The following is a 144,179-nucleotide window of genomic DNA, read 5'->3' on the forward strand; positions in this document are numbered from 1 at the left end:
TTCGCACAACCCAGTCTAGACATAAGAGTTACGCGGACTGAAAGGTTTGCGATGTTGCATTCATGGTTGGAGAGCGAGTCTTGCTTCGGGTTTCTCCTATGAAGGGCATTATGAGATTCGGAAAGAAGGGCAAGCTGATCCCAAGGTTCATTAGTCCTTTTGAGGTGTTGCGGCGTGTTGGGGAGGTTGCTTATGAGCTTGCCTTACTTCCCAACCTAGCAGTAGTTCATCCGGTATTCCACGTTTCTATGCTCCGGAAGTATCACGGTGATCCTGCTCATGTATTGGATATCAGCTCAGTCCAATTGGACAAGGATCAATCTTATGTTGAGGAGCCAGTGGCTATTTTAGACAAGCAGGTCAAAAAGCTAAGGTCAAAGAATATTTCTTCTGTGAAGGTTCAGTGGAGGGGTCAACCGGTCGAGGAGGCGACTTGGGAGACCGAGCAGGATATATGCAGCCGTTATCCTCATCTTTTCCCCACTTCAGGTATGTCTCTATGCTCGTTCGAGGATGAACGATTATTTTAAGAGAGGGAGGATGTAACGACCCGACCGGTCATTTTGAGAGTAATATCCTCGATTCCCTATTTACTGTTTCCCCCGTATCTTTTTCTGCTTATGTGACTTGTTGGGAGGTCTTGTTTTTGGTTTCGGAGTGTTTTGGGACACTTAGTCCCTAAAACGGAAGCTTAAGTCTTAGGATTTTGACCATAGTTGAAACTATGTGAAGACGACTCTGGAATGGAGTTTCGTCGGTTCTGTTAGCTCCGTTGATGATTTTGGACTTAGGGGCGTGACTGGATTATGTTTTGGAGGTCTATAGCTCATTTAGGCTTGAAATGGCGAAAGTTAAATTTTTGGAGATTTTGACCGGTAGTGGACTTTTTGATACCGGGGTTGGATTCCAATTACGGAAGTTGGAGTAGGTTCATAATATCGAATATGACTTTTGTGCAAAATTTTAGGTCAATCGGACGTGATTTGATAGATTTCGGCATCGGTTGTAGAAGTTTAAAGTTTCAAGTTCATTAAGTTTGAATCAGAGGGTGATTCGTATTTTTAGCATTGTTTGATGTCATTTGAGGGCTCGACTAAGTTTGTATGGTGTTTTAGGACTTGTCGGTATGTTTGGTTGAGGTCCTGGGGACCTCAGGTGTGTTTCGGATGCTTAACGGATTGAATTTGGACTTAGGCTAGTTGCTGAAGATTTTCTGGTTTTTGGTGTTTTCGCATCTGCGGAGGGGAGACCACAGGTGCGGGATCGCACGTGCGAAGGAGGAGCCGCATATGCAGCCAAGAAGGATCTGGGGAGGAACCGCAGGTGAGAAGATTTTCCCGCAACTACGAGAGTCGCAGATGAGGGCAGCTGGGCGCAGGTGCGAGGGGAAGCCGCAGGTGCGATGCATTTCCGCACCTGCGATAGTCGCAGATGCGGTCGCATAGCCGCAAGAGTGGAACCTGGGATTCTAAGTGGAATCCGCACCTGCAGTGGCATTTTCGCAGGTGCGGCATCGCAGATGCAACAGAGAGTCCGCAGGTGCAAGATTTCTGGACATAACACTAAAATGCAAAGGTTCACGATTTTTGCTCATTCTCAACATTTTGAGCTCGGGTTTGGCGATTTCTTGAGAGCATTTTTGAGGGATTTCTTGTGGTAAATCCCTTGTGCTTAGTTTTGATCAATAATCTTGCTTCCCCATTTATTTTCCCACCTAGTTAGTGTGTATTTAAGATGCAAATTGGGAGTTAGAAGCTAGGGATTTGAAGAGTTTGATTTGGGGGTTTGAGTGGTCATTTGAGGTCGGATTTTGATAAATTTGGTATGGTTGGACTCGTGAGTGAATGGGATTTCGATTTTGTAATTTTTGCCCAATTCCGAGACGTGGGCCCGGATCGACTTTATAGGGCGAATTTCGGAATATTTGTTAAAGTATTGATTTCATTAATTATATGAGCCTATTATAGTTGTATTTACGATATGTAATTACTTTTGGCTAGATTTGGGACATTCAGAGCCGGATATTTGCGGGAAAGGCATTGTGACCGATTGATTGAGCTTGGCTCGAGGTAAGTGGCTTGCCTAACTTTATGTGGGTGAAATTCCCTTAGGATTTGGTGCTGTTTTGATATGTGAATGTCGTCTACGTGAGGTGACGAGTACGTAAACGGGCTAATTGTTGTAAAAAACCTGATTTCTGCTAAGTAATAACTTGTTTCCTTCTTATTTGAGTTGCATAAGCATGTGTAGTATTCTGTTAGCTTAGAATAGCATGTCTACTTGCCTTAATTGCTTATCTGAACTCTGTGCAGCATGTTTAGTGAAATTCCTGATTTTCATTGACTTGTACTTTGTCTAAATTGTAGGATTTCGTGTTGTAGCTGTTAATTCTATTGTTTGAGCTGCATATTTACTTTTGGGACTACGGAACGGTATTTCGGGAGATCCCCATGTACTGCATATTTACATTGGGACTACGGAACGGTATTCCGGGAGATCCCATGTACTGCATATTTACTTTGGGACTACGGAACGGTATTCCAGGAGATCCTCTTATACTGCATATTTACTTTAAGACTACGGAACAGTATTTCGGGAGATCCCCACATACTCCATATTTACGTTTGAGACTACGAGACTGTATCTCGGGAGATCCCCTGTTGTTATCTCTGTGTACTGAGTTGTTGTCTTCTATGATTTCATTCCTGTTAAATTTCAATCTTTATTTTACTGCGGTATTTCATTCTACTATCCGACCTGACCTGACCTCGTCATTATCCGACCAAGTTAGGCTTGGAACTTACTGGGTACCGATTGTGGTGTATTCATGCTACTCTCTGCACATGAATTTTGTGTGCAGATCCAGGTGCTCCTTATCAGCCGCAATATCAGTGAGCCGGGACAACTTTGGAGACTTCAAGGTATATATTTGCCGCGTCCGCAGACTTCGGAGTCCCCTTCTACTCTTTTCCATGTCCATTATATTATGTATTTTTCTTTTGATAGACTCTGATGTATAGAGACACTAGATTTTCCTTCTGTAGTTTGTGATTCACGATGTTCCGGGTTTTGGAATTTCTGTGTATTTTTGAATTAGTTGGTTATTATACACGTCAGGCGGCATGGTACCCAGTTATGTTGTTACTGCTACAGTTAGTTGTTAAATTTATGTTTTCATTTTAATATTCTGCAAATGTTAGGCTTACCTAGTCGTAGAGACTAGGTGTCGTCACGACGTCGTGTGGTGGGAAAATTGGGTCGTGAAAATATGCCAACCAATTGTGCAAAGATCTGACATTTAAGATGGGTGTCAAACAACATGAAGTTTACTGTCCAATTTTATATCTTATTTTAGCTTCATTAGACTATATTTTGTACTATCACTGTTGGATATTAATCTCAACTGTGATAACATGGATTATGTGTTTTTGAAAATTTTATTTCATACACATTGTAGGACTTCTTGACTTTGTGTCTTTTATTTTAATTATATATAAAAACTAGCCCTAGGCTCTTTGCCTAGTGGATTTGCAAAAAAAAAAAAAATAACACTTGTCTACTGATAAAGAAAAGTGTTACTGGAGCAATTAAAAAGATCTTGAAAATTACTTAGCAGTAATCTCTAAAACTCTCATTTTCATTCAATAACATAAAAACAGCTTTGAAAATAGAATCTTAAACTGGTAAACTTGAATCCTTCAAGAAAAATATTCATATACAACAAAAACTCAAATGCAAAGCTACAAACATTTGAAACTGAAACTCAAATAACACTCTTTCTTATCAAATTAACATTGTTTACTGCTAAAAAAGAGTGTTATTTGAGTCATTAAGAAGACTCTTTTGTGAGATTAATCTCACACTCTCATTTTCATTCAATAACTGAAAGTGAATAGTTTTATAAATTTATATCCTTCAAAGGAAAAAAAAATTAAAATCCTAAAAGAAATTTGAATAAAACTCGGATGATCCAAAACGAACATTGAAGGGCCAATCAGGAACAAAATAAACAAGTAATTATGTAAAAAAATAAATAAATAAATTCCGAAAAAATGAATAAAATAGAGGGAAAACTCACCGGAAGGCCAGATATGAAAATTGCACCTCTGTGTCACCCTTTTTCCGGCAACTAGAACAAAAACAAAACACACCTCGCCGGCATCTGAAAGATTCAAATTACTTTTTAACTGTCTGATTCAGACACAACAGAAGATTCAACAGCTAGGATTTGATTCACTTCACTCCAAAGCCACCAAAACCCTCTGCATAAACACCTAAAAATTTTACAAACCCAAACTGGGAACTTAAAGTCTCACCAAATAAAAAATCAAAACGTGAAAATGAAATCAGTTGAAGCTTACCTATTTACCAGTTCCGATTTATAAAACTGGATGAATACTAAAAGTAGGGGGAGGGGACTAGTAGAAGGGTGTTAAAGGCGGAAGTTTCTAAAGAAAAGGGGTTAAAGGCGTGAAGGGTTGAGGAAAAGGAGGGAAAGGGGAAAATGTGGGGGGAAATATAGGCGCTTTTTATTTTTATTTTTAGGGTAGCCGGGGTTTATTTGCGTCACTTAATGACCCCCCCCCCCCCAAATTGATACAATTTGTGGAGATAGTAAGAACTTCCTCAATAAAACCTCTGCAAGTGGTCCATTTTCTTGTAGTGTTCATCCATTTGCCGATTCTTGAAACTCATATGCATGGATCAGTAATGAGTTAATTTAGTTTAGTTTGTGGTCGGTCTTCTTAGCTCAACTTTCTTACACAATTTGTTATCATCCATGATCTAATCTTTCTTTATGTTATTTAATTTCATATCAACAATATGGTTAATCTGGACGTAATATTCAACTATGGTGGGGAATGGAAAAGAGAGCCACAAGTGAAGTATGATAAGAACATGTTGCACACTTGGACATGTTATGACTCTGAAAATCTTTCCTATAAAGACATTGTAGATGAGTTTTGCAATGAATTAGGGTTTATTGGTGTTCAACAACTTATAGTTTTTGCCCCTTCTGGTAGCTACTATGAAGTTGAAGGGGATAGTGGTATTAGGTGCCTGTTAGAAATGGTTGGTACTCATTATAATGTTATTAATTGGTTTTGAGGAATGTGAGATATCGGTCCAAGTACCTAATTGTCACGACCAAAATCCATTAAATGTTATGATGGCGCTGGACACCGCCGTTAGGCAAGCTAAAAATAAATACTTGATTTGGTTCTCATTTTAATATTTTTGAAATTATATTTCCTTCGATTAAATAGTAAAAGATGGAATTCATAGTGTAAATAATAATATTCTTAACAATTTCAATACAGAACAACCCATAATCACCCCAAAACCCGGTGTCACAAGTGCATGAGCATCAACTAGGAATGTAAAATAAAATATAGCATCTGTCCGAAATACAAATTTGGACAAGAGAAATATAAATACACTGAAGGAGACTCTGCCGGCTGCGGGTCGTAATATAGAATGCATCTCACGTAAATTCCCGCATGCATACACGTCTCTGCTCTCACAAGGCCACTAGTCACATATGTACCTGCAAACAAATGTGCAGCAAGTGTAGTATGAGTATGTAATCAACGTGTACCCAGTAAGTATCTAGCCTAATCCCAGAGGAGTAGTGATGAGAGGTTGACATCGACACTCACTAGTGGTCCAATAACATCAGGTACAGTAAAGAGGTAAGTAAATATGAGGCAGAGTAATAAATGAGATAAACAAGTATAAATCATGTGGTACAAATCCCCCTCTTTACGAGGAACTCAAGCTCTCCATTAGAAATTCCCTCCTTAACCGGAGCATATATATAGATATAGTGGATCTCATCAGATAGATTTTCATAACTCAAATCGGGAAAACTCACAGATACACTGGCTTCTTTCCAAATATTACACACGATTCCATGAGGATATGATATATGAAATGCCGAGGCGTATGGCCCGATCCAACATAAATATTTAAACTGTGCACTGCCAAGGGTTGAACGGCACGAACCATAGATGCAACTATCAAACTACCGAGGCGAACGGCCCACTCCCATGAGAGTGTGGTATATAAATCCTGCCGAGATGAACGGCACGATCCCATTAGAATAAGAAGTACATAATCCTACCGAGGCGAACGGCCCGATCCTATTAGAATAAGGAGCTTTGATGGGTCCTTGACCTCACTCATGAATAAAAGTGTGAGTTGTAATTTCTTTAACAAAAATATTTCAATGAAACATATATATCACGGAAACATATCGTAAGAGGAGTAAAATTATTCGGAGACTAATCATGAACTCGTGGAGTCTCTACAATAGCAAGTCTAGTCTCAAGTAGTAATGTAAAACAAAGGAATTTAATAGGCGAGAGACTGCTCAACTAGTACAGCTATAGCATGATATGAACCTAAGCCTACCCAGACAATAACATGAATATAGCTACGTACGGGCTCTGATCACCTCGCGCGTATGTAGCCCCCACAAAAAGTAGCCCACATCAATATACAACACCTATGGGTAATTTTCCCCTCACATAGTTAGATAGGAGACTTACCTCGACGTTCCAAAACCGGCTCCAACATCGCCCTAACACCTCAAACCGGTGACCGCTGATCCAAAACTAGTAAAATAAGATGCAACCCAATCAAAATATACACTAATACTCATAATTAATCAATTTATAACAATTTCCAACTCCACTAAAATATCGACAAAGCAAACCCTCGGGCCCACATGCCCGGATTCTGATACTTTTCGAAGACAAACACCACCCATAGCACTACGAACTCAAATATATAATTTATTCTCAATTTCATGTCCAAATTCGTGATCAAAATCCAAGATTACCAATTTTTAGGTTTTTCTTCAAAATCCCAAATTTCTACAAATTTTCATGCTTGAATCCATGTATAAATCTTGTATTTAACTCACAATACGCGGGAATCACTTACCTTGACATAAATAATGAAAATCCTTCCTTGAAGCTCTGTAAAATCGCCCCAACCAAGTAAAACATGAGAGAAGAAGAGCCAAATCCCGCTTTTAAAACGATTATGTCCAGCGATTTTTCGCACCTGCGGTGCCTTGGCCGTGTCTGCGGTCCCGCACCTGCGACAAAATCCTCGCAGGTGCGCATTTCCCTTACTTGTCCAAGCTCCGCATCTGCGGACAAAAGGTACCGCTTCTGCGAGCCCATCCGCTCCTGCGACTACTGCTCTCGCACCTGCGGTCACGGAGGTGCGCCAAAACTTCCACACTTGTGGTGGCTGGGCTGCCCTCACTCTTTCACTTATGCGGTTGTCCAAGCGCAGGTGCGATTATGACAGCAATTGGGAGTTTCAGTTGTTGCTCCCAATTTCCAACTTTGTCTGAGCCTCGTCCGATTGCCACTCGGGGATCCGCCCGAATATACCAACAAGTTTGAAATCATATAACGGACTCGCTCGAACCTTCAAATCTGGCCAAACAACATTGAAATCATGAATCGCACCCCAATTCAAGCTTAATGAATTTTAGAACTTCAAACTTCTACATTCGGTGCCAAAACCTTTCAAATCATGTCCAATTGACGTCAAATTTTGCACACAAGTCACATTCGATATTACGGACCTACTCCAACTTCCGGAATCGGAATCTGACCCCGATATCACAAATTTCACTCCCGGTCAAACTTTCCAAAAACCTTCAAATTTCTAACTTTAACCAAATGACCTACGAACCTCCAAATCCACTTCCGGATGCGCTCCCAATACCAGAATCACCATACAGAGCTATTCCCAGACTCGGAATCCCAAACGGACATCGATAACATTGAAATACGCCTCAACCCAATTTTTATGAAATTCTTCCAAAATGCCAACTTCTACAATAGGTGCCGAAACGCTCCCGGGTCATCCAAAACCTGATCCGGACATACGCCCAAGTCCAAAATCATCATACGAACATGTTGGAACGTTCAAAGCCCGATTCCGAGGTCGTTTACTCAAAAATCATACTTTAGTCAATTCCTCCAACTTAAGGCTTCCGAAATTAGAATTTTCTTTCCAAATCAACTTCGAACTTTTCGAAATTAAATTTCGACCACGCGTACAAGTCATAATACCTGAAGTGAAGCTGCTCAGGGTCTCAAACCATTGAATGACGCGCTAGAGCTCAAAACGACCGGTCAGGTCGTTACATTCGCTCCCACTTAAACATACGTTCGTCCTCGAACGTGCTAAAAACTGCTCTGGAGTTGTCCGAAATCACTGTTCAACAAGTCGTGCACCTATCCGTGCCACCACAACTCAGTTGGGCACATTAGCTCGAGTCAATCTGAAGATTCTCCCTTTTATTTAGTCAAATAAGCCTTAGTGCCGAATTTCAACATTCGGAATTCTCCACCAAGCATATTTCCAAGTTACGAACACTGCATCAATCACTACACACTGCACCAAACACGATTATATACCCTTACTGAATTCTTACCATGCACCGTGTAACTCATTTGCCTAAGGCAATCTTTGCAAGGCACAACAGCTAAAATTTCCACTAACCCGAAGCCCGTAGTGTACCTCACGACCAATTAAGCCTTCCTTTAAATCCCGCAATACTGCCACGATAGAGAAGATGTGTAGAACTCATAACTACCTGCCGAATCACAATTTGTGGAGTCTCTCCTCCCGACAAGAACCATTACCTCATTCTGGACTGAATAACAATATTTACTCTTTAATATGCTTCATATAAATCTAATCGCACTGATCCCAGGTCCAATAATCTTGTCTCACCCAGTACAAGCTGCTCAGGCAATAAGCCACCTCACACACTGCCAAAAGTCTCATATGATGCCACAATGTGCCAACAAGCTACAAACTCGAATGTGATACATAAGGAAACGAACTCTGGAAAGATCTACTCAACCCATGTAACTAATTTAAACAACCGAAAAGATGTTATGAACCTTCCTCATCCTGCGTTGCCCAATTATTGCCTCAAATCCGAATCCATCTCTGTAACACTTGAGCTAACAAATTGCCACCAACTCCAAGCCTCCTAGAAGAACATCTATCCCGAGCCATCAGTATTAGAAATGCCGATTTGATTCTGAACCACTGCACACTGTGATTTTTAACACCCGCTTCCCCGACACCATTTCACAATACCCAACTTGAAACCATAATGCAGGCAAACTTAGCACATTCAACAAGGACAACGCACCACATAACAGATGAAAATTCCACCATGATTGAAAATACCAAGTCCCGTTACTCCATCAACCCAAATTTGAACATTGTTAATCCGATTGTCTTTCCTCCACCAGAAATAGAATGTTGATTCTTTGAATCATGCATTGAGAAAAAAAAACTCCTTTTAAGTCGTTCACTACCTCGACACATAAACAAGCACCCTACCATTACATCACCACGGTGCGATAATAACGTATGAACATCACAGCAATCGGTGCGCAACCTTGAAATCACAGCTACTGAGCCGAAATGATAGACCATTCTTCCGCAAAGAGACGATAATAACTTGCTTGAATGCGCACGGAGAAACATCTTGCCCACGTCTATAGTACCACTACAACTCTTCGATGTCCAATTGACACAAGCATTGAATATTGCATAAGCCTCAAAGGAATCAAATCGCACGATGAGGAATCAAGAAAGGGAAGTGCTCCTAACAGTCCTGTAGCCTCTCGAAGATAAGTACAGACGTCTCTGTACCAATCCGCAACACTCTACTAGACTCACCCATGACTCGCGAGACCTAAGTGAACCTGGTGCTCTGATACCATGTTGTCACGATTCAAAATCCATTAAAGGTCGTGATGGTGCCGGACACCGTCGTCAGGCAAGCCAAAAATAAATACTTGATTTGGTTCTCATTTTAATATTTTTGAAATCATATTTCCTTCGATTAAATAGTAAAAGATGGAATTCACAGTGTAAATAATAATATTCTTAACAATTTCAATACAGAACAACCCATAATCACCCCAAAACCCAGTGTCACAAGTGCATGAGCATCAACTAGGAATGTAAAATAAAATACAGCATATGTCCGAAATACAAATTTGGACAGGAGAAATATAAATACACTGAAGTAGACTTTGCCGACTGCGGGTCATAATATGGAATGCAGCTCACGTAAGTCCCCGCATGCATACACGCCTTTGCTCTCACAAGGCCACTAGTCACATATGTACCTGCAAAAAAATGTGCATCAAGTGTAGTATGAGTATGTAATCAATGTGTACCCAGTAAGTATCTAGCCTAACCCCGGAGGAATAGTGACGAGGGGTCGACATCGACACTCACTAGTGGTCCAATAACATCATGTACAATAAAGAGGTAAGTAAATATAAGGCAGAGTAATAAATGAGATAAACAAGAATAAATCATGTGGCACAAATCCCCCTCTTTACGAGGAACTCAAGCTCTCCATTATAAATTCCCTCCTTAACCGGAGCATATATATATAGATATAGTGGATCTCATCAGATAGATTTTCATAACTTAAATTGGGAAAACTCACAGATACACTGGCTTCTTGCCAAATATTACACACGATTCCATGAGGATATGATATAGGAAATGCCGAGGCGTACGGCCCAATCCAACATAAATATTGAAACTGTGCACTGCCAAGGGTTGAACGGCACGAACCATAGATGCAACTATCAATCTGCTGAGGCGAACGGCCCGCTCCCATGAGAGTGTGGTACATAAATCCTACCGAGGCGAACGACCCGATCCCATTAGAATAAGAAGTACATAATCCTGCCGAGGCGAACGGCCCGATCCCATTAGAATAAAGAGCTTTGACGGGTCCTTGACCTCACTCATGAATAAACATGTGAGTTGTAATTTCTTTAACAAAAACATTTCAATGAAACATATATATCACGGAAACATGTCGTAAGAGGAGTAAAATTATTCGGAGACTAATCATGAACTCGTGGAGTCTCTACAATAGAAAGTCTAGTCTCAAGTAGTAATGTAAAACAAAGAAATTTAATAGGCGAGAGACTGCTCAACTAGTACAGCTATATCATGATATGAACCTAAGCCTACCCAGACAATAACATGAATGTAGCTACGTATGGACTCTCACCACCTCACGCATACGTAGCCCCCACAACAAGTAGCACACATCAATATACAACACCTAGGGAAAAGTTTCCCCTCACAGAGTTATATATATCGATAACATTGAAATACGCCTCAACCCAATTTTTATGAAATTCTTCCAAAATGCCAACTTCCACAATAGGCGCTGAAACGCTCCCGTGTTATCCAAAATCCGATCCGGACATATGCTCAAGTCCAAAATCATCAAACGAACCTGTTGGAACCTTCAAATCCTGATTCTGAGGTCGTTTACTCAAAAATCACACTTTAGTCAATTCCTCCAACTTAAGGCTTCCGAAATTAGAATTTTCTTTCCAAATCAACTCCGAACTTTTCGAAATTAAATTCCGACCATGCGTACAAGTCATAATACCTGAAGTGAAGCTGTTCAAGGTCTCAAACCACTGAATGACATGCTAGAGCTCAAAACGACCGATCGGATCGTTACACTAATATTACTCAATATGATGATGTTGTAGTACCTAATTATGAGGCTGCTACTGAGTGTAGCTCAATTGATAGTGAGGATAGTGATGAGTATGATTCTAAATCTTCAGAATATGATTCTGAAAAAATAGATACTATTGCAACTCAAAGAAATATGAGCATTATTGATCAGCTCCTTGATTATAAGGAACTAGACAAGGGTATGACCTTCAAGGACATCTCTGAAGCTAGGAAGTGTTTGAAACTCTATGCTATGGCAAATAAGAAAGAGATAGTTCTTAAAAAAGTGATACAACAATCCTTAGGTATGAGTGTCAAACTGGCTGCCTATTTGTTTGTTTAATCTCTAAAGATGGGAACTGTCCAGGGGTAAAAATCAAGTCCTTAAACCCACATCATGACTGCTATATTGTTTATAATAATAGTATTATTGACTATTATACTATTACATATTATTTTAAGAAGAAGTTACAAAATAATCCAAAATATAATATGAAAGAGATGAGGGTTAACCTGAAAGATGCATTTGGGTTGAATGTTATTCATGGAAAATGCAAGAGAGCAAAAGCATCGATTCTTAATAAGCTGCAAGGAAGATTTAAAGATGAGTATAATAAGATAAAGGCATATGACAATGAGTTGAAGATCAGTAATTCTGGAAGTGATATTAACTTGTCAAAAGATACACTAGCTGAAGGTAAGAGGAGATTTTTAAGAATGTATATATGTTTCAATGCACTGAAGATGGGTTTTAAGGCTGGTTTGAGGCCTTTCATTGGATTGGATAGGATATTTCTTAAGGAAAAAGCTAAAGGACAACTTCTAGTTGATGTTGGTCAAGACTCAATGAACCATTTTTATCCTATAACATGGGCTATAGTGGACAAAGAAACAAAGAGGATTTGGGACTGGTTTTTGGGATTGCTAAAAGGGTCTTTGGACCTACAGAATAGAGAAGGATACACTTTCATCTCAGACATGCAAAAGGTACTTTTCAGTTATTTTCTGTTTTTTTAGTTTATTTCAGTAAACTTTCTATTTTTTTATAGTTTAGTAGTTTAGTTCATTTCAGTTGTTTTCTATTTTTTTATAGCAAGTAAACTTTCTGTTTTTTATAGTTTAGTAGGTTAGTTCATTTCAATTTTTTTCTGTTTTTTTATAGCAAGTAAACTTTCTTTTTTTATAGTTTAAACTTTTTTCTTTTCTGTTTGCTCATGGCTTGAAGGGTCTGATTGAGGCTATGAGAACAACACTTTCTGAAGCTAACTATAGATATTGTATTAGACGCATTGAGGATAACTGGTGTAAGAGATGGAGATCTGGAAAGTTGAAGAAGCTTCTATGATGGTGGGCATGGAGCACTTGTACGTAGGGCTGTGCATAATTTGGTAAATACCGAATTACCATACCGAAACCGAAATTTTTGGTATCTGGTATGGTATTTAATTTATATTTTAAAAAAATTTGGTATTAGGTATGGTATTTGGTATTTTTTTTAAAAATACTGAAATACCAATACCGTACCGAAATATATATTGGATTAATTTTAAATATCCTGTCATCCTTGCAGCCCGCAGTTACCAAAGAGCTTAAGGAGAATGTTTCTAGTTTCATGTTCTTTAGTTAAAGCATGTGCACCACCTATTTTTATCTATGTGGTTAATGGATGTTACCCGGATGATTTCTGTAAACAACACTTGTGAAAAACTTATTTTGGCCACATTTGAGAAGCTTACTAGTGTCTGGCATATTATGGAGATGTAAGTTAGAGCTTTAGACCAGACATACTTACATGTTGATGAAGTTTGTAAACATTATTCTAATCTTGTGCTCTTGTTTATAGAAGTCTCATATATGATGTGTAGTGTTGTTGCATTCATAAGATTGATTTTGCTGGCTAATTATAATCTTAATGGCTAGTTAAGGTGTTATTCTCCCCTAAATATAACGTTCAGAAGCTGCTTTAGAACCAAATAAACCGAAGTTACCGTACCGAATAAACCGAAATCGAACGGCAAAAAACCAAACCATACCAAATTTAATTAGGTACGGTATTGGTATAGTATTTTATGATACCGAATACCGAAAATACCGAACCGAAATATCTAAATACCGTACCGTACCGACCGACGAACACCCCTACTTGTGAGGAGGATTTTCAAGACCAATTAAAGAATATGGGGGATATGGATGAAGATGTTGTGAGAGATTTGCTACATTATACTGCCCAGTCATGGTTTAGAGCTTATTTTGATACTATGTGCAAGAACATGGCAGTGGACAATAACTTCACAGAGTCATTCAATGCATGGATCTTGGATGCAATGTATAAACCAATAATCAAGATGCTGGAAGACATTATAGTTAAGGTTATGACCTTGTTGAGAGTACATGAAGATCAAGTGAAGTCATGGACTCATGACTTCAGTCCACAAAGCATGAAATTGTATGATGATTATTTGAAGATTGCTCACACATATCTGGTTCACTTTAATGGAGATGCTGGTTATAAGATTAGAGAAAGAGTATATAAACATACTGTCAAAATGAAAGTGAAGCAATGCAGTTACAGGCAATGGCAACTCTCAGGAATACCATGTCCTCACAGAATTAGAGTAGTGATATACAAGAGGAATGACCCTCTGGAGCAAATGCATTAGTGGTATAGCAAAGAGGTTGCTCTAAAGACTTATTCACATAAGTTGCAGCATGTTAGGGGTGAGCAATTCTAGAAAATAGACCCATCACAGGCCATGATGAATGGTCTGCTTCAAGGAAAGGGAGAACTATGAACTGCAACAACTGTGGAGAACCAAATCATAATGCAAAAGGATTTACAAAGGTGATTGTTACTCTTATTAGTCTTTAACAGTAGACTTTCTATTATCTAACAATTTATTATTTATTTATGGCAGTCATCTAATATTCAATCTAAAGGAAAGCAGAAAATGAAAAGGAAAAGTACTATAGATTATGAAGACATTGATGAAGAAATACCATTATCAAGTCCCCAACAATCTCAAAATAGTCAAGCCTCCAGCAGTCCTCTTGTGTTCATTCCTACCCCGACTATTTTTTTATAGCATTTCAAATCTCCGAGATGTTACTAGTAGGAGACCTTGACCTCCAGAATTTACAGATGAAGAAGATCATGATATAAGGCCAAAAGTTATTTCAAAGACAAGGACAAGGCTTCATGTGACACAAGAATCAAGTCTTCCATTTGTGACAAAGAGTTATCACCTTAAGAGGTGGTTCAACTGGTATGAGTGAGCCTTCAAATCTTCCCTACTCACCAAGAGGACTCACGTGGAAGGGAAAATAGGTTGTAACTAGCAACCAACTAGAGATTCAAGCTCAAAACAAAATTGAAAAACTACAGGCAAGAAAGGGAAAGAAGAGTATTATGTTGGAGTAATGGTTTGGGACTTAGTTTTTTGTCAAAATAATTTGGTTGGTGATGTAATTTATGGCTTATGCCAATACATTTACTACTAATCTTTTATTGTTAGGTTGGTGATGACAGTTGGATGCCATAGTATGACTTAGGTGGTAACTTCTTTTGGGGTTATAATATGGCATTCATATGTCAATTTAATTGTACCTTAACAGTTAATATTTTAAATTAATAGTAATAGTTATTTAATCCGTTTATTATGTCGTTTTAATATCATGTTATATGTATCAACCAGTTTATGTGAATCTTAGCTATTGTTGAACAAACCCAGATTTGGATGGTTTTGATCTAGTTGGATACTCAAATTTGAATGTTTTAATAGATGAGAATCTTCAAACAAATGTAATAGCAATACATGATTTAGCTACTGTAATAGGTTCACCAGAAAATCGTTTGATTTGTTCTCAAATTTCTGGTTCAAAACAGAAAATTTCCTATTCAAAACAGACTATTTTAACAGTGAAGATAGGTGGTGCAAGGAGATTTAACTTCACCTTTCACCCAACAAAATTACATACAATACATTGCTCTAAAAGTCATGTTCATTATACAACCTAACTTAACTTCATAATACAAAATAGCCCAACACTAGATATCATTTAACTTATCAAACAAGCTGCAATTAAGGTAGCAAATAGGACTCATGATTTCAAAATAACTAAATTTATTTTATTGGAATTGGTCCTTTCCAGTTGATTTGTAGCCTCCATTTCTTCAACTTTATTTTTCAATAAGTCCCTTTCGAGATAAGTTGCATCCAACATTGGCTTCAACATGCTTGTTTTGGTCTCTCCAACTTCAATTATGGCCTTCATTGCTTCTACTTTTTCTTTTAATTTTAGACTTTCAAGCTTAACTGCATCCAATTGCGACTTCAACTTGCAAATAACAGTCACAGCTCTGTCAGATAATACTCCATCAACCCATTCGAAATAACCATATGAAGTTTTCTAGAAAAATAACTCAAATGATTTCAAGCTAGAAAAGAATCGAACAATCACAACACGATAATTATATAAATTAACTCACATCAGATTTAGGACATTTATAGAATCTCCGACCAGTGTTGCAAGGAGTGTAAGCCGTAAAGTAGTGGGCAGTCATACCGCATAAACACCTCCTCCTCGAACTAACTTCTTGAGACGAACAACTATCTTGTGACATTATTGAAATTAAATGACAGATTTAGGGAACAAATGTGAGAAAATTAAAGGATCTTGCAATAAGAGATGGAGCAAAACAAGAAGCAACCAACTAGAAATTTATTGTACGCTAGTTTTTGCATAATAGGAAAGTATGGCCTACTCACTTAGCTGGCTTTTATTTATCATGTCCTCGTCTTCTATCAGATATATTTAATTCAATGGAACGATAAATGGATTTGATGGAAAAATTCAGGATACCGATATACTGCTCTATACGTATATATACAATTATAAAGAGATAACAACATGCATCTGATAGCACTAAAGATAAAGAAACGAGTCTCTTTGATTTGGGTGTAATATTTAAATGAACCAATTAAAGGGTTATGGATCGGGTCGCGCTTGGGTTCAAATCGGGTGCAAAGATAGGTAACCAAACGATAATTTAAAAAAAGAAGAAGAAAAATGGTCGGGTGTCTTAAGATTATGCCACATGTCCATTTCGACTGGGTCCGTTAATAAGAGGGTAGATTTATCAATAACCCTGACGGAAGGGACACAAAAGGTTGAATAGTATAACTGGGGTATAAATAACTAATACACAATAGATAGGGACAAGAATAGCCCTTTTTCATTATGAAAATTAAACTGGCCATGTCCACGCATCAGCACAGGGTAAGCACATCAAATCATGTCGGACTAGCACGTGTACCAAACAGGAAGGAGTTTATCCGAAACTCCTTACCTTAAAAATTACATAAATATTAATCCCTTAACGTGATATAACATAAATAAATTTTTTATGTATATTAAATTGCATCTGCTTAGTTTTTTATATTTTTTTATTTTTTTAATTCACTTGATAAAAATCATGTTTGCTATTGTCCCGTAATGCCAGATTTCTTATGTCTTCCTCTTTCCCGTAGGTGTAATTCACTATTATGCATACTAAGGTTGACTAAACTGTATAGGCCAAAATCTGTCTTCAGAATATTTAGTGTGATATGGCATTAAAGAAAGTTATCGGTCGAGCTTGCCCAAGATATAACGAGGTCAATGGCCGAGGTGCCGACATAAGCCCTGGTCAAGATATCGACGGAAATTGCAGTCAAGATATTAACAAGGGTTGAGGGCGAGATCGACTATTGATAAAGAGACTTGCAACGGCAAGATAGGGTACTACAAGGAAATATTCTGGTGGATATTCCTTGCATTTGTACTACTAGAGTTTCCTATGAAAAATGCCCCATAAATATAGAAAGAAGAGACAATGATTGGGGCAAGTAATATTCATTCTAATAAGAACACTTTTGAGAAGAAGACTTTCTCTCTGAAAAAGACACCAAGATTACCTTTTCACCAATATTCTTGTTCATATTATTCCCGACCTTTCCATCATATCCGAGGATTATTTACACTTATTGTTAGTTATATCCCTTAATGTTCTTGCTTTAAGAGTATTTTTACATTTATCATCACCAACCATACACAGAATCTGTCCCATCTGCTATACACTTTTGTGCTAATATCTAGAGTTATTATTCTTAGTTAGATTTAGCCTTGTACCAAGTAAATTTAATAGTTTAATTGGAGATTATATTTTTTGGTCAAACAATTTGGTGCCGTCTGTGGGAATTTTCTAACTAAATCACTTAGTTTCTTCTAGATCTACTACCGGCACTGGTTGTTGACGTAAAAAAAAAAGAAGAGAAAACGAAAAGAAGAACCTTCTTTCTCTCTGCATGCACAGATCTAACATGGAAGGTAACAAAGAATAAAGAATGAGAATAATGAGTGACCTCCCAACCAACCTCATGGACATTATCCACGAAAGCTCTGAAGTAGTGGACGAGGACACAACGCCCAATGCCTCCCCTAGGTGAGGTGGATCACCCCCTCCCCACTGCAGCATCACAAATTCCCTTAGATAGCCTCCACATCTGTGGGAGGGGAGATGCCGCCAACGATAAGGAAACTCCTTGAGGCCTGGCTGACTGATACACTGACCAGCGCCCTCCATAAACTCGTTCAGGATGCGGCCGCAGCAAATGCGAGAACATGTGCTGCACCACCAATAAACAAGCAACATGATCATCCTCCCCCCCACCCGCGATGGCAGGTATCACTCACAATATTGTTAACAATGCAGGCGATGACGCTCTCACAACCATTTTTAAAAGGATAGAGGAAATGAAAAATGAGAACAAGGCACTTCGGGATCAAATGATAGAGCACCAAGAAAGGGTCGATAAAATACCGGGCGCTCCAAAGTTATTGCCGAAGAGAGATGTCAGTCGGTTCATCGAAAAGCTGTACAATGGTAGTGCTGCCCCACATGTCATACCATAGACTTTCAAAATGCCGCCTTACCTGAAGATATACGATGGCACGACCGACCCCAAGGATTATGTGACCCACTACGTCACCGCTGTGAAAGGCAATGACCTCGCCAAAGAACAAGTATCCTCCATTATGCTGAAAAAATTTGGGGAAACCCTCACGGAGGGGAATTACCCTAGTACTCACAACTGCCAGCTCATTCTATCGAAACCTTCGAGAAAATGGCCGATAAGTTCGTGATGGTCCATCCCGGGGCCAAGAAAGCCGAGGCAAAAGTGAATGATATTTTTGCTATCAAACAGTCCCCGAGATAAGGACTGAGGGACTTCCTCGCCCGTTTCAACCGAGTGAGAATGACTTTGCCCAATGTGTCAGAAGAAATGGCGGTGGCCGCTTTTCAAAACGGGCTGAACAGAAATGGTTCAAGAGTGACAAGAAAATTATTAAGTTGGCTTATAAAGTACCCCCCAACAACTTGGGATGAAATACATAATACATAATGTGCTGAAGTTCGAGCAAACGAAGACGACCTCAATGGACCAACTCATCGACTGACCTCAGCACAAGAAAAATCCAGAAAAGATTGGAGAAATGATATCAAAAGAGATCCAGTGGCCTCACGGCCAAACCGGGAACAACATCTCCCATATATCAGAATTGTCGTTGTATCCTCACCTCCCCATGAAGAAGGCCTACCCCAATCAAGAACAGTGGCTCACCGGAATGAAAGAGATATGCCCTATTTACTATCCGCTCACAACTTTTGCATGTCACCTACAGAGATCGTCTATGCCTTGGAGAAGGTCGGACCAAAGGTTAAGTGGCCACAAAAGATGAGGTTGGATTCGAATACTAGAAAATCAGATGCCCTCTACGAGTTCCATCAAGAGCGAGGACACAAAACCAAAGATTGCATCGCCCTAAGATAGGAGGTCATAAACATATTGCGACAGGGACACCTCAAAGAATTGCTAAGCGATCGGGGAAAGACCAACTTTTCCAGGGGACACAAACATCAACGGCCGCCGAAGCTGCCCTCGCCAGCCCGTACCATCCACATGATCATCGGCGGTGGATACGACTCTTCCATCAACAGTGTGAAGTTCACCGCAACCCACAAGTTCAAACGGTCATTCACCCACGAACGGTATAATAAACTCGAAGAAAGTATCATCTTTGATAAGTCAGATACCAACGGTTTGGCATTCCCTCACCATAACGTTCTTGTTATTACTTTAAAAAATTTAGATACCGACGCGAGACGAATTATGGAAGATGATGGGAGCGGTGCATGTATTACCCATCCTCGAGTACTCACACAAATGAAACTCGAGGACAAGATAGTACCATGATATATCACACTAACAAGCTTTAACAATGCAGTTCAACGAATATCTATCGAGATCACACTCCCCGTCCTGGCGGGTGGATTCACTCTGGAGACCTCATTCCACATCATGGACTAGGACATGACATACAACGCCATAATAGGGCGATCGTGGATACACACCATGAAAGCCATACCCTCCAGCTTGTACCAGGTAATCAAATTCCCAACTCCATGGGGCATATTCAGCATATGCGAGAAACAATGCACATCCCAAGTGTGCTACTGCATCGCCCTGGACTGCAGGGCCGCCCAACAAATGAGAGAGAAAGAGAAAGAGGCATAACAATCAACAGGGTCAAGGTCGATACGTGATGACAGCAGAGACGTCATCAAAGACCTCGACCTGGTCAAGGCCACAGGATCGACCATAGAGGACCTCGACCCCATCCAATTAAACGGGAACGACCACATCAAGAAAGCTTACATTGACTGTAAACTTCAAAAATCGGGTAAGTTTCGTGAATTTTTAATCGCTAACTCGGACTTGTTTGATTTTAGCCATGCAGATATGCTAGGTATCCCAAAGGAGATCGCCACACATAAATTAAACGTCGATCCACTCTACCATGGTGAGGCAGGTTTGACGTAAGTTCAACTCCGCCATCAATGACGCAGTGCACGAAGAAGTGGAAAAATTATTGGAAAATGGTTCCATCAGGGAGTCGAAGTACCCCCCAATTGATCGCCAGCGTGGTCATGGTGAAAATGAAGAACGATATGTGGTGGATGTGTGTAGACTTTACTGACCTGAACAAAGCTTTCCCTAAGGATTCGTTCCCATTAACCCACATCAACCAGATCATCGACGCGACAGCCGGGCATGAGTTGCTAAGTTTCTAGGACGCCTACTCGGGTGCAACCAGATACTTATGGCAGAAGAGGATCGGGAAAAGACCACCTTCATAACCCACTAGGGGACGTACTCCTACAGGGTCATGCCTTTCGGACTGAAAAATGCGGGGGCAAGTTACCAAAGGTTGGTAATGAAGATATTCAAAGAACAACTCGGAACAACGATAGAGGTATGTATCGACGACATGTTGGTCAAGTCCAAAAGGAAAGAAAATCACATCGACCACTTAAGAGAAGCATTCGGCATACTTAGGCAAAACAGCATGAAACTATACCCCCGAGAAATGTGCATTCGGCGTGGCCTCAGGGAAATTCTTGGGTTTTCCAGTGTCACAACGGGGTATCGAGGTCAATCCCGACCAAATCAAGGCCATCGAGGGTATACCAGAGCACTTGACCACTAAAAAGCAAGTCCAGAAGCTAACCGGTCGTATCGTTGCTCTGTCAAGGTTCATCTCGCGATCCTCCGATAGGTGCCACAAGTTCTTCGGCGTACTCAAAAAAGAGAATGGCCTCCAATGGACCCCTGAGTGTGTCCAAGCACTGAAGGAGTTAAAGGTGTACCTATCCTCGCCATTGTTGCTCTCAAAACTGATACCAGGACATCCTCTCCTCGTCTATCTTGTCGTGTCCGAAGTAGCTGTGAGCGCAGTCTTAGTCCAAGAAAATAAAGGTACGCAATCTCCCATCTATTACATTAGTAGGACACCAGTCGACACCGAGACAAGGTACCCCCATCTTGAAAAGTTGGCTCTGGCCTTAGTCGTAGCTTCACGGAAGCTTAAACCGTATTTCTAATGCCACCCCATATCGGTCGTCAAGACTTTCCCCTTAAGAAGCATTTTACACAAACCCGAACTTTCAGGAAGATTGGCCAAATGTGCCATCGAACTAAGCAAGCACGATATTATATATCGACCGCAAATGGCGATAAAGTCTCAGGTCCTCGCCGACTTCAGTGCGCACATACTTCCCGAAGTCAAAAATAAAGTCGTCCACACTTATTCCCAAATACACGACATCTGGGTCTTATACACCGATGATGCATCTAATGCGTCGGGGTCCGGGCTGGGACTCATACTCGAAGTCCCAATAGGCAAAGTGATTCTCCAGTCCATAAGGTGCCCGGACATGACTAAAACGAGGCCGAGTATGAGGCCGCAATTGCAGGACTAAGACTAGCACTCAAATACGGGGCGAAGCGGCTAAAGTTGCATTGCGATTCTCAGCTTATGGTCAACCAAGTCACATGGACTTTCCAAATCAAAGAGGAAAGGTTACAAAAATACCGGACCAAAATCTACAAACTACTACCCGAGTTCGATGAATGTCAGCTCGACCAGATTCTCCGAGCACGGAATATCGAGGCTGATGGCCTCGCCAAATTAGCAGCAACCACCAAAAACATCACAACCAGAGACCAAAATGTGGTCCACCTCCTCAACTCTTCGATAGACCAAATCGAGGTAAGAACAATAAACCTAAATTTGGACTGGCGCAACCATATTTTTACATATTTGCAGGACGGCATACTCACCAATGATAAAAAAAAAAGAGGCCAAGAAGCTGCGAATGCAAGCGGCCAGGTACAACATCGTTCATAACGATCTGTACAAAAGGACATATGAGGCCCCCTGGCAAAATGCTTGGGCCCAAATCAGATGTGGCGCGTCCTTGAAGAAGTGTACGAAGTCCACTGTGAATCTCACTCCAGCACTCGAGCTTTGGTCAGGTGCCTCATACGAGAAGGATACTATTGGCTCACTATGAAAAAAGAGGCTTCAAATTTCGTGAAACAATGTGAGCAATGCCAGAAGTACGCCCCAATGATTCACTAAGCAGGCGAACACCTACACTCAGTAACTTCTCCTTGGCCATTTATCAAATAGGAAATGGATATTGTGGGCCCCCTCCCAGCTAGACGAGGTAACGTATGATTTCTCTTGGTTTTAACTGATTATTTCTCTAAATGGGTGGAAGCAGGAGAATTAGCCCAAATACGCGAACATGAAATAATCGCCTTCATATGTAAGAACATCATATGCCGTTTCGTTCTCCCCAAAGAAATCAGCTGCGACAACGGACCTAAATTTGCAGGAAAGAAGGTCGCCGACTTTTTTGAAAAATGGCACATCTAAAGAATACTATCAACGCCTTACCACCCCACTGGTAACGGGCAAGCGGAGGCCTCGAACAAGTCAATACTGAACATCATGAAGAAGAAGCTCGAAGACGCCAAGGGACTGTGGTCAGAGATATTACCAGAAGTACTCTAAGCCTAGCGAACAACGCCAAAAATGAGCACAGGTGAAACGCCATACTCGTTAGTCTATGAGATTGATGCAGTAATACCAGTAGAGGTCGAGGAGCCTAGTCTAAGATACTTCCGCGAAAGCGGACCCCAGAACGATAACAATAGAAGGTAGAAACTCGACGAAGTTGGGGAACGAAGAGATATGGCCTACATAAGAATGGTCGCCCAAAAGAAACAAGCAGAACGCTACTATAACAAGAGGGCAAAGATCATGCCACTTAAAGTCGGGGACTACGTGCTTAAAGCTAAAACACCAGCAAGCAAAGACTCACAGGAAGGCAAACTAGGAACAAACTGGGACGGCCCCTACAAAAGCACAGCAACAGCATGCAAAGGGTCATTCACACTAGATACAATGGAAGGAAAGCGACTACCAAACAACTGGAACATTACACACCTCAAGTACTTTAACTTTTTTAAGAATGAGGTCCCTAGAGCTGCACTCTTTTTCCCTCACTCGAGTTTTGTCCCAATTGGGTTTCCTTTATGAGGTTTTTAATGAGGCGATGACAAGGATACTTCAGGATTGAAGTGCGCACTAACTAAGACACTAGATGACCAGTTCATTGCTCGACCCCTCACTCTTTTCCAGCTCGACCAATGAAGGGACTAGATAGACTGGGACTGGGACTAAACTACCAGACAGCGCTAGGAAAATATGTAAGTCTCTCCAAGAATATGAATAAAGTACAAGTACATGAAGTTTATTTATGCTCTCCCCAAGTAAAATTTACATTCGACCTCGTTTGAATTAGTACCTACTAGGCCCATGGCCTCAATTAATTAAAGGTTAAATTCGACCTCGTTCGAATTAGCTCCTACTCGGCCCATGGCCTCAATTAATTAAAGGTTACATTCGACCTCGTTCGAATTAACACCTATTCGGCCCACGGCCTTCGACCTCGTTCGAATTAACACCTACTCAGCCCACGACCTCAATTAATTAAAGATTATATTCGACCTCGTTTGAATTAACACCTATTCGGCCCATGGCCTCAATTAATTAAAGGTCACATTTTGACCTTATTCGAATTAACACCTACTCGGCCCACGACCTTAATTAATTAATGTTACATTCGATCTCGTTTGAATTAACACCTATTCGGCCCACAGTCTCAATTAATTAAGGGTTACATTTGACCTCATTCAAATTAACACATATTCGGCCCACAGTCTCAATTAATTAAAGGTTAGAGTCGACCTCATTTAAATTAACACCTATTTGGCCCACGGCCTTAACTAAATAGAGGCCACTTTCAACGTCGTTCGGCCCACTCAAACAAATTTGTTACGACAAAGGTAATCAGGCAACAAAATCAAAAAAGCACACAAATCCGAACAAAGAATAGGAATCAGGTACGAATAACAAAACTAACACTTCATACTTGGAATATATTTTTTTACAAAGGTTGCACACCTACAAAAAGTACACACGTCTGCGGCTAAAACAAAAAAGAACAACTAATCACCGTCTTGCCCAGCAGCGCCACCCGCTTGATTACCCAGACCGTCTCCACCCATCTCCTCGCCATCGCTAGCGGGATATTCATCCTCATACCAGGCATCTTATTTGATCCGATCCACGATCGTACCCTCCTCGTTGTTGTCAGCTTCCAGTGTAGCGGGGTCATAGCCACAAGCAAACCGAGCTTTACGTGCCTTAGCACGTGCATCTTCGAAGTTGTCTTTTAAAACAGCTCCTGCCCCCATCAGATTCGTGAATATATCCAGCTGAGACTCTTCGTGAATCCATTCCTCGTACAAATCCCGCAAAACATCAGGAAAGGCAGAAATGCGAGACGAGACCAGCTGAGCCAACAACTGTGCCTTCTCGGCCTCGAGAGATGCAAATCGATCACCGAGGCTCGAGGCCTCTTTCTTCAGCTCCCCTATCCGCTCATCAAGCTGCTCATCCCTGATCCTAGCCGTCTCTAAAGCAATCTCCCGCTCAAAACGAAGAATGCGGATCGTGATTGTGAAAGCCTTCGCCTTTCTCAAAGCCGACAACTGAGCTAACTTCGCCTTCTCTAAGCCTGCCGCCTTATCAGCAACCTTGCTACTCAGAGTGTCCACTTTGAGTTGACACTCCTCGAGCTTGACACGCAACGAAATCACTTGGGCTTGAAGATCGGCGCATTGAGCCTCAACCCCTTACTCACCTCGAGTTCTTCTTCTCTGTCCCTTAACGCCCCCTCGAGTTCACTGCATTTTCTGATGACCCTCACCAACTCGTCATCCTTCTCCTTCAGTTCATATCGGAGAGCCCGGAAATTATTGCTCCCACCAAACCGCCTGCAAAGCTCGCGGTTTTATCACGGTATTCGCGATACTTCCGCCCCATCTTCTAAAAAATGGCCTTATGCCTCTTCTCCCGTCGGGCGCTCTCGATCTCCAAAATCACGGTCTGAAAGAAAGATAGAAAATAAGGAATAAGAATGAAACTGAGTTCAACAAGAAAAAAGAATGAAGAAAATATCAAAAGGGCTTACACTAAGAGCGAGGCCGATCATACTTCTTGACAAGGTAGCATCCTTTAGCTTCTTAAGGGTTTTACCCTCCACATCGGAACAAAGGGGACCAAGAGAAGTAACTACATCCTCGGTATCCACCAGCAAATACCGATCCAAGGGGATCGCAATGGTCCGTGTGGTCCCCTCCAATCTCACCTCAAGTCGGGTGAGCCCTTCCCTCATCGTTCTCACCTCCTCAGCATCCATATCGGAGCCCGTCTCGTAACCTTCTTCGGCCACGCTTTTCCCCTTTGTGTAAACATGGGAAGAAGGATCCTCGGCTGGTAGCGAGGCCTATGGCTCATTGATCTCGCCCAAATCACACCTCAATTTGGGGTTATAAAGCGGTCGATTGCAATAATAATACCCCAAGTAGGAGTCGGGATCGAATCCACAGGGAGCGTAGATGGAATTAGGTATATATTTGGACTAAACACGTAAATTATCTAAGATGCTCTTCCACAAACTGTGTTTTGATTCTACTTCTAAGTTATGCTACAGATTGCAAATGTAAAGCTAAAGAATAATATTTTTGGTGTTGTCTTTTTTCAAGTATGTAAAAGATCTAAGGCTGTGACTTCCACCTAGGTTCTTGCCTAATGGGGTGTGGGATTTAGAGCAGGTTTTGTTGGTCGGGATGTATTATAGAAATCAACACACAATTACCCACTCAATACCTCTCGATAATAGAGTGATTTTGCCCGATTTGGCTTTTTCAAGTCCAAATGGGTAATGCACAAAACAGTTGATAGATGCTCAAGTCAGGTTTTACTATTTCTAGATTCAACCCTTTAATTGGGTCTATCAATTTCTTGAGTTCATCCCAATTTCTTGTTGGCCAAGTTTTTCTAGACTAAGTCTCTCTTTCTCAAGTAGAGACTAAGTCAAATAGGCTTAAATCAATGTTTGCAACCATTAATTCTACAATTATAATAAGAACTAGGCTAAATATTACACACCCAACCATAAACAAGCCCTAAATCAAACACCCATTAGGTACCCACACTAGGGTTGGATCAAAACCCTATCTAGAAATTTAGCTACTTATAGTGGGTGATGAAGAAAATAAAGAAGAAAAGATAATTAAACTCATAAATAAATGAAATTCCAATGTAAAATTGACAAGCTATGATAAAGTTTGCTAAAACAGTAAAGAAAAACGGCTACCAACTTTCACATATTCCCAACTTAACCTAATTTCGTGAAAGTAGTCTATTTATACAAAGCTGAAATTTTCGGACAAAATTGCCCTTTAGGAGGTTCTGCGGCCGTACAATTCTGTGTGCAGTTCGTACTTTGCTGCAGCTCTTGACAGGAGTGGTTTTTGCGGCCGCACAATTCTGAACTGGGCCGCACTTCTTGAGTTCTACAATTCTGGGTGCGGCCGCGCATCTTGAGTTCTGCGGACCGCACAATTCTGGGTGTGGCCACACATTTGATTTCTGCGGCCGCACAATTATAATGCGGTCCGCAGATCTTGATTGTCTTGAATTCCCAACTCTCTGAACCTTGGCTTCTGCGGCCGCACAATTATTGTGCGGTCCGCACTTTGCATTACAGCACCATCAAATTTTCTTCTTGTTATGCGGCCGCAGACAAAATTCTGCGGTCCGCACTTTAGCCTTTTGCTTGATTTTTGTCCTTGTTCCAAACCACTCCTTCTTGAGTTGAATTTCATCACTTTGGCTCATTTTCCAATACTCCTACAAGTAAGTATATTTCATTAGTTTTCGGGAATACCTTTAAGTATTTTTGAACTAAAACGAAAGTCAAAAGGCGTAAATAAGTAGTCAAAATCCCCACTTATCACTCATCCTGTCGTAAGGCGTCAGGGACTCTCACCGACGGCCCCTCAAAATCCACCACGGCCTCAGGGAGAGACGTACCCTTATCGGTCCCCGATGACGGCAGAATCATGGGAGGTAACTCGGCTCATTTCCAAGATCTATGGTCATCATTTCTCAGATGACGAAATCCTCCATCACTGAGCTCCCCGCATTGACAGCTCCTTCTCCGACATCTACAGATCGCCTCTTACGAGGGAGCAAATTATCACCATTTGTTAATGACTCATCTTCATCGTCCTCATCTATTAGATGATGCAGAGGAGAAGTTGAGAGTCTCGTGGCAGGCTCAGTCGATGACCGAGTAGACCTCACAATGGCAAAAGGAGTAGAAGTTGCCTTCCTTTTGCGGAACGCTAGAGCAGGAGCCTTCCGCTTTCTCGAAGGTCCTCGGGCTGCAATAGAAAAGTTTGAAAAATGTCACTTCCTGCACAAAATCATAACGAGCAGGCAACCATGAGGTCAAAACGGTATGGACAAAAGATAAACTACGTATGGATGAATACAGATAGACGAGCTCACATGTTATTGAAGACACGGGCCCGAATTTCTTAATAAAAGCCGGCCATTCATCCCTACTGTGAGAGGTAAGACCTAGCTGACCCAGTCATGAAAGTCCGCAACCAAAGGAGGGGCAAAGTCTCGGTTGCGCGAGGAAAAGACGTAACGTTAGACTACAACTAAAAATGGGTAAAACAAACGCTTGGCAAGAGTTACTTACGAGCACGTTGGCCACCACGTCCTCGGTTTTGACGAAGAAGTAGCTGAGCCAGAATTGACGATTTGCTTTGTCATCCATCTTCACTACAAAACTTTTGCTTCCTCGGTGACGAAGACGCATCATTATCACTCTATAGAAACTAGGGACGAAGAGGTGCATCAGGTGACATGGCCAGCCAATTCTGCATATTTCGTCAACATGCGGATAAGTTTGTAGATATAAGGGGAGAGTTGGGTCGGGCATACGCCGTAGTAGCGGCAAAATTCCTCCGACAATGGAAGAAGAGGAAAGGAATAGCATACATAGAATGGATACGCGTAGAACGTGCAGTATTCTGGGCGGTGTATTTGTACCACGTCGCGTCCCGCCGGAACCAAATCTATGTGAGTCGAAATTTCAAACTTTGCCTTAAATTCAGCGAGATCGACCTCGTTCATCATCGATGCCGAGGCCTCAGGGTCATCTTCACGTAACTTTGAAAAGTCAGATGTAGTATTTTCGCTATGAGGAATTATTTACTCCACCGTAGAAAATCTATCATCCTCAAGGGCAACAGAAACATCGTCGCCGTGAGGAGGCATACGTACCGCCAAGGGAGTAGGGTTAGCCGTCGTACCAGAGCTAGAGGGTGCGTTAACCATATTCTTGAAAGAGGATGTTTTAAGCACAGGAGTTGGAAGCAACGAAGATCGCTGGAATCAGGAGATTGGACACACAACGACGAAGCAAAAAGGAGACTAGGGTTCAGTATGGAGTATGAAGGAAAGAAATACAGAGGATTCGATATTAGGGGGATGCAAAACAAGCACGAATGGCCTCAGATCCCTATTTATAAGTGTTCAAGCACCGAGACCGATAAATCAGGCCATCATTACCCAGCGCATGTATCAAAACATCAGTGGCGCAAGAAACAACGCAAGGCGTCGGGAAAACGCGTCATATTGACGCATGATGTCGTGACGTCATTCTAAAACAATGCATCCCCAAAGTTTACATCCCACGAAAAGTCATGTTACCACCCCGCCTAAAGCGCCGCTACCCAACTTGCTCACCCCATTTTGTCAACTATGACGTACAGAGTCCGCTCATCAAGGTCGTCCCGGCTCGACCTTAATAAGCGGAGGGACTAACTGTATAGGCCAAAATCCGTCTTCAGAATATTTAGTGTGATATGGCATTAAAGAAAGTTATCGATCGAGCTCGCCCAAGATGCAGCGAGGTCAATGGTCGAGGTGCCGACATGAGCCGTGGTCAAGATATCGACGGAAATTGCAGTCAAGATGTCAACAAGGGTCGAAGTCGAGATCGACTATTGATGAAGAGACTTGCAACGGCTAATTAGTCAAGATATGGTACTACAAGGGAATATTCTAGTGGATATTCCCTGCATTTGTACCACTAGAGTTTCCTAGGAAAAATGCCCCATATATATAAAAAGAATAGACAATGATAGGGGCAGGTAATATTCATTCTGATAAGAACACTTTTGAGTTGAAGACTTTCTCTCTAAAAAAGACACCAAGATTACCTTTTCACAAATATTCTTGTTCATATTATTCCCGACCTTTCCGTCAGATTCGAGGATTGTTCATGGGAATCTTGGATCTATCTGTCATTCATCATTGTCATGCAAAATATTCGCCCCACCCATCCATTATTTGGTGAATCATTCTCTTTATTTACTTAAATGTCATTTATTGACACTTATTGTTAGTTATATCACCTTAATGTTCTTGCTTTAAGAGTATTTTTACATTTATTGTCACCAACCATACACAAAATCTGTCTCATCTGCTATACGCTTTTGTGTTAATATCTAGAGTTATTATCCTTAGTTAGATTTAGCCCTGTACCAAGTAAATTTAATAGTTTAACCGAAAGTTATATTTTTTGGTCAAACATAAACATTTGCGGGTTGTGATTAAAAAGCCTATGATTTAGCCTTACAAAATGAGTTAATTGCACATTAGTGAGGACGTTTAGTGGATCTACACCATTCGATCAATTGGTTAGAGCAATTTCTATCAGAAACTTCTAGAGACGAGTAGACAACTAGCATGATATGCCATCCTCTCTACCTATCGAAGTGGACCACTCAACATGGGCGGAGGGAGGGGGGTTCGAAAATTCAAACACTCTTCCCCGAAAAATATATTATTTTTATAAAGTTAAATTTTAATTCTTTATATATACATTAGATGATAAATTTTATTGACTTTTCTACATGTTTATTTTATTTTTATTTTTTATTCTCTTTGGTAACAATTTTGCCTCCGCTAGTTTTACTTTTTATTCTCTTTGGTAAAAAATTTGCCTCCAGTACTGCCTTCAATGGTATGATAGATGGACGAAAAAACTTAGTCGAACAATAGTTCTAAAATTTATATAACGTTTTGTAATATATAATGGACCGTACGTGATTTATAAAAAGAGTGCAACACATTTAAAATGTATTTTGGGCTGGAAGAACATTATTTCGCTATTCAACAATATCACCAACCTCATAGTTTAATCCTAACATATAATCTACTCGTCCATTGAAAAAGATTATAAAAAAAGACAAGGCCACGCACGAAGCATCCTTAGCACCTAAAAGGGAAAGTAATGTAGTTTTAGAATTGATTTCACGTTGCTCCAACGCTCTCATTCATTTTAAAGATTATACCAAAAAAAAGGGCAAAGATTATACGTCAATATAAGACAAAAAACGACTAGTTAAGTGACCACTCTTGCAGCAGTCCGACTCGCAACTTGAAGCTGTAAATTTACATTGTCAGCCTCTATATTTTATTTCTTCAATTGTCTTAGTACAACTATACATAATATAAGAAATGACGGTCAAACTACATATCTGATACACCTCTGGTTATGTAGTTGCTGCCATTAGCCGCATTCTCCACAGACTTCACAACAAAAACTAAAACACTCAAAACAAGCAAGTGCTGTACAAAGCTGTGCTAAAGTAACAGCACATCGATCATTAACCCGAGAACAGAACTGTATGAAACACATGCAACAGCAACAGTCACATAGTTTGCCGCAAAAGTTTGAAGCAGCTGCAAATACCATTTCTGAAGTTTCATGCAACTTGGGTTCTGCTGCTTCCACAGGAAGATTGTCTACTGTGGCCTTCAAGTTGCCGAAACCAAAACCTAGTGCTCGAAGGTATATGACTTTCTTGACATTCAAGTCGGAGGTCTTCTGCATATCATGAAAAGTTCAGGAACAAATCAGCATTTGAAGGCTAAAGAATTGGGGGAAGAGGGGTCGGATGTGTGTATTCTCCTCGAGCAAACTAGGAGTATTATATTATAGATGTTTACTTAAATCTAATTACTCTCACAAAATTCTGGTCTCGTCAATTAAAGCCAGAGGCTTAATTTTCATTAACAGATTCCTTACGTAAGCTTAATGCATTATTGCAGTTTACAAGATTTTGATAATCATGGACATACAGAAAACACAAGAAAGCTAGTTTACATGTACAGAATTATACGTCCAGTTATAATTACCTCATACTGATCAAAATGATAGACTAATCAGATCATTTTTAAATCATAAAGAGCTTTTGGTCAAACTAGACACTGACAAACCAATCAAACCAAAGCATACCTCATCTGTTACCTCTAATTTAGAGGTCTGCCTCTCCTTTTTATTTTCAACCAAAATCAAGTTGGAATATTCTGAAGGCACCCCTGTTTGCAAGCTCAATTTCACAACCTAGGAGCAGAAATATATATAGTTTAAGTGAGCATAATACTATCAAGAAAAAGTAATAATGATTTTCACGCAAAGATGTTGAAGCATTAGGATCAAAAGCACCATAAAATAATACACAGGAGCTGTTAAGGATTGGGCTATATGTCCAAAGCACGATTATTAAATTCTTAAATGTTGCAAGGACTTGCAATGAACATGTCATCATTTATCGGAACTTATTTATGCAGCACTATAAGAACTCAAGATTCATTAGACAGACCTTCTCCTCCAGTTGCTTGCTTCCGGAAAACCAGGCATTGGCAGTTAGCATTTCAATTTGTCTCCTTGCGAAAACCTTTGTAAGGAAACAAGCATAAGTTTAAATGGTGGAAGATTGCATCTTTCTACACTTCCAGCCAGGTTCATGTAAGCATGCAGACACAAGAAAAAGTACAAATGTGATATCTGTTCGATTAAATACAGGGAATAAGAAAGGTAGATGGTTTATAGAATGAACCTGTTGACATAGGGAAAAGTCATGCAAAAACGAAATCCAGGAAAAGCTAGACTACTACATACACAAAGTACTTTTTCTTATGACTTCCTCCTCTTCAAAGGTAAATCAAATTAGCATTTCAGTAAGGAATTCAAGATGGAAGACCTTACTCTTTCCAAAGGAAAATCCTTAGCTTTTTGCACTTTGACATCCACCACGAAATTGCTCGAATCTGCTAAAGTACCGCTAACTTTAATAGAGTCAGGACAGTTCCCAAATAATCTGCCAGATACAATCAGTGATCTTGAAGACAACAGGTCTGGCAGATAACATGGATATAGCTGCAGCAAGAACAGTGGCTAGAACTGTCAGATAGACGGCAGAGATTAATAAAAATAAGGGCATGTATGATGCTGCTGATTAAGTACATTTGACCACTGTAGAGTTCAATTTCAAACAAGCACATTAATCGATCCTGACTCACTTCTACAGAAGTACCAGCCTATATCACCTGAACTAAGTTCGGGTTATACTGAAATCACATTTTTTTAAAGTAGTACACGTAGTATAGCAGAAAAGTTGTGCTTCTTATTGATTTCTACATCTTTATATCATAAGGACCATAATATGGCAAAAGAAAAATAAACTAACTAAGCAGTGTACTCTATAGTGGAAATTTTATGAGAGTGATACTTTGAAAGCAGCGATGGGGCAAAATTATCTATTTACACTTGGGATATTCTTCTCTCCCCTCAGGTTATAAAGAAAATGTAGTTGTTTATATACCTCAAATGAATCAAGATTTTCCAAAGCATCGATTCTCAGGTCCGCAAGAATGACTGATGATGTGCTGTTAAGTAGTCTTTCTAGCCGAGAACTGATTGAATCTGATCAGGGAAATTAATGTGAAGAATTAAAATCATTAGTCAAAATTCAAGTACTTTTGAATCATGTTGTGTTAAATAAAAGTTAATTGTAAGAACTTTTGGGCTGAGGGTGATAACAAGTACTAGTAACTATTCAGAACATCTTTCTAAGATCGGAATGCGAGGAGGCTACGGACTCCATCGACATGTTGAGACACCTAAAGATGGGATTAGTGAAGACAGAAGCTATAGATTTTATCTTCTATTTTTTCATTATAATTAAAGTAGATCTTCATGCCATGTTGAGACACCTAGTGATATTTCAACATTTTGGCTAGGTTATTTATCGACAATAGTAGTCTTGGCATATTTTTCGCCAAAATGTGTATTTAAACAGATGATAGAAAACCAATATGCAGTAGCTTCTGTTTTTAAGTTTATCCTAAAAAGAAGGAAACTTCAAATGTAATTAGAGTCCAGGACTGGCTTTTCTGCAATTACTTAGTAAGCATTGAAGAGGCTCAACAAGTAAGTCGTTGAAACTCTAGCATAAAAATAAAATCTTTTAGTTAAATGCACAAATTATTGCCCTGAGAAAAGTAAACAGAATTACTAAAGATGCGACATTGTAGAATTAAACGCACCTACATCGTATGCAGCATCATAGTAACCTCTCCCCATCTGAGCAAGCATTTGCAAGAAGTAGTGATTACAGTATAAACCTGAGAGTGCATCGAGGAAAAGCTTGAGAAACAGAACTACTTAAGCTCACTTATCCAGAAAAATAAGCTAGCTGCTGCAGATGACAGGATGAGAACGAGAAAGGGACATAAATAAGCACAAATACAAAATTAGTTATCTATGATGGAACAATCAAGTAAAGCAACACTAATTCTTGTATGACAATAAAAAGACATAAGATAAGGCAATAAGAAAATTTAACACGATCGACGGTGCTGACAACGGACACAGCATGCCGTGAAACTATATGATCTTAGACATGGATTACATGCAATATTCTTGAAGACATGGATAGTTAACATACACTTTAAAACTTGTCTAGAGGCACTATGTGTACTAGTTTCCCTCGTTAGGGTACTTTTCTTAAAAGAAAAAGTTCCCATATTGATATGACTTGAAGGGAAATCCCTCTTAAGCTTTTATATATGCTTCTCTTATTTAAAATTCAGTGTGATTTCAATTTAGATTCTGTCACAATTGCTCCTGACTCAGCTACGTGGTTATTCATATACAAAATGATGAACTAGTCTAGACATAAGTGATGAATAATTAAGCACTCGAGAATCGCTATTGAAGCAGGGGTAGAAAGTAATTTAGAGATGTGAAAGAAAAACAAACCCACCAATGCCAAAAGTCGAAATTCGCGGAGCTTTCAAGCCTCTCTTCATCAACTGTCCCCTCAAGGCTTCACAAATTTCTCTTTCATCTCCAACAGATCCATCAGTGATTAGAAAAACAAGAGGAATTGAATCACCATTTTTTGATAGCATCTCTATTGCCTGACTTGAACGAGTTTACAAGGGCAGATTACGAGACTAAAATGTGCCAAAAAAATGTGAAATCAACATAATGCCACATCTTTTGATAAAGTAAATCACCATCATAATATTAAATGTGTGGTGCGATAAAATTTGGGCTAATTAACTTGGTAAATAAAAGGGATACAAGGATCAAACAGTTAGAGCTAGTAGCAACCGCCCTATTCTAAGACTCTGCATCAATTGAGTATTAACAAATGACCTAAAAATCCTCTCTATCAAATTGAACACATCATGAGTCAATTTAGGATGCATCATCCACATGATCTTTTTGTTCAATTATTCCGTCCTCCCAGTACATGTATATCCTCTACACATAGTCAGAAGTCAAACTAACCAAAAAAAAGCTACAAGATCTGCAACTGAGCCAACTAGGACGCAAATAGAAGTTCTACTTAATTGCGCTTTCCGTGCAGTACTCTTCTCTGGAAATAATAGGCATTATCATGCCAGTTCATAGTAAAGGAAAGTCACACTACTAAGCCGGAATATATAATATCTTAAGGAAAGAGCCAAGTAGATTTGCCATCTTGAGCTGAATGTCAGTCACCTGGTTTAGAGGCAGGGAAATGTCAGTACTTCCCTCAGCTACAATATTCTGATCAATCCACTGAATTGCTTGTCCGATTGACTCCTTGCTTGATGTCACCATGGATGATGAAAACAATAAGCTATTCTCATTGAAAGCGATGATGTTAAAAGTATCCGCTGGATTGAGCTTAGAGAGGGCAGCCAGTAGTGCGGCTTTGACATTCTCAAGAGGCTTTCCTTGCATGCTTGCACTTATATCAACAATATATACCACTTCTTTCCTGAAAACCTAAAAATCAACAATATATGCATTTAAGTAACCCAAGAACAGATAACAAATTCGTAAAAAGAAAAATTCTTTTCTAAATAAAAAGAAGAGATGCCTACTCAAATTGTGCAGGAATCATACTCTAAAACTCCAATAGGGGTTTGCAAAGAGGGATTATAGAGACAGATTCAAGATGACAATAGAAACAAATAATACTATGTAGAGCAAGAGGAGAGGCTGAGTTGAGCTTGAGCTATAAGTTCAAGCTGCAAACTTGAAGGCAAAGCTACATCAGTATTATGCCGGATGCCAAAGGAGACAAGGTGTATAAGGTAGTTTGGATGTCTTATGAACTGTAGTTTCCAATGATAAAGTCCATGGCAACAAAGGGTTAACACAATCCTTTCCTTTTTTACCTATTTTTCTGATTTGGCAGGCTTGACCTGGTTTGGCTGGACTTAGCTTTAATATGTACAGCAGAATGAAGAATAACATTTAGTTGAACATGTAGTGTGACGAAATATAACATTTTTAGGATTCAGGGATCACAGGTTAAAATTACATTTTGATCAAAAATTAATTCACGTTCAAAACATTAAGTTATAACAAGGTTAACTAACCTTCTTCCTATTGACAGTTGGTGGGTTAAGATAGAAGCAAAACATTTCTCTCTGATCAATATCAAGCATAGACGGAGAGTTCAGGAGCACACTCCCACGGATCTCGCTTGAAGGGACCTGAAGGTAATATGCATGTATTAGTGAGGATTCATGAAGCTCTTCAAAATAAAGAAGGAAAGAAAAGAAATGACTAATGAAAAACTAAGAGTAGTTCACAAAGAAGCTCCAAGTACCCCTTGTCATTCAAACTGAGGGAAAGGAAAGAAGTAAAAGGAAGCAAAAAAGATAACCAAGGAGGTGCTCTTACTTTGTACGAGAAATTGAAGTCATTCATCGACCATGCCCGAACTTCCCTCTCGTATAAAAATCCTAAATTACTGGCCAGACGTCTTGTTTCCTAGAGAGAAAACGTAAAAGGGGTTAGAAAAAAAATTATCACTTGTTATATTCATGACTAGATAGGTTGAAAAAGGTTCACCTTTAAAGGATGACTAGAGCTTTCGCATAAAATCTCTGTCCCCATACCAGAGTTCACGTTCAACTGAATCCTTTCTTTCTTACACAATAGATTTGCAACTGGATTGACATACCATGGGAAACTGAAAGGTATATTTAAGGAAAATTGACCATCTTGATACAGTAATTTCTGTGACCAACTGACTTTAATGGAGAGAATAGAACCTCCGGCAACCTTGAAAGATCCAAAAGTAGACAAATATAGCCCCTTTCTTGAAACACAACAGGAATGAAAAAGAAAGCCAAAGCAAGAGAGAGATAATCAAGTTGGTAGTTTGAGATGGTAATCACCTGAGGGACCTTTAACGTGTATATCTGGCGTTTCAGTAAGAACCCATCTTTAGCATTGGCTACTAAACTGGCATCTTTGGTATCATTTGATGCAATCAATTGGGTAGAATATGATCTTGATGGTGTTTCAACTTCCACACCTAGAACTGAACCCTGTTAGAGAAATGATATCTATTTTGAGAACGAGAGAATGACAAATATCGCAGTCAAGAAGTAGTTCCTATGAAACAGCAGTGTTTAATAGGATAAAATCACAATGAAACTCAAGAATCCCTAAAATGACTTGCGCCACCCACCAATTATTCATGATAGTCTCATTCATCAGTAATGAGGTTATACAACTTGCGCCTCTCTCCAGCACACTTAAGACATATATTAGCCTCAGCCCCCAGTAATTCATCTGTCAAACTAGGGGGCATATGCAACAGTTTTATTTTTCTGTGACTCTTTCTTTCTATGCAATGCCTAGACTTGATTCTGATCAAATGAGGAATTTACAAATGTTCCCCACATTTAGCTAACCAAATAGTTTAATGTACTTCAGAATACATTGTCACTCTCCATCGAGAAAAATCTCAAGTAACTACAGACATTAAAAACCTTTTAAATGATGTATACATACATACTAAAGAGAAAATGTTGGGCAAAAATTGCTGTCAGTATGCTTCGTTTTCCTTGAGTATGAGTTAATGACCAAAAAAAATGCAATTTTAGAACGAATGGCAACATAGAATGTCCGACCAATTTAGTAAGTCATTCGAAAGCATAAGATGTAAGAATATTGAAAAGAAGACAATGATGGAAAAAGTTTCTTGTGTTTCATTCCCTTCCTATTTACACAGCATAAAAGAATAAAAATCTGTTACTTTATTCTATAGGTGTTCGATTCTTATTTGTGGACTTGCAAATATATACACTGTCACGTGCTCACATGCACTAAAGTGAAACAGTATCCAAAGTGGACAAAGTGGACACCTCAATATCCAAAGTGCTTTGTATCAAAAGGAGATAAAGAGCTTTGGTCAATACGACCAAGCTTTATTTCGTGCAGACCAAAGCCCCAATTTCTCTTTCCTTGTCTCTTCTTCTTCATCTCCAACTTTCTTGGTCATGGTGTCTTGTATCAAACAACCAGCTCCAACACCCCTCCTCAAGTTAGAGGGGGGTGTAACCACACCCAACTTGCCAATAATGGAGTTGTGTGCCGGTCCTGCTAATGGGAATAGTAAAAATGTCAGCCACCTGAGAACGTGAAGGAATGTAAGAAAGAGAGATGATTCCGGCCAAAAATTGCTGCCGGACAAAGTGACAATCTAACTCCACATGCTTGGTACGCTCGTGAAAAATCGGGTTTTTCGCGATGTGAATGGCAGCCTGACTGTCGGAGAAGAGATCTATTGGCAATGGAAGGGAAATAGAAAGATCGGTCAATAGACGCACTAACCAGGTAACCTTTGTTGTGACTCTCCGTATAGATCTATACTCTGCTTCAGCAGAGGATAATGACACTGAGGTTTGTTTATTTGATTTCCAGGAGACGGGAGAACCCCCAAAGCTGATGAAGAACCCGCTAATGGACTTGCGAGATTGAGGACAAGATCCCCAATCGGAATCACAGAAAGCAAGGAGCTGATAATTAGGCTTTGAATTCAGAAAAAGCCCTAATCCTAAGTCCTTGAGGAGATACCTGAGGCAATGGAATGCGGCATCTAAATGGGGTTGACGACGTGTTTGCATGAATTGGCTAAGATGTTGCACCGCAAAGGACAAGTCCGGCCCGGTGTGTGTTAGAAAATTCAACTTTCCTAACAACCGACGATAATAAGTGGGATCTTGGAGCAAAGTCCCTGCCTCTGCTCGCAATTTCTGAGTAGGATCCAAGGGAGAAGAAACCGGGTGCATGCTCATGTAATCAAATTCAGACAAGAGATCTAAGGTAAAGCGCCTTTGAGTCAAAATTATTCCATGTGCTTCCCTTATAATCTCAAATCCCAAAAAATAATATGCATCCCCTAGGTCCTTTATTTTAAATTCAGAGTGAAGGAAAGATTTGAGGTCTGCCTGCTCAATAGAGTCATCCCCTGTGATTAGAATATCATCAACGTAAATTGCAACTATGATAATCCTTCCTGCTGATTGTTTAAAAAATAAAGAATAATCATTTAAGAATGTGAATATCCTTTAAAATTTAGGGTTGCAGTGAGCCTTACATACCACTGCCTTGAGGCTTGCCGCAGTCCATATAGTGATTTTTTTCAAAAGACAGACATGATTGGGTAAAGGTGGTGTTGTCCCTGCTGGAAATTTCATAAACACTTCTTCCTGCAAATCCTCATGCAAGAAGGCATTATTCACATCTAGTTGTGACACCTTCCATCCCTTTTTCACTGCAATAACAAGTAAGCACCTAATTGTTGTCATTTTTACAACTGGGAAAAAAGTCTCAGTAAAGTCTATCCCTTCTCTTTGAGTGTCTTCCCTAATAACCAAACGAGCTTTGAATCTTTCCAAATATCCATCAGACTTGTATTTCACTTTGTAGACCCATTTGCAAGGAAGTGTTTTCTTTCCACAAGGTAAAGGCACAACCTCCGAGGTTTTGTTCAGTTCTAGAGCTTCCAATTCTTTTTCCATTGCTTCCTGCCACCCTGGGTGTAAAGCTGCCTGTGAGTAAGAAGTAGGTTCAACAAAGTAGGAGGTGGAATTAAGTATAGACTAATTGGTAGGAGAAAGAACTGTGAAGGGTAGAACAATGGGCTGGATTGGTGCAGTGAAGCAAGAGTTTGTGAGGTCTGTGAGAAAGACTGAGTTGCACATATATTCCTGGAGATATGAGGGTGGATTATGTGTTCTAGTGGATTTCCTGATTTCAGGAAGGGATATAGGTAAGGGTGAATGAGGAAATCATCTAGGTTGGGAAATAGAACTTGTACCTGAAGTTGAAGGAAGGGTGCTGAGTTGCTTGGATTTGAAAAAGCAGGCAGTGAAGGTAAGGGTGAGCTGGGAATAGCGGGCTCATCCTTTATGTGTTCTGATGATAAGTCTACAGTATGTTCTAGGGGTGATGTAACAGGAAAAAAGGAATTTGTAGATGTAGTAGTAGAGGCAAAAGGGTACTGATTTTCATAGAAAGTACACATCTCTAGATACACTCACTCTTCTTGTATCCAACTCTAGAACTTTATAACCTTTCTATCCCAAGGGATAACCTAAGAACACACAGGGCTTTGCCCTTGGGTCAAACTTACCTCTTCCACTAGTCAAAGTAGATACATAACAAAGATAACCAAAACACTTCAATTGTTTATAAGAGGTTTTTTGTTTGAGTAGAACAAATAAGGTGTCCTTCCTTTAAGCACTCTAGAAGGTAACCTATTGATCAAATAGGTTGCAGTTAGTACACATTCTCCCCAATAAAGAAGAGGAAGCTTAGACTGAAACAACAAAGCCCTTGCAATTTCCAGAAGATGTTTGTGCTTCCTCTCAATCACTCCATTTTGTTGAGGGGTTGCCATACATGATGTTTGATATAGCATTCCTTGAGAGGCTAAAAATATTGCCTCCTAAGAACCTTTCCCAAGTTCAAAAGCATTATATGTTCTTATCTTTTGTACCCTTACACCAAACTATTTTTCCACCTTTGTGAGAAAATTTTTAAGGAGTCCAAAAGCATTGCTTTAGGTGCTCATAAGGAAAGTACAAACTTGCCTTCTATAATCATCTACAACTGTCAAGAAATACTTAAAACCATTGTAAGTTGACTCATTGTAGGGCTCCCAAACATCTACATGGATTAACTCAAATGTCCTTGTTGATTTAATTTGACTTAAAGGAAAACAAAATTCTGGTTTGCCTAGCTTTAGGACAAATTTGACAGAAACAATCAGAGTTAGAAGGTAAAGAAATAAAACCGAGATGTTTCATTAATGAAAAGGGCAAATGCCCTAACCTAATATGCCAAAGGCTTACATCTGAAACTGAGTTTGCAGAAAAAGGAAATGAAACTGATAATTGACTAAAGACATTTTGATTTAAAACTGAAAGTGGTACCACTTGTGCTATTTCTAACTCCACTTGGTTCCAAAAGGTATAGTTCATCCATTGCCTTACCAAAAACTTGTGCCCTCTTCACTAAAAGCCCCTGCAACATACAGTTACCAGAGGTAAAAAAGAGAATAGAATGAAATTGTAAACAAAACCTGTTAACAGATAATAGATTGTATCTGAAACTAGGTACATGTAATACATTTTCTAAAATGAAATCAGGAAGAATTAGGCAGATTTATGTTTAATGGGACTCGGAGGGGTGTCAAGGAAATAAAGGCATTTGAGTCAAAACACATGTGTTTAGATGCTCCAAAATCAATAATCCATGAACTAGAATTAAAAACTGAAAGACAAGTTCCTGAATATCTAGCAATAGTACCAGCCACAGCATTAGCATTGATATCTGTTCCAGAAATTCCCGAATCTGCACCTTTAACCTGCTTGATTAGTTGTATCAGCTGTGAAAAGTGATCATGTGAGAGGTGTTGATTGAGTACTTCATTCTGATTGCTGTTGTTTTGATTTGATTCCTCAATTTGAAATGCTCTATTGCTTCTGGTGTGAACTTGATTTCCCTTTGTGAATTCAAAGTATTCTGGGAAACCTATAATTCTGTAGCAATCACTGACAGTGTGACCTACTTTCTTGCAATGACTTCATGTTACATTAGGGTAAAACTTAGTTTTCTTTCCCTTGAAAGTTGTGTTCCTTTGAGTAGAGTTAGTCCATTTTTGGATGTTGTTCCCAAACTTTTGATTTTGCATTGGGTTCCTTTGCATCTGCCTTGCACTCCTTTGTGCAAAGTTGTTTTGATTCGTTACCATGAAAGATGAAGAATCTGGAGAAATGAGTGGGTTAGCAAAAACTTCTTTCTGGCTTTCATCTTGCAATACCAGGGAATATGCATGGTTGATGATTGGTAGGGGGTTCATCATCAGGATGGTTCCCCTTGCTTGACCATAACTATCATTTAAACCCATAAGAAACTGAATAAGCCTTTCATCATCTAGTGACTTTTCTAATTTTTGCTCCCCTTCACAGACACACAAGCAACTGCACTTCACATCACAGTTAAATGAATCTAATTCATCCCATAAACGTTTGAGTTTTGTAAAGTAGCTTGCTATGTCACTAGTTCCCTGTACTAACCTTGATAATTCCTTCCTCCGGTGATAGAGCTTAGCTCCATTTGACTAACCAAACCTATGTTCAAGGCTGGTCAAGAGATCTTTAGCAGATTTAGAGTAAATGATACTGTCTCCTATGTCTTTGGACAATGAGTTGAGCAACCAGGATGTTACCATGTCATTACACCTACTCCAATGCTGATAGTCTCTGGAAGTGAGAGCTGGAGCAGGGCAAGCATCATTGATGAATCCTATTTTATTTTTAGCTGATAGTGTTATAAGCACATATCTTCTCGATCCTTGGAATCCTCTTTCATCAAAAGCTGTGTTGACAAGAGACATTCCTGGTGCATCATAAGAATGAAGAAAATATGCATGGTTTGAGTCGATTATAGGGATTACTCCAGTGGTGTTCAGAGCCACTGTGGTTGCAGCGTTATCAGGCATTGTTTAAGATTTATATGAAGATGAGGAAGATGACTGATGGATCGAGCTTTCACTGCTATGATACCATGTAAGAATATTGAAAAGAAGACAATGATGAAAAAAGTTTCTTGTGTTTTATTCTCTTCCTTTACATGTATTTACACGGCATAAAAGAATAAAAATATATTACTTTATTCTATAGGTGTCCTATTCTTATTTGTGGGCTTGCAAATATATACATTGTCACGTGCTCACATGCACTAAAGTGAAACAGTATCTAAAGTGGACACTTCAATATCCAAAGTGTTTTGTATCAAAAGGAGATAAAGAGCTTTGGTCAATACGACCAAGCTTTATTTCGTGTAGACCAAACCCCTAATTTCTCTTTTCTTGTCTCTTCTTCTTTATCTCCAACTTTCTTGGTCATGATGTCTTGTATCAAACAACCAGCTCCAATATAAGAAAGAAAAGAGGGTGGAGAGAACATTGTATTTTATTCCTTAAATGCTCTAGCTTCCATGACAGAAGAGTTATCCTAGCTCTCAATGGATTTAAGTTATACACACCACGAGTGAATTTTAACCGTGTAATAGCAGGAATACTTAATAAATGACCCTCTTTTATAAGGTAATAAGTGACCCGATAATGAATATTTTCTATACAGTTAGTGCATAAAACTTATTTTCAACCATCAGGAAACTCATAGCGTCGCTCTCTTTACCATGAAAATAAAGAGAACGGAGCGAACCAAGCTCATTCCGTATGGAAAAGGCCAATTTTCGTTTGATCAAGCATCAAAACAGAAATCCATGTATCTCGCAATCAGTGACTTCAAATAACACTTCAATAATAGAATCTGAAACTCAAACTCAGAAGTTCAACGTTCATGGGAAGAGAAACAGAACCATTAAAAAAGTGTGTGTGTGTGTGTGTGTGTGTGAGAGAGAGAGAGAGAGAGAGAGAGAGAGAGAAAAGGAGTGTGTGGAAGATAAACAGAACGATTTCCAGAAAAGAACAATAAACTTGCAAATAAACAAAAGATACAAAACCTGCTCTCCCATTGGTACAGCGAAGCGACAATCACAGCAGCGGCTAGAAGCAACACAGTGCACGCGCCAACTCCCGTTGACCGTTACAAAAGCAGTGTCCATATAACAGTCCACCTCCATTCCAATCGCGTGCATGTCAAGCGGAATCAACGCCGGCGGATCACAACGACCGTGAACGTACGGCTGATAGCTCGGAATATCAGGATTATCCACAATCGACGGGTCCCTAATTACAGCGTACATCATTGGCCCCGTCGGCAGGTAATTAATCTCCGTAAAAGATGATTTTTTCTCCATTACCAGTGGCTTCGGTGGATTTTTACCGTAGTAAATTCGCTTAGCTAACTGTAATCCCATGTCCACCGACGTTGCAAAATCATCAGCCATATTTTCCGGCGAGTGCTATTATTCTTCAACAGAGAAAATGAACAAAATTAGAAAGTGTAGTACTGCATTAATGGAGACAGAGAGTATTAAATTTCAATTTTCTCATCTGCTCTCTGCTGGATAAAAGATAGTCCTCCTACAAATAATTATGGAAAGAAACAGGACTTGATTAAGACATATGGAATGGAATCCTTGTGGTCAACTTTCAGACGACAAGTTAAGCATGTTCACTAATTACACATTGACGTAGCATGCTGTAATTGGTTAATTAAAGAAGAGGACAAAGTAATTGTTTCTTATTGATTGAAGAAGACGTAACATTAAAAATTTCTTTTACTGTTAAAAAGTATAAATGAGAGGAAATTATATTTATATATTAAAAATGTTTAAATGTAGTACATAAATTTGTTTTGGGCGACTTACAAGAAAGGGACAAGCCTTTTTGTAGAATGGATAAACTGCTAATTTAGTGAAAGGAGACTTTCGTAGATATGATTAAGACAATAAGCATATTCCTCGTGTCAAATAAATAAAATAGTAAGGCATTACTTTAAATATGATGTCTGTTTTGATTATTATTTAAATTTTATTGTATCGTATCGTTAAATTCGTCGTTATGTAACAACAGAATGTGCCACTTTATATAACGACCGATTTGGTGTGATTGCGTCGTTATCTTGTCTTTTTCTCTCATCTCACCATTCACTATTATTAAATTATTTTATTTTATCATATACCCTACCTTTTTATATAATAAATTTATCCCGTATCATAATATTTTTTTATAATATTGTAAATTTATTTTTCATATTGCTAGTGCATGAAATCATGAAACAACAGCAAACAATACAATCTATTCAAACATCGTATTCATCAAACGATATAATATAATACAATACGATACGATACGATCCATTATGAAACGAGGTGGTGTAACAACCATCCAAACAAGCTGTTAATGGTTGCCAACACCTTCAAATAATTGGTGTACTTTTTCACCCACCGCAATAGATTGCGCAGCTAGCGATTCCATGCTGGTGAACATAAATTATCTGGCAAGGTAAGTTACTAGGAGTATATTACTCAGTATTTCTTGAATTATATTTTAAAAACATCGTATTTTCATGTTCCATTTACGCCCAAAGTATCGAATATTTACCAACTGGCATATTGTAATATTAACTAGCCTTCAGAATCATCCGAGAATAAAATCAAAAGAAAGAAGATTGATTAAAAAGCTAAAGTATTATGACTATTTTGGAAAAGAAAGTCTTACTATTCAATGACTTTTAATCCTCTGAAGGCGAGAAACTCTCTATCAATAGTAAGTGAATACTTGAAAACTAAATAGTGGCTCTCTCTGTATGTTTTTTTAAATCTATTTTAATAAACTTTCTCGAAATTCTTTAACTTTAGTTTTTTCATTTTATTTTTAGTTACAAGCTTTTGTAGTTAATGTACTTTTGATCATTTTTTATTAAACTTAATAACCACCACCATATAAAATGTGACAAATGCAAGTGAAAAATATTAGTGGCCACCAGACAGTAGGATTGATTGGGACTTGCCTAAGACTAAATAGGATCAAGTGGTGGGACTAACCTACTAGTAATAACGTTGGTTATTCTGTAATCTGATCCAAAAAGAAAGTATAAGCCGTTGGATGAAAAGTTTCGTTGAGAATCGACGGCGAAATTGAATGGTGCCAGATATCCAAAAATGTCTTACTCCAAACGAGTAACTTTCAAGAAAACGAAATACACCAAAAAAGAACAAATGTGGCTATTAATGTCAAGTGGACGGAAAGCAAGAAAATGTGTGAAATGTGGAATTAAGAAAAAAAAGGAGGTGAGGTAGGGACGCAATAGGTATTATTTGGTTTCATTAATGGGAGTGGTAGTTGTTGTAATCATGTGACATAAGCGTGGCTTAATAATATAATATAATAATGTTAATTAAACAACATTATTGGGGGACCAGCAGTATCTATTTGTCCCCATTATATAGTACCAAGCATAATTTATGACGAGAAAGAGGACCAAACATCGTGGATAAAAATAAAATAAAATAAAACAATAAAAATATAATAATAAAAAATAAAAACATCGTGGATCGCGCTACACCACTAGAAAAAATGTATTTTTTTTCCGCTTGAGCAAATTACAACCAAAAAAAGATGTCTTTCTGATAAGTTACATTGATCCATGCTGATTATGTTTCTTCAGAGACGCTATTATCCTACACTATTTAATATTTTATTATTAATAATAATAATAAGTGCTTGTAGTTTTTATATTTTTTTACTGATATACAAATCTAATAGTATAAAACATAAGATCTAAAGTAACTATTCTAACGTGACCACGTCATAAAGTAAGTATCAACTAACCCTGTCGCGTTTTAATGCAACTTTAATTTGTCATAAAGCCTTTATTTACTCAAAATTCAAAGATCAGAAATTCATAACTACTCAATGAGATTATTAGCCTGTTTGGCCAAGATTCTTTTAGGGAAAAAGTATTTTTTTGTCAAAAAATATTTTTTCTAAAATTAAGGTATTTGGCCAAGTTTTTGATAGGAAAAAAAAAAATAAAGAGAACCAAAAGCATTTTTGGAGAAGCAGAAAAAAACAGTTTCTCTCCAAAAATATTTTTTTTAAAAGTACTTTTGAGAAAAAAATACACTAAGAAGTATAGCGTGTTTGGCCAAACTTTTTTTTGTGCCAAAAGTACTTTTGGCCAAAAATTGAGGTGTTTGGTCAAGGTTTTAGAAGGAAAAAAGTGCTTTTGAGGAGAAGCACCAGTTTTTGAGAATCAGAAAATATATTTTTTCTCCAAAAGCACTTTTCTGAGAATCACTTTTGAGAAAAATACACTTAGAAGCAGTTTTCAAAAGTTTGGTCAAACACTAATTACTGCTCAAAAATACTTTTCAAATTAATTAGCCAAACACAAACCGATTCTCGCCAAAAGTACTTTTTTGAAAAACACTTTTGTAAAAAGCACTTCTCAAAATAAGCAGATTTTAAAAACTTGACCAAAGAGGCTAGTAGTTTTTTAAAACTTGGTCAAACACTAATTGTTGCTCACAAGTGATTTTCAAATTAATTAGTCAAACACAAAATTATTTCTCACTAAAATTACTTTTGAGAAAAGCACTCCTCAAAACAGGCTATATTTTTGAGTTAAAACTTTCAAGAAGCTACTCTTCTTTCTCCCCACAACAAATTTTCAACGAAAGGACAACTTGTATATCTCATCAACTTGACTAGATCAGAACATAAATTTCCTTTGCTTCGTTAAATAAATCCAATTAAATAACCAAGTAAAATATACCAGTAGTAGCATTTATTTGTCAACTAGTCATGACGCAAAGTAAACCAACCGGGCCTGAAACGGCAGAAATCAAGGCTCAAGTCCAGCCAGCTGGTTCTCTTAGTAGTAATTGCTATTTGACTTTCGGGTCATTGGACCGCGAAAGACTTGAACTCTGTCTAAAATTAACCAACTGTGGTTTTTCCGATTAGGTAGATAAAATATTGACCAATTGTAGATATTCTCCCGTAAAAGTTTACTCCCAAGCCAACGAAGAATACACTTAGGGGTCGTTTGACCATATAAAAAATTTTACTTTTTTTTTTTTAAATCAGCATTTGGCCATGAAATTTTTAATTTTCACTTAAGAGAACTCCAAAAGGCTATTTTTCAAAAATTTTACTTCAAATCGCTCACAAAAATTCAAAAACAGCCCAATATTGTATTCTTGTCCAAACACAACTCTAACTTTCAAATACCATTTCCACTTGAATTTTTTTTCCGCTTTTTTCGGAATTTTACAATTCTAATGTCCAAACGCCCACTTAGATTGTTTTCAAGCATAGGAAGCCCTATGATCATGGTGTGAGAGAATGATTAAAAATAGCCAATGCCATAGAGTTCCAAATTTCACAGGATAGTCCTATAGTTTCACTTGTAAAATTTGAAATCCCATAATAGTGGCTAGTTTTTAGTTATGGGGGTTGAAGTGGCTATTTGTGAGTTTTATACCATATAACGCCTCCCACTAGCATCCTAGCATTTCTCTCCGATCCACTTAGGCCCAGTTGATGGTCCACTTAAGTTGGGTCGCATGCCGTCCGAGTAGAAGGTAAAAATAGCATGGGCTAGCCAATTTTTGGACTGGTAATTGAAAAATAGTCAGCGTTTGCAAAGTCATTAAAAAATAGTCACAATTTTGCTACAACACGAAAAGTTCCAGCATAATATACTGGATATTGGAGCACATGTGTATGAACTTCCAGCATATTATGTTGGACCAGTATATTATGCTGGAACTCCAGTATATTATGCTGGAAGTTCACATTTAAAAAATTCGAACTCCAATATATTATGCTGGAATATTTTTTTGATTTTGAACAGTGTTTTCGTTTAGATTTATCTTTACATTAAAAGTGACTAAATTTCGATTACCTTTAAAAATATGGCTATTTTTCAATTATCACTTATAAATCTGACTATTTTTAAATTTCAGCCGAGTAGATGTAGGTTCAGTCCACTTTAAGTTGGGATCAGGCTTGTTCGACATTTCTCAAACCTCCACATTACACATTGCACCCAAATGCTTTTCTATGATTTCTAAGTTTTATTATATTTATATAAATTAAAATGTTTGAAGGTACATATAGTGTCCCATTTTGTTTAGTTTTACATTTTTCAAAATCTATTTAACTCTTTCTCGTATAAGAAATTAAGTGTGAAAGTTATTATTTATACATAATGATGTAGCTTGGCCAGATAAGTGAAAGAATTGCGTAGAAAACATATTTTTCAAGTGATGTCGCTTGGGCCAGAAACTGGCCGCCAGATAAATGAGGAATTGCAGACTTTTTGTTTGTTAACTAAACAAAAAAATATTTTTTATTCACAAATCAAAACATTAAAAAAAGGAAAAAATACAGAGGTGAGCACTTTTTAAAAAATATTTAAGAAAATAATATGACTCTTTATTTATTCCATAAATGGCAATTTATTTTACACTAATGGCAGATAGATATTATACACATAATTAATGAGCAACCAAAACGTACAAATTATGGAATATTTGTCTTCTCTCTCCTATTTTAATTTAGGAATTCAATTATATTCTCTTATTTTTCATTAAATTTCTCTCTCTTTTTTAACGATTACGCCAGTTTTATTCACTTAATCGTTATGAAACAAATACAATAATACTACATATTCAATTATTTATTATATATATTTGGTATAACTTTTAGAGGAATTATATGTATAATATTGTATTAATATTGGGGAAAAGGTAATATGCATGGTATAACTCAACTATATTATATTTTTATTGAAGTATAATATTATATACTCCTAGTATAATTTATTTTTAGAGGTATAATAATGTATTAATATACATAGTTAAATTCAATATATGTTATAATGGTATTAAGGTATTATATTGCATATACCTAGTATAATTGTTTATTAGAAACACCATGTATACACGTTAATGTAATAATATAGGCAAAATGCCTTAATACCCCCCAAACTTGTCGCAAATTATTAGTTTCCTCCATAAATTATCTCGGGTTCTAATATGGGTGTTTAACGGCGCGGGCTGGGACGGGCTGGACACAAAAAAAATCAGTCCGTCCGTTTAACGTTGCGGGTTGTTAGCGGGCTGAGTTAGCGGGCTGTACATTTTCGGATTTTTTTTTGTCCGTCCGGGTTCGGGCTTAGCAAGCTGGACCGGACCGTGTAATTTTATTTATTTTTTTAAAGTAAATTTTATTTTTCTTATTCAATGTTATTGATACTTAAGTGTTTGCAAACTTTTATGGCTTAGAATTAAACTTCGAAGTTTAAAGTTTTAAATTTTAAATTTGAATTTTACAATTTTAAAATTAAAATTTGAAAGTAAGTGACTACAAAAAATTATTTAATAAGACCAATAGGCAATATGTAAGGATCAAGCTCCGAAGACTTTCATTTGATATTTTTATTGAATAATATATAGTACTTCAAATTAAGTTGCAAGTTCTTTTTTGATTTTGTTATTTTTGAACTTGCAAATTAAAATTTTATAACAATTATAAAAAAGAAAAAGAAAAAAGAAAAAAAAAAAAGAAACAGTATATCACATGCTTTGCATCATTTTTATAAGTTCATCCATGTCAACATGAAGTTCTTGGTTTCTGGCATTGGTTGAATCACAACCATAAACCAATATGTAAGGTTCTTTTTTGATGCAACTGTTGAAATCGGCACATTTAGCACGTCTCGAGCCATGGCCAAAAGAACATGAAATTAATTTGAGTTGCTCCTCCACCAACCCAGTGATTGAAATTTCTTTGTGCGGGGCTCTGCTGACTTTTGCAAGTAGAATTGAAGTTCATCAATATTCCTGCTACTGGTTTGTTGATGCTCCCCTAGTGTAGACCAAATCAAATAATATTCAACACCATCATTATCATCCAAAGCACTGATCTCAGATGTTGAAACTGAACTTGAAGGAATATTTGCATCTACAGCAGAAGAAGCATCAACAATGTTAGCATAATAATTATATAATGTTTCTAAATGTTTGTGTAGATCAGAAATACAAGTGTCAATATCAGGAGTTTCAGTTGGTCCAATATCCATATAAGAATATAAAGCAGTGATTAATTTGCGACAAGTGTCCATTTTGATAGAAGGGTTTAAAATAGCACCAATTAGGTAAATAAGGGGAATTGGGTAGAAATATTTTTTTAAACTTATCTAGCATAGATTCAACAATAGAAGTATATCCTTTTTTCTTCTTCAAATTATGTAGTAAAAGAGAAATTTCAGCAATATGAACTAAACCATTTGCAATAGTAGGATAATTTGCAATATTTAAATTTGACCGTTGGCAACGGTCCAAAAAAAAACGTTAAAAAATGGGCTGAATCGGGCTGTAGCCCGTTAAAAACCTGTTAACGGGCTTAGCGGGTTCCGGTGCACTGGTATCAAAAAACTGTTCGTTTGAAACCCGCTCTCCGCCCAATCTGTCCCAGTTCGCCCCCCACGCTACAGTACCGGGCTGACCCGGGCCGAACCGGATTATAAACGGGCCAGCCCGACCTGATTAACAAGTATAGGTTCGAATATCCCCCTCCCCCCCCTCCCTCCCTACACTGGGATAAGTGAATTTAAAAAAAAAAATTGGCACAAGAAGTGATCTCAAATGGTCTTTGGTACGCGAGGGTGGATAAAAATGGCCACCTAATAGCTCTAACGGTAAAAAAAAAACTAAACAACATTTTCCTTTTATTTTTTCATATTCCTAACGGTTATTCTTTCATTTCTTCCTCTTTATAAGTTCCTCCATTGAAGCATAACTATTGCTCTTTCTTTTTGTATAATTCTAGATTTTCTTCTTTATTTGTTAAAGTTCTTAGCGATATTCTTGGTTTCCATTTTAGTTTTCTCCAAGATGTTGAAGATGAATCTACTTTGAAAATGTGGGTATCCGTCACATTTGAAAATTTTATAGTCAAATAACAATCCGGGAATAAGATTTTTTTGGTTGTAAGAACTATAAGGTATGATAAAGTAATGTTTAGAAGGTTTAAATTGATTATAATTTATATTGGGTTTGTTCTATGTTTTTTCATTAAAAATTTTGATAGTTGTGCTTTTGTGTAGGTTAAATGTCGTAAAGCTTGTAATTCTTTTGAGTGGTACGAATCGGAATTTCCAAAACAAACGTTGTTATTTTGGGTTTGTTGAAGAAGAGAAATAAACAAGAGCAAGAGTTGAAGTGGAGAAAAATATCGAAGATTAGTCTATGTATTAGTATAGTATGCAATGTGATATTGTATTTTGGTTGGTGTCCAATTTAATCTAATTTTAATTGGTGTCTATGTATCTGATAAATAGTAGAACGAATTATAATATTTAGAGCATAGGATGATATGAGATAATTATTCCGAATTTTCATGATAATCACAACAATATTGTGTGGCCAAATGCTTTCTTTCCTTAATTTGTGGTTGTTACATAGACTGTCTCCATTGATAATTTTTTATGAATTCATGGTATTAGTAAATAAGGGATAAATTAAGCTAATGTGATTAATTGAAATTGGCAGTGCTCCTTAATTTTTATTAATTCATCACTTGTAATATAGACATTGTCACCATAAAAAATTAAAAATTGCAAGTTTGCGTAACAAAACTGGATAGCAACAAAATTCTGGATAGTATCACAAAAGAGATGTTTACCTAAAAACCGGACAGCTACACAAAATACTACCAAAAAGAAAGTTGTAATTATCTGATTACATACCAAACATACACCAAAAAAACTAACTTAATCAGAGAACATATTTATGTTGTTTCTTCAGATGGAGATTTTCCAGTTTGAGATCTTAATAGCCTTCGTTTTTTTGGATTCTATACATAGTACTTTTCATCTGGAGTTGTATTTGACTAATAGTTGGCTTTCCTTTCCACTTCAAAAACTTGCTAGGCTTATACCCAATATCACCTGTAACTTCGGCGGAATTCATCACTGTAGGCATGGTAACTAATCTGCTGCTATGCAAACCCTGCTGAAATTATGAGTAAAAAATTTAAATATAACTCCAAAAGACAATAGAAGTAATAAAGTGATAGTAAACTGGGAAAACACTTACATTAATACAACTATAACCAGTCTTAGATACAAATACACCATGCCCCACAACTTTTGGACTCTTGTACTTACTTTTGCTCGCTCTAGCTTCACCTCCCTTGCTTGTAGATTCTTGTTGACAGTCAACAACACTTCTCTTTCTTGTACTTCCAGTTGATGATTGTTGGGAAGCATTATACTGACATATAACAAGTTAAAATACAAATCTGTCAATAATTTAAAGGTAAGCGGGGTATATAAAATTTACCTCTGTTGTGACTACTGTATTTCATGTGGCTGTTGTTGTTCTTGTGGCTGATGTTGCATCAGGTCTTGAAGGACAACTTCTTTTATTATGTTTACTGGATTTGCAAATCGAGTATGTCATAGCTATTCCCCTTTTTGATAACTTTTCGGCTCTTTTAATTTCGCATTCCTCTATTCATCTTTGGCCTGCCACGCATTTTTCTAACTGTAGGTGGCTCGATCTTTGGATTTGATGTAGCTGGCCACATTATCATACTGGGGACAGGTTGTATGAAATTGGAATAAGCTCGTAAATATGTCTCCTTTCTGTACCATGATGCAATTGACTCAGATGCATCGATCATCCTAAACTGCATTGTTGTTATGGCATGTGCACAAGGAGTACCTTTCAGTTGTCATGACCTACAACTACAATATCCTCCTTCTAGGTGAACAATAAACTTAACTATACCTTCCATAATTTCAAAGCCATGTTCTTCGTTCTAATGAATCTTATACTTCATTGACTTCTCCATATTAGTGTTGAAGTTCTTCCGTGCCAATTGAGATGTCTTATCCACCCAAGTTTCAGCAAAGACCCTCATCTTAGCTATCCTTATCATTACCTTGACTCTAATTTCTTATAGCATTGACACAAGTGTCTTGTGTCTAGCTCCCAATATCTGGACATTAAAACTTTCCGACATATTATTGTCCACAATGTCACATTTGGAGAATTATTTGAAGTAGACTTTGCACCATCTTTCTTTATTGTGTGAAATAAGATCTTCAACAATATTGTGACCCAATGTATTTAATTTATTTTTTAACCAATTTGACAGAATATGTCTTGTGCACATTTTGTGCTCACAAGCTGGAAATACTTTTTCAACAACACTAACCAAACCCTGAAAAATAAATAGAAATAATAAATAATAATAAAACGCAATAAATAATAGTATGGCATCATACCTTTTGCATGTCACTGATTATAGTGACCTCATATCCATCTATAAGCTATAAGTCCTCTTACAATATCCATATAAATCATGTATATGTTTCCTTTTTTTTTTCCGGTCCCAGCAACGGCCCATGCTATGAGAAATATTTGGTTGTTTCCATCTTTAGCAAATGCAATTAATAATTGTCCTTTGCATAATGCATATCCCCTTCAAAAAATAACTATCTAGTCCAATACACTTTTTACAACCCTCAATGAATTCCCTCTTCATAGAAACAAAGCATATATAGAAGCTTATAAATTCTTTCTTATCATCTTCTAAATCAATTACCTTAACTACACATGTGCTATCATGATTTATTTGTAGAAGCACATCTCTATAGTCAAAAAGTCTACCAAACTCAGCAATATGATCTTTCGTGACTTCTTTTAAAATAATTTTTTTTGTCTTTAAAAAAATAGCCTTACCCACATACACACCAAAATCTTCACTGACAAGATCTTATATTTCCCACCCTTTAATGGTAGGTTGTGAAATAATCCTATTCTTATAATGATTGGCTAGATATTTAGAATTGCAAATAAAGTTGATGTTGGTCTTACGGCATTTATGTCTAGGATTATATGTCTTGGTTGTGAAATTTGAACTCCTACCTTCCTTGCTAGCATATATCATCCAAGGACAACCATATTTGTATTTCACCCTAACTCTACGTGGCTCATTCTTATATTTGTCTAGTTGAACCCCTTCCTTTACAGCATACTTGGTTAAAGCCTCTCTAAATTCTTTCACATTTTCAAATACTTGACCAGTCTCCCAAATAACTTTCTCACAAGAAGGATCATATACTATCATATTACTCTTTCTCCTTACCCTCAGGTTTTTTTCTGCTACTTCATCGTCACTAACAGCTCTACCTTCAGATTCACTAGCAAAGCTGTCGGCCTCTAATGAGTCATAATATGGCTCATCATTATCACCTCCCAATTTATCCTTCAAATTTTTTCTTTCTTTATAAATATCATCATAACCTTCATCCAGTCCAGCCTCACCTAGAAATCCATCAGGTCTTTCTTTCCTACTTTTTTTTTCTTCCTTTGTAAGCCTTCATATCATATTTCACAACCCTAAATTCTTCGTGAACATCATTTCCATAATCATCAGAAAGTTCAAATTCATCCGTAGTACCTGCATCTTCTTCAGAGGAAGTAATGGAATTGTTTAGATCTCCACTAGCATAACCTTCTCTCTGAACATCACCACTGACAATATCTACTTCCTCTCATATATTTTTTTCAGCCCTTTTAGAAGTATTGTGTCCCCATCAATCAATGACACTCAAAGGTCTAATAAATTCTTGTCTTTCTCTAGTTCTACCAATTTGCCAGCCTTAAAAGGTACAATATAAGTGGTTCCCAATTTAGTAACCCCAAATTCCTTCGCAACATCTACTAATTCATGGATAGATAAGTGATCAAAATCAATGTTGAAGGAATACTCAGTCCTACCTCCAACAAAAATTGGTCTTACTTCACTTACCAACATTACACCAATTTTTCATCTAAAATTAAAATACTTAGAAGCCATGGGATAACCTACAACCATATACACAATTCATCAATATTTAACTTCTAAAATTAATAGTAAAATATTATAACATATTAAAGAAATGCTTTATACAAATAAAAAACAGAAAAAGATTCACTTTTACATAAAATAATCCACCAACAGTGAGCTAAAATAAAATAGCAGAAAAAATCTTGCAATACCTTTAAAATAACTAAAATAACCTGAATAACATACGTGTAGGCAACCCCAATATAAAAATAAGAAACCCCTAAATTTTGTAAGTTATTACAAAAAAACCCTACACTCCATGCATGCACAAAATCACTGATTTTACACATAAAATTTTTTAATTTTGAAAGCCTTAACTCAACAAAATAGATGATAGAAAGCAAATCGATATTCATCTCTGTTATAAATCACAAAACCTTAATCGAAAAGTAAGGCTTGAAACCTTTTGGTTTTGTCTATTTGAAATAGTTGGAGAAGACCACTAAAAAAGCTTGACGACTGGAGAAGAAACCACAAGCGATCGAAATACACCACAATTGAAATCTTATTCTACTCTATTGGAAAAAACTGACATAGATTAAATCACAAAACCAATAACATAAATTCAACAACTCACCAAAAATTGATTATTAGATATTTAGAAATCGGAAACCGAAAATTTCAATGTAAATCGAAGTGACATTGGAAGAGGCATTTGAGAAATGTTTTGACAGAGAGAGACAACGGTTTAGAGAAAAATGACATCTTTATGTTTTACTTCTAACGTTTTGCCTACCTTTTACCTTTTCTTCATTTTTGTCCTTTTTTCTTTAGATATTAGTATAAAAATTTAACATCATTTTATTTGGCCTACGTAAATCATAAATATTGTCCAGATGTATCGCGTGTGCATACACTTAACTAGGTGTATGAGAACCGAGAGGGTTTTTTAAATTCACTTATCCTAGTGTAGGGGAGTAATTCGAACCCGAGATAGTTTGGGGAGGAAACTAATAATTCGCGACAAGTTTAAGGGAGTATTAAGGCATTTTGCCTAATAATATACCTTATGTGACCTTTTTAATGAGTAAGTTCTCCTCTTTTTGGTTAAATAATGTTTATACAACATAACCAATATAAATAGAGAGGAAAAGTACATATTTTATCATTAGGGAAGATAATGTTTTGAGTTAAAATTAGGAAAGGAATGCTTGGAATGAAATTATCCTGAAACAGTGGAGACGTCTTTCTAGGGAGATAATTTAGGACATAAATGTTAAAGATTCTTTATGTTTTTTTTTTTAATGATTTTAGTAAAGAATAACATTAATTAGTTGCTACTTTTGTCAATTAGGTAGTGCTGCTATGATGAGTCCGGAACTAAAATGTGGTTCTTTTGGACTCAAAGAACCAAAATGTGTGGGAAAAAAATATGGTGATCATTTTATATATAACACCCTTTTAAAGGGCGCTATACCTTAACAATCGTTTGCCCAGTTAAGTATAGTGCCCTTTTAAAAGGCGTTATATGTATAAAGCCTTTTTGAAAGGTGTTATATGTATAAAGCCCTTTTGAAAGGCTCTATATATATATTGTGTGGGCCCACCAATAATCCTTTCGGGCTTAACTGACATAACAATAGTTCAACTGGGTATAATGCCCTTATTTAAGGCGCTATACCTCAAATAATTGTACCCCGGGGCTGGTTTTTGCCTTATTTAAAGAGGTTAAGGATTTTATAAAAATCCATTCATAAATATTCTCAAGTATTCTGAAATTTTTATTCGTTAAGCTGTTTTGCATTTTGTTGTTTCATACATATTTTGTTAATATATTTCGTTGATCATAAAAGATTTTTGCCATAATTAAAGATGAAATGGTGAAAAAAGGTCAACGTCATAAATGATTCAATGATATACTATTGCAAGTTTTAACATACTATTACTAATTGCCATAGTATTTATTTATATTAAGCAAACATTATTATACAGACATAAGAAATAGTTTGATTTTTTTTGAATCGTATTGTATAACAATTAATGAAAGATTTTAATAAAGTTTCATATTAAATAAAATTTCTGTGAATAGCAATAAATTATTTTATATCTATTCATTAAAATAATATAATTAATAGTATATTAATATATTATATTTTTTGATATAATAAATAATAAGAATTAATTTTTACATAAAATACACCTACATAACACTAGGTATTTGAAATGAAGTGATAATAACTGATATTACTTAACATCAATTGAGATAATTTTTTCACAATAACATCTGATAAATACAACTTTATAAATATTTAAAACATCATATTATGTTTTTTTCCCGCTATCTATAATTTTTTTTACTATTAACATCAAATATCTAATCCACGTTCACCGCACCAATAGTTCATAATACTGTGCATAAGTTAATCGCAGGAAAGATGTAGTACATATAATTATGCATAGATGTAGAGCCTGGCAATAAATAAATACTTACAAGGTCAGACAAAAGATGTAGCATAAATTATTTATTGTGAGAATTATATTTTTATGTATTATTATTAATATAAAATAGTGTTGGAGATAAAATTGTGAATAATTTAATAATATAAATTTAAAAAGTTATTTGTTTTGGTAATATTGTTCATTTAATCATTAATGGTGACACATAAATAATTAAGTATGTAAATACATTTTTAGTATTTCTTATACATATGAATCATTATTGCAATGCCAATTAGTATATAAAAAATTATTTGAGCTAATGTATTTTTATTATGTTTAATATTATTAGTTCATTTGAAAAAATTCCCTTAATAATGAAATATTGTTTAACGTAAGCCATGTATGTATATAACTAATGATAACAAAAATAATAAATGCATGTCATATAGCAAGTACCATGTAAAATGAAAAAAATATTTATTTTAAAAATAAAAAATAAATAAATACTAACATTGATGAAAAAATAATATTATACATGAAATAAAAACATCATAAAAATGCTAGTAATTAAACTAGTCAGTTAAGTCCAGAAGAATTATTGATGAGTCCACATAATATATATAGAGTCTTTCAAAAAGGCTTTATACATATAACGCTTTTCAAAAAGGCTTTATACATATAACGCATTTTAAAAGGGCGCTATACTTAACTGGACAAATGACCGTTAAGGTATAGCGCCCTTTAAAAAGGCGTTATATATAAAATGGTCACCAAATTTATTTTTCACATATTTTGGTTCTTTAAATCCAAAAGAATCATATATTGGTTCCGGAATTGCGTTAATTTTTCTTGAAATTTGTTTACTTTTGTTTTTTGCCGTCAGTCAATTCAAAGTTAACGTGTTTTTCTTTTTAATGATAATTGTCTTTGTTTTAGGCAATTATCATCAATAGTAATAGTAATAACTCCACGGTGGAGTGATGAAAAAAAAGAGAAAATCCACGGTGGAGTCGGTTTATTTATCCTGTTGGGGCGTAATTTGATTCTTAAATGCCACGTGTCTAAAGTTAAGCAAAATAATTTCGTAGAAAGTAGAGTCTATTTATTTATCTTCAGGAGAAAAGAAAGTCCCAAGTTTATACACGCAATCAAAATCCAAATCCCATAGATAGTTCCAGTTTGAAAGAGATACATAGTCCACTTCCCATTTAAGCGTTGAAACTTCTTTTCCTTAAAATTCCGATACTTTACTTTTTCAACTCCAAGTTTTTGCTTTCCTTAGAAATTAAGTAATCATCCAAGATTCAATTTTTCTGCTACAATCGATCTCCCCAGGTTCGTTAATCATATTTCACGTCTTTTTTTTTTCCTGCCTTTGATTCGATTCTTAAACTACTGTAATTGGTTTATTGTCTCTTAATATATTTGGGTTCTAGTTTTTTTCTTTCTCTTCTAGATGCTGATTATGTTCAGGTTAATTTCCATTACTTATTTGCTTTTGAAGATGGTTAGGGTTTAGGTTAGGAAATATGAAGTTTTTATTGGTAGAAAATGCTTAGCTTGCTGATGACAGCAAAAATAATCTTTTTGCTTGTTTCTTAATATCTAGGGTTCTACGTCTGCCCACCAAGGGGTTTTGCTTAAGGAATGTTCCTCTAATTCTCTTGTTTACTGAATAAACACGTAATTTAAGACTTGCATTCTGGTAAATATGAAATATTGCCGCATTGCCACTCTGTCATTCGGTTAAGATGAGTTTTTTGAAAAATAGAATTGTTGAGAGATTGTTTTGAATTCTAATAAACTTATATTTGTATTTGCTACTGAAAATAGGGTTAGGAAACTGATGGCGACGGCGACTATCGCCACTGCAGCAGGTGCTGCTGCTCTATTATATTATACGTTAAATAAGAAATTGCAATCTGCTCCAACAACGGATGACGATGAGGAGGAATGTGGCAGCAGTAGCCAAGATCATGCTCAACTAGGAATTAATAGGGTTTCCAATAGGCTTATACAGGCCCCTGCTACGTGGTTAGAGACAATCGCGACATTATCTGAGACTCTTAGGTTTACTTACTCGGAGACCCTGGGCAAGTGGCCTATTGGTGACTTGGCTTTTGGCATCAGTTTTCTTTTGAAGCAGCAGGTAATCGTGAATCGATTGTTGACTTTTTTCCCAGTAAAGGTATTTGGTTGATGTGGAATGTTATGTTGTGTACTGTCATATGTTTAAGCTCTGTTGTCGTCATGCTGGAAAAGGGAGTATATAATATGAAACGCAATATGCAAATAATTGCACCATGGAATGGAGTAGAGGGAAGAAGATGTTAGACAGATAGCAGTTTGTCAACTTGTCCAGTATAGAACAATTCAATTTTTTTAAACAAGTTTCTTCCTTTTTTGGAATATGTGATGTGAGGAGTTTTATATTCATATTCCTTTCTTTCTACACTGACATGCATTTATCAAAATGTCTAGCCGGGTGATTTTGGATTGTTTTTGTTGCTTTTCTGAGACTGAACACAGCGCTCTGTCCTGTTTTATCATTTCATTTTTCTTTTCATTAATGTATTAATGTTTTATGTATTCTTTATTTATCTATTGCTTTTTATTCAAAATGACTAGTCTAGGTCCCTCCAACACACTTTATCTTTAAAAAACAGTTGTGGAAGTTTGGTGGACTGTGGCCATATATAACTAAATACAATAGGTTCCCAAAGGAAAAAATGCTTGGGGAAATCTCCTTCCTATGACTGTTAACTGAAGCATGATACTTCTGTGATTTTTCCATAGATTGATATACCAAAGCAATTAGTTGCTTAAAGAAGGTGTCGTTCATTTATGCCATGTTAGTAACACCTTGAGTTGACTTAGCACTATCTTACCGAGCTTGTTCACTTAGTAGGTTTATGTAATGTTTGCAGGGAAACATACATATTAGTAGCATATTCTGTGGCGAAGACAGTACCCTGTTAAAAGGTTGTGATATTGCTGCAGAGCTTAAATTCCTCTTACACTTGTTGACAGTTTGTTGGCATTTCTCCAAAAAGCCTTTCCCATTATTCTTGGAGGAGACAGGCTATTCTCAAGAAAGTGTACTACTTCAAGAACCCAAAGCTGGAGTAAGTCTCCTCCATAATTCTCAGGCTCTGACTTAAATTATAATCCTTTCTTCTAAATGACAAATTCTATTGTGCAGATTCTGAAGCCAGCTTTTACAATACTCGCGGACCACCGATCAAAATCTTTCTTCCTTGTAATCCGTGGAACTCATAGTATTAAAGATACTTTGACAGCTGCTACCGGTGCAGTTGTGCCTTTCCATCACACTATGGTACACGAGGGAGGAGTTACCAATTTGGTGTTAGGCTATGCGCATTGTGGAATGGTTGCAGCTGCTCGATGGATTGCAAAACTTGCAACGCCTTGTCTTCTTAAAGCACTTAGTATTTATCCCAAATACAAACTTAAGGTCCTTGATATTGAGTCTGATCTTTCCTCAGTTTTAGGACCTTTACTCCCCTTTTCTCTTTTTTATTTTGGGGTTAGAGATGTCTCTCTTTTTTTGTATCGAAAATATTGATCATATAGGTTGGATCTGTTCCATCACGACCTGTTAAATTTTTATCAATACTAGTTCTTTAATTTCTTGATTCCCAAGTAGTTTGTCTTTATTCTGTTTGGCATTGTTTTTTTATCCTTCTCTTTCTCTTGGTATGAATCTGCCTCTCTGTTGATTTTATGCGTACTATTGTATTAGGAGTTTTCTTGCAGATTCCTTATGGCGTCTTTAGGCTAATTCCCTTATAAAAGTTATCTTCTTTTGGCGCACAGATCGTGGGACATTCCTTGGGTGGAGGAACTGCAGCACTTTTAACTTATATACTTCGTGAGCAGAAGGAACTGTCAGCAGCTACCTGTGTAGCATTTGCACCAGGTTTCATATATAATTTTGTTAATGTTATTTGTCATTTGACATCATTTATGCTGACATGTTTCATTTTGGAACTGATATGATAAGGGTTTCTACTCTATGCTACGTCTATTATTGAAATGTTCTAATTTGACCTGGTCATCTGTCTACTAGTGTATGCGTGTACTTATATATCCACATTCTACCATTTTGTTCACTTGTCTTCAATCGCACATATTGCTAGATTTTGCTCATTTAACTAAACATCTTTTGCAGCTGCCTGTATGACATGGGAATTAGCTGAATCGGGGTGTGCATTTATTACCTCAGTAATAAATGGAGCGGATTTGGTGCCTACATTTTCAGCTGCTTCAGTGGACGATTTGCGTACTGAGGTTAACTTCTAGGTTTACATCGTAGAATTTCTGTGACTGTTTTTATGTGGCAATTGGTGCATTCTGTTGTAGTCTTTTTCTTCTTTGGGTAGATCGACTAGCATGTTTTGTTTTGATACTCCACACAACCTGTTTCGTAGGTGCAGTACATGTTGTCCTGATGTTGAACTTATCTTGCACTTCAAGCTTTTTGTTTTTATGTTTTGGTGAACAGAAATTTTGATACTAGTCATGGTTCCTTTACCCCGCTCCCTTCCAGTTATTCTTCCTCCAATGGATACATTGGTCTGAGCTAGGGGTGGCAAACAAGCGGATTGGGTCGGATATGGGCGGGTTGAAAACGGATAGTGCACAAATGGATAAAATATCCGACCTGGCCCGACCCATATTTAATACGGATAGAAAATGGGTTAACCGGCGGATAACATGGTTATCCATATTATCCATGGCTTCTTGAATATGATCACTTTTGGCAGAATACCTAGTCTCCCAAACTTGAGGAACCCCAATTTAAGTGGGCGTTTGGACATAAGAATTGTAAAATTCCAAAATAGGGGGAAAAAAATTTCAAGTGAAAATGGTATTTGAAATTTAGAGTTGTGTTTGGACATGAATATAATTTTTGGTTGTTTTTGAAGTTTTGTGAGTGTTTTGAGGGAATTTTGAAAAGCAGCTTTTTGGAGTTTTTCAAATTTCCGAAAATTTTCAAAATGCATCTTCAAGTGAAAATTGGAAATTTTATGAACAAACACCGACTTTGAGAAAAAGTGAAAATTGTTTGGAAAAAGGAAAAAATTTCTTATGTCCAAACGAACTCTAAGTCTTTGCAAATGTAAAAGTTAAACTCATTGGTTATCCATTTTTTATGAGGATAATATGGATCTTATCCGTATTTGACTCATTTCTCAAAAGTTTATTATCCAACCCATTTTTTAGTGGATAATATCGATGGATAACTATTTTTTTTTATCCATGCAGCTAATCTGAGCTATGCTGCTGGAGAACCTTCCACCGTAAGCCTTGACACGGACTTCTTCCCCATGTGTAAACCATATTGACACGAGAGTTAGCTAATATCCCCTTGATACTACTTCCTCAAGCCAAACGATGTTGGTTGTATCTGCTAATCCTCCTATTCTTGCTAGCCGACCTCAACTAGTTCCTGGTTGATGCATTATTAACCAATTGATTGATTGACATCGTATGTTTGCTTTTAGGTGCAATATCCATTTAAATTAGTGTCTGCTGTTGCCTTTCTAACTTTTCCAGGATTCAGGTTTTGGCCAAAAAACAGTCTATTTCATTTTTCACCTTAGAAGTAAACTGAGTTCATTAAGCTTTGGTATCTATTGGTCTAGTTTGGCATGGTGATCTTGATTGTCGAGTTTACAGATCCACTTGATGGTTCAGAGAAAAGGGTTCTGTTTATGGTACATCGTGTTGCTACTATATGCATAGTTTTGTTAATAGCTTCTGGAAGCTTGTTCTTTGTACCAAAATTGCACCTCTGCTCCTAATACCTCTTTAGTTTTGAAGTATGGTCTCTCAAGAGGGGAATGTTTTTTTTCTTGTTGCAGGTGACAGCATCTGCTTGGTTGAACGATCTAAGAAATCAGATTGAGCACACTAGGATTCTTAGTACTGTTTATCGTTCTGCATCAGCCCTGGGATCTCGTCTTCCATCAATTGCCACCGCGAGAGCTAAGGTTGCTGGTGCTGGTGCAATACTACGGCCTGTTTCCAGTGGAACACAGGTACAATTATAGTTTACTCTGTTATTTCAGTTTGCCCTTACACTGGTAGTAACAAAGCTGTAATACAGTGTGCTTATGTGTGAACTTGTTTGACCATTTGGCCGACCAGCGTGTCGCCTTTGGTGCATGTCAACCTGTTATATGCACATCGAAGACATGACATATAACTTGACTGCACAGTTGTGCTTAGCTTTCTGTTTTATAGGTTATTTGTGAAAAATGTTTAAGGTGTTGGCATTCTAGAGAACATTCTTTTGAGTTGGAAAAATAATCAAGAGAATCTGTTTAATACTTTAGTTCACTTGAGGAGTTAGCACTTATATGTGGGATGGACAATAGGGTAGTGGCCTTAGAGCTTCTGGCTCTGTTTATTTTGTTTCTTGTACTCTGCTGGAGTCATTTGACCACATTTATCAGTCCTCGAGGTATATCAGTGGGTGTTGACATCGGCAGTGATTTGTAGGTTGTCATGAAAAGAGCGCAAAGTATGGCCCAGGCAGCATTGTCGCGACCTGCCATGCAGTTGTCGTCATGGTCATGCATTGGTCCCAGACGTCGACCCACAAATGTTCAGGTTAATTCCGATGAACAGCAAAATTCTGGTGAAACTTCTTCCAGCCAAAATTCTGAAACATTCCTTCTGGAATCCGAGACCCGAAGTACGACTGTGATGGAGCTTCCTGTATCTTCAACCGTGGGAATTACATGGAACTCAGACATTGATCAGTCTTTTGCAGATGGGATTAATATCCATAATGGCCTGGATCCCGATCTTGATGATAGTGAACATGTGGCCGATGACGGACCTGAAGACCGAATGACGGAAGTTGAGATGTGGCAACAACTAGAGCATGAATTGTATGATCAGTCTGAAGGTGAAACTGATGTTGCCAAGGAGATTAGGGAAGAAGAAGCAGCAGCGATCGCAGAGTCAGGTCAGAGCTCAAGTGAATGCTCTGTTCCAAACACAAAAGAGGTGCACAGATTCTTTCCTCCTGGAAAGATAATGCATATTGTGACTCTCCTCTCTGAAGAAGAAGATCGTGAAAGTGACAGCGACATGTTGTGTGAGGATCATAACCGACCCAAGGATACGAGTGTTGGAATATTTCTCACTCCTAGATCACTGTACAGTAAAATAAGGTTGTCACAAACTATGATCAGTGATCATCTCATGCCGGCTTATAGAAAGCAGATAGAGAAACTAATTAGGGACCACGAGAATGATGATGCTCGTGTCAGATTAAATGAAACCTGACCATTAAGTTTTCAGGTGCAATGTCAAGTGAAATGTTGGTTCGTGAATGGCATCAAAAAGAGAACTCGAGATTAGTCCCTGTGTCGGCTGTGTCGTAGCGAAAATTCTGATACGTTGATACTTTTCACGATTGTAGAGTTAGTGATCAATGGCTGCAGCCTCCTCCTCAGGGGATGCTTACTGATGATATACTCTTTAGCTAATTTGCCTGTATATATCCTGAAGACGTCTTATTCTTTTGTCAATGAAGTGAAACTGTAACTATTTAATTTAGCCTTTTATGCTTCCTTTTGCACATTGTGCGTTACAGTTCATTATTAAAAATCATGTGAAAGCTGCATCAGTTTCAACTAATTTATGAAACTGAAGGGATTTCATGCACATTTGTTAGCTTCAGAGCTTAATCATGAACATTTTTTTTTTTGATTTAATACTCAATGGAATAAAATATCTGTATCTTTGCTAATGAATGAAAATGAAAGAGAAACATCTGATAAGTGGACTTTGAGCAAAATAGAAATATACTTGGTCTCCAGAGAAGTTGCAAGGTAGAGAGCGAAGCTTTATTTAATCTACAGCGACGCCACCACTTGGCATTATTTATTAGTTTTTAACTTGAAATTGTGATCAACTAATGATAACTTAAGAGCAACATACATTCGTATTTAGCAATTATTAATGTGAATATTCCATTAAGCAACATTTATAATTGTAACATATGAACCCCACTGCTTCATCAATCACGATTTACATCCCATCTCTTCATTACGAATCTTTCTTTCTTTTAGATAAATTATTTTTATTGTTATTGCGTGCAATGCTTCTTTCGATTGGTCAAAAACTAAAGAGGTATATAATATAACTTGCAAGTTGCAAGTTGCAACTTGCTTGAGAGAGGTATATACCTCGCATCTCCCAAAATCATCTATATTTGGACTGTTTATAACTAATTGTTGCTTGATTTTTTAAAATTGATTCAGTGTCTGTTATAGACGGAAAATATTTTTCAAAAATGTGTCATTGTTTGTTGTTTGGTTTCCAAAAAATAATTTTCGATCCCCCAACCCCCATTCCACCCCTCCCCAACCAAAATAGGAAAAATGACTTTCCTTGTGGATGAATGTTATTATCCTTCACAATTAGCTTAATTCTTAATTTTATATTATTGCTTTAACCAACAGTTGGACATTGTTATCATACTAACTTGATTTCGTGATATATTTGATTAATTGACATTGTAGACGTGTATAGTTATTTATAAATGAAAATGATAGAGCGCTTTCCGATTTCCATAAACATGTGGAAGGAGAAAAATTGACCAATGAAATGATTAATAATAAGAAGAATGGACATGTGTGTATGTGGGCCTTTACTCTAATCTTTGCAATTTCGAGATGAAACTAAAGGAATGACATTGTCTCAGTCGTATCTACCCACGTGTCCCTTTATCAGCTCCAATGTTCTCTCTCCTTTTTTGATAGCTTAATGAATAATGAAAATGACATTGTAGTTTGTACAGATAAAAAAATATTTTGATTAGTATGTTTAATAATTAATTATTGTTAAGTTGGTCATGTAATTGTTGGTAAAGAGCGGATATGCCTTATGTTATTCCTTAATAAACCGCAAAAATAGTTTCTTTATGATTGCGCGAGGTCACTCGTGACAATCATGAAAGGCTGCGCCCATCTCCTCTTGTATTTAATTGTTTTTTTTAAAAAAGTAATCAAATCTATAGTGTTTATTTACTTCTTAAACTCCACTTTAATTAATTTTTTTTAAATATTTTCACTCATATTAAGAAATTCACCTTTTAGCATTAATTAACAATAAAAATACCATATTAACCTTAATTTGTTCAATTCATTAGAAATATAACAAATACTCCTAGATTCTTTACTTCGAGGACAACTTTGAAAAAAAGAAGTTAATTACTTGTTGATATTTGAAAAGGGGATCTATACATAAATAACCGACCATATTCATTGTTTACTTTTTATAGTCATATACATATATTATACAATAATTATACACATATAATACACAAATTATGCATATATTATACCTTCACCGGCTATTTCTAGTTTAACCGGTTAGGTAGTAGCTATTTGGGTTAATTCTTCTTTAAATAAATCAAATATTGTGGACCACAAGAAAAATACTAAAAAAATAATAATAATAAGAACAGAAGGATTAATTAAATATGTGGAAATGGTACACTTAAATGTGGAGATAAAAGTGCATTATCTAAACATTCTCCTTCATGACCAATATGGCACGATAAACCTCTCTTCTCCTGGCACGCTAAGAGTTGTACCTCCAAAGTGTAGACGATATAATATGAGGCTCAATATTAAGTAAATCAAAAATTGAGATGAGTCTGATTTTAATACTATGTAAAGAAAATAAATATTAAACGTAACTCATCCACAAAATATTATTATAACTTCTAAGGTGAGTTTAAAAGAGAAGTTGGTGCCAATGAATGGAGTCACTCCATCAAGCAAAAGATGATTCTCGAGAAAAATTGTCTGATGGTATAAACTCACATCCCATGTTAGCTATCTTTGTTTTCATCTTATTGGTGGAAGAAACCTATGTATTTAGTCACTTTTGTTCTATAATTTGCTTAGACTAGATCTGAACAAATCATATATCTAAACTCTTAAATAGGCCAATAACTAGTTGTTTATTTGATATCATTTGTAATATGATCCGCATGTCTTGAAACATATATATTCGATGTGAAAATTAGGGGGAAATGTATATAAGACCGTCGGAATTTGAAGTTTATGGTTTTAAACTTACCAGCAAGGTCATAATTTGTTGTAGTTATTGAATTCGTAATTAAATACCTTTAATAACCTTTTTTAGAGAATGTTAATAAATTTCAAAATTCATTTCGCCGTCCAGTAGCGATAACTGTCTTTTTGATTGGTACCGCAGTCGCCCTTTGGTTGGAAAGCGCTCATGGTATCATTATGAATATACAAACCAAAACTGTGAAAGCCTAGAAATATACATACCCAGTTGAGATGAGATATGATTGCATAACGATGTCTAAGGACACGATCTAATAGATCGTTGTACCGAGTAGTTGGATCATGATCTCTTATCATAAAAATGGTTGCATGCGCGACAGCACCAACTATGAGAAATCCACCAATGTAAACAATGACAGTTGTGTACCATAGTCAGTAGCTAGATACAGATAAGGGGGCATGGAATGCTATTCGAAATCTTACTGAATACTGAATTTCTTATCTCATGTCTACTTTTCGTGAAAAAATACCAATTGAAGTGGAGGGTTTCTTCAAATAACAAGGGGTTGAGTCAACTATTCAATCAAATGATATTGAGTATGTTTCTCATCTCTTCTCCAGAAACAAGTGTGCTATTTCTTTGCAAAAATGTGCTCAATTTCAAATGTGACAATTCCGCGTAGATCTCTTCGTTAGTTGGGGGAAGAATCCGTCCGAATATATATATTTGATGAATTTCATAATACAAATACATAATCTACATAAATATTATTGAATTCATCTAAACTCATACCTAATACTCTAGCTCCTCCGTGCCTCCGAACTGTAGGATCTATGATTGGTTAACCGGAACTATTGGATATATGAACAGTCACAAATTTGGGTCAGAAGACCTTTTGTATTGGTGTTTGATTTCCTATACAAATTTCATAGAAAAATATTCGTGTCATAATCTCATATACATGTCCTATCAAATAAAATTGACCAAAGAAAAGCGTGAAACATGAGAAAGCTAATTATATATATATATGTCGTATTGTTATTGACACATAGCCATAATAATTGATGATCATGACTAATGCTTCCACATTTCATCTACCTACTTAACCAATAAAGATAAGAAAATCCTTTCAAACTTCTTACGTTTTTTCTTATCTTTTACTTACTCATCCGTGATCCGACTTTAGAAACTCATTGCCTCTGCTAATCCAGATTTCATCATAAAAAGTCCATTATGAGAGTTCTAGCGTTCCCTTCCAAGAGAATTTCATTCCCAAAACTTAAATTTAAGATATCTGATTAAAAATGAAAAGAACATTTATCATTCTTTAATTTGTTATAGACAAATTATAGAAGAGATATAATAGTGACATCTTGGACATTTGTATAGTTCAAACTAGGGGCACTTTAATCATTCCATCAAAGTCGTTAGGAATCTGTTAGGAATCTGGTAAGGTGGTTAGGAAGTTAGTTACAATTAGAGCCGTTAAATACTGTGTAACAGATTGGGAAGAGGCATTGTATTCTGTAAGAAGCATTTTCTGTTAATAATTCCAATCTCTATATTCTTTCAATTCTAATTCTCAAGCATTAGTGCACATCTGTTCAGGAATTGTTCTCCATCTTCGATTCCTTAGAATTAGAGGTGGCAAAATAGTTAAAAGAAAACAGTTATCCACTCATATTATCCATTAAAAAATGGATTGGATAATGAACTTTTTCAAAACGGGTCGAATATGGATAAGAACCATATTATCTACTTAGAAAATGGTTAACCAAATGGATAACCAATGGATAACTAATGTGTTTAACTTTTACATTTGTAAAGCCTCAAATTGAAAATTTTACAAGTTTAAGAGATTATAATTCTTCCGATCCAACCCGCCTGTTTGCCGCCCGAACTGCACTGTTGGAGTTCTTCATTGAACTCACTTCATTCTTCTACACGGATAAGTACCTTTTTTTTTCTTTTCTTCCTATCATTATTAAGTGGGCGTCGTTTTCATAATCATCCCTCTCCCCTCCCCCAAAAACAAATGAAGAATAAATAAAGACACATGAGTTTCTTTTTTTGTTCACTTAATTGGTCCATGCACTACTAGTAAATAATTAATAAAAAAGAAAGATATATGAAGGCGACTCGTCTTATCGTCATTTATCACTCAGGGCATATATAAATATTACAATCTATATATGTCACGTACCGATTTCTTTAGCCTAATAAAAATAACATTGGCCAAGTGAGGTCAACTTTGGTAGCGTAAGTTTCACTCTTTGTATCTTGTTCCCTCTATCTCATATAAATAGTCATAATTACTAAAAATAGTTGTCTCAAATCCTGGGTTGCAGTAAGTAGATCAGGTTATTCCACCCATTGTCCCCGAATATGGAAAATATGTTCTCATAAAATCTTGCGTAAATCTGACCTAGCTGGCGAGCGATCCCAGTTCGCGACATTATTTATCATTTTAGAAGTTCAAGACAAAATTGATTATTTTTTTCTTTTTTATCCTTAGTAATAATTGTTCTTAAAGATAGAGATAACACATAAATAGAATAAATATTCAATAAAGAGAGATTATGAGCCCGTTTGGATTAGCTGATTGTAAATAGCTGATAAGCTTATAGTGCTAAAAAGTTTTTTTAAATGCTGAAACTGATTTTTAAAATAAGCATTTACGTGTTTGGATAGAAGTGCTGAAACTGATAATAAGCAGTTGATGTGTTTGATTAAAAAATGTTGATAAGCTATTCTTTTGTTAAAATGACTAAAATACCCTTGAATCTTTTTCAAAAGATTATAAATTAAAAATTTCTTTGTAAAGAAAAGAATTAATAACGAATATGGAATAAAGAGAAAGTTAAGAAATTTATTTTGGGAAGAGTATTTTGTGAATTAGAAAATATTATTATATTAATGATAAACTAGTAAAAGTGTTGGTCAAACTAAAAATGCTTATAAGTTGAAAAGCCATAAGTTGGGGGTGACCGGCTTATGACTTATGGCTGATTTTAGCTTATAAGCACTTTGAGTGTTTACCAAACGCGTAGATAAGCCAAAAGGTGCTTATAAGCCAGTTTGACCAGCTTATAAGCTTAGTCAAACACCCTCTATATCTTAAGACATAAATAAGGGTAGAATAGTCTAATCTATTTTCTAATTAATATTTTTTAAGGGATGTGTGAAAGAGAAATACGAAAAATAATATATGACTGAGAGAGTAATAATTTACAACTCCAGTTAGGTCCTCTGCCACTTGCCCACGACCAAATTAAAGCTAGGAACCTGAAAATTAATGCCATTTCAATTCTTTGTCAGCTTCCAAGTCAGATTTAATTCTGATCCCCAATGGCGGAGACACATAAATTGAAGGAATGTCAGTTAAATATTCTCAATCAAAAAATTATAATTGTATATGTAGGTTGTTCCAAACCTAATAACATTAGACGGAAGTCTGACTTTTCCTATCAATTAGCGAGATAAAGCCGTTGGAAATCGGTAAATATTTACTTTGTCCGATGTTCTCATCAAATTGATAAATGTATGATGAATATTTTGCATATAAACTTTTAGTATTTAATCATAGTTAAGTGATGTGTATTAGAAAATTAATTATCGAATTTTAAGGTTAAATTGTTTAGCTTGATCTAAACACGAGTGCGTGTAAGATAAAAAATTCACATAAGTTTAGCTTATAATATTAATATGCCTTGTTTGTTACGAGATCATTTACATTTACATTTTGAATTCAAAATAGATTTTTTTTTTTTTGGTAGGATTAAACATGACAAGTGAGAGTTTCTCAGATCATCTAAAACAATAACTGGTTTAAGATACTTAACATTACTGGAGTTTAACTCATTAGATGAATTCTTTGAGCCAAGAAATAAGCGATTCTAATGGTACGTGCATTTTTTATTTGTGAGAATTCACCATCTTGTGTTCTTAGCCTACTCTTTAGAATATTATATTGACACAATAAAGTGTCGAGTTTGAGTTCTATGCTATTGATAAAATTTTGTGCTACTTGTGTTCCAACATGCATGCGTGTGGGGAAGTGGTTTGAGTAGTTATTGTTGGATCATGGGCATATATTATCTAAACCATTTTATTTATGTTTCTACTATTTCGGGTTGTATGAGAATTTTATAAACATAAGTCAAATGGTAAGTGTCACAATAGTGTGTATATATAATGGAGAGTCGTTCACTTTATATGCTCTGCGCGTCTAGTGAGAGATCATGTATGCTCAGCCAATGAGGCCCGTAATGAAATGACTCATTAAGGTTGCAATATTTATCGAATTCCCCGAACTAACCCTTATTCTGTAAATTTTATAACGCACAATAGACAGTTGTCCTAAGAGCGATAAATAAGGGTGCGGGGAGGGAAAGACCCAGTCCGTCAAATAAGTGTTGAAGATACAATTAAATAAATAAAAGTGCGCCCTTTCTAAAAATTTAAGCTTTTAGATGAGATTGTCACATTTCAACATGGTATCAGAGCATGCTGAGACCCTAGATTCGAATCTCACCACCACCCATTATCAAAAAGAAAATCCAGGTGATTCACTCATAAAAAAGGACAAGTCTTCACGTGAGGGGCATGTTAAAGATACAATTAAATAAATAAAAATGTGCTCTCATTAACAGTTTAAACTTTTAGATAAAATGACAGCACATTTCAACAAGTACATTGTTATGTGTTCATCGGACTAAAATGTATTTATTTGTTGTGTTCGATATGGAATTTATTATGTTAAATATCTTTACGTCATCGTATGGAGTAAGTATGAACAATAACCACTGGAAAAATACACAATGACGAAATAATAAAACAAATAATCAGAATGCATTGCATGTTGAAATTGTCAAAAGTTCCACATCGGTGGATGACAATTTTGAATGGGAATTTCACCCTATAAAAGGAGGCCTAATGTTTAGAATTTAAACACACCTCTCATTTGCCTTTTTATCTTCTTAAGGCATTTGTATCTTCTCTCTTTAGTATTATTTCACTTGTAATTTTGGAGTGGAATAAAATATTGATTGTGTCCGAGAAAGTAGGCAAAATTGGCCGAACCTCGTAAATTCTGGTGTTCTTTTATTGTTGTCTTATTGTCTTGTTTATTATTTAGTGGTTGTCATAATTTTTGGTATAGTAGTTGTGACTCATTCACACTATATACATTTGGCTTCCGCAACAATTGGTATCAGAGCCAAGGTACTGTCTAAGTATGCTCTGTGGTTGCAGCATAGTCTGATCTTCCACATCAGAAAAGATCTATCTTGGTAACTGAGTCAAGGTTCTGTCTGAGTATGCTCTGTGGTTGCAGCTTAGTCTGATCTTCCACACCAGAAAGGAAATAATCTTGATTTGTGTCGTCAGCTACTAAATAATATTTGTGTCAAAATGGGAGACAGTAAACAAGAAGAATCTACATCAAGTGTCAATAATACGTCATCGTTGGCATCTTCGCTTATGACAAGAATTGTGTCAAATGCGAAATTTGCGGTAGAAATTTTTGACGGGTCAGGACATTTTGAGATGTGGCAAGGCGAGGTTCTAGATGTTCTTTTTCAACAAGGGCTAGATCTTGCCATTGAAGAAAAGAAGCCAGATGTTATTGGAGAAGAAGATTGAAAAATTATTAATCGTGTTGCTTGCAGTACCATTCGATCCTACCTTGCTAGAGAGCAGAAATATCCATACACAAAGGAAACTTCTGCAAGTAAATTATGAAAAGCACTGGAGGATAAATTTTTGAAGAAAAACAGTCAAAATAAATTGTACATGAAGAAGAGACTGTTTCGCTTCACCTATATTCCCGGTACCACAATGAATGAACATATCACCAGTTTCAATAAGTTGGTTACAGATTTGCAAAATATGGATGCAACTTTTGATGATGGTGACTTGACCTTGATGTTGTTGGGGTCACTTCCTAATGAGTACGAGCACCTTGAAACTACTCTACTCCATGGAAATGACGAAATTTCTCTCAGAGATGTTTGTTCGGCTTTGTACAGCTATGAACAAAGAAAAGGAGAAAAACAGAAGGGCGGAGAAGGAGAAACACTAATTGTGAGGGGTCGTCCTCAAAATCAAACGAGGACTAAGAAGAGAAGATCCAAGTCGAGATCTAGACCCAGCAAAGATGAATGTGCCTTTTGTCGAGAAAAGGGGCACTGGAAGAAAGACTGTCCGAATTTGAAAAATAAGGCCAGACATAACAATGGAAAGGCCATTATGGATTCAAATGTAGCTGATTGTGATGATTCAAACTTCTCATTAGTTACAACAGAGTTATCAACATCATCAGACATATGGTTAATGGACTCGGCTTGTAGCTATCATATGTGTCCCAACAAGGACTGGTTCGTGAATTTTCAAGAAGGAGAATATGGAGTCATCCACACAGCGGATAATAGCCCTCTTACCTCATATGGCATTGGTTCAATAAGATTAAGGAGCCATGATGGAATGATCAGAATATTAACAGATATTCGATATGTACCGGATTTGAAGAAGAATCTCATCTCTGTGGGAGCCCTAGAATCAAAAGGGTTCAAAATCATTGCAGAAAATGGAGTGATGAGAATATGCTCCGGTGCACTAGTGGTAATGAAGGCCAATCGGAAAAACAATAACATGTACCGCTATCGTGGTAGTACAGTTATTGGGATAGCAACAGTGACATCCAGTGATGACAAAGAGGCAGAAGCAACCAGGCTATGGCACGTGCGCTTGGGACATGCTGGAGGGAAATCCTTGAAAGCTCTATCTAATCAAGGATTGTTAAAAGGCGTAAAGACTTGCAACTTGGAGTTTTGCGAGTATTGTGTCAAAGGGAAACAGACAAGGGTTAAATTTGGTACAACGATCCATAATACTAAAGGCATTTTGGATTATGTACACTCTGATGTTGGGGGTTCTTCCAAAACACCTTCATTGGGTGGGAAGCACTATTTTATAACCTTTGTTGATGATTTTTCCCGAAAGAGGATGGGTGTATACAATGAAGAGGAAAGATGAAGTGTTGGGAATTTTTCTCAAATGGAAGACAATGGTGGAGAATCAAACAGGCAGGAGGATCAAGTGTATTCGCACAGACAATGGAGGTGAATACAAAAATGATCATTTCAATAAGGTCTGTGAAAATGATGGCATCATCCGACACTTCACTGTCAGACATACACCACAACAGAATGGAGTGGCAGAACGTATGAACCGGACTTTACTGGAGAAGGTACGATGTATGTTGTCCAATGCTGGCTTGGGCAAAGAATTTTGGGCTGAGGCAATTACATATGCATGCCACCTCATTAATCGTCTACCATCTGTTGCTATTGATGGCAAGAAACCATTTGAAAAATAGTATGGAAAACCTGCTGTAGATTATGACTCTTTGCACATGTTTGGCTCAATTGTATACTATCATGTGAAAGAGTCAAAATTGGATCCGAGAGCAAAGAAGGCTATATTTATGGGGATTACTTCTGGAGTCAAAGGATACCGCTTATGGTGTCCAGAGACAAGGAATATTATATTCAGCAGAGATGTTACCTTTGATGAATCTGCCATAACAGATAAGGTGACAGTTGAAGATGTCAAACAAACTGGTGGTGCATCAAAGCAGGTGGAGTTTGAGGGAAAATTTATTTTTCCTACACAAGAAGCAGAGGAGGAAACTCATGAAGATTACCCTCTGGAAGAAGAGCCAGTAGAGAGGGAGATTCCAACTCAGGAACCTCGACAACAACTTGAATTAATAGCAACCAGCAGGCCAAAAAGGACAATAACGAAACCTGTTCGTCTCATAGAGACGGTTGCTTGTGCAACCTCAATTGTAGCTGATGGTGTTCCTACCACTTATAAAGACGCAATCCAAAGTTCAAAAGAAGATAAGTGGAGGATTTCCATGAATGAAGAAATGCAGTCCCTTCATCAGAATAATACATGGAAATTGGCCAATCTCCCGAAGAGAAAGAAAACAATTGGGTGCAAATGGGTATTTGCAAAGAAAGAAGGATTTCCTAACCAAGAAGATGTTCGCTACAAAGCAAGATTGGTGGCCAAAGGATATGCTCAGAAGGAGGGAATTGATTACAATGAAGTATTTTTTCCAGTTATAAAATATTCCTCCATTAGAATTATATTGGCTTTGGTAGCACAGTTGGATTTGGAACTAGTTCAGATGGATGTAAAAACTGCGTTTTTACATGGAAACTTGGAGGAGGAAATCTACATGAATCAGCCAGAAGGATTCAAAGTTGCTGGAAAAGAAAATATGGTATGCAAACTTGAAAAATCATTGTACGGATTGAAACAATCTTCTAGACAATGGTACAAGCGATTTGACAAGTTTATGTTGCGGCAAGGGTACAAGAGAAGCAAATACGATCATTGTATGTATTTGCGCAAACTTAATGATGGTTCCTTTGTATATCTTCTCCTATATGTTGATGATATGTTGATAACTTCCAAGAATTCGGAAGAAATTGATAAGTTGAAGATTCAACTGAAGGAGGAGTTCGAGATGAAGGATCTGGGTGAGGCAAAGAAAATTCTTGGCATGGAGATAATAAGAGATAGACGTTCAAAGAAACTCTGTTTATCTCAGAAAGAATATTTGAAGAGAGTACTACAGCGTTTTGGCATAGATAAGAAGACTAAGCCAATTAGTACGCCACTTGCTCCCCATTTTAAGCTAAGTACTACTATGTCGCCAAAGGATGAAACTGAACAGGAGTATATGTCAAGGGTACCATACGCAAATGCTGTTGGTAGCTTGATGTATGCAATGGTTTGTACGAGACCTGACATTTCACAAGCCGTTGGAGTTATTAGCAGATATATGCATAATCCAGGAAAGGAGCATTGGCAAGCTGTGAAATGGATTCTACGGTATATTCATAGTACTGTAGATGTTGGGTTAGTTTTTGAGCAGGAAGGCAATTGGTCTGTAGTTGGATATTGTGACTCAGATTTTGCGGGTGATCTGGACAAACGAAGGTCAACTACTGGTTATGTGTTTACTTTTGCAAAGGCACCAGTTAGTTGGAAGTCTACTTTGCAGTCAACAGTTGCTTTGTCTACAACAGAGGCAGAGTACATGGCTATTACAGAGGCTGTGAAGGAGGCAATTTGGCTTCAGGGGTTGCTAAAGGAGCTTGGTATTGAACAAAAAAATATTACAATTTTTTGTGATAGTCAAAGTGCTATTCAATTAGCGAAGAACCAAGTTTATCATGCAAGGACGAAGCACATTGATGTTCGGTATCATTTCGTACGAGAAATTATAGAAGAAGGTAGAGTCACGGTGAAGAAAATTCATACTACGGAGAACCCTGCTGATATGCTGACAAAAGTGGTGACTGCGGTCAAGTTTCAACATTGTTTGGATTTGATCAACATTGTTGAACACTAAAGATTGAAGATGAAGACACAATCAAAATTTGTTATTGAGAGAAAATTGAAGATGTGGAATTTTGCCAAGGTGGAGATTTGTTGAAATTGTCAAAAGTCCCACATCGGTGGATGACAATTTTGAATGGGAATTTCACCCTATAAAAGGAGGCTTAATGTTTAGGATTTAAATACACCTCTCATTTGCCTTTTTATCTTCTTAAGGCATTTGTATCTTCTCTCTTTAGTATTATTTCACTTGTAATTTTGGAGTGGAATAAAATATTGATTGTGTCCGAGGAAGTAGGCAAATTTGGCCGAACCTCGTAAATTCTGGTGTTCTTTTATTGTTGTCTTATTGTCTTATTTATTATTTAGTGGTTGTCATAATTTTTGGTATAGTAGTTGTGACTCATTCACACTATACACATTTGGCTTCCGCAACATTGCATACTTTCTTTTTCCTTTCTTTTGGTGTTTTTTTTTTCGCTCTTATACTTGCCTGCAGTCCAAAAATAGATAATTTTCCTGTTCATTTCTCGTGTGTGCATTGATACATGCTATGCAGCTGCAATCAATTACACTTGTAATGGAAGCATATTCCATTTGCAAAAGAAAGAAAATGAAACTTTATTCCTTGTTATCGTTTTTCCCTTTTCCAAAACACTAAGTTTGTTTTTCAGATTAATATTTAAATAAATAAATGAAATAGTTTATTGAACAATCATTATGTTCATTTGAGATAAACGCAAATTGCATTCGAATCAAGCAAGTTGCTACAAGTTGTATAAGGAAATTGACGTACGTAAAATTGGAAACAAAATCATCAATTTTAAGAAATGGTATCCCATTATTAACATTACTTTTCCTTCTCTGTGTCGTTTTATTTACTTTTCTCTCTCTTTCTTTTCCTTCTCAAGTAAGCAATAAAAATAATACTCTGATTCGATTTTTAATTAATTATTAAGAAATCTCAACAGTACTTAATGGTGGAAAATCATCTTAGTCATTAAAAATAAACATAGTATTTTCTTTTCTATAACTCCTTTTTCTTTTACAAAATAAAAGCCAAGAACAAAAATATGTCGAATAATTTTATTTTTCCAGCTTAATTTGCCAGAGTTCATTAAGACCGGGTCATAAACCTTGTTTGCAACAAAAAGGAAATGCCTTTTTCTTTGTTACAAATTAAAAGTACAAAAACGTGTAAAAAGAAAGATGTGGCTAGTTAGTGAAGTGTGAACCCTATGATTAAAGTCTAAGTTTAAATCACATCACATTAATACATAATATAGGAGTAATAGACAGCGCCACATTATTTTCACATTAGGATCTTTTTATTTTTAATAATTTTTCTTATTACAGATTGGCCGTCCATGTCTGTGGTCCAGACGTGGTGGATTCTTATTCGTTATAGAGTTTTAAATAAAGGTAAGAAAACTTCCCAATATTACAAAATCATTATCATAAAGAATAAGGTGGAAAATGAAGATTTGTTTCCAAATATAGGTAATGCCCACGGTGCCAATCTATTATTTCCTTCTCTCATTTTATGTGATCTTATTTGATTGAGCATAAAAATTTAGAAATAAAAAGCTTTGTTTTTTGAAATTTCTAATATTAAGTATGCTAACATATATTATAACATTTGTACGACTACAAAAACTTATAATTAATAATAAAATAAGAATTTAAATTAAATTATTTTTAAAATTAAAAAGAGATCAACATTTTTTTTAAAAAGGAGTATATGCTGTCTGTAGGGGTGTCAATGGATATTCAAAAATCAACTAAACCGACCGAACCATACTGCACCGAACCGATTTTTAGGTTTCTTTTTAAGAAACCGTAGGTTTTTATATAAATCTATAACCGCACCGATAATTATGGTAGATTTTTTATTTTATAAAAATAAATCTAAAAAATACCGCACCGTACCGAATAAATTTTACATGTGGAAAATATATTTATCTAGTAAGTTTAAAAATAATAATGCATTAAATTTTTCTTTGGGCCTTGAAATTATGAAAACTATTACAAGCCAACAAGTAATTAAACTCAAAATACTAATTCCTAAAACCTATTATGCTACTTCTACTTAAACTAAGTTATTTCAAGTATCTTTATTAGCAAAATACAAAGTATTTTAGCGATTATGAGTAGCAAACTACAATGTATTGAATATGTTTCCTTTCATATAATTTAGATTTATCTTTTTGAATATTTAATCTTCTATAGACTTTATTCTTGAGTCCCAACCTGATTATTATCTTTCCACTCGTGTGATTTATATTTTTTTTGCCTTTGCTTGGTTTCTTTTACGTTGTTGTAGAATAGTTGATGGATCTATACTCTAGCCATCTTTCATTTTTTTTAATTTATCACCCTTTAAACAGTAAAAATGTCTAGAGAGTTTTGCTAAGTCCTATAAAAGAACGTATGTTATTGCATTTTACTTTTACTTGTGAATTTTACGTGATATTTTAAAAAATACCGAAAATTAACCGAACCGTACCGATACCGAAGAGAAACCGACATGATTGGGACGGTTTCGAAAAGTCTAATTTTGGTTATACATAATAGAATAATCGAAAATTGATATGATATAAATTTTATAAAATAACCGGCCGAACCGAACCATTACACCCCTAGCTGTCTGAACTAAATTGAGAGCGTACTATGGTGGATTCTTAATCGTTAAAGACTTTTGATTTTAAATTAAGGTAAGAAATTTCCAAAGATTATAAAAAATCACAATTGATAAGGAAAATTGGTGGAAAATGAGATTTGTTTCCAAACATAGGTAATGCCCAGCTGGCAATCTATTAAATATACGGCCTGAAATTAATTGACAGCACAATCGCTGACGTGGATTCTCCAAATTCCCACTTAATCATTGAGATTTGAGAGAGTTTTCCTCCTTTTTAGCCTCCGCCCCTTATTTCATTTCTCACTCTTCCTAAAAAAAAAAGCTCTCAGAAAAAAGAAAAAAGCCATCCTTTTGTCTATTTCAGAATTTAGTACAAAATTGATTCTCTTTTTGTTCTGTGTGTATATGAAATTCGTTGTAACGAATCAGAATTACAGAGACTGATTGAGAAGCTGGAGCTTGTTTGTGTTTTCTGATATGTCTTTCATGGCTACCTTTTTTGTTCCTGAGGAAACAAAGGAAGAAGAAGGCGCGTGGGAAAAAGAAAGATAACAGCCAAGACATCTTCTTCTACTAATTCTTAGTCTCCGAAATAAGCAGAAGTAGAGCAAATAACTATGAACTTTTATAGTTTTTCTGTATCTATATAATTAACCACATCTCTGTTTCGATCTTTACTGCTGCTGGTAATTGTTTTGCTTTTTTGAACTTTTCTGTTTGTTAATATAAAAAAATTGGTTTTGACGGTAAATTTTGTTTTTTTCTTCCTTCAGTTTGACGGTAAACGAAACGATGTCGACGACGGTAATCAGCGAATCGGTGGTGATGAACGCTGCGGCGGAGGCACAAACGGTAACGGCAAAACTAACGGCGCAAACAATCGAGGTGGACTTCGCGACGTGCGAATGCTGCGGATTGACGGAGGAATGTACTCTGCCTTATATACAGACGATTCGTGAACGGTATCAAGGGAAATGGATATGCGGATTGTGTGCAGAGGCAGTGAAAGATGAGATGATACGATGCAAAAGGCTGATCAATACGGAGGAGGCGTTGACACGTCACCTCAATTTCTGTAAGAAGTTCAGTTCGTCAAGTCCTCCGCCGGTGGATCCGACGGTTCACTTGATCGCCGCCATGAGGCAGCTGCTGAGGAAGAGTTTGGATTCGCCTAAATTGCTTAGGTCAATGCCCTGTAGTCCGACGAGGAACGGTAGAGAGATGAAGCCTAACGTGTTGGTTCGAACGGAGAGTTGTATTCCTACACTCTCTTTGGTGGAATCTGCTGCTTATCATGCCATGGAAATGGATCAAAATTGTGGATGAAGGCGGTAATTGTAATTTCTAGCTTTATTTTCAACTCCCAAGAAAGAAATAATTAGTGCTTAATTTGACCAAAGTGTAAACAGAATAGGACTAGAACTATTTACCAGTTGTGATGGAATGGGAATAGTATTTGCTCTAAATTTGCGTGATTGAAGTTTGAATTCTGTTTACTCAACAGATTTTACAATTTCGATTTGCCATCTTAGTATGCACCTGTAAATATATATTAGCAAAAGGTATGTTCTGATGGATAGGCTGCTATATATTTATTTGGCAATTAGACACCATAAAATGTCTTATTTTATGGAAATATTTTCACCTCTTTGTGAACTAGCTACGACTTCATTGGTTTTATCAATTATGCAAAGATATATTTAACGGACAATGCTTGCATTGCTACATATAACATGAGAAGCAATGTTGAAGGGTGCTTTTGAACTGTGGTTTACTCAGAACCACAATTCAAACCCGTGAAAACATTCTCCTTCCTGCAGAAATGCAAGGTAAGGTCCGGCCCTTTCTCGTACCATGCGTATAGCGAGAACTTAGTGCAACCGACTGTCCTTCAAGAAATCATATTTTGAAAGTTCACGAGGATTAAGTAAGAATAAACATCTCTCTCTTCGTCTAATTCTGGGGTATCAAATTAGCTGAAAAAAGTTATCTTCTCCCTAATTGTAGATAAGAGACCTAGAAGAAGAAAGCTTCTGGCTTTTTCTGGCTTATGGAGGATAGCAGAGGAAGTATAAATTAGGTACCAAGAACCCAAAATTGAGAAAATGACAATGTCATATTACTACATGTGACTTCCCCATGTACAAAATAGTGAAGAAATTTTGGCGGATGAGGTGCGGAGGTTCTGGCTTTGAGACAGAACTGAATGGGCGTTCCGTTAGCTAATTGATGTCAATCGGAAGTACCATTGTGGGCCTAAACAACCTCTTGGTTGTGACGCTCTTATGTGTGAACGATATCTCTATACCCTTAACTATAGATCTTTTATTCAAATTTCGAAAATGAAGAAATTTATGATAGGAAGTACTTCCTCTCTAATTGACCCTATACGACTCGAACCTTAATAAGTTCAACGGGTATGTTTTGAACACGGGATTATGTATATGTAGATTTTATATATATATATAGGAGTGAGGGAGGGCCATTTGTCTGCTAGTGATGAAGATATTGATGCAAGGTCAGGATATCCACCCCTTAATCTGATTATAGTCCCATCCTGTTTTGTTCCATTCGGACTGACTTCAATCATTTTTACTCCATTTGTTATCACCACCGAACTCAATTATGGTTGTCTTACTTTTTAGACAGTCAACTGAAATCTCTGCAATATGGATATGTTAATTAATCGAGTTTTTCTGTCCTCATCTTTATTGCTATTATTATTTGAATATAAAGAAGCATGGCTCATGAACTTCCAAACAATTCAAACTGTAAACAAACCCCAATGCCTTTTGGATTTATTAGGTTGGTTCCGGTATGAACAGTTTATGCTACAACCGCATAAACTAACTGTAGTCTACAGTGATAGAACAAGTTGTCTCATCACAATTAAGAACAACTTAAAAAAAGGAGGTGTTTCGTTTGGACTTTGATCAAGCGATCAGAGAAGATTAGCATAGCCCCTGGATGACACGCACAAATTGAGAAATGGTCCAAAAAATTTTAGTGATCATTCCTTAAAGCAGTTCTCTAAGACTGCAAATGAATGTGTAGATTTCTTGACTAATGAAAATTATAGACATGAAAGAATGAAGGATATGGGGCAGACTATTCAATGGAGTGGAGCCTATCTATTTAGCAAGTATTCTCTATTCCTAAAGAGAACTATTTAGCAAGTATTCTCTATTTTTAATGCAGAGTTGCCAAAAACCTATGTGAGTAGGTATCCGAAAGAATAGTCGAGGTGCGCACGAGCTTGAGCCGAACATCACCGACCACAATCACAAATTAGAAAAGAGATTGTAAGCGTATAAAGAAAGGGACTGCCTGTTGTACTCCGACTTCTAGAACTAGTTTGATTTTTCAAATATCAAACAAATTTGTCTATACATGTCACGAAGCTTCCAGAGGAGGATCTGGAGGACCATGTGGACTAGTCACTTCCATTATTGGATATAATATATCAAAATGATTGACAAACATAAACCTATAAGATTAAGAGTCTATGTAATTGACTTCTAACCACCGATAATGCAAGTGTTGTTTTCTAGTTATGAGATTAGGTTAACTACTCTTGAAGTAGAGCAGAACAGCCAAGTAAACTCATTGATTGGGCGACCTGATAGTAATCATTAGAACACTTGGTTATAATATGAGTATCACTTTATTGAGTTGCAAGGGAAGTACATTTAAGTGATTCGGGGCCAATTACAAGTACTTGGAGTAAGTATCAAACCATGGACACACTCAAAGGCACGATAGTCCAAGAGCAGACCGCGAAGTTCTGCACCTGAAACAACACTTGGATTAATTAGAGCAACACTAAATTTAAACTGCTATAAGATAACTTTAGCATACAGTAATGCAATAACCCACCAATTTCGTTAGCCAAAATTGATTCCTTGTGCCAATGGTAGTTCATTCCCATAATTGATTGTACTGCAATGGCAGGGAATAACCCAAGCAAGTCAGCAAACAATCATCAGATGAGACTTTCAGTAATGAGAATTATAAGATAATAAAGTCTAAGATAATTACAACATAGTAATTAATTCAAGATGCTTAAAGTGTAAAACGAAGCAATAAGTCTGAACAGTGAGCTTCCGTGAATGCAGCATCCAAATGTATTAAATGAGAAAGGAATGATTACCAAGTTGAGCGCCTCATATATTGTTTCCAAGAATCACTTCCTGCCTCACGGCCACCACCAGTACCTTTTTCACCTCCAAAAGCACCACCAATTTCAGCTCCATTTGTTGGTATGTTTACATTGACGATGCCACAGTCACTTCCTTGAGCTCTGCAACACATATAGGCATGAGAGAACCAGGGGCCATAATTTATAAATGAGAAGGAAAATTCATCTAAACCACATGCTCAAAAATATTATAGATTGCTTACCCAATCCACTTAAATAAAACTTGTGGATTTCGGGTGAAGATGGAACTACTTAAACCTTGAGGAACAGAGTTGTTAATTTCAACTGCTTCTTCGAAAGTCTGCAAGCAGAAAGTTAGAAACTGAATAAAAAGAAATTCCACCAAATGTGGGGACGGAACCTCATTGGTCATCTCGAAAATTCAATGCCTTCGAAAGGAAATACCTTAAACTTCATTATATAAAGAACTGGAGCAAACAATTCTTCCTTCACAACTTCAGCTTTTGGAGAAATTTCAACAATTGTTGGATGCACAAAGTAACCCTCAGATTCTATGACTGAACCACCTGTAAGGATCTTTCCGCCCTGCAAAACATTCAATTTAAAAAACAAAGTTTCACTCATATTTTTCTTTCTGTTGAAAAGGGAAAAATTCAACAACAACAACAACAACATACCCAGTGTGGTCCCACAAGTGGCGTCTGAGGAGGGTAGAGTGTACGCAGACCTTACCCCTGCCTTTAAGAAGGCAGAGTGGCTGTTTCCGACCCTCGGCTCACGAAGGATAAAGGGAAGGGGCAATAAAAGGGGAAAAATCCAATTCCATTACATGATAGATATGGTCCTAAGTCCAGCTGAGCTAACAAAATATGGTCTCCATTTTCATTTTAAGGTTATTAATGACATTATGATCTGACACTTTACTACAGGCTATACTTTGGAGGATAAACTGTTAATAAATGCCTATTTAGGAATAATAAGTCTCAAGAATCGGGACATACCTGGGACTTGATATTTTGGATTCCCTTCTCGAAGTTTTCCCGAGAGGTGCGAGTATGCAGTGGCCCAAGTAAGGTACCTTTTTCTAAAGGGTCCCCTATCTTAACTTGCTTGTATACATCAACTAGTGGTTCAAGTACCTTCTCATATACTGTCTCGTGAACAAGCTTCACCCAGAAAAAGATTAATGAAGAAAAACAGTAAGAAGTTTTGAAAGTGAAAGCTTTAAACAGCAAACCGAATAGGATATAAACAATTAATGCACTACCAGTCTCCGGCACGTTGTACAGCGCTGACCAGCCGTACCAACGGCAGCAAATAAAACAGAACGAACAGCAAGTTCAATGTCCGCATCATCCATTACTATTATGGCATTATTTCCACTTAGTTCTAGTAGGCATTTCCCAAATCTCTGATTTACTGTTTGCTGAACTGCAAGACCAACCTATTGGCACAAAAGAAATAAGCCCACAGATGGAAGTTCGTTATAGCAAGTTTGAATTTCGATATGTAATTTTTTGGTATCAATACTAGAAGACAAGCTTTATCAAATTTATGGAATAACAAATATGAAAAGGAATTTGAAAAATTTCAAGATTCTTTTTTTATTCCTTTATCTTTTTTTGGTTTTTAATAAGGTCCATGATTCGCTAAACACAGACTTACATATCCATTTAGTTTCAGAATTGACTCCCTACCTTTTACTTTTCAAGTCCTGTTAATATTCTTTGATTCAACTACCCAGACAATGTAAAGCCAAAGTAGAAAAGTAAAGTAAGCAAAAAATGGATAAAGTAACATTGCAGTAGTTTTTTCCTCCAGCTCCAGAAATATGGTTCTACATCTTTTAATAGCATATGCATCTCTACTTCTTATTAGCTAGAGCTGAAAAGTTTTAATTAATTACTACTATCCATAAACAGGTATATTCTTTCTGCACAATATATTTTTTCCAAGAAACACAAAGAAGATAGATAAAGGAATTATAGAACTGCGGTGATTATTCTCATAGACATTTTTGTACTTATTTCATCATTTATGGAGGCTCAATATCAAGTCAAAACAACAAATATAGGAAATTAAGAAATTCAATGACTTTTTAATGTCATATCAAAGATGGCAGTGGAAGTTTCCTAGAGATGAACCAACAAAAACAGGCAGTGTAGCTATACATTTTAGGTAATCGTAGTGTCGAGAAGCTGGAAAATTATTTAAAAGGTAAATCCAAGTTAAAGTAGGACGTAAATACTAATGCAGTATTAGACTATTAGCTGCAAAAGGAAACCCCTTGATGAGATAAGACACTGGCATGTTAGCTTAGGACAGAAAAGTCACCTTTGAGCTCCCAGTGAAAGAAACTAGAGGAATTCGAGTGTCCTTTGCTATTGCTTCACCAATTTCAGCTCCACCACAGAAGGCAGTAAAAATTGAACCAGGTAAATTGTTTTTCTCCAATACACTAGCCACAATTTTGGTCATCGCAATGGTAACCAATGGTGTTGTTGGAGCACCTTTCCTGTGAACATGGCATAAAATCCCAAGACGTGAACAACCAAATACCAAACTCAAGTTTTGATTTCAAGCATCAAGGTATTGGACATCCTCGAAGAGCAAATTTGCTTTTGGAGATTTGAGGATAGAATTGAGAGATTAGGCATTAGTATAAACTAAAAAGCATCTGCTCCATCCTCCCAATTCAAATGTGCACACGTAACATTTTATTAAGACAGGAGAAGATACTCTGTTTTGTTTAACTTATTTGGACGCGGAAGAGATTCTGTTTTAGAGCCAGTTATAGCAATATAACTTACTTAAATATTCAGCTGCAGCATGAATGCTTAAAATTAGGTTGACATGGTTCGCAAGGTAAGAGGAATTCAAGGCAATGATTACTTTCAACATAAATGTGTCTGTGATGATGTTCAAACTATGGTGTGGCAATAATACCCGATCAATTTGAGCTCAGCAATAACTACAAGCTCAATTTATCAATCTGAAAAGATGTTCAACCATCAGCTCAACTATCATTGAGAAAAGCCATTCAATCATTTCTACAATAGAAAACTTCACTTCAAACCATCCAAAAGTGATGGACTTACCAGACAACACAATTGCCGCAGACCAGTGCAATACACGCATTCCATCCTGAATAGAATATTATACATAAATTTAGAAAAGATAAGGTAGATATCGATACTTCTCAAACATTTACTTGGAAAATTGGGTCAAAGCATTTAAAGCTTAGTCAGAAATTACTTGGTATATGTAAGCAAAAGTTCTCCACATACAAACAGTAGAAGCATTTTACTTATTTTCGTTTTTAGATCAAAGCACTGCAGTGGAAAGAGTGCAATATAAAATACAATCTGAACTTATCAGCCATACACTCCAATGCTCGAGTTAAAAAGTAATTAACAAGTAAATTTATAGAGGAAAAGTACAGTGAACTGTCACCATGACACCAACCAACTGCCTTAGGGAAAGAACAGGAAAGATGGAAGATACACAGGCATCATCTAAGAGCACAGTTTTATCAGAATAGAGTGAAGTAGTGTACTAACAAAACGAAAATAACACAAAAAGAAGAAAAAGAAATACATGGATTCAATTCTTAAATTGCATATTAGAACACTAGGCAATTTCTTCTAAGGTATTTGTGCTGGTGGGAGGTAGCAAGTAGCCGAGTGGGCGCAAGCTGACCTGGACACCACCATCATTATAAAAAAACTGGTGGGAGGTAGCAAGTAGCCGAGTGGGCGCAAGCTGACCTGGACACCACCATCATTATAAAAAAACACTTACTGCATATTAAGCATTTCTCTTTTTCTCCCCATCCCCCATCCCAGAGATCAACAACAGTTTCCCATTTACCCTATATGACTAACCCACAACTTATCAGTTGGAAGTAAGAGTGTGTCACCAACTAAACCAAATGTTCTTGTAAGCATTTCTACTTTCAAATAAATAGTATACCTGTTTACCATTTTCTACAAGGTGCATATCAAATGTAAACATCAGTTTGGCTGTTATTGACACTAGCATGCAGGTCAGAGTGCATAATTTGCATGGAAGTGCCTTGTACTATATACCTTTCTGGTAAAATATGGAAGATGGAAGAAGAAGTAAATGGGGACGGATAAGGGTGTTTCCCTGAATTGGTAAGGAAGTTAAGGAGGAGGACAGATAAATGTCAAGGGGTTGGATGCCCCTCCCTGTCAGCTTTTCAGCTCGTAAAAACTGGGCAGAGAAGAGGAAGTACATGTCTTTTATCCTGCCGACCATAACAAACAGCCAAAGGTAAATTGTAAGTATCCTAAATCAATTAATTTTCACTTTTTTACCCTTCCAGAAGCTAACGGGAAGGGCTTGCTTGAAGGTAACGGGAAGGGCTTGCTTTCGTAGTGCTGCAAAAATCCATAGTGGATAAATGGACTAACCATTCTATTCTATAGTACATTTTACTACAGCCCTGAACAACAGGAGGCAAAGTGGAACCAAAAAGACCATACAGAAGTCAGAAATTTCAATGGCTTACCAAGTACAGCACATGGGAAGTTGAAAGCCGTGATCACACCAACTATCCCAAGAGGATTCCACATCTGTGCACAAAAATTACATTGAGAAGATCAAAAACTAACATAACCAAGGTTCGAGTAATTCCTGACTTTAGAGCACAAATGTCAGCACACCTCCAACATCATATGGTTAGGGCCTGTCAACAAATAAATATTGTTAGTAAAAGGAAGTTATGTAAAATCACAACGTAAACACCAATTCCAATTGCATAAGAATGTAAATTGTCTACTCCTAAAGAACATTTGTATCCCAAATTCCCAATAGTCAGCAAAAGCTTTTAACATCAGTTCAACCAGGAACTACTCAGGTCACCAGAAAATATTTAAACCACAGACAAGAAATTGCAATCACAAATATAATTCCTTAAAAGATAACAACTTTGGCGATTCCTAAAGCAAAAAAGTAAGGAAGCAAGCTCACGTTCAGAAGGAATAATGGATCCATTCAGTTGTCGACTCAATCCCACAGCAAAATCACACATATCAATAACTTCCTGCAGAGTTTTGCAGTAACGTTAGGGCGTATACGGACAAGGTTTACTTAAACATTTGAACACTAACACATGGACAATGTACGCCTAGTAAGTCTGCCATTCACTATTCAATTATTAAAAAAAAGATAAAGATAAAGGAACTTCATTATGAAAAGAAAGAAAGTTACAAGACAGAGAATGATCATGAAAAAAGAGACTGATATATAATAAACCAAGTGGAATTAGTTTACATGTCACTGTAACCACTAACCACAGAAAGTTTCCAGTAGTAAAGCTGTTGTCTACACTGTATGTTAGTGAGTTGTGAAATTACATACTTGAACCTCTCCGATTCCTTCGGGGAGTATCTTCCCCATTTCAAGTGAAACAAGCCGACCAAATTCCTGAAGGTTTGCTCGGAGTGCATCACCAATCTGCCTAACAATCTCACCTCTTTTTGGTGCAGGAACCTGCAACATAATAAAGCATTATCAAGCAAGGGGAACGAACTTAGAAAAATAAGCATTGGTAAATGAAATTTAAACTAGTTTTAGCAATATACTCATAGTAGAAAAACTGATCCCTAAAAAAAAAAAAGAAGTTAATTACAGTAGAATATGAATAGGAGTGATGAGCATACCTGCACCCAAATTTTTGCTGCTTCAGAGCAAGCTTGCATGCCTTCCTCATAATCTTGGGCAGAAGCTTCTACAACTTCAGCAATAGTCTGTATCCACAAAAATAGCTTTAAATTAACCAGTAGTACAATTTAAATATTAAAAAAAACTTAAAATCGTTAAAAATTAAGAACCTGATTGTTGGCGGGATTAACAGTGGAGATGACGGAGCCACTAGCTTTCCAGGTGCCATTAACATAACAACCTAGATTTTTAGGGCCAATTCCAATCTCCTTGAGAAATTCGTACTCTTTCTTTGCGAAACTCATGATTCCTTCAATTTCACACTAAATGTACAATCAAACCTTTCGAACTTATATAGAAATTGCTTAGTGAGAGAATCAAGAAATCAATTCAATGCGAGAGAAGTAGCGATCCAGTCGAAGAGACGTAACGTATCAGAAGAGAAGTGCGGAGTAAAACAGCAGAAAAGGACAATAATATATAGTCATAGGAGATGGTTATCCTTCAAATCATAGTAATCTTATTAGTGAGTATAAACAAGTGGCAAATTGGCAATTGCCTATTTAAGATTTTTGGACTCACCCGCTCTCTCTAGGATAATACAGTCTTATCTTGATTTTGATGTTTCGGCTAATGAAAATAAAGGTATTTAATGAATATTTCTAGTCGTTTATGAACCTTTTTAATTAAAACATTTAGCTATGATTTTTTCAACTGAGACTAAAATTGCCCTTGCATTCTTCCATTCTTTTAAAATTCTATTCTTTGTTTTCTAATTAATGATCTTAGTACGTTGGGCTCGCAAAATCATAAATCTTCTCAACTAATGCCAAAATACACGAGATGTAAGAAAACAGCTTAAAGCACTCAAATTCAACTGCAAACGATAGAATTCATGCTTAAATGCATCATTTTGTGTGAGCTATCGGTAGATATGTCAATTTATATGTTAAATTCAAGTAATTCACTAGAGAATATCTGCAAAGACATATGGTGTTTCTTTTTTTTGTTATTCAAAATACATTATCAAGAGTGTTAGTTGGGATGATAGGATCTCCCCTAAATAATCTACAAAGAATCTTCATCTTAATTTCATGTTCTTAAAATTTTTACAAAGGAATCCTCATTTTCTCCGTACATGAATAAAATAAATCACCTACTTTTTTTTTATAATTGTGTCCATCTCCTTTATCTGATCCTTGTATGCAACTGATCCTTGTATGCAAGAATGGGTCCAAAGTCTATGTGGATATATATATGCACGCCAAAAGAAATTTTTACCTTCTTATACTATATATGAAATTTTATTATTTTTTTTAATCAAATTTTAATTTAATTACATAGACATATACAATTTACCAATTATATACAAATTAGTTTTAAATGAGTATCCCTTTATATTAGAAATTAAATAAGGAATCCCCATCCCTGCGCTTTCTCTTTTTCTCTCTCTTCCTCTCCTTCTCTATTCTTTCCCCAATTTTCTTCCTTCATTTTTCTCTATTTTTCGTCCCTTTTTCCCAGGAAATTCATCAATGAATTTCAATTGTTATAATATAGAGCTTTAACTTAGCAATTTCCTTTCATGTTGCACAATTGGTGTTCGAATTGAAATTGTCAATCAATAGATTTTGAAAGTGTTTGATTCTCCACCATTGACAATCATTAAAAAGCTTCAAAACTTTGAATTCGAATTTGAGTTGTCAAAAACCATTGTTTGTTTGGATTGAGTATTGTTGAAAACAATTAAAAATATTCTTTGGAGTTTATATCTCAATTTTGAGGGTGTTTGGTAAAAATTAGACTTGATTTTGGTTTAATTTCAGATTTAAACTCGAAGAAGATGATATACAATATACTTACGAAATTGTATTAAAGTTGTACAGTACTAGAAATCCGGAAAAATCCGACCGAGCCATACCGACCAACGTTGGTCGATCAACAAAAGCGACCAAAAAATCATCCAAAGCGGACGGAAATTACCAAAAAAATATTTTATATTTTTTTAAAAATTACATACCGATCGAAATTGGTCTGTATATTGGTCAAATATTTGACTGTAATGGTCAGACTTGCTTAGTCAAAGCACCTTTTTGATTACCTACCAACATCGGTCGGTAACGTGGACCCATATTTTTAAATTTTAATAATTATATTATTATTTAAAATATTTTATAAAATTTATAGTTGAATTTACCGACCAAAGTCGGTTGGTTATTACATGAGAAGATTTTACTGACCAACTTTGGTCGGTAGATGTAATTTCTGGAAAATAACCGACCAACTTCGGTCGGTTCATAGGTAAAATATGGTCAAACTTTTGAATCACAGTAATATTTACTATCTAAATAATATAAATATAATTCGTTAACACTTTATTTTATAATACAAAGGCAGAATACATAAAATGACACCTAGAGTTGTACCCAAAATCCCTGTTACACACTTGTTGACCACGAAAATATGTTTAGACACTTAACCTTTCAAAAGTATATCTATTACACACCATTTTTGTATTTCACCACTCTTTACAAGTAAGTGTAATGTCACGCGCCAATGGGATCTTGACACGTGGATTAACTAAGAAAATAAAATAAAACACATAAAAAAATCCACTTGCTTCATCTTCCCAAATACCCCTGTCAAGAACTTCATTACCATTACCACCCCATTACAGAGACTCCATTACCGTCCCAAACAAAGACTCCATTACCACCCATGTCAAGAACCCCGGTCGCCTCTCCACCATCTAATCGCCCACCACCATAAATTTTTCAATCCACCACTGCTCCGCCATCAATCAGCCATAGGCGCCGCTCGACACCACCACATTATTTTGAAGAAGATATTCCTTTATTGGCACCTTCCCGTAGTCCATGACACTATAAGCACAATATTCCTTCACCTGCAATCATTTTGCATCATCTATCCTTGAACCCACATCCACATCCTCCCATTAAACCACATTTTCACACAGTCGTTGCTTCATCATAGAACAAAGTTCAACGAACAACCCTACTGCCTCATGTAATCGGAATAAACAGTGAAAGATGTTGAATGTTGGGATTTTTGGGGTCAAAATCTTTATGATTTTCTTGAGTTTTTTTAATAAATGCTTTTTTTTTGAAGAAAGGATTGAAGGAAATAAAGGGGAAAATATAGAAGAAATATGAGAGGGAGGGAAATTTTCTATGGTGAGATTTTGGAGAAAAAGAAAAAGGAATAATTTCTCCATTAATGCGAGAGCTGGTTGTTTGTTCAAGCTCTTGACGAAGAAGATGATGTTTTTAATTAAAAAATTAAAAAATGGACATATGTGGCGTCCAGACGAGAGTTCACACATTTCTTTTTCTATTCACTCGCCTACTTTGTGTGTAAAACACGCTCTTGCCATGTAATCAAAATGGCGTGTAACAGACACTCTTTTAAAAGGTTCAGGTGTGTAAAAATATTTTCGTGATCAACAGGTGTGCAACAGGGATTTAGTAATGTCGCGACTCAAAATCCCAACCTGTCATGATAGTGCCTATCACATTACTAGGCAAGCCAAAAATCTCGATAAACCACAATCCCTCTTAAATTTAAAAATATAATATTTAAATACAATATAATATCCCACAAATACTGATACAAACACTCCCCAAAATCTGGTGTCACTGAGTAAATGAACATCTATATAGTACAAGTCTGGAGAATATGGTCTATAATGATCTGAGACCAAATGCAATTAACAAAAAGATAGGGAAAGAGAGACAAGCTCTGCGAAATATGGCAGCTACCTCTGAATCTCCGGAAGATCAGCTGCGCGGAAGAATCAACACCTGCTATGTCCAGAAACACCTGGGTCTACACACGAAGTGCAGGGTGTAGTATGAGTACAACCAACTCAGCAAGTAACAATAATAAGTAAGGAACTGAAGGTAATGACGAGCTACACAGTTACAGTTCCTTTCCAGTAATTTCAGCAAAGAATAGACATGCTTTCAAATCTAGCAGTTTAAGTCAAATCAATTTTATATTGTTCAAGATCATATAATCCGGATATAAAATCTTTCAGAGAATTTCACAACAATGACAGATAGCAACAAAGTGCAACCACAAATGAAAAGCAAGTACAGCCTCTCAGGCCAACAATCACTCAACTCGTCACAACAACTCATCCACTCGGCTCTCACCCCTTAGCACTCACACTCAATGAGTACCCGCGCTCACTGGGGGTGTACAAACTCCGGAGGGGCTCCTACAGCCCAAGCGCCATAATCTGCACGGACAACTCCCGTGCTGCACGGACAACTCGCGTGCTGCACGGACAACTCGCGTGCTGCACGGACAACTCACGTGCTATAATATCCTGCACGGACAACTCACGTGCCATAATATCCTTACCTCACCGACAGGCCCTCGGCCTTACTCAGTCCTCAACCTCTCTAGTCTGTCGGGCTCTCAGAGATCACAAAGATCAGCCTAAATAAAAATAACATAGCGTATCAACAAATATCCAGAAAAGACTAAGGTATAATACGTAAGAAAAATCATGACTGAGTACAAGACAACAATTAGCAAATAATTCAATAAGTACGCGACCTCGGTGGGTCCCAACAGTACTATCACATAGCCTAAACATGATTTCTAACATGATTTATAGTCAAATTTCTTCAACACATAGAGATCATATAGCTAACAACAAATTATTAAACTTTACAGTTTCACGGGACGGACCAAGTCACAATCCCCTCGGTGCACGCCCATACGCCCGTCACCTAGCATGTGCGTCACCTCCAAAGTAATCATATGATACAAAAATTCGGGGTTTCATACCCTCAGGGCCAGATTTAAAACTGTTACTTACCTCAAGCCGTGAAATTCTTATTCTACAATGTCCTTTCCTCGTGAATTGGCCTCCAAACGCCTCGAATCTAGCCATAAATAATTCGTTTCAGTCAATAAAATTCATTGAAATTAATTCCATAAGAAAATGCTAATTTTCCATAAAAACTCGAATTTTAGCTCAAAATGCCACTGCCTCACATTAACCCTACGTGATCACAGATATCCCCACGCGATCGCGTAGAACAAAACCCCTCACTGACTAATTAAGCCTACGTGATCGCAGACGCATTCACGCGATCGCGTAGAAGGAAAACATCATCAGATATCAGAAAATTCCAACAACTGTTCAAGTTTAAATTTTTGATCCGTTAACCATCCAAAACTCACCCGAGCCTCTCGCGACCTCAACCAAATATATCAACAAGTCCTAAAACATCATATGAACTTATTCGGACCCTCAAATCACCTCGAACAACGCTAAAACCATGAATTATACCCCAATTCAAGCCTAATGAACTTTGAAATTTCTAATTCCTACAAATGGCTCCGGAACCTATCAAATCACGTCCGATTGACCTCAAATTTTGCACACAAGTCATAAATGACATAACAGAGGTATTCTAATTTTTAGAATCGGATTCCTACCCCGATATCAAAAAGTCAACCTCCCGGTCAAAATTCCCAAAAATTAAACTTTCGGCATTTCAAGCCTAATTCCACCACGGACCTCCAAATAATTTTTCGGACACGCTCCTAAGCCCAAAATCACCATACGGAGCTATTGGAATCATCAAAATTCAAATCTGAGCTCATTTACACATAGGTCTATATCAGGTCCACTTTTCTAGCTTAAATTTTTAATTATGAGACCAAGTGTCTCATTTCACTCCGAATTCCTTCCGGACCCGAACCAACTAACCCGGTGAGTCATAAAATAACTATAGAGCATAAATTGAGAAGTAAATGGGGGAACATGGTTATAATACTCAAAACGACCGGTCGGGTCGTTACATTCTCCCCCTCTTAAACAAACGTTCTCCCTCGAACGGGTTTAAAATAATACTTGGAGCCTCAAATAAGTGTGGATAGTTGCTCTGCATCTCCTATTCAATCTCCAACTGGATGGCCTCTCCACTGCACCTTCACTGATGCTATGCTCTTTGACCTCAGTTTTCTAACCTGCCGGTTTAAAATAGCCACCAACTCCACATTGTAAGTCAAATTACCGCCCAGTTGTACTGTACTGAAATCCAGAATATGAGACGGATCCCCGACATACTTTTGGAGCATGGATACATGGAACACTAGATGAACACCTGATAGATTAGGTGGCAAAATAAGTTCATAAGCCACATCCCCAATTTTCTTAAGTATCTTAAAAGGCCCAATATACCGAGGGCTCAACTTTCCCTTCTTCCCGAACCTCAACACACCCTTCATGGGTGAAATCTTGAGCAAAACCTTCTCCCCAACCATGTGAACAACATCACGAACTTTCCTGTCGGCATAACTCTTCTGTCTAGATTGTGCCGTACGAAGCTGTTCCTGAATTATTTTGACCTTCTCTAAAGCATCCTGAACCAAGTCAGTACCCAATAGTCTAACCTCACCCGGCTCAAACCAACCCACCGGAGACCGACACCATCTCCCATATAAAGCTTCATACGGAGCCATCTGAATGCTCGACTGGTAGCTATTATTGTAAGCAAACTCCACGAGTGGAAGAAATTGATCCCAAGAACCCCCAAAATCAATGACACAAGCGCGTAGCATGTCCTCCAATATCTGAATAGTGTGCTCGGATTGTCCGTTTGTCTGAGGGTGAAATGTTGTACTCAACTGAACCTGTGAGCCCAATTCTCGCTACACTGCCCTCCAAAACTGTGAGGTAAACTGCGTACCCCGATCTGAAATAATGGACACCGGCACACCATGTAGGCGAATAATCTCGCGAATATAAATCACAACCAACCGCTCCGAAGAATAATTAGTATCAACTGGAATAAAATGTGCGGACTTGGTTAGCCGATCTACAATCACCCAAACAACATCAAACATTCTCAAGGTCTGTGGGAGCCCAACTACGAAGTCCATGGTAATACGCTCCCACTTTCACTCCAGAATTTCAAGTCTCTGTAGTAATCCGCCCAGTCTCTGATGCTCGTACTTTACCTGTTGACAATTTAAACACCAAGATACAAACCCGACTATATTTTTCTTCATTCGCCTCCACCAATAGTGCTGCCTCAAATCCTGATACATCTTCGTGGTGCCTGGATAAATAGAGTACCGCGAACTGTGAGCTTCCTGGAGAATCAGCTCACGCAAACCATCTACATTAGGCACACATAGCCTGCCCTGCATCCGTAATACATCGTCATCTCCAATAGTGACTTCCTTGGCATCACCGTGCTGAACCGTGTCCTTAAGGACAAGCAGATATGGATCACCATACTGGCGCTCTCTGATGCTATCATATAAAGAAGACCGAGAAACCACATATGCCAAAACTCGATTCGGTTCGAAAATATCCAATCTAACAAACTGATTAGCCAAGGCCTGAACATCCAAGGCTAAAGGCCTCTCTGCTACCGGTAAGTATGCTAAGCTGCCCAAACTCTCTGCCTTATGACTCAAGGCATCAGCCACCACATTGGACTTTCCGGAATGATAGAGAATGGTGATATCATAATCCTTAAGCAACTCCAACCACCTTCGCTGCCGCAAGTTAAGATCCTTCTGTTTAAACAAATGTTGTAGACTCCGATGATCGGTATATACCTCACACTGGACACTGTACAAGTAATGCCACCAAATTTTCAAGACATGAACAATAGCTGCTAACTCAAGATCATGGACTGGATAATTCTTCTCATGTACCTTTAACTATCTGGACGCATAGGCAATCACCCTACTGTCTTGCATCAGCACTGCACCGAGACCAATACGCGATGCGTCACAATACATAGTATAAGACTCTGAACCCGTAGGCAACACCAACACTAGAGCTGTAGTCAAAGCTGTCTTGAGCTTCTGAAAGCTCTCTTCACATTCATCCGACCACCTGAACGGAGCACCTTTCTGGGTTAATTTAGTCATAGGCGATGCAATAGACGAGAAACCCTCCATGAAACGACGATAATAACCAGCCAAGATGAGAAAACTCTGAATCTCAGTAACTGAGGATGGTCTGGGCCAATTCTGAACTGCCTCTATTTTCTTCGGATCCACCTTAATTCCTTCCCTGGACACTATATGTCCCAATAATGCCACTGAACTAAGCCAGAACTCACACTTAGAGAATTTGGCATAAAGTTTCTTCTCTCTCAACCTCTGTAATACAATACCCAAGTGTTGTGCATGCTCCTCCTAGCTACGTGAGTACACCAGAATATCATCAATAAATACTACGACAAATAAATCAAGATATGGCTAAAATACACTATTCATCAAATGCATAAATGCTGCTGGGGCATTAGTTAGCCCAAAAGACATCACAAGAAATTCATAGTGGCCATAACGAGTTCTAAATGACGTCTTCAGAATATCCGAATCCCGAATTTTCAATTGGTGATATCCAGATCTCAAATCAATTTTGAAGAACACCCTCGCTCCCTGAAGCTGGTAAAATAAACCATCAATACGCGACAAGGGATATTTATTCTTGATTGTAACTTTGTTCAACTGCCTATAATCGATGCACATCCGCATAGTACCATATTTTTTTTTCACAAACAGAACCGGTGCACCCCCAAGTGACACACTAGGCCTAATAAACACCTTTTCAAGGAGTTCTTGAAGTTTCTCTTTCAATTTCTTTAACTCAGCTGGTGCCATACGATACAGAGGAATAGAAATGGATTGAGTGCTCTGCATAAAGTCAATATCGAAATCAATATCCCTGTCGGGTGGCATACCCGGCAGGTCTGCAGGAAATACATCCGGAAAGTCTCACACTACCGGTACTGAATCAATAATAGGAGTATATGCATCAACATCTCTCACAAAGGCTAAATATGCCAAGCATCCTTTTCCAACCTTATATTGGGCCTTCAAATAAGAAATTACTCTACTAGGAACAAGATCTAGAGAACCCCTCCATTCAACCTTTGGCAACCCCGGAATTGTCAACGTCACGATTTTTGCGTGACAGTCCAGAATAGAATGACATGGAGACAACCAATCCATACCCAGGATTACATCAAAATCAACCATACCGAGTAATAAGAGATCAACTCTAGTCTCCAGTTCCCCAATAGTTACCACACACGACCGATACACACGATCCACAGTAATAATATCGCCCACCAGTATAGATACACAAACAGGTGAAACTAAGGACTCACAGGGCATATCCAGATAATGAGCAAAATACGATGATACATATGAATAAGTGGAACCAGGGTCAAATAATATAGAAGCCTCCCTGCGGCACACTGAAACAATATATGTGATCACTGCATCTGAGGCAACAACATCTGGCCTGGCAGGAAAAGCATAGAATCGGGCCTGACCGCCACCTGACCGGCCTCCTCCTCTTAGGCGACCCCTAGCTGCCTAACCCTCAACCCGAGCTGGCTGGGTGGGTGGTGTAACTACTGGTGCTGGTGCCGTTGGTCGAGAACTTTGCTGCAGAGCCCCACTCAACAGCCTAGGACAATCTCTCTTGAAATGACCCAATTCTCACCACTCGAAACAACCCCCCTCTGACGGAACTGCTGCTCCTGATAACCCGAAGAATTACCTGTAGAAGCCTAAGCAGACGAGGCATTATGAGAACTCTGTGCTGGTAGTGTACTAAATGAAGACTGGCCTGAGTAAGCACTGTAAGAACCGTGGCTAGCTGATGCACCACGATGAGCTGGACGACCATCTGAGCGTGTCTGTAAGAACGACCCCTACCACGGTAAAACTGACCCTCTGAAGGAACACCGCTGAAATCACCAGATCCACGAGGCCTCTTAGCATATCTCTCAACCCGTTCCTGGTTGCGAACCATATCAATCTGATGAGAAATGTCGACAACCTTGTCGAAAGTAGAACCATCCACCCTCTCTCTAGTCCTGAGTAATCGCAGCTGAAAAGTGAGGCCATCTATGAACCTCCTGATCCTCTCCCTGTCTGTGGGAATCAACTAGATAGCATGACGGGCCAGTTCTAAAAATCTCATCTCATACGGTGTCACGGGCATATCACCCTGACGAAGCTGCTCAAATTGCCTGCGCAGCTCCTCTCTACGGGACTGAGGCACGAACTTCTCCAGGAATAGACCAGAGAATTGCTGCCAGGTAAGGGGTGCTGCACCGACCGGCCTATATCTCTCGTAAGCCTCCCACCATCTAAAGGCAGCCCCAGAAAACTGAAAAGTAGTGAATGAGACCCCACTAGTCTCTAGAATACCCGTTGTCCTAAGCATCCGTTGACACTTATCCAGAAAATCCTGAGCATCCTCTGACTCAGCACCGCTAAAAGGTGGAGGTCGAAGCCTCTCAAATCTCTCAAGTCTCCTCTGCTCATCATCTGCCATAACAGGAACTACTGGGGCCTGAGCGGCTGCAACCAGCTGGGTTGGTAGTGCTCCCGGTATATGAAGTCCCTATACTACCTGGTCTGGAGTACGGGCAACAGGGGTATGAGTACCTCCCCCGACCTGAGAAGTGGCAGGTGCGGTCTGAGCCGAAACCACCTGGGCCAGACCAGTTCAAGCTACCAATATTTGGGCCAAAGTCTCCTGAAGGCCTGAAACCTCAATGGGTACAGCTGGTGCCTGAGCTGATCATATCGGCTCAGCTATATCCGGAATCTACTCGTGAGCTGGAGCAACTAGTGGTACTACAGGTGTTGGTCCAACTGTGGTACGAGCTACACCTCGACCTCTACCTCGACCCCGGCCTCTCGCGGCCCTAACTGGCGGCTCTGGTGGCTGACCGTCTGATCCGGTAGTACGTGTCCTCACCATCTGTGAGAGAATAGATCAACAGAATTTTAGTTTCTGGAATTAACAAATTCTCACGACAGAATACAAGAAAGTGAAATTTTTCCTAAGGGTTCTGTGGCCTCTCGAAGATAAGTACAGACATCTCTGTACCGATCCGCAAGACTCTACTAAATCTGCTCATGACTTTTGAGACCTATGTAACCTAGGCTCTGATACCAACTTGTCACGATCCAAAATCCCAACCTGTCGTGATGGCGCCTATCTCATTACTAGGCAAGCCAAAAATCTCGATAAACCACAATCCCTCTTAAATTTAAAAATATAATATTTAAATACAATACAATATCCCACAAATACTGATACAAACACTCCTCAAAACCTGGTGTCACTGAGTACATGAGCATCTATATATTACAGTCTGGAGAATATGGTCTATAATGATCTGAGACCAAATGCAATTAACAAAAAGATAGGGAAAGAGAGACAAGGTCTGCGAAACATGGTAGCTATATCTAAATCTCCAGAAGATTAGCTGCACAGAAGAATCAACACCCGCTATGTCCAGGAATACCTCGGTCTACACATGAAGTGCAGGGTGTAGTATGAGTAAAACCAACTCTGAAATAACAATAATAAATAAGGAACTGAAGGTAATGACGAGCTACACAGTTACAGTTCCTTTCCAGTAATTTCAACAAAGAATAGACATGCTTTCAAATCTGGCAGTTTAAGTCAAATCAATTTTATACTGTTCAAGATCATATAATCTGGATATAAAATCTTTCAGAGAATTTCACAACAATGACAGATAGTAACTAAGTGCAACCATAAATGAAAAGCAAGTACAACCTCTCAAGCCAAAAATCACTCCACTCGTCACAACAACTCATCCTCTCGGCTCTCAGCCCTCAACACTCACACTCAATGGGTACCCGCGCTCACTGGGGGTGTACAAACTCCGGAGGGGCTCCTACAACCCAAGCGCCATAATCTGCACGGACAACTCACGTGCTGCACGAATAACTCACGTGCTATAATATCCTGCACGGATAACTCACGTGCCATAATATCCTTATGTCACCGACAAACCCTCGGCCTTTCTCAGTCCTCAACCTCTCTAGACTCTCGGGCTCTCAGAAATCACAAAGATCAGTCCAAACAAAGATAACATAGTGTATCAACAAATATCCAGAAAAGACTGAGGTATAATACGTAAGAAAAATCATGACCAAGTACAAGACAATAATTAGCAAATAATTCAACAAGTATGCGAACTCGGTGGGTCCCAACAGTACTATCACATAGCCTAAACATGATTTCTAACATGATTTATAGTCAAATTTCTTCAACACATAGAGAGCATATAGCTAACAACAAATTATTCAACTTTACAATTTCACGGGACGGACCAAGTCATAATCCCCTTAGTGCACGCCCACACGCCCGTCACCTAGCATGTGCGTCACCTCCAAAGTAATCATATGATATAAAAATCTGGGGTTTCATACCCTCAGGACCAAATTTAAAACTGTTACTTACCTCAAGCCGTGAAATTCTTATTCTGCAATGTCTTTCCTCGTGAATTGGTCTCCAAACACCTCGAATCTAGCCATACATAATTCGTTTCAGTCAATAAAATTCATTGAAATTAATTCCATAATAAAATTTTAATTTCCCATAAAAACCCAAATTTTAGTTCAAAAATCGCTTGTTTCCTACATCTCGGAACCCGACAAAAGTTTTAAAATCCGGAAGCACATTCAACCACGAGTCTAACCATACCAATTTTACCAAAATTAGACCCCAACTCGACCCTCAAATCTTCAATTTAAACCAAGAGGGTTTTCAAACTTTTTCAACTTAATTCACCAATTAAATGATAAATACACCCATGGATTTGGGTAATTTAATCAATATTGAGTTAAGAACAATTACCTCATTGTTTTCCTTGAGCGAAAATCGCCTCTTCCTGAACTCCAATCCGTCAAAAACTGAATTCGTCCCATTTTTAGAACTTAAACTCTCTGCCCAGACATTTGCTCTACGCGATCGCAAACATTCCCACGCGATCGCGAAGAACAATTTTCCATCGCCCAGATTTTACTCTACGTGATCGCGGACTTTTCCACGCGATCGCGATGCACAACACCACAGGCCTATGCGATCGCAGACTCGTCCACGCGATCGCGAAGCACAAAATTCGTGACTTCTATTTCCGCTCCACTTACTCTACGCGAACGCGACCTTCTTCACGCGTTCGCGAGTCACAAAATCCCAGAGCTACGTGATCGCGTACCGCTTCACGCGATCGTGAAGCACAAAATGCCACTGCCTCACATTAACCCTATGCGATTGCAGATATCCCCACGTGATCGCGTAGAACAATACCCTCTCTGACCAATTAAGCCTATGCGATCGCAGACGTATTCACGCGATCGTGTAGAAGGAAAACATCATCAGATATCAGAAAATTCCAGCAGTTGTTCAAGTTCAAATTTTTGATCCGTTAACCATCCAAAACTCACCCGAGCTCCTCGGGACCTCAACTAAATATACCAACAAGTCCTAAATATCATACGAACTTAATCGAACCCTCAAATCACCTCAAACAACGCTAAAACTATGAATTACACCCTAATTCAAGCCTAATGAACTTTGAAATTTCTAATTCCTACAAATGGCTCCGGAACCTATCAAATCACGTCCGATTGACCTCAAATTTTGCACACAAGTCATAAATAACATAACATAGGTATTTCAATTTTCAGAATCGGATTCCGACCCCGATATCAAAAAGTCAACCTCCCGGTCAAACTTCCCAAAAATTAAACTTTTGGCATTTCAAGCCAAATTCCACCATGGACCTCCAAAAAATTTTCCAGACACGTTCCGAAGCCCAAAATCACCATACGGAGCTATTGGAATTATCAAAATTCAAACCCGAGGTCTTTTACACATAGGTCCATATCCGGTCTACTTTTCTAACTTAAATTTTCAATTATGAGACCAAGTGTCTCATTTCACTCCGAATTTCTTGCGGACCTGAACCAACTGACCCGATGAGTCATAAAATAACTATAGAGCATAAATTGAGCAGTAAATGAGGGAACGGGATTATAATACTCAAAACGACCGGCCGGGTCATTGCAGGTTACAAGTTCAGGTGTTATTTTATGTATTCTGCCTAATACAAATAATAAATACACTAACATATACTATAACAAGCTATATATAGTTAAATTAGTACAATAAAGTGTGTGTGTGTGTGTGTGTGTGTGTGTGTGTGTGTGTGTGTGTGTGTGTGTGTGTGTGTGTGTGTGTATAAGTATAGCCACATCTAGGGCCACAAGGTCGGGTTCTTTTGGGGATAGACTTGTGAAGAAGTAATATCTAATTAGTATATATAATTGATCATCATCAAATATATCTATTTATAAATTGATTTATTGACTTATAACTTACTTAGCTGCATCTATGAATATTAAAAATAAAACGTTTCGACCTATATCGATTAATCTATGTCATACATTATTAGTGATGAATGAATAAAATATGGAAGAATAGTAAACTTCTTTGACATGTATATATTGATCACAAGTTAAATAAACGAAAGAAGTTATTAGCATTAAGTAAATGAGTTAATATAACAATCGGCTAAACATATTTAAAATAGAATAATATTGGTTTACCAATTCATCAATTGATAAAGTTTTTGTACGTAGTAATGTATGTGATTGATCATCAATTACAATATAATATATGTGTGTGTGTGTGTGTGTGTGTGTGTGTGTGTGTATTTGTGTGTGTGAAATTACTCATATACTTAATTATAACGTAAAAAATTAACTTAGATAGATGAATACAAAAGGTAAAACGTCTTGACCGATATTTATTAATCTATGTGATTTGTAATTATATATAAAACAAATGAATATATAAGATAAAATGTGGAATTCGAATAAAATAAACGTCTCATATATATACCTTTATTTTTTTTAATTATGATTGATTAATCATATATGTGTGTGAATAAAATATATGCTTGTAATTTATAAAAAGTAATTAGTTAATATAATTATTTATAAAGATTATGCTTATAGTTTATAACTATTTATAGTAAATATATATGTGAATAAAATATATGCTTATAGTTTATAATAATTTTTTAAAGTTTATAATATTTTAAGAAATAATAACACAAAAAAATAATTTAGTTTTTTAAAAAAAAATAATTGACCGAAATCGGTCGGTTAATGGTCAAACACAATCAACGCACAGTCACTTACGTGTACCGACCGACGTCAGTCGGTAACTTTAATTCCAGATCTCAAAAACGAGCTTTTTCCCTCATTTCTCTTACTCTTTTCTCAAAATTTTCTAATTCCCCACTCCCTTCTCCCTCACACACACAACACCCTCCCCTCACTCTATAACGACCCGACTTGTCATTTTGTGAATTGGCGTCCCGTTCAACGGTTTAAGGTCCCGAGCAACTTTGTGATGTGTAACGACCCGACCCGTCATTTTGAGTATTATAATCTCGTTTCCCCATTTACTGCTCAATTTATGCTTTACATTTGTTATGTGACTTGCCGGGGATAATTGGTTCGGGTCCGGTGAGACTTTTGAATGCTTTGGAACACCAAGTTCCAAGGTTTCGAAATTCAATTGAAAAGGTTGACCAGATGTTGACGTATGTGTAGTGACCCGGAAAGTTTTGCTAAGGAAATTAAGTTTTTTTGTGGCGTCGAGGTAGATCAAATAGTACAAACTGCGGCTCAGACTTTTTGGGTTGAACAATGCACCAGGAAGTAAAGGAAACTTTTTGGCAGAAAAATGCGTTTCTGAGGTCCATTATGCGACCGAATAATCACTCTGCGGGCCGCATAATGGCCGCAGAAGTGAGGCAGAAGAAGGCCAGTGTGGATGAAATCTGCGGTCGACTATGCGACTGCATAACTGTTATGCGGTCACTATGCGACCGCAGAACAGGTATGCGGGCTGCATAGTGACCGCATACACAGACAGATGTTTGCCAGTTTTGGACACCGATTATGCGACCGATATGCGGTCCGCATAACCATTATGCGGTCGCATATGCGACCACAGAACCTGTTCCGGAGCTTTATTTTTCTGATTTTATAAACCCGACCCTATTCTTATAAAACACTATTGGGGGTCATTTTGATGGGTTTCATATGATATTTTAGAGAGAGGTGAGAGAATTTTAGAGAGAGAAAGTGAAGACTTAGTCATTTATCTATCAATTTCTTGTTCAAGGTTTGAAGATTTCACAAGGATCTTGCTGGGGCTTCAAAGAGGTAAGAATTTCTTTCCTCAATTCTTTACTTTCGGGTTTGGAGTAAAGAAGGGTGATTTATAATATGATTCTTGGGTGTAAGAGTATTATGTATACATACCAATAAGGTTATGGAAAGATTGTTAGGTTCAAATGGATACAGATTGGGTTGAAAATGGTAGAAATCTTCATAGACTTTGATTGAAGATTTAAGGCTCGAGTTGATGTCGGATTTTGGTGAAATTTGTATGGTTGGACTCGTAGTTGGATGAGCATTCATATTCTGTAACTTTTATCGGGTTCCGAGATGTGGAGCTCACAGGCGATTTTGAGTTAATTTTGGAATTTTCGTTAAAATATTAATTTCGTTAATTAGATGAGTCTATTATTATTGTATTTATGATATGTAATTATTTTTGGCTAAATTTGGGCCATTCGGAGCCGGATATTTGTGGGAACGGCATTGTGACCGATTGATTGAGCTTGGTTTGAGGTAAGTGGCTTGCCTAACTTCATGTGGGGGATATCCCCTTAAGATTTGGAACTATTGTGCTATGTGAGCGCCGTGTACGTGAGGTGATGAGTACGTACACGGGCTAGTTGTAGAGAAACCCGATTTTCTTACTGAGCAGCAACATGTTTTTCCTGTTATTTTGATTTATACCATTTTAATGAGTACTAATCTATTTTCATTATTAATTGAGTTATTCCAATATGTGTAGCTATCATGTTTAGTCTAATACAATATGTCTACGTGTCTAATTGTTTATGTGAATTATGTGCAGCATGCTTAATAAATTTCCTGCTTCTTCCCTGACTGGTACTTAGTCTAAATTGTGAGAATTTTATGATTTAGTTGTATTTCTATCATTCGCGCTACATATTTACTTTGGGACTATGTAACAGTATTCCGGGAGATCCCCCTGTCTTACAGATTTACTTTGGGACTACAGAACGGTATTCCGGGAGATCCCACATGCACATTTATTTTGGGACTACGGAACGGTATTCCGGGAGATCCCCTTGCACATTTATTTTGGGACTACAGAACGGTATTCCGGGAGATCTCCCCTGCACATTTATTTTGGGACTACGGAACGGTATTCCGGGAGATCCTCCTGCACATTTATTTTTGGACTACAGAACGATATTCCGAGAGATCCCCCCCTGCACATTTATTTTGGGACTACAAAATGGTATTCCGGGAGATCCCCCTGCTTATTTATGTTTGGGACTACGAGACGGTATCTCGGGAGATCCCCTGTTGTGTTTCTGTGTACTGAACTGTTACCTTATATGATTTCATTGTTGTTAAATTTTAACCTTTATTTTATTGCGGTATTACACTCTATATTGTTTATTTATATAATTACCAGTAGAGCCCTGACCTGACCTCGTCACTACTCGACCGAGGTTAGGCTTGGCACTTACTAGGTACCGATTGTGGTGTACTCATGCTACTCTCTGCACATGTTTTTCGTGTGCAGATCCAGGTGCACCTTATTAGCCGCACTATCAGTGAGCCAGGACAGCTTTGGAGACTTCAAGGTATATCTTCCGCATCCGCAGACCTCGGAGTCCCCTTCTACTCTTTCTCATGTCCATTATCTTCTGTATTTTTCCTTGTTAGACTCTGATGTATAGAGACACTAGATTTTTCCTTCTGTAGTTGTGATATACGATGTTCCAGATTTTGGGATTTGCTGTGTATTTTTGAACGGTTAAGTGTTAAAATTATGTTTTCATTTTATTATTTCACAAATGTTAGGCTTACCTAGTCGTAGAAACTAGGTGCCGTCACGACATTATACGGAGGGAAAATTTGGGTCATGACATGATGTGTATTATGACTTGCGTGTATGGTGGAGTTTGGTTTTCGGACGATTCGGGATTTAATTGGAAGAACAATTCTTATTTAAAAGCTTAAAAGAAAAGAGTTGAACGAAGAGTTGACTTTTGAGAAAACGAATATGAAATAGAATTTTGATGGTTTCAATAATTCTGTATGATGATTTTAGACTTAGGAGTATGTTCGAATGTTGATTTGGAGGCCCGTATGTCGTTTTGACGTAAATTGGCAAAAGTTGGAAAATAAAATTTTAAAAGTTTGAACGGGAGTTGACTTTATTGATATCGTGGTAGAAATCTAATTCTGGAAGTTTGAATAGGTCCGTAATATCATTTATGACTTACGTGCAAAATTTGAAGTCAATCGGAGTTGTTTTGATATAAATCGGCATCGATTTCGGAATTTGAAAGTCCATAGTTCATAGGCTTGAATTTGGGTTGCGATTCATAGGATCGAGGTAGTTTCGACGTTGTTTGATGTGGTTTGATGCCTCGGGAAGGTCCGCGTTATATTTTAGGACTTGTTGGTATGTTTGGTTGAGGTCCCGGGGCCTCGAGTGTGTTTCGGAGTAAGTGTTGAACGAGTTTGGGCATTTCGGCACTTTGATGATGTTCTGGAATAGTTGAAGTGTGGAGGGCGTATTTTGGAGTGCTGAGGCAAAGCCTCATGTGCGGACCTTAGAGGAAAATTTCGGACCGCAGAAATCCACTTGCGGCCGCAGAAAGGAGAATCTGCAGGTTCGATGGTATGACTTCGGAAGTTTATATAAGGAATTTGGAGATGATCCAAAAATAAAAGTTGTAGACCTTTGAGTCTAGTTTCGAGAAAAATAAACAATTCATCATTTGGACATTTGTACAGAATATTATGATCAATTTACTAAAGCTTGATAATGCAGATATTACAGAACTGCAACCGCACAATTTGGGTTGCGGCCGCAGAACCCAGAATGTGCAGACCGCACAAGAAAATGCATGGTCAGCACTTTGGAGGTTAGATGTGGTACCATATAAATGAGGTTTTCATTTTATTTTTCATTTTTGGGTCTAGAGAGCTCGGTTTGTGGCGATATTGCGTGGGTTTTTCAAGAAAATCATCGGGGTAAGTGATTCTAACTCAATTTTTGGCTATATTACACGAATTTATTGTTGTTTTTATCATTTAATTAGTATTTTGAGATGAAAATTTGGAAAAAATTGTAGAAATTTCATAAAATGAAATTTTGGGATTTGAATGTTGATTCAGAGTCGAATTTGAGTGAAACTTGTATGGTTGGACTCTTATCGGAATGGGTGTTCTGATTTCGTGAAAATTCTGTCGGGTTCCGAGAGACGGGCCCATGTTGACTTTTGGTTGACTTTTTAATGTGAAATTTTAAGTCGACGTTATATTATCCGAAATTATTTTTGATGAATTTTAATGAAGTTATACAATTAATTTGGATAGATTTGAGCTGCCCAGAGGTCAATACAAGCAAGAAGACTATTTTGGAATATCGGCCTAACTTCAAAAAGGTAAGTATCTTGCCTAACCTTGAGTGGAGAAATTACCCATTAGGCATTGAGTCTTATGTGTAAATTGTGTAATTGAAAATCATATACGCGAGGTGATGAGTACGTACTTGGTTTATATGTGCAAATTATATCGGTTAAAATTCATAGACGCCTTTATGTATTAAAATTAGAAATTGTTGGCACTTATTAAATTCTTTAATTGTCATCCCTCATTCCTTGTTTGCTGAGGTTATTTTTATATGATAATTTGCTGTGATTGCCACTTTAATTTTTATGTGAAATACCGTAGTTAGTTGGGTTGACATTTCTTGGAAATAATTTCATTATGGATTCCTTATCTTTAAATATTATTAAATAAGCTTAAAATGAGGCATTAATATTTATCAAAATTTTGGATTAAAGAAGGCGTTGTCCTATGCTGAGTTACTTTTCCATCTCTATTGTTGTTTTTGAGGTTTTATATACGTTGTGTGGAGCCTTGGGCTATTTGTTGTGAAATTAATTGATTTTGTTGTATCTTTGGAGTTGGTTGTGGCCTGTGGGCAAATTGTGATATGAATTGTTGTATTGTGTTGTCGTTTAAACACTCTCCTTGATGTTATTTATGCTTCCTACCTTACTTGTTAATGATATACATGTGTTTGGTAAGGAAGAGTGTAAAGCACGAAGGGTGATGCCGTGCTATTTTATATACATTATCATGTGAGGGAGAGTGTAAAGCACGAAGGGTGATGCCGTGCCATTTCAGTTATATTATCATGTGAGGAAAGATATAAATCACGAAGGGTGATGTCGTGCCATTCATATACATTAATATGCACGAAGGATAATGCCGTACCATTTCATATACATTATCATGTGAGGATGAGTGTAAAAGCACAAAGGGTGATGTCGTGCCATTATTTTTATATTATCATATGTTCATGGCACAAAGGGTGTTTCCGTGCAGGCGAGGACAAGAGACATACATTATATTGTGATATGTTTTCGTTGTGTATACATTCATGCCTTTATCTTGAGCTGTTATTATGCACCTATGTTTTTTATGTGACTTGTAGTCATTGTTGCTTCCTGTGTGCCTCCCACTTTATTTCTTTTATTGTTATTGGTATTTCTCCCACCTAGTTGGTACTGTAATATGTATACTCGGTGAGAAAGAGATAAATGCACGAAGGGTGATGTTGTGCCAATTGATTTTATCTACATATATCGTGTGAGAATGAGACAAGTGCATGAAGGTATTACCGTACCATTTGATGTGATATCTTGAATATATTTCTCACACAAGGAAAGTTAAATGAGGTATCACATGGTAACATTTACTTGAAAGAATTATATTCGAAAGGTATTTATTTGAAAGAATTATATTCGAAAGATATTTACTTGAAATAATTATATTTGAAAGATATTTTGTCACGACCCAATTTTTCCTCTGTTGGGTATCGTGATGGCACCTAGTCTGAGGGACTAGGTAAGCCTAATATTTAATAAATAACAACAATAATTAAATAACATCTAATAATTTTTGAAATAAAAATCTCTATAAAATTTACAATTCCCAAAACCGATAGTACAAGTCATAAGCTCTACAGAGTTTGTTACAATTTTCTAAATACAACTGTTTGAAATAAAGTAAATAGTGTGAATACAAATCAGAAGGTGACTCCGAAGCCTGCGAACGCAGTAGCAGGTTTACCTTGAGTCTCCACAGCAACAATTCGCACAGCTAGCTAATGATCAACTGACTTCGAAAATACCTAGATCTGCACAAAAATATGCAGAAGTGCAGTATGAGTACACCACGTCGGTACCCAGCAAGCATCAAGACTAACCTTAATGGAGTAGTGACGAGGTACAGTCAAGACACCTACTGGACTAAATAACCTGAACAAGTATAAGTATAGGAACAACAGAGTATGATATCTACATAAGGACTACGCGAAATGGCAAATAATACGGTAATTTCAGTAAGAAAGGAAAACAACAACTATCAGCGGAATACCATAATAATGACACAGTAGATGTACGAAAACACGATCTAAATCCAGTGATCACAAATAAATGAAAGGCAAATAACAAATCAACAAAACGATCGCTTTCACACCGGGTTTTAGCCAATAACCTCCACAAGGTACCGAACCTCAGAATATTCACAACTTACGGGTCCCAATTCCTGAACCCTAACACTTAGCATCATGTGCTCCCGTTACAATTTATAACCGCACTGACAACTCAGGTGCCAAATAGAGCCATTCTCACATAGAAGGCAAGTAAATAAGAGTGTGCATCTATACTCAACAATATCAAGAAAACATCTTAACCGATAAGAGTGCTTAACTACGTGTATGCTTGTGCAAGTGTCCTAACATAGTTCATGCCGGCTAGTAAGTATAGGAAAAGAAATGGCACGTAGAATGTTTTCCCATAATTTTCCACAAGATAGAACTCACACAGGTAAGTGCACCACTACACAAATATCAACAACAAGAATGCCCCCATGCTATCACAAGTCATCACAAATCAATCCCTGACACAGCCCACTTTGTATCGTCACGTGTGCAATAGTAAAGTGAATGCCCGCCTTGTCTCACCACACGTGCATAATAATGTTCCCACCTTGTCTTTCCACATGCGCAACCCACATATATATAGCCCGCCTTGTCACGCCGCATGTGCAAATTTCAGTAGTAACAATAGCACGGCAGAAACCTCGTGCAACCCCATAACAACAACAACACGACAGAAATCTCGTGCATCACAATAACAACCGCACGACAGAAACCTCGTGCATCACAACAACAAGTACCACAACAACAATGACAATAATATAAAGTACAGCAAGTAAATCAACTCAAGAAACTTCGATCACAAGAAATGATAGAACTAGTTCACAAGGAATAACCATAATAAAGAATACTAGGCATAATAAGAACAGCTCAACAGGGAAGGGAACAATATGTAACAATGGTCCCACAATGTACGGTTCAACAACAAGAAACTAACACGAGTCAAATAATTTCGAATAAGGGCAAGTCCACTAAGGCATAGGATATCTAAGCTTCTTTTAAGTTTGGATAATTACGGAAGAGATACAACCAATTCAAATAAATGTGGGCAGCGAGAAAATCACTATAACCTCAATTAAGGGTGAACATTTACAAAAAGGAACAACTACAACTTCAAATAAAGATACGCAGTTAGGGAAAAGATAACATGACAATGGAAGAGATAACAATTTCAATTAAGGTATATATGAATCAAGTAAACAGTAAGAGTGGATCATGAAGCAATTGATTCTAATTAAGTAGGTAAAGGTGAAACTAGTAATTAAGGAACGTAATCATAACAAGTACAACTGCATATTCAATGAATGCAAGGCCCTAAAAGGCCAATTTCAACAAATAAGTCCGAGCACGTACTCGTCATCTCGCGTACACGGACTACAATCAACACAGAAGACTCAAATCCTAAGGGGTAGCTCCCCCACACAAGGTTAGGCAAGATACTTACCTCAAAGAAGACAAAACGATACTCTAAAATAAACTTCTCGAGTGAAATGACCTCCGGACGGCTTAAATCTAACCAAAATAGCCAATCGATTTGCTTGAAAAACCCACGAAGAATCGCTCAAAACCGAGCTCTACAAGTCAAAATATGATGAAAAATGGCCTAACCCTCGATTTGGAAAACTTATATTCTACCCAGGTCTGAAAGCATCGCGAACGCGGAGAAAGGCTCGCGTTCACGAAGATAGAAAGTAAGGTTGTCCAGAAAAACCCTTCGCGTACGAGAGGGAAGGAGTAAGAACGCGAAGAACAAGTGACGGAACCTACGCGAACGCGAGACGACGAACGCGAATGCGAACGCGAAGAAGAAATATGATGCTTCTAGGAAGAGCTTCGCGAACGTGGGTGGCTAATCGCGAACGCGATAAAAGGGAAAACCAAACCTTCGCGAACACGAGAGGTTGAACGCGAACGCGAAGAAGGATCTCGAGGTGGTCAGTAGTAACACTTTGCGAACGCGAAAGGCGCTTCGCGATCGCGAAGAAGGAAACCAGAAAACAGGAACAACAGTTCAAAAATAGGGGAAAAGGACCCGTAGCCCACCCGGAACACACCCGAGGCACCCGTCTAAACCCACAAACAAGTTTTATAACCTAACGCGGACTCGCTCGAGGTCTCAAATCACATCAAACAACGTCAAAACTACGAATCGCACCATGAATCAAACTTATAAACTTTCAAATCTTCCAACTTCTAAAACCCGTGTCGAAACCTATCAAATTAACCCGGAATGATGTCAAATTTTGCAGGCAAGTCGCAAATGACATAACGGAGTTGTTCTAACTCTTGGAATCGCATTCCGACCCCGATATCACCAAAGTCAACTATTGGTCAAACTACTCCACTTTCCAACTTCAACTCTTTCCAATTTTTGCCGAAATGCTTTAAATCACCCTACAGACCTCCAAATCCAAATCCGGACGCACGCCTAAGTCCAAAATTACCATACGAAGCTGTTGAAATCATCCAAATCCAATTCCGGAGTCGTTTACACACGAGTCAAATTCCGGTGAACTCTTACCGCTTAAGCTTCCAAAACTAGAATCCTTTTTCCGATTTGACTCTGAATCATCTGGTAGCTGAACTCGACTACGCACGCAAGTCAATACACATAATATGAAGCTTCTCAAGACCTTATGTCGCCGAACATGACTTAAATTCTCAAAATGACCAGTCGGGTCGTTACATATTTATTTGAAAGAATTATATTCGTAAGATATTTATTTGAAGGAAGTATATTTGGGATATATTTAATTATACGGATTACATTCTAAAGATTTTTATTTGAAAAACTTATAGATAAAAGATGTAAATTTTGAAGGACTTGATTAATTGGCTGTACTTGTATTTATTATACGTCTGAGTAATATTTATGGTGTTCTTGTTGCCTTGTTATTTATGTCACAAGTTGATTATTGTTGTCATCACTGCTATTTATTTTCTATTATTTTTTGTATGCTATATTGCACAGATTATTTGACTAGTGAGTGTCTTGACTGTACCTCGTCACTACCTCACGGAGGTTAGTCTTAATACTTACTAGGTACCGACTATGGTGTACTCATACTATACTTCTGTATATTTTTATGTAGAGCTAGGTATTGGAGATATCGGATTCGGTCAGAGATTATAGTGTGATCGCAAAGATTCAAGGTAGGGCTGGTTAGTCGTCGCAGTCCCTTGGAGTCTTTCCATTATATTGTAGTGTCAACTCTTATTCGAACAATATTGTATATTCGATCCTTGTGATCATTGCATGTATTCAGTTAGAGTTCGTGACTCTGTATTACCTGTCTTGGGAGGTTGTTATAATTATTTATGTTGTTGGTTTCGACACTTGTATTAAATTATATATTTTAAAAAAAATGGCTCGAAATGAAATTGTAATCGGCTTACCTAGTCTTAGAGACTAAGTGCCATCACGATGCTTGTGGTGGGATTTTGGGTCGGGACGCACTCCTTATCTATTTCCCTCACACAAATCCCATTCCCCACCCCACGTCGCTAATCGCCCCCCTGTCGCCGCCGCCGCTGCCCGTTGCTACGGCCTCCACTGCCGCTCCCCCTCCACCTCCTAAAAATTCCAGGTTTCGATTTGAACTTACATTGTTTGTATAATTTTAATATTTTATTATTTAATTATGAATTAGTTAATTATTATTTAAATTGATTGTTTAACTTTGAATTTTATTGAAATCTAGGGTTTAGGTCATATTAAAATTGAATTGAATTGAATTGATTACCTAGGGTGTAAATTCAATGTTTAAGTTTGTATTGACTTGGGTAGTTTAGTTAGGAATTGAATGTTTAACTTTGAATTGAATTATGTTTTTACGATTTGTTCTTGTGAATTGAACTTTTAGAGTATGAATTAAATTTTTAGGGGTAAGTGTTGAACTATTCGGATAGAGTTTATATTTTGTGAGGTTAATTAAATTGTTTAGGGTATTAATTGAATTGTTTAGGGTACTAATTGAACTTTTAGGGATTAGTGTTGAACCTTTTAGGTATGAATTGAACTTATAATTTATTTTTAAATTGAATGAATCATAATTAATTATATTTACTATAATTTAATTTTGGTGTAACTAGTAAAAATTAATCATCTTAATTAACTAAAAATGATTTAATTAGTTTATAATTGTAGAATAAATTAAGTAGTTCTAATACTTATGGAAATATCTCAATTTTATTTTTATTTGTATAGATGGAACATCGTACTTAAATGTACAATAGGAATTATCCTAATCGGCGAGGACTGCGAGAGGATTGTAGAAGGGGTTGATGACTTTATTAGACATGCAATGTCTCATTCATCATAACAAATTGAAGGAGTAATTAGGTACCCTTGTGTCAAGTGCGATTGTGTAAAGTTTAAAAAATTGGAGGAAGTTAAGCTTCATCTTTATAGGAAAGGGTTTATAGAGAATTATTTTGTGTGGACTAATCATAGAGATATCGATGGTAGCCGTGGAATATTTCATAACATGGTTGTTGGTGAAAGTAGTAGGTCGGTGGGGAATAAAAATCATGATTCTAGAATTCAGGATATGGTTTCGGATGCTTTTGGGATGCACTCCGGGGGTGAGCCCAATGAAAATATTGAACAAAGTCCTAATGATGATGCAAAACATTTTTATGAACAGTTATAGGAAGCTAGTCGTCCACTACGTGAAGGAAGTCCACACTCTGAGCTGTCTGTTGCAGTTAGATTACTAAGTATCAAATCTGATTGGACTATTTCTCAAGAGGCTATGGACTCTTTCATGGACCTTATGAGTGACCTAGTTGACCCAAATATCAACTAACCTGGTGATTTCTATAAGGCAAAAAGATAGGTTTCTAAGTTAGGACTTTCGTCGATGAGAATTGATTTTTGTGAAGATGGTTGCATGTTATATTATAAAGATGATGCAAATTTAGAAAGTTGTAAATTCTGCGAAAAGCCTCATTTCAAGAGGCTTTCCAGTGGGAATATGATCGTTGTGAAGTCAATGCATTATTTGCCTCTTATACCTAGGTTAAAGAGGTTATATGCGTCGATGAGTTATGCTCCTCATATGAGATGACACTTTAAAAATCGAAAACCACCTGGTGTTATGTGTCATCCTTCAAATGGAGAAGCTTGGAAGTACTTTGATAGGACATATCCAGATTATTCTAGTGAACCAAGGAACATTCAGTTAGGTTTGTGTGCGGATGGCTTCACGCCTTTTTCTATATCTGCGACACCATATTCATGCTGGCGTGTCTTTCTTACACCTTATAATCTACTAGCAGAGTTGTGTATGACTAGTCCATATATATTTTAAAATTGTATTGTCCCCGGTCCACGTAATCCGAAAAGTTTGATTGATATATATTTTCAACCTTTGATTGATGAGCTAAAACAGTTGTGGTATGATGGTGTTGAAACATATGACATATCAACCAAGAAGAATTTCAAATTGTATGCTAATTTAATGTGGACTATTAACGATTTTCCAGCATATGGAATATTGTCTGGGTGGATGACTGCTGGAAAGCTAGTTTGTCCTTATTGCATAAAAAGTGGTAAAGTGTTCACTTTGAAACATGGCCGAAAGCAATCATGGTTTGATTGTCACTGTCGGTTCTTGCATGATGATCATGAGTTTAGAAGGATGAAAAATGCATTCAAAAAGAATAAAGTGGAATATGATGTGCCACCTCCGATACTTTCAGGTGAGAAAATTTGGGAGAGGGTCCAAAACTTCAGTAAAGTGGCCATATAAGAAATTGATACTCTTTAGATGCAAGTGGTTTGACCCAAATCCAACAAGAGGTACAAGCGTACACCACCAATACAACATAATTGAGGTTAATCATACGAGGGAATATGATCGCTATGATCCTTTCATAATTACACATAATGTTAGGCAAGTGTATTATGCTCCTTATCCATTGCGGCAGAATAAGTCCGATTGGTGGGTTGTAATCAAAACTAAGCCTGTAGGAAGGGTGGAAGTCGAGAATGTGTTAGATGTCGCATATCAAAACGATATCTCCAGTGTTCACCAAATAGTGGACGATCAGTTAAAAAATGATTTAGAACATCCTGAACGCATATTGGAAGAAGTTGATATAAATGAAGTAACAATTATAGAAAATGAGGCTGAAGAATCAACTGATGAAATTCAAACAAGTGAGGACGAGGAATTCTCGGACAAGGAACAATACATCGACGAGGATTAAAAAGTTGTTTTTTAAAAGCAAAAAAAACACACTCATGTTATAACTAATTTCTTATATGTTTCAATCTAAATATGTATTATATTATGCAGATGACAAGCAAGGGTCAAGGTAACAATGACCCTACTAGTTCTCGGGGTCGAGAAAAGGCTAAGAAGGGAAAGAGGAGTGTCACTACTAAAATATTAGGTTTTAGCGACGGACAAATTCTGTAGCTAAATAGAAAAATCCGTGACTAATCTCATTTAGCGACGAATTAGCGACAAATTATCAAGAAATTCTGCTAGCTACAGGAGATTTAGCGACAGATTGGCGATAACGTTCGTAGCTAATTCTAGTTTTTTTGTAGTGGGTAGATCCTAGGGATAATACTACTCCCTCATTTCCACCCTCTTCAGAGATTCCTATGTCCTATCCTTCACCACACGGCTATACTGAGCTGCCACAGCATCACGAGGCCTACACCTTCAACCATACACCGGGTCTTCCATCACAAGGCCATAGGACTACGTCCGACATACAGTCCACCTGCCTCACATTCAGGAAAAGAAGTATGGGCGTCCAACGAGCCATGATGAGCTATTCAAGGAGACGCATATTTTAAAGAAAAAAAAAGAGGGGGATACAGATAGGTGGGTCGAGGACCAGGCAGAGACTGCATATGTAAGCTTTCTATTTTCTTTAAGTGTTATAATTTACTTTTATAAGAATTTTTAAATACTAATTTAATTTATAATAACGTAGGGTCTCTACCAAAGTAACGTGGAGGAATTTATTCGTAGTCAGCCAGTTGGTGCATCGGGCAAGCCAACCCAACCTTCGGACGAGGATGCTGAAAGAATATGGTTGGATGTTGTTGGTGGTCCAAAAAAGGGGAGGTATACGGGCTTACTGAGAAAATATCCCATCGCTATAGATGTGGAATGCAAGGAATAAAGACTTCCACACAGGGTGAGACACTTAATAGGGAGAGCCTCTCGGCTATGCAGGAGACAGTGACAAGGCTTACATCCGAGCTAGAAGCGGCCAATAAAAGAGAAAGGCTTAGAGCTGCTCAATTCCTTGGTATGCAAGCTCAGATCAGAACTCTCCTTTCTATTGGATCTTTTTCGTTGCCCCGGTCTCGTGAGTCATTACCAGAGGCTCGACCTCCCCGTGATTGTTCCTCTCGTCCTCCCCATGATTATTTTTCCCGTCCTCCACAAAATCGTTCTCTATACCGTCTTGTAGATAAAAGTTCATCAGATGGTGATGATGTTGTAGAAAACACCCCTTGACCAATACTTTGATATAGTTTGAATTAGACTAATAGAACTAGTTTTGAATTAGATTGAACAATTTTGAACTTGTTGTAATTACTTAGTTTTTGCTTGGTTTTGGATTGTGATGTTTAATTAAACTTTGTTAGTTTTAAAGTATTAATTGGATGTTTGGTTGGATTTGTGGTGAATTAGGGGTTGTAGGTGGTGAATTGGGGGTTATTTGATGTGAATTGGGGGTATTGGTATGCTGTTTTTATTTGGCAGGTGGAGAATGTGATGACCCAAAAGGTCATCTTATATTATAGAACTCTAATCGGCGTTCTTAAGCCTTAAAAATCTCATTTTACCCTCCTCGATTTGCGTGCGCAGTCCGGGCAGGTTTCCGGAAAGCTTTTATGTTGAAAACTAATGAAAATAAGAATTTTTGCCTTAAAAGTTAATTTTAGTTGACGGGCCCGGATCCATGCTTTGACGGTCTCGGTGGGTCCGTATCAAATTATGGGACCTAGGCGTATGCTCGGAATCGAATTTGGAGGTCCCTAGCTTGAGTTATGAATTTTCGATGAAAATTAAAAGTTTGGAAATTATTTATTTTTAAGAATTAATTGATATTTGGCATTGTTAGTATCGGGTCCGTATTTTGGTCCCGGAGCCCGGTACAGGTTCATTACGATATTTAAGACATCTCTGTAAAATTTGGTGAGGATCGGAGTTGATGTGACATGATTCGAATATTCTAGGTTTTATTTAGAGTTCTAGGTGTTATTTTGGCGATTTGATCACGCGAGCACATTCGTATGATATTTTTAGATTTGTGTGCATATTTGGTTTGGAGCCACGAGGGCTCAGGTGAGTTTCAGGTAAGCCACAGGATGTTTTGGACTTTGGAAATCTGGTTTTTTCTGCAAAATCTGTGTTCTGGCATGTCCTTCTTCGCGTTCGCGAAGGTTCTCTCGCGAACGCGAAGAGTAAACTGGTGAGGCTGAGACTTCTTCTTCACGAACGCGAAGGCCTGGTCGTGCACGCGAAGGGATGGGGGATTTACCCTTCACGAACGCGACTTGACCATCGCGAACGCGAAGCACTTGGGGACCTGGGGGAGGGTTGGTCATGTTCTTCTACGCGAACGCGTCCACTGGGTCGCGAACGCGAAAGCTAGGGTGGAGTTGCCTTACGCGAACGCGTAGGAAGACTCGCGAATGCGAAGGCCTTAGGCCTCTGTGCATCGCGAACACGACAGGCCTCTCGCGAACGCGATGAAGGCTTGTTCAGTGGCTTAAAACAGACTCCAAACAGGGGTTTCAGCCATTTCTTCAACATTTTCAAGAACCAAACGGGTAGAGGCGATTTCCAAGAGTCATTTTCTTCCCTAAAGTGTTGGTAAATGATTCTAAATAATTTTCTTTCAATTACCCATTACATTTCTTGTAATTTTAACCAAAAATCTAGAGTTTTCATGATAGAATTAGGGGTTAGGGTAGAAACTAGGGATTTCGAAAATTTGGGAATTTAGACCTCGATTTGAGGTCGGATTCCATAACCAATTATATATTCGGGCTCGGGGGTGAATGGGTAAGAGGATTTTGGTCCGAACCTCGGGTTTTGACCAAGCGGGCCCGGGGTCGATTTTTTCGACTTTTTGGAGGAAAATTTTGAAAATTTAATTTATGAAATATAATTGATTCCTTTAGCAATATTTGATATTAATGAGTCATTTTTGAATAGACACGAGTGGTTTAGAGGTGAATTCCAAAGAAAAAGCTGTGATTGAGAATTAAGTGGCCTTCGGAGCGAGGTAAGTATTGTGTCTAACTTTGGCTTGAGGGAATAGGTATTGTGTGATTATTTTCTACGTGTTTTGTTGTTGAATACGACGTATAGTTGAGGTGACGAGCATCTATACGTTGTGGTCGAGTCATAGTACGCGAGTGAAATTCTATTAGTGCAAATTTGTAGTCTTAAATCTGATTATCCATGCTTATTTTTGTTGTTGAAATGTTGGGAAACTTGTATCCGGTTCTACTAAGGTCGATAAAATTGTGAATATTGATTCGGAGTTGAGATGTTAAATTGTGAAAGTAATCATTTATGAAATATTGATTTTCTTGTGAAACTCCTCTCTATCCGTTGTTATTGATTATGTGAATTCTGAGGAAGAGTGTAAAGCACGAAGGGTGATGTCGTGCATAATTTAATTATATTATGAGGAAGAGTGTAAAAGCACGAAGGGTGATGCAGTGCAGTCTTATTTGTTACTTGGTGAGGTTGAGAGTACAAGCATGAAGGGTGATGCCGTGTAGTCTTATTTGTTACTTGGTAAGGTTGAGAGTAAAAGCACGAAGGGTGATGTCGTGCAGTTTTTCTTGGCTATTTTAATTGCTCAATTTTTTTTAAGGATTTTCTATTTAATTCTATCTTTTCATTATTCTCACTCTTTATGTTGTATTCCCCACTGTATGTCCCCTTCCTATTATTTCTGCATTATTTCTTTATTTACTGTTGTTGCCACTAGCATGATTATATTGTTCAGGTTATATGTGAGTGTCTTGTCCTAGCCTCGTCACTACTTCGCCGAGGTTAGGCTCGACACTTACCAGTACATGGGTCGGTTGTACTGATGCTGCACTCTGCACTTTCTGTGCAGATTTTGATACCGACTCAGGTTGATCGATCGAGATTTGCTACTGGTCCGCTATCCGGAGACTCAAGGTAGATCTGTCGGCGTTCACAGACCTTGAAGTCCCCATCTATCTTTTATGTCATACTATTTTCTTTCATTCAGACAGTTGTATTTCTTTCAGACTATTACTTGTCGTAAATTCTAGAATGCTCGTGAATGGTGACACTAGATCCGGGTGGTAGTAGTTAATAAAACTTTATGATATTCCGCACTTATTACATTCTATCTTAGTTGCATTTTCTAACGTTGGCTTGCCTGGCAAGTTAAATGTTAGGCGTCATCACGGTCCCGTCGGTGGGAAATTTCGGGTCGTGACAGTTGGTATAAGAGCACTAGGTTGCTTAGGTCTCACGATTCACAAGCAAGCTTAGTAGAGTCTGGAGGATCGGTACGGAGACGTCTGTGCTTATCTTCCAGTGGCTATGAAGTTTAGGAACAAGTTTCCCTTCTTTCTTCTCCGTCGTGCGATTTTGCTTTCTCAATACTAATTGAACTCTTCTACTCTTCTACTCTTATTCTCTCGCAGATGACGAGAACACGTACCGCTTCCTCAGCTGAGCAGCAGCCAGAGCCTCCAGTGACAGCTCCTACGCGGGGCATAGGTCGAGGCCGAGGCCGTGCCAGAGGCCGAGGCAGGGGCAGAGCTCAGCCTAGGGCCCGAGCAGCAGCCCCATCAGTGGAGCCTCAGATAGAGCTTGACGAGGAGGTTCCAGCCCTGACTGTTCCTGCCGGACCAGCTCAGGTTCCGGAGGGGTTCATTGCTACCCCAGTACTTCAGGACGCTTTGGTCTATTTGGTGGGCCTTATGGAGAGTGTGGCCCAGACTGGCGCATTTCCCATGGCACCAGCAGTATTTCAAGCTGGAGGAGGAGCTCAGACTCCCACCACTCCCGCTCTAGAGCAGATAACTCCCCAGTATCAGGCTCCAACAGCTCAGCCAATCAGATTAGTTCAGCCGGTTATTGCGGCACAGGTCGGAGATGGGCCAACTATGTCTTCTGAGGCCTAATGGAGATTAGACAGGTTTATCAAGCTCTTTCCTGTTCACTTCAGCGGTGCTCCTTCAGAGGATCCCCAGGATTATCTTGACAGCTGTCACGCGATTTTACGGAACATGGGTATAGTGGAGACCAATGGGGTCGATTTCGCTGCATTTCAGATGACTGGTTCCACCAAGAAATGGTGGAGAGATTACTTGTTGACCAGACCAGCTGGGTCGCATGCTCTTACTTGGGACCAGTTCTCTCAGCTCTTCATAGAGAAGTTTCTGCCTATCAAATTGAGAGAGGAGCATCGCCGTCAGTTTGAGCGTCTCCAGACTGTTACTCAGTATGAGACCCGTTTTGTAGATTTGGCCCGTCATGCTATTCTTCTACTTCCCACCAAGAGAGAGAGAGGGTGAGGAGGTTTATTGATGGACTAGCTCAGCCTATCAGATTGCAGATGGCTAAGGAGACGGGGAGTGAGATTTCTTTTCAGGCGGCTGCTAATGTCACCAGACGAGTCGAACTGGTTCTTACTCAGGGAGGTCAAGGGTATGATAAGAGACCTCGTCATTCCGGTGAGTTCAGTGGTGCCTCACCTAGAGGCCGGAGTACTTTTGGTAGAGGCCATCCTCCCAGGCTGTTTCATTCAGCGCTTCAGGCATCTCACGGTGCCTCAGGTGGTCGTGGCTCTCAGATGCATTATTCCGACCAGCTAGCCTACAGTGCACCACCAGCTCCTATTAGTGCACCTCCACTCCAGAGTTATCAGGGTGTTTATTCAGGTCGACAGGGTCAGTTTCAGGGTCAGCAGTCACAGCAGCCGAAGTTATGTTATACTTGTGGTGATTCGAGGCACATTGCTAGATTTTGCCCTCGGGAAACAAGCAGCTCACGACATTAGAGTTCGCGTGCCATGGTTCTGGCACCAGTTGCTGCACCACCTGCTCAGCCGGCCAGAGGCAGGGGTCAGGCAGCCAGCGGTAGAGGCCAGACTGTTAGAGGTTGAGGTCAGGCCATTAGAGGTGGAGACCAGCCAGTTAGAGGTCGTCCCAGGGACGTAGTTCAGGGTGGTGGGGCCCAGCCCCGGTGTTATGCTTTCCCAGCCAGGCCTGAGGCTGAGTCATCTGACGCTATTATCACAGGTACTGTTTCAGTTTGCAGTAGAGATGCTTCAGTTCTATTTGATCCGGGATCTACTTAATCCTATGTGTCATCCTATTTTGCTTCCTATTTTGTTGTGCCCCGTGATTCTTTGAGTGCTCATGTGTATGTGTCCATACCAGTGAGAGATGCTATTATTGTAGATCGTGTTTATCGTTCGTGTGTGGTCACCATTGGGAGTCTTGAGACTCGTGTAAATCTTTTACTTCTCGACATGGTTGATTTTGATATCATACTGGGTATGGATTGGCTGTCACCTTATCATGCTATATTAGATTGTCACGCCAAGACAGTGACCTTAGCCTTGCAGGGGTTACCTCGATTAGAGTGGAGAGGAAATCTTGGCCATTCTGCCAGCAGGGTTATCTCTTATGTGAAGGCTTGGCATATGGTCGAGAAGGGGTGTCTAGCTTATTTGGCTTATGTCCGCGATTCTAGTGCGGAGGTTCCTTCCATAGATTCGGTGCCGGTTGTTCGTGAGTTTCCAAAGGTATTTCCTGCAGACCTACCGGGGATGCCACCTGATAGGGATATTGATTTCTGCATTGATTTGGCTCCGGGCACTCAGTCTATTTCCATTCCGCCATATCGCATGGCCCCGCCAAAGTTGAAAGAATTGAAAAAGCAGTTGCAAGATTTGCTTGATAAGGGCTTCATTAGACCTAGTGTCTCGCCCTGGGGTGCACCTGTGTTGTTTGTGAAGAAGAAAGATGGATCGATGAGGATGTGTATAGATTATCGGCAGTTGAACAAAGCCACCATCAAGAACAAATTTCCATTGCCGAGGATTGATGATTTATTTGATCAGCTTCAGGGTGCCAAGGTGTTTTTAAAGATTGATTTAAGATCTGGCTACCATTAGTTGAGGATTAGGGCATTCGATGTTCCTAAGACAGCTTTTCGGACTCGGTATGGGCGTTATGAGTTTCTAGTAATGTCATTTGGGCTGACAAATGCCCCAGCAGCATTTATCGATTTGATAAACCGGGTGTTCAAACCCTACCTGAATTCCTTTGTGGTTGTGTTTATTGATGATATCTTGATCTACTCCCACAATCGAGAGGAGCATGAGCAGCACCTTCGGATCATTCTTCAAACTCTGAAAGACAGCCAATTATATGCTAAGTTCTCAAAATGCGAGTTTTGGTTGACTTCAGTTGCTTTATTAGGTCACGTTGTATCAACAGAGGGTATTCAGGTGGATCCTACGAAGATTGAGGCAGTTCAGGACTGGCCTAGACCCACATCAGCTACAGAGATCCGTAGTTTCCTGGGTTTGGCAGGCTATTACCGTCGATTTGTAGAGGGGTTTTCATCCATAGCAGCCCCATTGACCAGATTGACCTAGAAAGGTACCCTGTTCAGGTGGTCAAACAAGTGTGAAGCGAGCTTTCAGAAGCTCAAGATTGCTTTGACTACGTCGCCGGTATTGGTGTTACCCACATGTTCAGGATCTTATACAGTATATTGTGACGCATCTCGTATTGGTCTGGGTACGGTATTGATTCAGGGTAGTAAGGTTATTGCATATGCTTCGCGACAGCTAAAGGTTCATTATTCACGCGCTGAAGATTTGGAGGCACTATATTTACGGCATGCCATGTGAGGTTTCACTGATCATTGGAGCTTGCAGTATTTGTTCAAGTATAAGGAACTCAATTTGAGTCAGGGGAGGTGGCTAGAGCTATTGAAAGACTATGATATCACTATATTTTATCATCCCGGGAAGGCCAATGTTGTGGCCGATGCTTTGAGTAGAAAGTCAGTCAGTATGGGTAGTCTCGCATATATTCCAGTTGGTGAGAGACCGCTTGCATTGGATGTTTAGGCCTTGGCCAACCAGTTCCTGAGGTTAGATGTTTCTGAGCCCAACCGTGTTCTAGCTTGTACAGTTGCTCGGTCTTCTTTATTTGAGCGCATCAGAGATCGGCAAGATGACGATCCTCATTTACTTGTCCTTAGAGACACAGTGCGGCACGGTGATGCCAAGCAAGTTACTGTTGGAGATGACGGAGTTTTGAGGATGCAGGGTCGTATTTATGTGCCTAATGTGGATGGACTTCGTGAGTTAATCCTTGAGGAGTCCCATAGTTCCCGGTATTCTATTTATCCAGGCACTGCCAAGATGTATCAAGACTTGAGGTAGCATTATTGGTGGAGGCAAATGAAGAAGGACATAGTTGCCTATGTAGCTCGGTGCCTAAATTGCCAGCAGGTAAAGTGTGAGCATCAGAGATCTAGTGGTTTACTCCAGAGGTTAGATATTCCTGAGTGGAAGTAGGAGCGTATCACTATGGACTTTGATGTTGGACTCCCACGGACTCAGAGGAAGTTCTATGCAGTTTGGGTCATTGTGGACAGGCTGACTAATTCAGCGCATTTCATTCCGATGGCAGTTACCTATTCCTCGGAGCGGTTGGCAGAGATTTATATTCGTGAGATCGTCCGTCTGCACGGTGTGCCCGTGTCTATCATTTCTGATCGAGGTACGCAGTTTACCTCGCACTTTTGGAGGGCAGTTTAGCGTGAGTTGAGTACGCGGATTGAGTTGAGCATAGCATTTCATCCTCAGACAGACGGGCAGTCCGAGCGTACTATTCAGATCTTGGAGGATATGCTTCGCGACTGTGTTATTGACTTTGGAGGTTCTTGGGATCAGTTTTTGCCATTAGCGGAGTTTGCCTACAATAACAGCTACCAATCGAGCATTCAGATGGCTCCCTATGAGGCATTATATGGTAGATGGTATAGGTCACCAGTTGGGTGGTTCGAGCGGGGGGAGGCTCGGTTATTGGGTACAGATTTTGTTCAGGAGGCCTTGGACAAGGTCAAGATTATACATGATCGACTTTGTACAGCTCAGTCCAGGCAAAAGAGTTATGCTGACCGTAAAGTTCGTGATATTGCATTCATGGTTGGAGAAAGAATATTGCTGCGGGTATCGCCCATGAAGGGTGTTATGAGATTTGGGAAGAAGGGCAAGTTGAGCCCTAGGTATATCAGGCCATTTGAGATCCTCAAGAGAGTGGGGGAGGTAGCTAATCGACTTGCGTTGCCTCCAGGGTTATCCTCAGTTCATCCGGTATTCCATGTGTCTATGCTTCGGAAATATCATGGTGACCCGTCCCACGTGTTAGATTTCAGCTCTGTCCAGTTGGACAAGGATTTGACTTACGAGGAGGAGCCGGTGGCCATTCTAGACCGGCAGGTTTGTCAGTTGAGGTCAAAGAGTTACCCTTTAGTTCGAGTATAATGGAGAGGTCAACCTATTGAGGTAGCTACTTGGGAGTCCGAGTCCGATATGCGGAGTAGATATCACCACCTTTTCACCAGCCCAGGTATTTTTCTATGTCCATTCGAGGACGAACGGTTGTTTTAGAGGTGGAGAATGTGATGACCCAAAAGGTCATCTTATGTTTTAAAACTTGAATCGGCACTCTTAAGCCGTAAAAATCTCATTTTTACCCTCCTCGATTTGCGTGCGTAGTCCAGGCAGGTTTCCGAAAAGCTTTTATGTTGAAAACTAATGAAAATAAGAATTTTTGCCTTAAAAGTTAATTTTAGTTGACTTCGGTCAACATTTTTGGTAAACGGGCCCAGATCCGTACTTTGACGGTCCCAATGGATCCGTATCAAATTATGGGACCTGGGCGTATGCCCGAAATCGAATTTGGAGGTCCCTATCTTGAGTTATGAATTTTCGATGAAAATTAAAAGTTTGGAAATTATTTGTTTTTAAGAATTGATTGATATTTGGCATTGTTAGTATCGGGTCCGTATTTGGTCCCGGAGCCCAGTATAGGTTCATTACGATATTTAAGATATGTCTGTGAAATTTGGTGAGGAACGGAGTTGATGTGACGTGATTCGGACGTTCGATTGAGAAGTTATGGATTTTAATGTGTTCTTGAGAATTTCATTTGAATTGGTGCTAAATTTAGAGTTCTAGGTATTATTTTGGCGATTTGATCGCGCGAGCACATTCGTATGATGTTTTTAGACTTGTGTGCATGCTTGGTTTGGATCCCCGAGGGCTCGGGTGAGTTTCGGATAGGCCACGAGATGTTTTGGACTTTGAAAATCTGGTTTTTTCTGCAGAATCTGTGTTCTGGCATGTCCTTCTTCGCGTTCGCGAAGGTACTCTCGCGAACGCGAAGAGTAAACTGGTGAGGCTGAGACTTCTTCTTCGCGAACGCGAAGTCCTGGTTGTTCACGCGAAGTGATTGGGGATTTACCCTTCGCGAACGCGACCTAACCATCGCGAACGCGAAGCACTTGGGGACCTGGGGGAGGGTTGGTCATGTTCTTCTACGGGAACGCGTCCACTGGGTCGCGAACGCGAAAGCTAGGGGGTTGCCTTACGCGAACGCGTAGGAAGACTCGCGAACGCGAAGGCCTTAGGCCGCTATGCATCGCGAACGCGACAGGCCTCTCGCGAACGCGATGAAGGCCTGTCCAGTGGCTTAAAACAGACTCTTTTCTTCAACATTTTCAAGAACCAAACAGGTAGAGGTGATTTCCAAGAGTCATTTTCTTCCCTAAAGTGTTGGTAAATGATTCTAAATAATTTTCTTTCAAATACCCATTACATTTCTTGACTTTTTAACTAAAAATCTAGAGTTTTCATGGTAGAATTAGGGGTTAGGGTAAAAACTAAGGATTTCGAGAATTTGGGAATTTAGACCTCGATTTGAGGTCGGATTCCACAACCAATTATATATTCGAGCTCGGGGGTAAATGGGTAAGAGGATTTTGGTCCGAACCTCGGGTTTTGACCAAGCAGGCCCGGGGTCATTTTTTTGACTTTTTGGAGGAAAATTTTGGAAATTTAATTTATGAAATATAATTGATTCCTTTAGCAATATTTGATATTAATGAGTCATTTTTGAATAGATACGAGTGGTTTAGAGGTGAATTCCAAAGGAAAAGCTGTGATTAAGAATTAAGTGGCCTTCGGAGCGAGGTAAGTATTGTGTCTAACTTTGGCTTGAGGGAATAGGTATTGTGTGATTATTTGCTACGTGTTTTGTTGTTGAATACGACGTATAGTTGAGGTGACGAGCATCTATACGTTGTGGTCGAGTCATAGTACGCGAGTGAAATTCTATTAGTGCAAATTTGTAGTCTTAAATCTTGTTATCCATGCTTATTATTGTTGTTGAAATGTTGGGAAACTTGTATCCGGTTCCACCAAGGTCGATAAAATTGTGAATATTGATTCGAGGTTGAGATGTTAAATTGTGAAAGTAATCATTTATGAAATATTGATTTTCTTGTGAAACTCCTCTCTATCCGTTGTTATTGATTCTGTGAATTGTGAGGAAGAGTGTAAAGCACGAAGGGTGATGCCGTGCATAATTTAATTATATTGTGAGGAAGAGTGTAAAGCACGAAGGGTGATGCCGTGCATGAATTATTTATATTTGTGAGGAAGAGAGTAAAAGTACGAAGGGTGATGCCGTGCAGTCTTATTTGTTACTTGATGAGGTTGAGAGTACAAGCACGAAGGGTGATGTCGTGCAGTTTTTCTTGGCTATTTTAGTTGCTCAATTCGTTTAAGGATTTTCTGTTTAATTCTATCTTTTTATTATTCTCACTCTTTATGTTGTATTCCCCACTGTATGTTCCCTTCCTATTATTTCTGCATTATTTCTTTATTTACTGTTGTTGCCACTATCATGATTATATTATTCAGGTTATATGTGGGTGTCTTGTCCTAGCCTCGTCACTACTTCGCCGAGGTTAGGCTCGACACTTACCAGTATATGGGGTCGGTTGTACTGATGCTGCACTCTGCACTTTTTGTGCAGATTTTGATACCGGCTCAGGTTGATCGATCGAGATTTGCTACTGGTCCGCTGTCCGAAGACTCAAGGTAGATGTGTCGGCGTTCACAGACCTTGAAGTCCCCGTCTATCTTTTATGTCCTACTGTTTTCTTTCATTTAGACAGTTGTATTTTTTTCAGACTATTACTTGTCGTAAATTCTAGAATGCTCGTGAATTGTGACACCAGATCCCGGTGGTAGTAGTTAATAAAACTTTATGATATTCCGCACTTATTACATTCCATCTTAGTTACATTCTCTAACATTAGCTTGCTTGACAAGTGAAATGTTAGGTGTCATCACGGTCCCGTCGGTAAAAAATTTCGGGTCATGACAGTGGTGTAGCTACCAAAACAAGCATTTTTTACCAAAATTAATCCTAGAAACCGACCAACCTTGGTCGGTAACTAATAAAAAAAAATTAAATTGCAAAATACCGACCAATGTTGGTCGGTTAATGCATATTGAATTCCCAGAAATTCAATATTACCGACCAACTTTGGTCGGTAAGTTGGCTGCCCTATCGAGATTACCGACCAACGTTGGTCCGTATTTATAAATTTTAATTATTTATAAAAAATATAAATTTTCCAGTATCGACCAAAGTTGGTCGGTAAGCAAAATTAATAAATTTAATACACCAACCAATGTTGATCGATATAAATTAAATTATTAAAATAACATTCCGACCATTATTGGTCGGTAAGTCAATTAAATTGTCATATGGTCATGTAAAGGATACCGACCAATATTGGTCGGTAATTTCCGACCAATGTTGGTTGGTAATTTCCGATCAACTTTGGTCGGTATGCTCTTCCGACCTTCAAAATACCGACCACATATAAATGGCCGCGTTTTGGACAGTTATTGGCCATTACCGTCCGATTTTGGTTGGTGTTTTTGGACGATTTTTTCCGAATTTCTAGTAGTGGTATGTAAATTGTATTTAAATTGTATTCTATTGTAGTTATATATATATTTTTTATTTGAAAAATAGTTATATAATGTACGAGTCATTGTATGAAATTTGTATTTAAGTTATAAATACTATCTTTTTATATAAAGTTGTTGATATGTATCAAAATTGCATTAAGAGGAAGTTTTGAATGGAATTTCAGAGAGGAATAAGAACACACCACTTACAAAATATATACAAATCAGAAACAAAATACAGACAAAGAACATATTATATAAAATTTGTATGAAAATTATATTTAAGTTGTATGATGTGTAGTTATATTTAAATGGGTAACAATAATGTATGAAAGTTATAGATAAGTTATAAATAAGTTATATATTGTATAATTAGTTGGATGAAATTTATTTTTAGTTTGTATTTTATTGTAGATGTATCAAATTTGTACGAAATTTATTTTAATTTGTATGCCGATGTACCATATATTATTTTTTCTTAATCAATTTGTTAAAGAAAAAAAGTAGAGAATGAATTCCAAATCGATTCATGTGTAACGATTCATGTTTGTTTGAACTATAAAATCAATAACTCAATTTTACAAATTGCTTTGCCGCCCTATAGCATCCTTAAACAATGACTCAATTTTGAAAAAATTAGATTCAATTGCAACGATTGGGTGCTTTTGAAGTGATTAATCATAGAATTTTAGGGAGTCATCCTCAATTTCTTATCAAAATTTCCCCAACTATTCCATTCAATGCTTCCCTTTCTTTTCTTTGTCGAGCTGCGAAAATGGAGGAATCACTAGGTGAGGAAGAAACTTGATAAGAGAGGGAACAAGGAGGATTTTTATGGTCATAGTTGCTATGGTCTTCATCCTACATGGATTAAGAGTACGCCATGCAAAATAACTTTAAAAAGATTTAATTTTTACAGCAACATAGGACATCTATTTAGCAACCAATAAATCAATTACCTATGGGATGACGAATGGCGGAACATGAGACTGATAAGATCGTCAAGATCTTGTTGAAGGTGTTTCAATCAATTTTTTCTTTTCTGGGATACTTTTATTTGTAACTGTTGCGTGAATCACACTTTAGAGAAGGAAACACAGTTGGAAAGAGACTCCTTAAAGGTATATGAATTGTAAAAAAACCATGATTATTGCGGGTAAATTATAAATCTAAGACAATTTTAGTAAATAAGTTTAAAATATTGTACAGAAAGAAAAAAATTACAAGGCAAAAAGTACTTGTATAAAGACGTTAGCCCAATAATGCCCACCACTGATCTCCCACCTCTCCTTTCTTTTGTCACGTAAGCAAGTACAACACTAGTAGAAAGTAGCATCTTTTCTAATCTTTTATGATGATGGGTTCAAGCTTTGGAGCGACGATAAAATTGTCTTAGTATGACTTATAGTTTACGGGTTCGAGCTGTGGAATTAGTCATTAATACTTGTAATTAAAATAGACTGTCTACATTACACCCCTTGAGATAAGACCCTTCTCCGGATCCTACGTGAACATGAGATACTTTATGTATTGAGCTACCCATTAATGATTTTCACACACCAAATTGATTCAATTTATTTTCATCCAAACAAACTTATCATGGACCATAAGGATTTTAGGTCCACTCCACACACAAAATATGGATAATTCATTAAGGACGAAAGGCAGGTGTCAAGCCTGTACATTCATCGTCTTGTTCAAATTATATTAAATAGGAATATATAATAATGAAATTATTTCAGTTCTGATTGCGGCAAGTGTATTCCTTGCATGAGTGTATTTCGGAGCATGACTATTTTGTCGATTGCATTTCCAAAAACTCAATTTGCTGATCAGGATAAAATCAGTTAAATGTACAAAGGAGCTGGCAGTCTTATTTATAAGCCGTATCGAAAATGTTTACCCGTAAAATGGTACAGTTGAATTTATACGTGATTTCTAGATAAGTAAACTAATTTGATCATGAAATAATACAATAATTAAAGAAATATACATAACTTAGCCTTAAAATGTAGATGAAACAACATAGATGATAGTTCCGGGAACAAGGTTTACGGGCACAACATGGGATCAAAAAGTGAAAAAGTAAGATTGTATTAAGTTTTGTATAGAATATGGTATAATTTTTGCCAGAAAATTTTGTGTCATTACAATGATAACTAGGTTCACTATTTATAGTTGTGTCTAGGGAAGAAGATCTTATGATCGTACCCTCCTTTAATGTCAATTATGAGGGTCATTGATGAAGATGTAACGGTAAATATAAATGCCAAATTCTTTGTAACGGGCCGTCGCTCTTAATGCTGCAGAATATTCCTTATTAAATGCTACCGGGCGCAGAGCATTTAATACGCCTTTATGAACATTATCTCTTCCGGTGACAAGTGGAATGAATGTGTTCGGTTTTCATCCATCCCCGTTTAAGATTTTAAATATCTTTCTTTTAGATGACCACGTGTCATATCATATTTCACCCTATACAAATAGGCTATCAGCACTCGGGACATCATTCACTAATCAAATAGCGAATTTTGCTAGACTATAAGTTTACTCTTTTGTTTAGTTGATGCTTGTTGAAAAACATCTTTTTTGTTAAAATAGATTATTCAACATAGAGAAAGGGCCATAAATTAAAACTTATGAGTTTAAAATTCTAATTATTTTAATTTATTATGTTCTAACTTCTAAACTAATAATTTGCCAAATCCATAACCTATACACTAGCTTCGTCATTGATTCAACGTATTAGTCGGAATCTCCTCCATTCCACGTGTATTAAATTTACATATGGAGTACAAATTTTTGTTCTGTAGATCAAAATATATTATGAGTGAAGTTAGTAGCATGACAAAAAAAAGTTATTACAAAAACTTTAGTTTAAGAACATATTTTGATATTCATTATCTGCTTTTCGAACAAGGAGTAATAGGCATCATTTTCATGATTCACGAGTCACGACGCTCCAATATAATACTCCTGGCTGGCAGTAGTACGAGCAATATACTGTGAGAAAAACGTGATTTCATCTTCTCGTATAAACCTTTTTTTTTTTTTTTTTTAAAATTTATTCTGAAGTAAACACCTAACAGATATCTAAACTTTTATTTTTGCTGGACATTAATACATATCTTACCTACCCTTCCATCTCTCATTAATCTAAAGAATGGGTCCTAGTCCTACGTGGATATGCGGGAATGGCAAAAAGGGCCTAAACATGAACCAATCTCTATATACAACGTGGCCCAATAAGGCCCACACCTCTATCCTTTTTATCAAGTATTGACTATCAATATTAACAGTCGCAGAACATAGTTTCATATTGCAAACTCTTCTAAAATGGCACTTTCTTCTTCTTCTTCTTCTTCTTTTTTCTTCCTCTTAATCTTCTTCTTTCTCAACTCTTTAGCAATTTCAGTTCAATCGGACGGTTCTGAGACTTTCATAGTCCACGTGTCAAAATCTCACAAGCCCCACATCTTCACTACCCACCACCATTGGTACTCCTCCATTCTCCGATCAGTCTCTTCTTCTTCTCAATACTCCGCCAAAATCCTTTACTCTTACGATTATGCTTCCCAAGGTTTCTCCGCCCGTCTCACTTCCGGGCAGGCTGACCGGATCCGCCGCGTTCCCGGTGTAGTCTCCGTCATCCTTGACCGTGCACGCCAGCTTCACACCACTCACACACCTACCTTCTTAGGTCTCGCAGACTCATTTGGGCTTTGGCCCAATTCAGACTACGCCGATGACGTCATCGTCGGGGTCCTCGACACGGGCATTTGGCCGGAAAGGCCGAGCTTTACCGACGACGGTCTTTCTGCTGTCCCGTCCGGTTGGAAGGGCAAATGCGAAACTGGGCCAGACTTTCCTGCAACTTCATGTAATCGTAAAATCATAGGCGCTCGATTGTTCTACAAAGGCTATGAAGCTGATCGTGGAAGCCCAATTGACGAGTCTAAAGAATCAAAATCGCCACGAGATACTGAAGGACATGGGACCCACACTGCTTCAACTGCAGCTGGATCTGTTGTAGCTAACGCTAGCTTTTTTCAATACGCAAAAGGTGAAGCTAGAGGCATGGCTGTGAAAGCTCGAATAGCAGCTTATAAGATCTGTTGGAAAACAGGGTGTTTTGATTCTGATATTTTAGCTGCAATGGATCAAGCTGTTGCTGATGGAGTTCACGTGATTTCACTTTCCGTTGGTGCTGACGGTTATGCACCGGAGTATGACGTTGACTCTATTGCTATTGGAGCTTTTGGTGCTTCAGAACATGGCGTTGTTGTCTCTTGCTCTGCTGGAAATTCTGGTCCCGGTGCTTCCACGGCGGTCAACGTTGCGCCGTGGATTCTCACCGTTGCTGCTTCAACGATAGACCGGGAGTTTCCGGCTGATGTTATTTTAGGAGACGGTAGAATATTCGGTGGCGTATCCCTGTATTCCGGCGATCCGCTCGGGGATTCAAAACTACCTCTTGTTTACTCCGGCGACTGCGGGAGTCAGCTCTGTTATCCAGGAAAGCTGGATCCTTCAAAGGTCGCCGGAAAAATTGTATTATGTGATCGAGGCGGCAATGCTAGAGTAGAGAAAGGAAGTGCAGTGAAGTTAGCCGGTGGTGCAGGTATGGTCCTGGCGAATTTAGCTGACTCCGGCGAAGAACTCGTCGCCGATTCACATCTCCTCCCGGCGACGATGGTCGGCCAAAAAGCCGGTGACAAAATCAGGGATTACGTCAAATCTGATTCATCACCAACGGCAACAATAGTCTTTAAAGGAACTGTAATCGGAAAACCACCGTCTGCTCCACGTATTGCTGCATTCTCAGGCCGAGGGCCCAATTATGTAACACCGGAGATCCTTAAACCGGATGTTACTGCGCCAGGAGTGAACATTTTAGCCGGTTGGACCGGGTCCATTGGACCAACAGATTTGGAAATTGATACCAGAAGAGTGGAATTCAACATTATATCTGGTACATCCATGTCTTGTCCTCATGTAAGTGGATTAGCTGCTTTACTTAGAAAAGCTTACCCTAAATGGACCACAGCAGCCATCAAATCTGCCCTCATGACGACAGCTTACAATATAGATAACTCCGGCAAAACCTTTACGGATCTTGCGACGGGCCAAGAATCGAGTCCGTTTGTTCACGGGTCGGGTCATGTGGATCCGAACAGAGCACTGGATCCAGGTCTGGTTTATGATATTGCGACGAGGGATTACGTGGATTTTCTTTGTGCAATTGGTTATGATCCCAAAAGGATTTCACCGTTCGTGAAAGATACCTCTTCGGTGAATTGCAGTGAAAAGAGTTTAGTTAGTCCAGGGGATTTGAATTATCCGTCGTTCTCAGTTGTTTTTAGTAGTGAGAGTGTGGTGAAATACAAGCGTGTGGTTAAAAATGTTGGGAGGAATACAAATGCGGCGTATGAGGTGAAAATAAATGCGCCGGCTTCGGTGGAGGTGAAGGTGACTCCGACTAAGCTCAGTTTTAGTGAGGAAAATAAGAGTTTGTCGTATGAGATTAGTTTTAGCAGTAATGGAAGTGTAGGGTTGGAGAGAGTGAAGGGTCTTGAATCAGCATTTGGGTCAATTGAGTGGAGTGATGGAATTCACAGCGTGAGGAGTCCAATTGCAGTGCATTGGCTACTCCACTCTGCTACCGCATCTCTGTGAGCAGTGTCTGTTTCTTAGCCTGTCGGGTGATCAATTGACTATGGAACAGAAGATGATTGTGGTAAACTGCAAATCTGTGATGGGCAGAAACAAGAACAAGGCCAAGTTCAAAAAGGAAAATGAAAAATAGCGAAGGACCATCTATCTGTTGAAATAATGTTAAGAAATTGTCATCATTCTTTTCTTGCTTACGAGTATTTATCAGCCTCAAGTACATTTGAAAATGTATGTTCATCTGCTGTAACATTGTCATTTGATGGGCTTAGTACAAAATGAACTAGTTTTGGAAGACAGACAACCATAAATCATATCATCTTTGATTGGTTTGGAGTTTCTATCTTTACTACCTGATGAGCGAACCGAAAGCAAATCTCACTACTGTCAACTTGCTTCTAAAATTTCTCGGACTTTGCAGAAAAGTCGGAGTCCTGGGATTTAACTCTATATTGAAAGGTAGCTATACGCATCATCCCAGATCAAAGGCAAGACTTTCCTCTGGCTAAGCAAATTACTCCATATATTGGTGCCATTGTTAATAGTCTCACAAAACCATGGTGCCATTCTAAATTGGCTAGCTGGTGCATTGGCCTTAATGTAAAAAGTCGATGTAACTTTTGGAATACTCTGGATCTTACAGGCTCAAGCACATAAATGTAGGTATCAAACGAATGGCAAAAGATTCTGTAAACAACTTTAGAGGATCAAGAGAAAGAAAGCACAATATTAGAGTAATTGAAAGTAAAATAACATTGGCGCCAGATTTTGCTAGTGGCTCTAGTTGAAGGTTTTCCCCAAACAACATAATCAACAAGGGCAGGTTTGACTTCAGTAAGTAGAATCACACAGCATATGAGATTCAGCACCAGCTCCCTAGTAAATCCTATCAGATCGTCAAAGCAGACTCAGATATGTAAGGCAACACAGAACAAAAGGCACTGGAACAAGTATTACTAGAACAAACTACATTTAACGACATTGCAGCAGCATAATCGCCTCTCCTGCCACTTGTTGAATCCTCTAGTGACCATACTTCTGAAATTCCCACTCACTATTATCTGAAATGAGGAAAAGAGTTCCAACAATTATGATATAGTTAACAAGCTAACTAAACAGCGCAAAAGACAAGGTTGATAGCTACCTAATGGGCACACTTGACGGGTTTTGAGCCAGCGACTGATGCAGTGGAAGTGGAAGGCATGGTTACATACACCTGTGATAATATAAATCAAGATGTCTAAGCCAAAAAAATAAAGGATACGTCTAACTTAGCAACATAACTAAGAAAGAAAACACAAAACTTGGACAACAGGGTAAATGCTAAAGAAACCCACCAATTCCCCCCCCCCCCCCCCAAAATGGGGAAAGTTAAACAAATCAAATAAAATCTTATAGTCCAAAAAAGAATAACATACTAAATTCAGATGTACTCGAGTACAGTGACCTTTCAAACTCATTAAGAAGTAATTCTTCATGACAGCCATGAGGAATTAACCGAGGGACTCAAGCTCATACACAACCCATAATCATTTAGCATATATGTATTTCAAGAATTTCTACACCAAATTTATCATAATTAGTAAGATAAAATGTTTATTTTCTTTCACAAGCAATGCTGATAAACTGAAACAGAAATATTAATCAAACTTACAAGAATAAAACTAGACTGGAAAAAAAAATAATCCTTGAAATGTAGTTGGGAAGTAATGCGAAAAGCTGCATTGGCACATCTTGTCACTAAATATGAAATAAACGCGAACTAAACTTGGTAATGGAGCATTTTCACTAATTTTTCATTATTTTTTGCTTGGTTTTGCTCTTAAATTTAACCTGAACTTTTATACAGGAGTTGAAGGAATGAGAACTCATAGATCAAAATCATGATCTGGAGGCCATCATGCTCTCAATCCTTTTCCGCCTATGGAAAGAATATTTTAGAAGAAATTTCTGATTAAATCGCTGAAAAAGGAACAAAACTTGGGTGGCAAAAATTTCGCCGGAAATAGAAGGAAACATAGGAGAATAAAAGGAAGAAAATCTGCCATGGATGAAAAACAAAGCTAAATAGGTGTTGGGTTTGAAGGAAAGTAGGAGAGGAGATCGTGATTTTTAGGGAAAGAATTTGGAATAACTATTGGGTCCGAAAGAAAAGGGGTAACAGGTGTGCGGAAAGTAGATGGAGGGGAAACACTAGGGGGGCAATTGAGTTTGATAGAAAATAAAAAGTAGCGGATGTAGAAGTGGGAATTAACAAAATAGGAAAAAATAGAGGGAAGAAAAAATAAATAAAGATAGAAATAAGGAGATGAAGGGAATATAAGGTGGGAGCCTAGGAGGCCATAGGTGATGATCCTTCAGAATCCCCTTTCTTTTCTTTTTTGTTTCTTTTGTCTTTTGAAGAATTGAACCAATTTTTTGATTAATTCTTTTCTTCTACTAATTTCCTGTTAAAGATAAAACATAACCAGGGGCCTAAAATCAACTCTATAACAAAATATTATACATATAATTATGTCCTAAAAGTCCTAATGTCTAAGAAATTGTATCTTTATTTTCTCTTTCCTTCAAAGTAGACTTATATACAAGTAGTAAAATATTAAAATCTATCTGATCTATTTATACAAGCAGTAAAACAATAAAATCTATCCGATCTACTTAAATTTGAAAGGGAAAAGGCATAAGGACCCCTTGAACTAAGGCCGAACTACCAGTTACACACTTTATCTTTGAGGGGGTGCTATTATCCCCCTGAACCTTTTTTAAACGGAATAAATATACCCTTGGATGCTGAGGTGGCATGGAAAGTGTGTTCACTCTCTTGGAGGCATGTGAGAGACCAAAAGAAGTTAAATTTTGATTTCATGTGTCATTTTTAATATAGCACTTTATAATCAAGTACACTTAATTAATTAAAGTTAACTTAAATGATATATTTAAATTTTTGTTCTTTCTATTTTAGTGAAATAAAAGTCAAATTTTCTTTTTCTTTCTTTCCTTTTTGTTTCATTAAAAAAGGGATCAAATTCCCTGCCAGCAAAAATTCACCGGCAGCCACCAGAGAAACCTTCAATAGCTGCCCTCCACCTTCAAGTCACCAGTGAGCACAAAGCCATCACTGCTCCTGCACCTGCCACCTATGTTGCTCGGACTCTCCGAAAATATCGTCGGGTGCGTGTCGTATTCTCCAAAAGCAGTGTAGTTTTGGAGAATCCAACACGGGTGCAGCAGTATTTTGGAGAGTCCGCGCAACGTGGCCTGCCACCTCCCTTCCACCATTGTTTATTGATTAGCAGCCACCACAACTCCACCCGCCTGCCACCAGCCGGTCCCCATAAATCACAAGGACTCGAGCAGCAGAGCCAGGAAACACCACTGTAAACCCCATCTCGTCTCCACTCTTCCATCACTATCCACATTAGCTAACCCATCACAAATATCCACTAAACACCTCACATTTGAACTGGGTATTGTTGATTTTGATCAGACTCAAAAAGGTGTGATTGGTTTTGGAGAAAAGAAAAAAGGACGAAAGAAAGCGAAATGGAATATAAAGAAAAGAAAGAAAAACCAAAAATATAAGTTTGGTCGTCGGCGCCTTTGTGACAAACGGCTAGAAGAAAACGAAGAAAAGAAAAAATAAAGGAAAAAATGGAAAAGAATAAGAAAAATAAAAAATGAAATGTCCATATGGCATGCGCGTGTATTTCACTACATCCATACACATCTGAGTATGGCTTTTTAGGGAGGTACTTATTAAGTTTTAAAAAGGTTAAAGGGGGTAATGGGACTCCCTCAAAGATAAAGTGTGTAACTGGTAATTTGGCCTTAGTTCGGGGGGGGGGGGGGAGGGGAGGGGGGGGTGTTATGCCTTTTCCCAATTTGAAATGGAAAAATCACAATCTAGAAGAAAATTTATTTTTTAAGTGATCGAGAAAAAAGAATGAACGTGCAGGCAAGTTATTTTTTTCCCAACCAATCCTTGTCACTTTTCTAGCGATTTCATTAGTGATTTCCTCCAAAATCTTCCTCTCATCGGCTAAAGAGGGTTGTGAGGATGTTAACTTTCAGATCAAGATTTTGATCCAAGGGGTTCTCATTCCTTGAATTCCTTTATAGAAGGCCAAGTCCGGAAGAGCAAACCAAACAACACTGAAAAATAGTGAGAAAAAAAGCTACAATATTATGTTCCGCTCGAACTTCTTTTCATATTTGGTGATGAGGGGTGGCGCTACAACTAAGGGTGGCAAGTGGGCCGGTCCCGGGCCTAAACGGGCCAAGTGGGCCGGTCCAAACGGTCCCGGTCACAGGCCAGTCCAAACGGTCCTGGGCCGGTCCCAAATTAAACGGACCAAACGGTCTTTTGTAGGGACCGCCTCGAGACCGGGATCGGGACCGTTTGGTCCCGGGCTAAACGGTTCCGGCCCGCGGGCTAAATGTGCTAAGTGGGCCCAACGGAGTTTTTAAAAAAAATAAAATTAAATAGATATTAGAGACAAAAGGATGTTAAAAAAAATATCTAAAGCAATGCTTTGTAAATTTTATTATAGAATTGCGACCTAAATTTTATTTAACATCCTAAATTTTAATATTCAATATTTAATATCAAATATAGCTTATATATATATATACACTATACTATATATACATCTTATATCGAATATAACTTATATATACTATACTATACGTACATCTTATATACTATACACTTAGTATATATAACTTATATATTATACATTTAGTATATATACTATATATACATCTCATTTAGTATATATACTATACTATATATACATCTTATATATAGTATATAAGATGTATATATAGCTTATATATATACTATACTATACTATATATACATCTTATATCGATATATATATATATATATATATATATATATATATATAAACTTTTTAGTAGTAACATGAAAGGACCAAAGTATGGTACTTCTTAGCTGGTATAAATATGGAATGATAGAAGATCAAGTTTTAGCTCAACTCAGATTACAGTTTCAACTAAAACTGAGTTGAGCTAAAACTTGATCTTCTATCATTCCATATTTATACTAGCTAAAAAGTACCATACTTTGGTCATTTCATGTTACTACTAAAAAGTATATATATATCGAATATAGCTTATATATTATACACTTAGTAACAATAAAGTAAGCAATAGTAGCAATTATAAAAGGAAAATAGAGAGAGATTGTGATAGATTGATGATTTTGTAAGAAAAATGAAAGAATGAAGGGGTATTTATAGTTGAAAATAGGGAAAAAATATAATTATAAAAAGTTTGGGGTTAAAACAAAGCTGGGGAGGGGGGGTTTAAATGGCTATTTTATAAATAGCCAACGGCTATTTTTGACAGCCCAACGGCTATATTTTTTTTATTTATTTAAAATATAGCCGTTGGGACCGTTTGGCCCGCTAAGGGTCCCGGTCCCTGGCGGGCTAAATGGTCCCGGGTCTGGCGGGCCCAAAGCATAGGACCGGCCAACGAGACCAGCCCAGGCCCACTAAAACCGGGCCAAACGGTCCTGGCCCATTTGGCCCGCGGTCCCGGGCCGGCCCACTTGCCACCCTTAGCTACAACTTTGGTTTCCTTCCAGAACGCCAATCAAGGTCTATTCTTTTCTACTCTAGTTTAATTTTAATCTTGACTTCTATATTTATCTTTGGAGTTGCCGTTTGTTTGAGTCTGAAGTTTGACAACATTGCTTATGACATGTGCAAAATGGTTTCAAACTGTGTCTGAGCTCGAGCCCCTTGATGTGATTCTTCATGGCAGCAGGTAATAAAACTACTTTTCAATGAGTTTGAAATGTCACTGTACTCCAAAAATGTATATAAAGTTACGACATTATTCTTTAACCTCTAATATTTTATTTGACTGTTTAAGTGGTTTATATAAGAAGATATTATAATTGACTGCAACCAGTTTTTGTTTTGATTTTCAGCTTTTTCACAATTTTATCTTTTCTTATTGTTTTGTTTGAAATAAGAGATGAGGCTCAAGGTTTGGGTTGAATTGGAGAAAAATGTGGCTTTGCTACTGATGCTCTCTGGTTCAAAGTTCTCCTCTAGATACATGGGTTTGCTGATGGGGAGGAAACAGGGTGTGTCTGCTTGAGAAAGGGAAGAAGATAGAAGAAAAAAAGCAGAAGAAAATACACCACACAAAAACTCTCAAAGTCTCAAGCCTCGTCAGAATAAGAAGCCATTATAGAATGAGAAAGAAGACATGGAGAAAGGAGTACCAAGAAGAAAAGACAGCAAGTGTGCAGAATTAGCAGCAAAAGAAGGTGAATACATTGCAAGAGTTTCATCGGATGGCAGGACAAAGGAGGGAGAGGACAGCAATAGGGGATATACGTGTGGTCTTTGGCAATAAGAAGAAGTGCAACGCAGTAAAATATGCATGGATTAGCAGAGGCAACCCTCCTAAACATCCAGCATTCTCCACACAAAAAGCTCTCCTTGTCTCAACTCCGAGAAACCTTTCCCTCCCTTTCCTCGCTCTATGCCCAAAAGAAGAAGGGCATACCAATAATCCTAAGAAAGTAACACCTATCCACTTTTCTGATTACCTTTTATAACTCAGTCAGGTTCACTTTTGGTTAACCTTTAAAGTACTTTGAGCAAATAAAATCGTATTGAAAGAATTGGTTGTTTGGTTTTCCATTGTTAATTGAAGGTTCTCCTCAAGATAGGGGTTCAGTGATGGGCGAAAAGTGGTGTGCCTGCCTTAGAAAGAGGACATAGGAAAAAGGTAGAAAATACACCACACAAAACTCTCAAGTTGCTAGCCTCGTCAGAGTTAGCAGCCGTAACAGAAATGAGAAAGAAGTGCCAAAGGGAAAAGACAGCACATGTACGGACCTAGCAGCAGAAAAAGGTGAATACATTACAAAAGTTTCATCAGATGGAAGGATAAAGGAGGGAGAGGGCAGCAATGGAGGGATATCTGTATGGTAATTGACAAAAAGAGATGGAGAATGGGAGAAGGCAACAACAACAACAACCCAGTGTAATACCACAAGTGGGATCTAGGGAGGGTAGTGTGTACGCAAATCTTACCCCTATCTGGTGAGGCAAAGAGGCTGTTTCCGATAGACCCTCCGCTCAAAGAAAGCATGTCATGGATTTACAAACAGATAAGCTTATGATTGTGCACACCACAAACATATATGCTTACTTCGAGGATGATAACAGACACTATCACTTTGTTATTGGGTGACAGACTAGGCCAATGGATGTTGGGCTCCTTTACAACGAAATGGAAAGTAGATTATTAGGCAACAAGAATCAAGTTTGATTATAACTTATTCGCCATAAAATATACAATATGGTAATGTATATCTAAAAGTGCATACAACTAATATGTCTAGGCATAATCTCATAAGACATAACAAGCAGAAAGCTCTATCAAGATGATATAACAATGGTAGTCAAGATTTCCCGAAGTATATAATTTTCTATGGCACAGTTCAATTAGAGCGAATTATTTCACCAATCACAGTCTCAACTGTATGAAACTTAAATAAACAAATAACGTACCCCAAGCAACAGTGCACTCCTCACTCGTAGCACTAGCTTGATTAGCCTGACACTCGATGCCTGTTGACCAAAAATGTTTCAAATAAATTCGCAAGAAAAAATATAAAGTTATCCATAATTCCTTTTTTATATCCTAAAGCAAAGCAAGGATTTGAAAGCGCTCACATAGATCCATAATATGATTCCTACAAATAGCACAGTTGTCTACTACAATATCTGCATCAACAATTTCACCAAGCCACGTCAGATTCGATCAAAATTACGAAAACGAAGTAGATATGAATCAGAACGAACCCCAAGCCCAAAGAGCGACAGCGTTCCACTTTTTGATTTCAAAACGTTTAGGTTTCTTAGTGGAAGAAGAAGCAGCAGATGCTGATGAAGGTGCTGCTGCTGCAGCGTTGAATTCTTCACCAGTCGGAACCATCTCGACGTCTGTATCCATTGCCGCTGCTGAATCAAGGAATCGTAGTCCAAATTCTAGGGTTCACGATCTCACAATTTTCTTCGCCAAGTGGAATTAGTATCAATCAAACTATTC

General features: G+C 37.8%; 7 protein-coding genes and 3 long non-coding RNA genes across 19 annotated transcripts in view; 5 read left to right on the forward strand and 5 right to left on the reverse strand.

The window, feature by feature from the left end:
- The first annotated feature begins 12,227 nt into the window (after positions 1-12,227).
- Positions 12,228-12,923, forward strand: LOC108948598 (uncharacterized). Its single transcript, XM_018777826.3, has 2 exons — positions 12,228-12,546; positions 12,785-12,923. Exons 1-2 carry the CDS (start codon positions 12,277-12,279, stop codon positions 12,902-12,904), a joined length of 390 nt encoding a protein of 129 aa, XP_018633342.1. The 5' UTR covers positions 12,228-12,276; the 3' UTR covers positions 12,905-12,923.
- A 17,905-nt stretch (positions 12,924-30,828) lies between these two features.
- On the reverse strand, positions 30,829-44,159 carry LOC104116681 (uncharacterized). Of its 6 annotated transcripts, XM_009627589.4 has the most exons (15): positions 42,175-42,422; positions 41,405-42,078; positions 41,029-41,119; positions 36,979-37,131; positions 36,650-36,862; positions 36,479-36,568; positions 36,172-36,288; positions 35,303-35,572; positions 34,557-34,713; positions 33,838-33,915; positions 33,114-33,214; positions 32,498-32,668; positions 32,112-32,186; positions 31,745-31,852; positions 30,829-31,333 (listed from the first exon to the last, which is right to left on the reverse strand). In XM_009627589.4, exons 3-15 carry the CDS (start codon positions 41,074-41,076, stop codon positions 31,016-31,018), a joined length of 1,899 nt encoding a protein of 632 aa, XP_009625884.1. In that variant the 5' UTR covers positions 41,077-41,119; positions 41,405-42,078; positions 42,175-42,422; the 3' UTR covers positions 30,829-31,015. The 6 variants fall into 6 exon arrangements, with proteins under 6 accessions (XP_009625884.1, XP_009625886.1, XP_033517318.1 ...); XM_009627591.4 differs by lacking the exons at positions 41,405-42,078; positions 42,175-42,422 and adding an exon at positions 43,628-44,147; XM_033661427.2 differs by having other exon boundaries at positions 41,456-42,422.
- A 7,103-nt stretch (positions 44,160-51,262) lies between these two features.
- LOC138906911 (uncharacterized) lies at positions 51,263-51,999 on the forward strand. The gene is made up of 2 exons (XR_011414540.1): positions 51,263-51,587; positions 51,691-51,999. It is a non-coding gene; the product is annotated as an uncharacterized lncRNA (long non-coding RNA).
- Positions 52,000-52,276: 277 nt separating this feature from the next.
- LOC108948597 (uncharacterized) lies at positions 52,277-56,000 on the reverse strand. Its single transcript, XR_011415081.1, has 5 exons — positions 55,888-56,000; positions 53,878-55,462; positions 52,928-53,813; positions 52,682-52,858; positions 52,277-52,597 (listed from the first exon to the last, which is right to left on the reverse strand). It is a non-coding gene; the product is annotated as an uncharacterized lncRNA (long non-coding RNA).
- Positions 56,001-58,995: 2,995 nt separating this feature from the next.
- LOC104116680 (uncharacterized) lies at positions 58,996-65,481 on the forward strand. 2 transcript variants are annotated; one of them, XM_009627585.4, is made up of 9 exons: positions 58,996-59,198; positions 59,473-59,568; positions 59,697-60,012; positions 60,791-60,988; positions 61,066-61,338; positions 61,701-61,803; positions 62,056-62,174; positions 63,752-63,928; positions 64,392-65,481. In XM_009627585.4, the coding sequence occupies exons 3-9, from the start codon at positions 59,710-59,712 to the stop codon at positions 65,184-65,186; spliced, it is 1,968 nt and encodes a 655-aa protein (XP_009625880.1). In that variant the 5' UTR covers positions 58,996-59,198; positions 59,473-59,568; positions 59,697-59,709; the 3' UTR covers positions 65,187-65,481. The 2 variants fall into 2 exon arrangements, with proteins under 2 accessions (XP_009625880.1, XP_009625879.1); XM_009627584.4 differs by lacking the exon at positions 59,473-59,568.
- A 1,920-nt stretch (positions 65,482-67,401) lies between these two features.
- LOC138906912 (uncharacterized) lies at positions 67,402-69,777 on the reverse strand. Its single transcript, XR_011414541.1, has 2 exons — positions 69,115-69,777; positions 67,402-68,864 (listed from the first exon to the last, which is right to left on the reverse strand). It is a non-coding gene; the product is annotated as an uncharacterized lncRNA (long non-coding RNA).
- Positions 69,778-80,468: 10,691 nt separating this feature from the next.
- On the forward strand, positions 80,469-81,473 carry LOC104107937 (uncharacterized). 2 transcript variants are annotated; one of them, XM_009616867.4, is made up of 2 exons: positions 80,469-80,609; positions 80,781-81,473. In XM_009616867.4, the coding sequence occupies exon 2, from the start codon at positions 80,800-80,802 to the stop codon at positions 81,331-81,333; it is 534 nt and encodes a 177-aa protein (XP_009615162.1). In that variant the 5' UTR covers positions 80,469-80,609; positions 80,781-80,799; the 3' UTR covers positions 81,334-81,473. The 2 variants fall into 2 exon arrangements, with proteins under 2 accessions (XP_009615162.1, XP_009615161.1); XM_009616866.4 differs by having other exon boundaries at positions 80,553-80,693.
- A 2,175-nt stretch (positions 81,474-83,648) lies between these two features.
- LOC104107938 (aldehyde dehydrogenase family 7 member B4) lies at positions 83,649-90,300 on the reverse strand. 3 transcript variants are annotated; one of them, XM_018774737.3, is made up of 15 exons: positions 90,025-90,300; positions 89,854-89,940; positions 89,485-89,683; positions 89,162-89,234; positions 88,855-88,877; positions 88,701-88,764; positions 87,265-87,310; positions 86,501-86,681; positions 85,434-85,610; positions 85,168-85,332; positions 84,611-84,751; positions 84,409-84,506; positions 84,158-84,307; positions 83,884-83,946; positions 83,649-83,797 (listed from the first exon to the last, which is right to left on the reverse strand). In XM_018774737.3, exons 2-14 carry the CDS (start codon positions 89,901-89,903, stop codon positions 83,892-83,894), a joined length of 1,422 nt encoding a protein of 473 aa, XP_018630253.1. In that variant the 5' UTR covers positions 89,904-89,940; positions 90,025-90,300; the 3' UTR covers positions 83,649-83,797; positions 83,884-83,891. The 3 variants fall into 3 exon arrangements, with proteins under 3 accessions (XP_018630253.1, XP_009615164.1, XP_009615163.1); XM_009616869.4 differs by having other exon boundaries at positions 83,649-83,791; positions 89,552-89,683; positions 90,025-90,298; XM_009616868.4 differs by having other exon boundaries at positions 89,552-89,683; positions 90,025-90,298.
- A 43,381-nt stretch (positions 90,301-133,681) lies between these two features.
- On the forward strand, positions 133,682-136,374 carry LOC104104528 (subtilisin-like protease SBT1.4). The gene has a single exon (XM_070197855.1). It carries the CDS (start codon positions 133,746-133,748, stop codon positions 136,083-136,085), a length of 2,340 nt encoding a protein of 779 aa, XP_070053956.1. The 5' UTR covers positions 133,682-133,745; the 3' UTR covers positions 136,086-136,374.
- A 412-nt stretch (positions 136,375-136,786) lies between these two features.
- Positions 136,787-144,179, reverse strand: part of LOC104104527 (RING-box protein 1a-like) — a 7,604-nt gene continuing 211 nt past the window's right edge. The window contains exons 1-5 of the mRNA XM_009612634.4: positions 143,933-144,179; positions 143,804-143,854; positions 143,639-143,698; positions 137,224-137,295; positions 136,787-137,140 (exon numbers count right to left, since the gene is read on the reverse strand). The exon at positions 143,933-144,179 is cut by the window's right edge and continues 211 nt beyond it. Of these exons, the coding sequence (XP_009610929.1) occupies positions 137,103-137,140; positions 137,224-137,295; positions 143,639-143,698; positions 143,804-143,854; positions 143,933-144,083 (372 nt within the window). The 5' untranslated portion in view covers positions 144,084-144,179 and the 3' untranslated portion in view covers positions 136,787-137,102. The remainder of the gene's footprint in view (positions 137,141-137,223; positions 137,296-143,638; positions 143,699-143,803; positions 143,855-143,932) is intronic.

This window comes from Nicotiana tomentosiformis, chromosome 3 (assembly GCF_000390325.3).
Source record: "Nicotiana tomentosiformis chromosome 3, ASM39032v3, whole genome shotgun sequence".
NCBI lineage: Eukaryota > Viridiplantae > Streptophyta > Magnoliopsida > Solanales > Solanaceae > Nicotiana > Nicotiana tomentosiformis.

What these genes read in the sequence shown, in the direction of transcription:
- LOC104104528 (XM_070197855.1), top strand. Translation starts at nt 133,746, where the DNA reads ATGGCACTTTCTTCTTCTTCTTCTTCTTCTTTTTTCTTCCTCTTAATC.
- LOC108948598 (XM_018777826.3), top strand. Translation starts at nt 12,277, where the DNA reads ATGTATATATGTTTCAATGCACTGAAGATGGGTTTTAAGGCTGGTTTG. An exon ending in TCATCTCAGACATGCAAAAG is followed by an intron (nt 12,547 to 12,784) that starts GTACTTTTCAGT and finishes CATGGCTTGAAG; the next exon opens with GGTCTGATTGAGGCTATGAG.
- LOC104116680 (XM_009627585.4), top strand. Translation starts at nt 59,710, where the DNA reads ATGGCGACGGCGACTATCGCCACTGCAGCAGGTGCTGCTGCTCTATTA. An exon ending in TTCAAGAACCCAAAGCTGGA is followed by an intron (nt 60,989 to 61,065) that starts GTAAGTCTCCTC and finishes TCTATTGTGCAG; the next exon opens with ATTCTGAAGCCAGCTTTTAC. An exon ending in CTGTTTCCAGTGGAACACAG is followed by an intron (nt 63,929 to 64,391) that starts GTACAATTATAG and finishes AGTGATTTGTAG; the next exon opens with GTTGTCATGAAAAGAGCGCA.
- LOC104116681 (XM_009627586.4), bottom strand. Translation starts at nt 44,014, where the DNA reads ATGGCTGATGATTTTGCAACGTCGGTGGACATGGGATTACAGTTAGCT. An exon ending in ACACGTTAAAGGTCCCTCAG is followed by an intron (nt 36,863 to 36,978) that starts GTGATTACCATC and finishes GGATCTTTCAAG; the next exon opens with GTTGCCGGAGGTTCTATTCT. An exon ending in TGATGCTGCATACGATGTAG is followed by an intron (nt 33,215 to 33,837) that starts GTGCGTTTAATT and finishes TTCCCTGATCAG; the next exon opens with ATTCAATCAGTTCTCGGCTA.
- LOC104107937 (XM_009616867.4), top strand. Translation starts at nt 80,800, where the DNA reads ATGTCGACGACGGTAATCAGCGAATCGGTGGTGATGAACGCTGCGGCG.
- LOC104107938 (XM_009616869.4), bottom strand. Translation starts at nt 90,159, where the DNA reads ATGAGTTTCGCAAAGAAAGAGTACGAATTTCTCAAGGAGATTGGAATT. An exon ending in AAGGAATCGGAGAGGTTCAA is followed by an intron (nt 89,235 to 89,551) that starts GTATGTAATTTC and finishes AAAACTCTGCAG; the next exon opens with GAAGTTATTGATATGTGTGA. An exon ending in GTACAACGTGCCGGAGACTG is followed by an intron (nt 85,333 to 85,433) that starts GTAGTGCATTAA and finishes TTCTGGGTGAAG; the next exon opens with CTTGTTCACGAGACAGTATA.